Source organism: Pongo pygmaeus, chromosome 7 (genome assembly GCF_028885625.2).
Source record: "Pongo pygmaeus isolate AG05252 chromosome 7, NHGRI_mPonPyg2-v2.0_pri, whole genome shotgun sequence".
In the NCBI taxonomy this organism is placed as follows: domain Eukaryota; kingdom Metazoa; phylum Chordata; class Mammalia; order Primates; family Hominidae; genus Pongo; species Pongo pygmaeus.
This window is the reverse complement of record NC_072380.2, coordinates 87,087,037-87,231,215: the sequence shown is the minus strand read 5'-3', so window position 1 is coordinate 87,231,215 and position 144,179 is coordinate 87,087,037. Positions and strand designations below refer to the sequence as shown.

At 35.5% G+C, this 144,179-nt stretch overlaps 1 protein-coding gene across 2 annotated transcripts; it reads right to left on the bottom strand.

Annotated features, from left to right (window-relative positions):
- Positions 1 to 35,845: 35,845 nt before the first annotated feature.
- On the bottom strand, positions 35,846 to 87,053 carry CRISPLD1 (cysteine rich secretory protein LCCL domain containing 1). 2 transcript variants are annotated; one of them, XM_054498431.2, is made up of 15 exons: positions 86,622 to 87,053; positions 85,296 to 85,615; positions 59,258 to 59,376; positions 58,787 to 58,919; positions 57,704 to 57,819; positions 56,891 to 56,991; positions 55,098 to 55,238; positions 54,862 to 54,922; positions 54,690 to 54,756; positions 54,353 to 54,483; positions 51,895 to 51,938; positions 51,729 to 51,801; positions 46,228 to 46,303; positions 42,314 to 42,444; positions 35,849 to 39,652 (listed from the first exon to the last, which is right to left on the bottom strand). In XM_054498431.2, the coding sequence occupies exons 2-15, from the start codon at positions 85,551 to 85,553 to the stop codon at positions 39,601 to 39,603; spliced, it is 1,503 nt and encodes a 500-aa protein (XP_054354406.2). In that variant the 5' UTR covers positions 85,554 to 85,615; positions 86,622 to 87,053; the 3' UTR covers positions 35,849 to 39,600. The 2 variants fall into 2 exon arrangements, with proteins under 2 accessions (XP_054354407.2, XP_054354406.2); XM_054498432.2 differs by lacking the exons at positions 57,704 to 57,819; positions 59,258 to 59,376; positions 85,296 to 85,615; positions 86,622 to 87,053 and having other exon boundaries at positions 35,846 to 39,652; positions 58,787 to 58,854.
- Between the last annotated feature and the right edge of the window lie 57,126 nt (positions 87,054 to 144,179).

The window sequence follows — 144,179 nt, the reverse complement described above, 5'->3', positions numbered from 1 at the left end:
CGAGAATTATGTGGAAAGAGTGTAAAGCAAAATGGCTAGTATTGAAGTCCATGGAGAAAAAGATACATATTGAGGAGTTCAAGTGATAGAGTACCTAAAAGACTATTAAATAATAGGAACTTAAGATCACTTTTTAATGATTTCTGTTGTTTCATGTTAAATGCTTTTTTTAAATTAACCTAGACTAAAATAAGGTCTGCTACACAAATGGTTGGGTTTTGGAAAACTCAAGTAAAGTGATTTTATTCTATGTCTGTATTGGTGTGGCACAAAGAGATGAGAATAGTCTTGGGAAGAGAGACTTATTACTCACTAGACCCAGATACTGGGATCAAGTGTCACCATAAAAAAAATAAGACCCAAGGAATGCACAGTAATTAAAGTGAAAACACTAAAACACTGCCCCCTCCCCTCCACATTACACATACCAAAACAGAATATAGGTCTGTGAGCTTGAGCCAAGTTTATTAATATCTCATGTAGTTTTACGTGGGTTACTTTGGGACGGAATCTCACTCTGTCACCCAGGCTGGAGTGCAGTGGCGCCATCTTGGCTCACTGCAAGCTCCGCCTCCCGGGTTCACGCCATTCTCCTGCCTCAGCCTCCCGAGTAGCTGGGACTACAGGCGCCCACCACCACGCCTGGCTAATTTTTTTTTTTTTTTTTTTTTTTTTTTTTTGTATTTTTAGTAGAGACGGGGTTTCACCATGTTAGCCAGGATGGTCTCGATCTCCTGACCTCATGATCCGCCCGCCTCGGCCTCCCAAAGTGCTGGGATTACAGGCGTGAGCCACAGCGCCCGGCTTCCAGTGGAAGAAAATTTTTAAAGCAGCAAGCAGAGATACAGAGGTAAAAAGCATCATGCAAACTGTAGAGATCTGTAGGTCCTTCAGTGTTGTTGGACTGTAAATTCCAAGAACAGAGTAGCAAGTGATGAGGCTGATTAAGGAGGAGAATTAATTTCATGGAAATAAAAAACTTTCTGTGGGTTGAGAGGGAGCTTGATCCATCCCATAGGTAATAGAGACACATAGACTTAAGCAAGAAAGTGACAGATCAGCTTTATGACTCAGTAAGACCATTTGGCATTGTGGATAACATAGCTATGAAGGGATCAGGTACATAGTTAAAAAGGTTACTCATGAGTCAGTTCGGTAACAGGATTAGTTATCTAATACCTGACCAATTTCATTCAAGATTTTCTTCAGAGGCCTAGCATTCTTGCCAGTATGAAGTACTCAGGAGCAATAAACTGTTGCCTAGAAAAATGGAAATTCGGATTCAAGTTAAAAAGACAAAACCACAGAAGGATGACTTTGGTATTTTCTTTTAACTAGTGAAAACATCAGAAATTGCTAATGCCCACAGTTTTCCAGGAAGAAAGATTTGCTTTGCATGGAGATTTCTTGCCAAAGTTCTCCCCACAACCCCCCACTTTTTAAAAGAGAGCCTTTGGGGAAGCCCACAATCTATAAATTCGTATTTGAATAATTACTTGGTTTTGCTTTCGGAATTTTGTTATAGAAATTAAATTTTCTTATAAAAATGTTTTTGGAGGCTGATAATTGAAAAAGCCAGACAATAAGAATGAAAAAATAATGTGGTTCAATGTATTCAAAAGATAGAAAGAAGCATCTTTAAACAATGATCATCTGAAAAAGAAATCACAAATAAATAAGAATATTGTGGACGAAATTGAGCACAGAAACAGAAAAATATGAGTTCTTAAAATTCCCTATGCAAAAGAGAGCTTTTAAATCACATTTAAAGAGATAAGAGAAACAAGAAGAGGAAATGCCTACTAGTTCAAGAAGTTTAAACACTACTTTCTTTCAACTTATCTATTTAAGTATATAGAAAAAATGATTAAGAGGAAATTGGAACCCAAGATCAGTGAAAAGGTGCTAAGAGGACTTAGCCATTTCAAATCATTTCAAGTGTGTGGGCCCAGAAAAATTAGATTTTACAGAACTGAAAGAAAATTCAGAGGTGATCATAAAACCATCATCAGTAATGTTTGTGTAATTGTACCAGTTGTAAATGTTTTTGATAGCAGGAAATATTATAGAAGACTTGAATAATGTTGGCATATGAAATAAAGGCTTTTAAAACTTTGGAGATAGGAAGTTGAGTTATGATTCTATAACTCAACAAAATTATTGAACTCCTGCATTCCTACTTTTTTTTTCCATTTTGCCATCCTTAACATATTAGCTTCATTAAAATAAATACTTGTCACTTGTTGGTCACATAATGAAAATCATAGCTCCAAACCATAGTATCCTCACACAACTTTGTTTAAGGTAAAAGGGTATCTATTCTTCTATCTTTTTTTTTTCATTTATGGAGCAAAATTCTTGCCAGAACCAGCCTGTCCCCAAGCAGATGCCTCCTTAAATGTCTTTGTTCATAACTGAATTACCTTCCTAACCCTATAAAATCTGTGGTGGAATGAATATGGTGGCCAAGATTAGGTCAGCTAGCTATGCTTTCTCCCCTAGGGAGCAGGGATAGTCCTGTTTTTCTTGAGCATTCTGGCTCCTAAAAAATGAGGTTCTATAAGATAATAAGGACTATTGGATAGGTTTAATGGTATCATTTGGCAGAGTATTCATGAAACATAGGCTATCAGAAGACAAAGATAAACAGTATGCATTTTTAAATTACTTTTTAAAGTTTTATTATGAAACACTCATATTAAAGGTGAATAAATCAATGACTCCCCCTGCCCAGTATCAACCTACCAACTTCCACAATTTTCAATATTTTGCCAATCTTTTTTCACCTATACATTCACCCTTTTTGTGGGATTATTTAAAGGAAATTGAAAAATCATAGTATTTCATCCTAAAATATTTTGTCTTTTTATAAGTGAAGATATTCAAAAGCCTAACAATACTCTTATGGCATTACAAATTATATATTAAAAACACAAATATAACCAACTTGTACCAAAATTTTTAATGGTCATGAAATGTCTTTAAATTTTTATTTTAAAATAATCTTTAGATTTACAGCACAGTTGCAAAAATAAGACAGAGAAGTTCCTGTGTACTCTGTACCCAGCTTCCTCTAATGCTAATGTCTAACATAACTGCAGTATAATAATAAAAACTAAGAAATTAACATTGACAAAGTACTATTAACTGAACTCTAGACTTCATTTGCATTTCCCAGATTTTTTCACCAATGTCCATTCTCTGTTCTAGGATGTAATCCAGGATATGACATTCTGTTATGATGTCTCATTAGTCTCCTTCAACCTGTGACAGTTGTGTAGAATTTCTCAGTACCTTCTTATAGAAAAAAAAAGAGATTTTTCTACAAAAGATAATATGATTTCAACAGCCATACAGTAAGATTATCATTTAAACACGTTGCCATTATTCACTCAGAACTTTTTATTCATTCAACAAATATTATTGAACACATAGTACCTTCTATGTATTGGGGATACAGTAGCAAACAAATGACAAAGTTCTCTGCCCTCATGAAACTAATATTCTATGATAAATAGCAATAAAACTCTGAAGTAAAAATAAATATGTGCAGATTTGGGGACAGGAAGTAATCAAAGAACCAAGAGAAATTATTCAATAGCATAGGGATTTTTAGAGAACTCCTATACAACTGGAAAGGTAGAAATAAGTAAGGAGTGAAAAGTTGACTGAATGTCTTGTGATCTATGGGGAAAAAATAAGGAAACTCCTTGGGAATTTGTCCTCATTCGTGAAATGACCTCTGCATTTTAATTAGGAAAAGAACCTTGCTTGGCCATACTGCATTGAAAGTCAACCTAAAGGATTATTTCCTCCAAAATAAAAACATAGTTTACAGTTTACAATGCCAAAAGTCCAACCCTTAAATCCCAGAGCAATTTCCTCTTTTTATTTTAATCAATAACTTGAATAATGAGGTAGACTATTACTGTTCAACAATACCTGGTGCCCTTCCTGGGGAAAGATTATATTTCCTTCCCTCCTTGAAAATAAACTTGGCCAATGACCTTGGCTAATGAAATATGATAGAAGAAACACTAGTCACTTGTAGCTGGAAGTGCAAAAAGTCAGTTATGTCCCTACATTTTCTTTTCCCTCAAGCAAAATCAGCAACTATGTTCCATATACTGCCCTGTCAGCCTGGGCCCCAGAATGAATACCACGATGTTGTGGAGGATGGGAGCATCTCTCTATGTACTTATGTCATTCGTTTCCCTCAGCAATATTTTGTCTAGCTTTCAGTGTGCAGGAGGTTAGTATGCTCATCTTCTGCATTAGCTTTTTGCAGAGTTTTTGTTGTTGTTGTTTACATAGAAGTTGACTGCTGTGAATAAAGATGGTTTTACTTCTTTCTTTCCAAATATAATCCCTTCTATATCCTTTTCTTTCCTTATTTTATTCTGGAAGCTACAGTCTAATGCTTAATGGATGTGGTGAGAGCAGATATCATTGCCTCGCTCCTGACTATAGGAAAAAGATTGCCTTTTTTTTTTTTTTACCAAATATAATTTTGAATGTAAGTATTTTTCTTTACCATTAGATCAGTTTTTGTTTCATGTATTTTGAACTCTGTTATTAGGTGAATGTATAATTAAGATTTCTATATTATCTTCATGAATTTACCCTTTATCAGCATGAAATGTCTTTTCTATCCCATGTGAATACTGATATCCCTTGTTCAAAGGCTTACTTTGTCTGATATTAATATAACCATTTTAGCTATCTTTTAATTAGTGTTTATGTAACATATCATTTTCCATTCTTTTACTTTTAATATATTTGTGAATTTACATTTAAAGTGGGTTGCACTCACCTGCATCATGGGCATCCTTTTAATTTTTTTATTTTTCTATTAATCCTAATTTCTTCCTGTTATGTATCATCTTGCTAATTTTTCACATGACACATTCAGCTATTCTAAATATCTAAACCTTTTTTTGAACAATTGATAATTGTGAAAATGTATAATTTATCCTCTCCTATTTAACATATTTATAGAAAAATCTAGGTGAAAGTTTGTTATCGGTGAGTTTTTTATTTGTTCTCCACTCGTAAATGTCTAGCCATCTGTCAATACTGAAAGACAGTGGCTCATTGTTCTATCCTTACACAAATTCAGTTACCTATATACATTCTATCTATAGAAGGGGCCTGCTTAAAAATGACTGCAGTATAGTAAATATGATGACATTATCTTAAATATTTTGCTTGTAGTTATTTTCAATGGCACACCTGAAAATATATGTTTCTTGAAAGGAATTAATTATTTGCTCTTGATCCTCAATGCTCTCTTTCAAAAAATAAAATTATTTAGCTTTCATCTATCTTATCATGTAAAGAATAGAATAACTTATATGCATATAGAACATAATACTCAATAAATTTTCTTTATTATTAGAATATTTATGCTATGGTCATATTGTTTTTTAGAATTCAACTCTGCTTTATTTAGGTTATTATCCTACAATTAAATATTCTCAATGCAAGCTAATTTAAATCCTTATTTTTTTAAATTAATACATAGGTTTTCTTTCATTTCTTCTATTCCTATCAGGGTTTTGAAGACAGAAAAAAAAATATTCTTCAACATTTCTTGAACTATCACGTCTCCGTGTGACACTTTTTAATAAGGTTAAATAAGAAACTTAATTCTCGTATAGGTATAAAAGGAAATGATGGCCAGTATAGATTTACCTGTGGTCATCTGAGGAAGACTCAGAAGAACTTGAACATATCTGCTAAGATCTAGCTCCAAACTAATGAGAACAAAAACATCACTTCCTGTCTTTCATGGCAACATTTTTCCCTAGAAGCAAATGTTTATCTTGCTTTTGCATTAAGAATTGTGTTTCTTTTAAATGTAAAGAAATTATAAGTCAATATTGTGGACACTTTTATCTAAACACTTTTTTAGTTATATTGCATTGTTTTCTTTTTTTTTTCTTTAATTATTATTATTATTATTATTATTATACTTTAGGTTTTATGGTACATGTGCCCAATGTGCAGGTAAGTTACATATGTATACATGTGCCATGCTGGTGCACTGCACCCACCAACTCGTCATCTAGCATTAGGTATATCTCCCAATGCTATCCCTCCCCCTCCCCCCACCCCACGACAGTCCCCGAAGTGTGATGTTCCCCTTCCTGTGTCCATGTGTTCTCATTGTTCAATTCCCACCTATGAGTGAGAATATGCGGTGTTTGGTTTTTTGTTCTTGCGATAGTTTACTGAGAATGATGATTTCCAATTTCATCCATGTCCCTACAAAGGACATGAACTCATCATTTTTTATGGCTGCATAGTATTCCATGGTGTATATGTGCCACATTTTCTTAACCCAGTCTATCACTGTTGGACATTTGGGTTGGTTCCAAGTCTTTGCTATTGTGAATAATGCGGCAATAAACATACGTGTGCATGTGTCTTTATAGCAGCATGATTTATAGTCCTTTGGGTATATACCCAGTAATGGGATGGCTGGGTCGAATGGAATTTCTAGTTCTAGATCCCTGAGGAATCGCCACACTGACTTCCACAATGGTTGAACTAGTTTACAGTCCCACCAACAGTGTAAAAGTGTTCCTATTTCTTCACATCCTCTCCAGCACCTGTTGTTTCCTGACTTTTTAATGATTGCCATTCTAACTGGTGTGAGATGGTATCTCATTGTGGTTTTGATTTGCATTTCTCTGATGGCCAGTGATGGTGAGCATTTTTTCATGTGTTTTTTGGCTGCATAAATGTCTTCTTTTGAGAAGTGTCTGTTCATGTCCTTCGCCCACTTTTTGATGGGGTTGTTTGTTTTTTTCTTGTAAATTTGTTTGAGTTCATTGTAGATTCTGGATATTAGCCCTTTGTCAGATGAGTAGGTTGCGAAAATTTTCTCCCATTTTGTAGGTTGCCTGTTCACTCTGATGGTAGTTTCCTTTGCTGTGCAGAAGCTCTTGAGTTTAATTAGATCCCATTTGTCAGTTTTGGCTTTTGTTGCCATTGCTTTTGGTGTTTTAGACATGAAGTCCTTGCCCATGCCTATGTCCTGAATGGTAATGCCTAGGTTTTCTTCTAGGGTTTTTATGGTTTTAGGTCTAACATTTAAGTCTTTAATCCATCTTGAATTGATTTTTGTATAAGGTGTAAGGAAGGGATCCAGTTTCAGCTTTCTACATATGGCTAGCCAGTTTTCCCAGCACCATTTATTAAATAGGGAATCCTTTCCCCATTTCTTGTTTTTGTCAGGTTTGTCAAAGATCAGATAGTTGTAGATATGTGGCATTATTTCTGAGGGCTCTGTTCTGTTCCATTGATCTATATCTCTGTTTTGGTACCAGTACCATGCTGTTTTGGTTACTGTAGCCTTGTAGTATAGTTTGAAGTCAGGTAGAGTGATGCCTCCAGCTTTGTTCTTTTGGCTTAGGATTGACTTGGCGATGCGGGCTCTTTTTTGGTTCCATATGAACTTTAAAGCTAACTATCCTAAATATATATGCACCCAATACAGGAGCACCCAGATTCATAAAGCAAGTCCTCAGTGACCTACAAAGAGAGTTAGACTCCCACACATTAATAATGGGAGACTTTAACACCCCACTGTCAACATTAGACAGATCAACGAGACAGAAAGTCAACAAGGATACCCAGGAATTGAACTCAGCTCTGCACCAAGCGGACCTAATAGACATCTACAGAACTCTCCACCCCAAATCAACAGAATATACATTTTTTTCAGCACCACACCACACCTATTCCAAAATTGACCATATACTTGGAAGTAAAGCTCTCCTCAATAAATGTAAAAGAACAGAAATTGTAACAAACTGTCTCTCAGATCACAGTGCAATCAAGCTAGAACTCAGGATTAAGAATCTCACTCAAAACCGCTCAACTACGTGGAAACTGAACAACCTGCTCCTGAATGACTACTGGGTACATAACGAAATGAAGGCAGAAATAAAGATGTTCTTTGAAACCAACAAGAACCAAGACACACATACCAGAATCTCTGGGATGCATTCAAAGCAGTGTGTAGAGGGAAATTTATAGCACTAAATGCCCACAAGAGAAAGCAGGAAAGATCCAAAATTGACACCCTAACATCACAATTAAAAGAACTAGAAAAGCAAGAGCAAACACATTCAAAAGCTAGCAGAAGGCAAGAAATAACTAAAATCAGAGCAGAACTGAAGGAAATAGAGACACAAAAAACCCTTCAAAAAATAAATGAATCCAGGAGCTGGTTTTTTGAAAGGATCAACAAAATTGATAGACCGCTAGCAAGATTAATAAAGAAAAAAAGAGAGAAGAATCAAATAGATGCAATAAAAAAATGGTAAAGGGGATATCACCACCGATCCCACAGAAATACAAACTACCTTAAGAGAATATTACAAACACCTCTATGCAAATAAACTAGAAAATCTAGAAGAAATGGATAAATTCCTCAACACATACACCCTCCCAAGACTAAACCAAGAAGAAGTTGAATCTCTGAATAGACCAATAACAGGAGCTGAAATTGTGGCAATAATCAATAGCTTACCAACCAAAAAAAGTCCAGGACCAGATGGGTTCACAGCCAAATTCTACCAGAGGTACAAGGAGGAGCTGGTACCATTCCTTCTGAAACTATTCCAATCAATAGAAAAAGAGGGACTCCTCCCTAACTCATTTTATGAGGCCAGCATCATCCTGATACCAAAGCCTGGCAGAGACACAACAAAAAAAGAGAATTTTAGACCAATATCCTTGATGAACATTGATGCAAAAATCCTCAATAAAATACTGGCAAACAGAATCCAGCAGCACATCAAAAAGCTTATCCACCATGATCAAGTGGGCTTCATCCCTGGGATGCAAGGCTGGTTCAATATACACAAATCAATAAATGTAATCCAGCATATAAACAGAACCAAAGACAAAAACCACATGATTATCTCAATAGATGCAGAAAAGTCCTTTGACAAAATTCAACAACCCTTCATGCTAAAAACTCTCAATAAATTAGGAATTGATGGGACGTATCTCTAAATAATAAGAGCTATTTATGACAAACCCACAGCCAATATCATACTGAATGGGCAAAAACTGGAAGCATTCCCTTTGAAAACTGGCACAAGACAGGGATGCCCTCTCTCACCACTTCTATTCAACATAGTGTTGGAAGTTCTGGCCAGGGCAATTAGGCAGGAGAAGGAAATCAAGGGTATTCAATTAGGAAAAGAGGAAGTCAAATTGTCCCTGTTTGCGGATGACATGATAGTATATCTAGAAAACCCCATCATCTCAGCCCAAAATCTCCTTAAGCTGATAAGCAACTTCAGCAAAGTCTCAGGATACAAAATCAATGTGCAAAAATCACAAGCATTCTTATACATCAATAACAGACAAACAGAGAGCCAAATCATGAGTGAACTCCCATTCACAATTGCTTCAAAGAGAATAAAATACCTAGGAATCCAACTTACAAGGGATGTGAAAGACCTCTTCAAGGAGAACTACAAACCACTGCTCAATGAAATAAAAGAGGATACAAACAAATGGAAGAACATTCCATGCTCATGGGTAGGAAGAATCAATATCATGAAAATGGCCATCCTTCCCAAGGTAATTTACAGATTCAATGCCATCCCCATCAAGCTACCAATGACTTTCTTCACAGAATTGGAAAAAACTACTTTAAAGTTCATATGGAACCAAAAAAGAGCCCGCATTGTTTTCAAAATCCATAGAGGCAACAGATGAGTAGCTGTGAAATACCTATGAACATTTCTCACCTTCATTCGTCATTCTAAAAATTCCTATTTTTTATTTTTAAGGAAAAAAGTTCTCAAATCCTTTCCCCATGTTTTTTTTTTTTTTTTTTCTGAACTTTTCCATTTCTCTACTTTTACCCTAGCCCAGGTTTTCACATCTATATCTGTTTCTCCTTTCCAGTTGAGTGCTCCAACCAGTGAGCAAGGCTGCCAGTAAGTAAAGATTTACTCAGCGTGTGAGGACGTGGAGGAGTATTTGGCTGGTGCATGCCTAGGCTAGCTTTCTCTGGCAGGGCTACACTGAAGACTACTGTCAAACAGAACTTCATATTGACCAAAAGACCTGGGGAAGAGCCATTAGAACCAGCGGAAATTATCTGTGGGTTGGTCTACTTTTTTTTTTTTTTAACTGTGAAGGAATATTCCTTCTTTCCTTTCAGGATTGCTATATTTCTTCAATTGACTTAAGAAAAATGTTTAAATGTTTAAATGAGATGGCATGTATAAAGAAGGAAAAACAATGCAACATATCCAATAAAGTTTATTATTTAGTTATGCCTGTTAGTAAAAATCACATAAAGAATTTCAAATTCAAATTCAAGTATTTAAATGTTTGCAGAGGCCTCACATTTATTGTATGACATGCCAAATGCTGCAATTTTAGCACTTTATCATTGGTGGTATTGCAAGGGAATAGAGTGGGTGAATATAAAAGTAAATACTGCATATATAAGAAATTATTTGCCTAGTGATCCTATGTAAATTGTTCTTAATATGTTCAAACTATATGTGTATGTATTCTTGGACATAAATTACAAAATGCACAAGTATTTGCGGACAATGTCTTCTTTTAAAAATTATTTTAGAGACAGGGTCTCGCTTCATCGCCTATGCTGGAGCATAGTGGTGTAATCATAGCCTCAAACTCCTGGGCTCAAGCGATCCTCTTGCCTCAGCCTCCCAAATAGTTAGGATTACTGGAGTGCACTGAATGCCTGGTTAATTTTTTTTTTTTTTTTTATCTTTTGTAGAGATGACGTATCTCTCTGTTGGCCAGGCTGTTCTTGACCTCCTGGCCTCAAGTGATCCTCCTGCCTTGGCCTCTCAAAACACTGGATTACAGGTGCGGACCACTACACCCAGCCAATAAGCTGGATTATAGGCATAAGCCACCACACCCAGCCAGACAATATCTTGTAAATAAATAAAAAATTAAATGATTAAAATATATCATTATTCAAAGACATGATTTATAATGCAACAAGTCTCTTAAAAACTGTAACAAATTCAAAGTAGATCTTGCATTGCAATGAACCAATATTCCTTTGAGATGACCTTAGGTGGATTCCACACCAGAACACATGAATTACTCCTTTTTAATTTAAAACAATTAGAAGGTCAGGCATTTCAGTTGATTATATTATTTCAACAAAAGAAAGATGTAGAAATAAACTCTCTTATAATAACGTACCCAATATGCACATTAATACCATTATCTTTTTTGTATCTATCCTACACAAGCCTCCAGGGTTACTATACCTCCCAGATTTATTTGACATCACAAATACCTCTGTCTAGACTTAATTCCTTCTGCATTTTCATTGTTTTTTATTTGTTCTATTAAGTTTAGATATTCTAGACTCCAGCCTAATTTGTCAACCAAGAACTGATTCTCACCATTTTTTTTTTTTTTTTTTGTCTTCCAAATTTTGGTTTTGCCCAATGCCCTGACAACATGAAAGTGCTCAACTCTTAATTTGTTGCCAGAAAAACTTCATGGCTGACTCACTGATTCTATCCTAAGGGTCTAGGTGTCTAGCTAGGTATCTACAATAGTCCAGTGTTTCAGTTTGGCATGGACTAAATGAATAAAGGATTACCCTCCAAGCATAGATGATGTTTAACATAGTATCCTATTATAAATCTGAAAAATAGATATTCTAAGAGTCCTTTGTCTTTCAGTTATTTATAAAAGTATTATTTTCTAATTCTCTTCCCCTTTCTTTTCTCCAAAGTTGTCTTCTGCTAATTTTTTATTCACAATTTTCATTTAACCATTTGTGGGTAAAACATTTCTAATAACTCTATATAATAGGCATAAAATAAAATTTGAACTAGGATCTCATATAAACTTTTTGCCTACATGATAATGTTTTGGAACATAAGTCAAGACCAGAAATTTTATCCAAAGTTGAACATAAATTTTTAAAATTATATGTTAGAAATTTCTCCTTAATAAGTTGTTTGATATTTCAAATAAAATATTAAACGGTAGAAAGATTTAGTTTTCCCTTGTGGAATACATGATCATAACACCTTTCCATGTCCTTGTGATGATCGGCAATTTATTCTATGGATGTGAAAAATTTCACAGGCTTTAGATTGGAAAATCAAGTGATAATTTTGAACCTCCTGTCATAAGAAAATAGTCTGATATTAGCAATAGATAAAATAATTGGTATGTCATTTTACTATCTCAATTATGCTGGAAAAATCTTCTACATTTCAGTATCACTTCCATAGCATCTCCATAAGTTTTTATTAGAATATTTTTTATTTAATAAATATTTTTCATAAAATATTTTATTAAAAATTTTTAACAATCATATTTAAAGCAATAGTGTCTTATTTTCAAATTATTTTGGAGTATAGTGAATAGAGTGTGAGTCTAAAACAAATCATTTAACATCTCTTACTTTTGTTTTTCCCAATTGTAAAATGGGAATATAAACACCTACTTCATGAAGTTTTTGTCAAACTCAAATTAAATACTCTATGTAAAATAAGTTTGTAAATTATAAGACATTTACTAGCACTTCAGGAATTATCATATGAAATTTTTATCAGTAAAACAGAATTAGAATAATTTTGTATATTAAAACATAAAAGAAACATGTTAATATCAAGTGAGTATTTTAATATTCATTGCTTTCAGAGAATAAAGGTTGAGATTATAATTTAAAAGATATGTGAGCCACAAAGCTCTTTAGGTTGAGGACATACATAATTGTGGAAAGAATTACTAGTTGCAGTAATTTTTACACATTGAAAATTTGACTTTAGTTAACATAAATGACAAATTCTATTTGAACTGTAAACAATAAATTAGAGCTTCATTTAAAATATTATGCAAAAAGCAGCATTTTAACCTATTACTCTTGTTTCAATTTATCACTGGAGTAATATGTCTTATGCTATATTTATTATTAAATTAAAACCTTAAAGCTTTTCTTCTAAAATCTTGGGAAAATTTCATGCAACTATGTGACAGAAAAATATAATTTTATATTAATATAATACTTACAGTATTGGTTTATTTAGATTTTCCATTTCCTAGAAGTGCATGGTTTAGCTTATTTGTATAGCCCGGTTAACAAAATCAACAAGTCAGTGTATGATTTGATGTATTTGCTTTGAAGCCACTTATGTTAGAAGTTTCAAATAGGCTATGGATAAGTGATAGTCTTAACAACTTCAGTTATGTCAGTTCTTGTCAACTTACAAAGTGCCATACCTCTCTGTATGTCTCTTGCTTACAACGCATATAAAAGAATGTGAAAATATTTTTCTTTTCTTTTTTTAATTTAATTTAAATTTCTTTTAAGTTCCAGAATACATGTGCAGAATGTGCAGGTTTGTTACATAGGTAAACGTGTGCTATGGTGGTTTGCTGCATCTATCAACCCATCACCTAGGTATTAAGCCCCATGTGCATTAGCTTTTTATCCTGATGCTCTCACTACCTCCTCTCCCCAGCAGACTCCAGTTTGTGTTGTTACCTTTCCTATGTCCATGTGTTTTTATTGTTTAGCTCCCATTTATAAGTGAGAACATGCAGTGTTTGGTTTTCTGTTCTTGTGTTAGTTTGCTGAGAATGATGGCTTTCAGCTCCATCCATGTCCCAGCAAACAACAGGATCTCATTCCTTTTTATAGCTGCGTAGTGTTCCATGGTGTATATGTACCATATTTTCCTTTCTACCACTGATGGGCATTTGGGTTGATTCTGTGTCTTTGCTATTGTGAATAGTGCTGCAATGAACATACATGTGTCTGTATCTTTATAATAGAATGATTTATATTCCTTTGGGTGTATACCCATTAATGGGATTGATGGGTTAAAAGGTATTTCTGGTCCTAGGTCTTTGAGGAATCACAACACTGTCTTCCACAATGGTTGAACTAATTTTCATTCCCACCAACAATGTAAAACCATTGCTATTCCCACACAGCCTCACCATCATCTGTTGTTTCTTGGCTTTTTAATAATTGCCATTCTTACTGGCATAAGATTACAGGTATCTCATTGTGGTTTTGATTTGCATTTCTCTAATGATCAATGATACTGAGCTTTTTTTTCATATGTTTGTTGGTCACATAAATGTCGTTTTTTGAGAAGTGTCTGTTCATGTCCTTTGCCCACTTTTAATACAGTTTTTTTTTCTTGTAAATTTAAGATCCTTGTAATCTCTGTATATTAGGCCTTTGTCAGATGGATAGGTTGCAAAAATTGTCTCCCATTCTGTAGGTTGTCTGTTCACTCTGATGATAGTTTCTTTTGCTGTGCAGAAGCTCTTTAGTTTAATTAGATTCCATTTGTCAATTTTTGCTTTTGTTCCAATTGTTTTTGATGTTTTTGTCATGAAATCTTTGCCTGTGCCTTGTCCTGAGTGGTACTGCCTAGGTTTTCTTCTAGGGTTATTATACTTTTGGGTTTTACATTTAAGTCTTTAATCCATGGTGAGTTAATTTTTGTGTAATGTTTAAGGAAGGGGTCCAGTTTCAATTTTCTGTATATGCTAGCCAGTTCTCCCAGCCCCATTTATTAAATAGGGAATCCATTATTCATTGCTTGTTTTTGCCAGGCTTATGGAAGATCAGATGGTTGTAGATGTGCAGTCTTATTTCTGAGATCTCTGTTTTGTTTCATTGGTTTATGCATCTGTTTTTGTATCAGTTCCATGCTGTTTTGGTTACCATAGCCTTGTAGCATAGTTTGAAGTCAGATAGCATGATGCCTCCAGTTTTATTCTTTTTGCTTAGAATTGTCTTGGCTATACAGGCTCTTTTTTGGTTGCATAGAATTTTAAAGTAGGTTCTCTTCTTTTTTTCTAGTGTGAAGAATCTCAATGCTAGTTTAATGGGAATAGCACTGAATCTATACATTACTTTGGGCAGTATGGTTATTTTCATTCACAGCATTGATTCTTCCTATCCATGAGCATGGAATGTTTTTCTATTTGTTTGTGTCCTCTCTTATTTCCTTGAGCAGTGATTTGTAATTCTCCTTGAAGAAGTCCTTCACGTCCCTTGTTAGCTGTACTCCTAGGCATTTTATTCTCTTTGTAGCAATTGTGAATGGGAGTTCATTAATGATTTGGTTCTCGGCTTAGCTGTTGTTGGTGTATAGGAATGCTTGTGATTTTTGCACGTCGATTTTTGTATTCTGAGACTTTGCTGAAGTCACTTATCATTTTAAGGAGCTTTTGGGCTGAGACAATGGTGTTTTCTGGATATAGGATTATGTTGTCTGGAAACAGAGACCGTTCGACTTACTCTATTCCTATTTGAATAGCCTTTATTTCTTATTCTTGCCTGATTGACCTGGCCAGAACTCCCAACACTGTGTTGAATACGAGTGGTGTGAGAGGGCATCCTTGTCATGTGCCATTTTTCAAAGGGGAATGCTTCCAGCTTTTGGCCATTCAGTATGATATTGGCTGTGGGTTTGTCATAAATGGCTTGTATTATTTTGAGGTATGTTCCAACAATACCTAGTTTATTGAGAGTTTTTAACATGAAGGGATGTTGAATTTTACTGAAGGCCTTTTCTATATCTATTGAGATAATCATGTGATTTTTGTTTTTATTTCTGTTTATGTGATGAATTACACTTATTGATTTGCATATGTTAAACCAGCCTTGCATCCTGGAGATGAAGCCGACTTGATCGTTGATTTGAGCTTTTTGATGTGCTGCTTGATTTGATTTGCCAGTGTTTTATTGAGCATTTCACACCAGTGTTCATCAGGGATATTGGCCTGAAGTTTTGTTGTTGTATCAATGCCAGGTTTTGGTATCAGGATGATGCTGGCTTCATAAAATGAGTTAGAGAGAAGCCTCTTCTTTTCAATTGTTTTGGAATAATTTCAGAAGAAATGATACCAGCTCTTTCTTGTACTGCTAGTAGAATTTAGCTGTAAATCCATCTTGTTGGTGGGCTATTTATTACTGCCTCAATTTCAGAACTTGTTATTAATCTATTCAGGGATTCAACTTCTCCCTAGTTTATTCTTGCATAGAGGTGTTTACAGTACAGTGTTCTCTGATGGTTGTTTGTATTTCTGTGGGGTCAGTGGTGATAACCCCTTTATCATTTTTTATTGTGTTTATTTGATTCTTTTCTCTTTTCTTCTTTATTAGTCTAGCTAGCAATCTATCTATTTTATTTTATTTTATTTATTTTTTCAAAAAACCAGCTCCCGGATTCATTGATTTTTTTGAGGTCTTTTTTCACCATCTCTATTTCCTTCCATTCCTCTCTGATTTTAGTTATTTCTTGTCTTCTGCTAGCTTTTGGGTTTGCTTGCTCTTGGTTCTCTAGTTCTTTTAGTTGTGGTGTTAGGATGTTGATTTGAGATCTTTCTAGCTTTTTGATCAATTTTTCTCTTAACACTGCTTTACCTTCATCCCAGTGATTCTGGTATGTTGCCTCTGTTCTCATTGGTTTCAAAGAACTTCTTGATTTCTGCCTTAATTTTATTATTTACCCAGGAGTCATTCAGGAACAGGTTGTTCCATTTCTATGTAGTTGTGTGGTTTTGAGCAAGTTCCTTAATTTTGAGTTCTAATTTGATTGCATTGTGGTCTGAGAGATGGTTATAATTTTGGTTCTTTTGCATTTGCTGAGGAGTATTTTATTTCCAATTATATGATCGATTTTATAGTAAGTGCCATGTGGCACTGAGAAGAATGTATATTCTGTTGTTTTTAGGTGGCGATTTCTGTAGATGTCTATTATGTCCACCTGATACAGAGCTGAATTCAAGTCCTGAATATCATCATTAATTTTCTGTCTGATGATCTGTCTACTATTAAATTTTCCCACTATTATTGTGTGGGAGTCTAAGTGTCTTTGTAGGTCTCTAAGAATTTATTTTATGAATCTGGATGCTCTTGTATTGAGTGCATATATATTTAGGATAGTTAGCTCTTCCTGTTGAATTGATCCCTATACCATTATTTAAGGCCTTTCTTTGTCTTTTTTGATCTTTGCTGGTTCAAACTCTGTTTTGTCAGAAACTGGGATTGCAACACCTTTTTTTCTCCTGGTTTCAATTTGCTTGGTAAATTTTCCTCCTTCCCTTTATTCTGAGTCTGTATGTGTCTTTGCATGTGCGATGAGTCTCTTGAATACAGCACACCTATGGGTCTTGACTCTATCCAGCTTGACATTCTATGTCTTTTAACTGTGGCATTTAGCGCATTTACATTTAAGGTTAATATTTTTATGTGTGAATTTGATCCTGTCATCATGATGCTAGCTGATTATTTTTCAGATTTGTTAATGTAGTTGCTTCATAATGTCATTGGTATTTGTACTTAAGCAGAGGTAGTGGTTTTTCCTTTCCATATTTATTCATATTCATTATTTTCCTTCCATATATCTTTCAGGAGCTCTTGCAAGGCAGGCCTAGTGGTGACGAATTCCCTCAGTGTTTGCTTGTCTGAAAAAGATTTTACTTCTCCTTCACTTACGAACCTTAGTTTGGCTGGATATAAAATTCTGGGTTGGAAATTCTTTTCTCTAAGAATGTTGAATATTGGCCCCCACTCTCTTCTGGCTTGTAGGGTTTCTGCTGAGAGGCCCACTGTTAGTCTGATGGGCTTCCCATTGTAGGTGACCTGGCCTTTCTGGCTGCCCTTAACATTATTTTCTTCATTTTGACCTTGGAGAATTTGATGATTATGTGTCTTGGGGTTTATCTTCTCATGGAGTATCTTACTAGGGTTCTCTGGGTTTCCTGAACTTGAATGTTAGCCTGTCTTGTTAGGATGAGGAAGTTCTCCTGGATGATATATTAAAGTATCCCAGCTTGGTTTTGTTCTCCCCATCTCTTTTAGGTACCCCAGTTAGTCATAGGTTAGGTCTTTTTACTTAATCCCATAGTTCTCAGAGGTTTTGTTCATTCATTTTCCTTCTTTTTTCTTTAATCTTGTCTGCCTGTCAGTCAACTAGGAGCAAAAATTCTATTAATAACCAGTTATAACAGCCTTTAATTCTTTTCTTCCTCTGATATATGATAATTGAAGTCAGTTATTTTAAGACTTCTGGTAGGTATCTTTAAGTTTAAAACAAAGCCTGTTTGTATTTAATAGCTATAAATAAACACCTCTCAGTTAAGTGCAAATACATGATTTTACTTACTTTGATTATTGCATGTACACTTGCGATAGTTTCCATTCCCATTAACTAGTGAAAAACTACCTTTACACCAATACAATCCATTCAATTCTACATAATAACTTTTCAGGCAATCCTTCAATTTTCAAAACTGGTAAATGTATGTTATATATATATATATTTTATACGCTGTTAAAATGGGGATGTTATGGGAGCTTCCAAATAGGGTGTTTATCAGATGCTTTATATGCAGAATTTACAAAACATGTATCGTGAACAATTTCCACAACACTTATGATATAGATCAAAGATATAAAATCAAGTCAGAGCAAGGAAGAGTCAGAAGATTTAGTGAAGGGATGCCATTAAAGAGAGTGTGGTCATACTGGGATTTCCTGCCACTTTGCTGCGGTAGGTGAAGAGGTAAAGCCCCAAATTCCCAGAATTTGTCAGTGTAAGGGATGTGTGGCCTTGCAGGAAATATCTAAATTCTTTCTCCCTTAGATATAAAATTATCTCAAGGGCTGTGAGAGTACTTGTAAAAAGATTCCTGATTCTGAGGTGAAAAAGGAGTCCTCGTCTTATTCTATATACTAGAATAAATATGTACTTACTTATACACATTTATAAAAGAGACCCCAAAGAATGAAAAACTATAGAATACACAAAAAAGAATCACCCCTAATGGAGTTGGAAAAAACTGCTCGAAAGTAGGATAAGAAGTAACTTGAAAGACCAGAAGATAACCACGGTTATAAAGTTGGGTAGTCACCAACTATTGGTGTTTGCATATGAGAGAGAAAGGAAAAGTCTTACCTTTGGATGAACATTGACTAACAGGTAATTTCTAAACACCTTCTATTTTTTTTTAATTAAGTCCTTGCTTACAACTTAAAATAAGTGTTGACTATTTATTTCTGAAGACTGAGCAGAAAAATCATGAACTCTTCCCGTTTCTATCCACAGGCAGGGGAAATTACCCCAGTGAACACATTTTAAAGAAACGGTCATAAAATAAAGTTATGTTTCAATTACATAGCATCATGTGCTGGTTTAACATGATTAGGTATTTTCTTGCATCAATATATCATATTCAGTTTTTATTATTGATAACAGCCTGAGTCAATATCTCCATCTCAAGCCTTCCTGTAGCTTCTTACATAAGTGGATGTACTTTACATGGAGTAAGTCACTTTTACTTGGAAAAGGGAAATGCCATGGATGATCCAGTTACTTCTGTGCTGACTACTGCTACGAAAATACTTAGCCATTCTGATATCTACAACTGGGGGCAGACACCAGTAGCATCATGTGGTCAATCTGCTTATAAACCTATTTACCAAATCTTAACTTCAGTTATTACATTGTTGCAGAGAATAGCCGCCTGATTACCTTTTACAGATTCTAGTTTTCTGGTGAAATTCTCCATCTTGTCATCTATTTTTTTTTTAGCATGTTAATCACAGTTCTTCTATGTCTAATTATTCTATTAACTGTGTCACCTATGTGTCTGCTGTGTGTCTGTCTTTCTCTTTTTATTCTATTTCTTTCTTTTCTTTTTTTAAAAATTTATTTATTTTTGAGATGGAGTCTCGCTCTGTCGCCCAGGCTGGAGTGCAGTGGCGCGATCTCTGCTCACTGCAAGCTCTGCCTCCTGGGTTCACGCCATTCTTCTACCTCAGCCTCCCAAGTAACTGGGACTACAGGTGCCTGCCACCACACCCAGCTATTTTATTTTATTTTATTTTATTTTATTTTATTTTTTAAGTAGAGACCGGGTTTCACTGTGTTAGCCAGGATGGTCTCGATCTCCTGACTTCGTGATCTGCCCACCTCAGCCTCCCAAAGTGCTGAGATTACAGGCCTGAGCCACCACACCCAGCCCTATTTCTTTTCATGGCTTGTCATTTTTGTTGTTGTTGTTGTTAAGTGCTGGGTATTGTGCATTAAAATTATAGAGGTTGTTGATGTTTTTACTTCCTTTCAGAAATGATTCACCATATCCTCTGGCAATGAGCAGAAAGGAAGATCATTTCAAACCTGTCAGGGACTGTCTCCATCAGCCTCACACCACCTCTGGTTTATCTCCACTCCTAGGATGGAGCATTTTTGGTGTCTCAAATTTTCCTAGGGCCCTCATTATTGGCAAATCTTGACTCCCATTGTCTATCACTGTGATATTGCCAAAAGCTTTTTTCTTTCTAGTTATTCCCTGTTTAGTTTTTCAGCATCTTGTCTTTCAGAGTATAATCAGCAAATTCCCTGACCTCAAGGGGAACACTATTCAGGGCTGACTACTACTTTGTGCTTTTCTTCTCTGTGACACATGACCCCTCAGATTTTGGCTGCTTTTGCATCCGTAAGCCTGAAATTTTCTCTTCAATGAGTAAAAAACGCATTGTTAGTTTGTGTCTCTCAACAGCCACTCTCTGCCTAGCTGTCCAGCTTTGTATTCAACATGAAAGTTGGGACTTGTCATGTGAGAAAAAGGAATATGTGTAAAGTTTGTCTTACTTCAGTAATCTTTCTTTTCCCATGAAGTCTGGCCTTTTGTATCTTAGCTGCCTTAGCAATTCTAATCTGTCTTCAAACAGATTGGTTGTTAAAAATGTTATCTGACTATTCTAATTCTTGGTAAGCATTGTTTCACTATTATAGTCAGAAGTGGAAGTTCTACATTGAGTCTTGAAGGGCAAATTGGGATTGGCAAGTTGTAAAAAGGGTATAGTATTACAGGCAAGAAACTAGTATTATAAAAACACAAAGTGGATAGAAACTATGCTGTGTCTTCTGAACATAGAATTCTAAGAACAGATGTAGGAAAAGATTGAAGAGGGATGAGTTTAGAGAGATATTCTGGGTCCAGGTAAGCAAATACTTTATCTTTCTAAGTAACTTGTATTTTTATCCTACAGATACTGGGGTGCCATTAATGAATTTTGGCATAGAAATTATATAACATGCATATTGTAAAAAATAACTCCTATGATATTGTAAAGAATGAATTTGGAAGTGGTAAGACTAGCAAGAAGATCATTTAGGTTGGTGCTGCTATAATTCAAGCAAGAAAACCTGAGGATTTAAAGTAAGACAGCAGCAGTGATAATAGAGAGAAGTATAACATAGAGTCAATGAAATTTTCTGGTGGATGAAACATAATAAAGGAAAAGACCGATTCAGAAATAACTCAAGTTTTTTGCTGAAGGAAAGTATTACCATTCCGCTGTATATGGAATACAGACAACACAAATTTGTTAGGGAAGAGAAGAATATGTTTGATTTGTTGACTTTAAGATGCCTCAACTATGTGAAGATATACAGTGATTGGTTATACTTATGTGCCTGGATATTATTGCAGAGATCTTGGCCAGAAACAGATTAGGATATCATTGTGGGCTAGGTAATAGTCATGAGAGTGGATAGGATCTCCTAGGAAAAACTTGGCCCTTGTTTTCCACTAGCAATCTAGCTTAGTTACAGCTTATCATTCCTTCCCAAAGAAATCAAGATAAAACCAAGGAAGAGTGCTTCTAGAAGTTGTTATAAATTTGTTTGGACTGTAACACATTTTAAGGTTGCCAAAGTTCTTTGCCAAGACCAGCTCGGTCAGGGAGACCCTAACCCAGCGGCACTGGAGGAAATAAAGACACACAAACAGAAATATAGTGTGTAGAGTGGGAAATCACAGCCTTCAGAGCTGAGAGCCCTGAACAGAGATTTACCCACATATTTATTGACAGCAAGCCAGTGATAAACATTGTTTCTATAGATTATAGATTAACTAAAAGTATTCCTTATGGGAAACAAAGGGTTGGGCCAAAGCAAAGGGATGAGTCTGGCTAGTTATCTGCAGCAGGAACATGTCCTTAAGGTACAGATTGCTCTTGCTATTGTTTGTGGTTTAGGAACTCCTTTAAGCGGTTTTCTGCCCTGGGTGGGCCAGGTGTTCCTTGCCCTCATTCCGGTAAACCCACAACCTTCAGCATGGGCATCATGGCCATCATGAACATGTCACAGTGCTGCAGAGATTTTGTTTATGGCCAGTTTTGGGGCCAGTTTATGGCCAGATTTGAGGGCCTATCCCCAACATGTCCCCCTTCTTGTTTTTGCAAGGCAATAAAAGCAAAGGCGGCTTTATCACAGTGACCTACTTCTCGCAGGAGTGGGGATCTGCATCTGCAGACTGTACAAAGACAAACAACACATATTAATAACACAATCATCATTGAAATCACAGAGCCTCCAAGTGTTTTTATCTATTTTAATGGGTTACTAGCTGCTAATCCATCCACAGCTCCTTCAAGCACTCCAGTTCCTGGCATTAAGGTCAGGTGTGCCTGGGATGCTTTAAATATTTGTTCTTTTAATTTTGCAACATCCAAAGACAAGTTTGTAGAGTGTCCTTCTACATGCTTTTTTATTCTTTCCCAAATTTTGATCTTATTAAGAGCCATTAATAGTTTCCACAAATTCTTATGTTTAGCTCCTACAGCAGGGCATATCATTTGAGGTTGAGGTGCCACTATACCACCATATTTCCAGATAATAGGAACTCTAGCCATATTTCATACTATTTCTACCATCTGACCATTTTGTTTAGACCAGCTGAACATAGTGTGGCCATGGCATGCAGACTGAGAGGTGCAATTCAAGCTAAACATCCCCTTAGAGGACCAATCAATAATGATTCCATAGGAATCATTGTGCAGCACCTCTGCTTGTTCTGCAATGTAATCTTTCCAAATGAATACATTCATTTATTCTGGCCAGGTCCAATTCTGTTTACAAATAGATTTTTCAGGGTGGTATGCCTCAATTATAGGAGCAGATTTATTATGGTAAATACTGAGATCAGAAAGCATATGTAATTGTGTCATAGAGTGATTACATCCAGGCATTACTGCCAGCCAAGATTGATAAATATGCCCAGTGAGTATAATAGTTCTCTCTGTCAGCCCTTGTTGGTGGAATACTCATGGCAATGGTGATCACCGCTATCATAGCTATCATTAAATTACTCATTAAATTACTGGTTGTCCCACTTTCCTCAGGTTTTCTTCCGCCTTCTGTGACAGCTTCTTAATCTGTCCCCACGTAGGTGGCTGTGTTTGACGGGTGTTGCTCATGATAGTTGGGGTCCTCATCAGCATCAGTCTTGACATGGCTGCAACCGGGGGTCCTCAGGATCTGTCTGGCTCATGACAAGGTTTTAGGTGTCTTGATGGTATCCAAATCAGCTGATGATTCTGGCCTGGAGAAACACAAGCATAAACTCTACCCCAAGTTATTATATTTTTACCTATTTCCCAACTATTTGTTATTGGATTTCTCCACCAAACCAATTGTTCTGCTACTGTCTTTGCAGCTGGTTTTTGTAGATGTTGTTCAGCTGCTGATAGCATCTGGCCTTTAGGCAGGCTCCAAAAATTTAAAGTCAATAATGCTAGATTCAATTGCATATGTGGTGTTCTGTAGTCCCTATTTCCCCCTTTCTGCTTTTGCAATTGTCATTTCAGAGAGAGATTCATTCATTCTACAATGGCTTGTCCTTGAGAATTATATGGGATGCCAGTAATGTGTTTAATATTCCATATAGAGAAAAGTGTAGCTACAGCTTGGCTAGTATAGCCTGGGGCATTGTCTGTTTTAATAGAAGCTGAAATGCTCGTCACCACAAAACACTGCAAAAGGTGACATTTAACACAGGCAGAAAACTCTCCTGATTGGCATGCAGCCCAGACAAAGTGAGAAAAGGTGTCCACACATACATGTACATAAGCTAGTCTCCCAAATGAGGGAACATGTGTGGCATCTATTTGCCAAAGAGAATTAGGTTCCAATCCTCGAGGATTAACTCCTCCTGTAAATGATGACGAATGTACCATTTGGCAAGTTAGGCATCACTGGATAATTGCTGTATCTGTGTTTGATACCGGAGGCATTAACATGGGTTAAATTGTGAAAGTGTCTAGCATTAGATATTGCAGTAGCAACTACGCAATCATTTGATTCCCTTCAGATAAAAGTTCTGGAAGAGGTGTATGAGCCCTATTGTAAGTGATGTAAAAAGGGTGCATTCTACTCCTGACTGCTGTTTGCAATTGGGTAAATAAAGTCATCAGTTGTTCTTCTGTGTGAAATCATAACTGAGCATTTTTAACTAACTGTGTGGAATGAACCACACATGAAGAATCATAAATCACATTAATAGCCATATTAAAAGCAGTCAATACCTTAATTACAGCTACAAGCTCTGCTTTTTGAGCTGAAGTATAGGGCGTCTGAAAAACTTTACCTTTCAAGCCAGAATAAGAAGCTTTACCATTACTAGACCCATCTGTAAAAACATTCTCAGCGCCTTTAATTGGTTTAAATTTCGAGATTTTAGGGAGAATCCAATTAATTAATTTTAAAAATTGAAACAGCTTCATTTTAGGAAAATGATTATCAAGAATACCCACAAAGTTAGCTAAATGGGTTTGCCAAGTAAGACCATTTATAAAAGCTTGCTGTATTTATGCTTTCGTGATAGGGACAATAATTTTTCCAGGATCATATCCATGTAATTTAACAATCCGAGTTCTCCCATTTCCTATCATAGTAGCGATTTGATCCAAATAAGGAGTCAAAGTCCGTGAACCAGTATGTGGAAGAAAAAGCCCCTGTACAAATCTTGCTCTTGAACAATAACACCAGTAGGTGAATGCTGAGTTGAAAAAATTAGCAAATCTAGAGTCTTTTTTGGATTTATTCTATTTATTTGAGCTTTATGGACTTGCTTCTCAATTAGCTGTAACTCTATCTCAGCCTCCTTTGTTAATTGCCGAGGACTAATGAGACTAGGATCTCCTCTAAGGATAGAAAATAGATTACTCATGGCATAGGTAGGAATGCCTAGAGCAAGTCATATCCAATTAATGTCCCCTAGTAATTTTTCAAAGTCATTTGATGTTTTCAATTGATCCCTATGTATGGTTACTTTTTGTGGCACAATGGTAGTGTCATTTACTAAGGTCCCCAAGTAGGAGTAAGGAGCAGTAGTCTGAATTTTGTCAGGAGCTATAATTAAACCAGCATGAGAAATCAAATTTTGCAAATGATCATAACATTGGAGTGATATTTCTCGAGTGGGGGCAGCACAAAGTATATCATCCATATAATGAATAATGTAACACTGTGAAAATTTTTTACGAGTAGATTCAATTGCTTGCCCTACATAAGCCTGGCAAATTGTTGGACTGTTTAACATGCCTTGTGGCAACACTTTCCAATGAAAACACTTAGCAGGCTGCAGTTTGTTTACTGCAGGAATTGTAAATGCAAATCTTTCACAGTCTTGCTCAGCTAAGGGGATAGTAAAGAAACAGTCTTTTAAATCTATGACTATTAAAGGTCAGTTTTTTGGAATCATAGCAGGAGAGGGCAGTCCTGGCTGCAATGTCCCCATAGGTTGTATAAGTGAATTAATGGCTCTTAAGTCAGTTAACATTCTCCATTTACCTGATTTTTTCTTAATTGTGAAAACTGGAGAATTCCAAGGAGAAAATGTTGGAGCTATGTGTCCTTTTTCTAATTGTTCAGTAACTAAGTTCTCTAAAGCTTCCAGTTTCTCTTTACTCAGTGGCCATTGTTCTATCCAAATTGGCTTAACTGTTAACCATTTTAAAGGTATAGGTTCTGGAGGTTTAACAATGGCTGCCATCAAAAATGATATCCTAAACCTAGGCGGGAACTTTGTCTTTCCACTTGAAGCAGTTCCTTCAAACTTTGCAAATTTTTTCTAGTCCCATACCAGGGATTTACCCCATTTCATGCATCATATGTTGACTTTGAGGGCTATATAATTGCTCTGGAATTAGAATTTGTCCTCCCCATTGTTGTAATAAATCTATCCCCCATAAATTTATAGGTATAGAAGATATTATTGGTTGAATAGTCCCAGGTTGTCCATTGGGCCCTTCACAATCCAAAATATAACTACTCTGATATACTTCACGGGCTTTACCAACTCCAAATATGTTAAATTGAGTGGGTTGAATTGGCCACGCAGATGGCCAGTACTGTAGAGAAATGATTGAAATGTCCACTCCTGTACCTATAAAACCTTTAAATTTCTTTCCCTGCATAGTTATTTCACAGGTAGGATGTTTATCAGTAATTTGATTCAACCAATAAGCTGCTTTGCCTTGTTTATTTGTGCTTCCAAATCCTTCTGTTTGTTTAATTTCACTTTTCCCCATTTCCACATATGGCACAATCAGGAGCTGTGCTATATGCTCTCCTGGCTCTGCTTTCCAGAGAACAAAAGTAGACATAACAATTTGAATTTCCCCATTGTAATCTGAATCAATGACTCCTGTTTATACTTGCACTCCTTTTAAATTTAAACTAGATCTACCTAGAAGTAATCCTATCATCCCTGCTGGCAACATCTGACTGGAGACAGCAACATTCTTTGACAGTCCCATTACAAAAGGAGAACCTGGTCCATAGTGATTAATAGCTTGTTTAAATTCTTTGAGTAATTTAAAAGGAAAAGGCTCAAATGTAGCTACAATGTTTCCCTGTTGATATGGGGGGTGTATTCTAACAGAGAACTGCCAAGCCTCTATATCACCCTCATGTCTAACTTGCTGGATTCCTGCCTGAATAGAACTGAGAGTGGTCGCTTGAGGCGCTGCTTAAACAGTCACTGGAGCAACTACTTTTCACCCAGTGTCCTCCAGAAAAGAAAGATCTGGAGGGTCATGCCACTCTTTTTCTTCATAATAAGGAGGGGGTACAGAAGGGTAGAAATGAACCTCTTCCTCCTTTGCCACTTTAGCTTTGGCTGGCAAACAAACCTGCTCTGTTACCTCTTCTGTTACTTCGTTATACTTTCCTTTTTCCTTATCATCAGTGTGAAAATGTTCCAAGGTGGAACAAATCAGAGCCCACACTTGTCCCATTGTTACCCTGATGCTTCTGAGCTCCCCTTCTTACTCACCACAGGGATTGTTTAAGAGTACTCAGGTGTCCTCCAGCTTAGTTCCACATTCTCCAACCATTGCTCCAGCGACCCTTCAACCTGGGTTCAAGCCCCACGTATGGACACCACTTGCTGAGACCAGCTTGGCTGGGGAGACCCTAACCCAGCAGCACTAGAGAAATTAAAGACACATAAACACAAATATAGTGGAGTGGGAAATCAGGGGACTCACAACCTTCAAAGCTGAGAGTCTCGAACAGAGATTTACCCACATATTTATTGACAGCAAGTCAGTGATAAACATCGTTTCCATAGATTATAGATTAAAAGTATTCATTATGGGAAACAAAGGGATGGTCCAAAACAAAGGGATGGACTCTGGCTAGTTAGCTGCAGCAGGAACATGTCCTTGAAATTAATAGGAATATTCATGTTCCCATAGCAGATCACTCATGCTGTTGTCTGTGGTTTAGGAACACCTTTAAGCAGTTTTCTGCCCTGGGTGGGCCAGGTGTTCCTTGCCCTCATTCCAGTAAACCCACAACCTTCAGCATGGGCATCATGGCCGTCACGAACATGTCACAGTGCTGCAGAGATTTTGTTTATGGCCAGTTTTGGGGCCAGTTTATGGCCAGTTTTGGGGCCAGTTTATGGCCAGATTTGGGGGCCTATCCCCAGCAGTTCTTCATAGTCTTGATTGTATAGTTGCTTTATGAGGTCTTTGGGCTATTTTTTTAAGTAGTTTTCTTCATGTGTTATCAGGTTTTATTCTTTCATTTCCATGTTTAGAACTCCCTGAAAGATCTATTGTAAAGCTGGTCTAGTGGTAGCAAATTCCCTTAGTAGTTTCTTCTCTGGAAAAGATTTTATTTCTCCTGTGTTTATGAAGCTTAGTCTGGCTGCACTGAAATACTCGGTTGGCAGTTTTTTTTTTCCTTAAAAAAACAAAATAGGTCCCCAATTTCTTCTGACTTGTAAGGTTTCATTTGAGAAGTTCACTGTTAGCCTGATGGGGTTTCTTTTGTGAGTGATCTGACCTTTTTCCCTAGCTACCTTTAAGATTTTTTTCTTTAATGTTGACCTTGGAGAGTCTGGTGACTATATGCCTTGGTAATAATGTTCTTCACATGAACTATCCAATTTGGTCTATGTTTCCAGTGCATAGATAATTGTGAAATTTTGCAGAAGTGTTATTATTCTGTAGATGTAATATTATTACTAGAGGCTTATAGAAAATAATTAGGCAGGCTTCTAGAGAATATTTGGTGTGGATTCTTTTTCCTATTCATTTGGGAAGTCATTCTTGAAAAATAAAGCTTTTCATTAAAAGTAGAGAACTCTATTATTTGAAGATATTTTCCAGATTATAAGAAAAAAAATCTTCCTGGCAAAAATAACTCATCTGGGACATATTAAATTGTCCTATTATTATCCTAGGAATTAGATCATATGTTTACCCATTCTGATACCATTTACATAGAAAAAAATAAAAAAACCTAAAATTGGGTAAATTCTTACAAGATTAAAAAGGTACATTATTGGCATTACTTGGAAAGACATTAATATATCTATAGTATCAAATATTCAAGACGGTGTTATAAAGGAATAATACTGTAAATGTCAAAAACATATTAAAGAAATCAACTCAACTTCTAAGCTCTTAACCGTATCTAATATATTTTAGCTTTTTTTAGTTTTGCCCTTTTCATTTTTTCCATTTCAGGATTATAATATTTAAAAGCATTTGTGGCTCACAGCTTATGCCTTTAGCTAATTTGTAAAGCAACATTTTTGATTGTTTAGAGGTCAAATTATCATGATGAGCATACTTTTTGTGTTCTTCCAAGCTCTTAAGCCTCCAGCACACATTCCTGCTTTTCTTATCAAAATATTGGATCTAATAAGCTTGTGATTTCTGTGAGAAGCCACTAACATTTGAGCGGAATTAGGAATCCACATATTTGAAATAATACCAAAACTTCTTGCAAACCATACTATTTTTCAAAGATAATCTGGACACTATTGTTTAAATTTTTAAGCTAATCAAAGTGAAAAATATGAGAGTTTCTCTTAGATTATCTTTCTTTTTATTAAAAAAACTGAAGATTTCTCTTTCTTACTATAGTGAAATAACAAGGATCAAACTTCTCTTCCCAACATACATATATATGAAGGAGGGAAAAATATATGATAAAACTGTTTTCAGATATTGGTCACCAGGCAACACTTATAGTGCCTAAGAGAAAGGAGACAAGCAAAGTGATCCCCATTATCACCTGTCTGTGGGTCTTGAGAATCATTCCTCCTGTAGTCCAGAGAGGAAGTTCCCAAGCAGAGCATCACTGTGTGAGTTGAGCAGACAAAGAATTAAGTTCAAGAACGCTGAGACTATCAGAAGTTGCAATGCAGAGTTTTGGAAAAGAGGAGGCTATTCAAAGAAAGAAGTCCAAACATTTGCATGAGGTCACCTTCAGTTTTTGCTGAATACCAGGCAACTGAAGCATAATGTAATACACCAAACGACTGACAAAGAGTAATAAGAGAAGAATAAACAGAACCATTTTTAGAGCTCACCCCAGACTAGGAGACATCCTAGCTCTGACCAACAAGAGTGGAGATTCCTGGCTCATCACCTGAAACAGTTAATAGAGATCTTAATATGAGAGTAAACTATCTCTAGATTATGATAAAGTGACAGTCCTAAAAGCTGCTAAAGTAAAAAGAACCGTTTCTAGAGACAAATACATAATAGAATGACTACAGATATCTCTTCAGAAAATACATAAGCGAGAAGACAATGAAATAACATCTTTAAAGTGCAAAAGCATACAACTATCAACCTAGAATCCTATATCCAGTGAAAATATTTCCCAAAAGTGAAAGCAAAATAAAAACCTTTGAAGAAAACCTGTAATAATAAGTTTGTGTGTAAATATATTTTATCATTTAAAATTTCAGATACACTTGACTGTTTCAACAAACATAATAATAAATTGTGAAATTTATAATAATGCAAAAGTAAAGTTATGACACAAGTAGCCCAAAGAATGAAAAGGGGTAAATGGAAGCATTTTGTTGTAAGGCTTTTATGTTACATACAAATAGAACAATATGTTTTGCAGAATAACTACTATTACTTAAACATGCATATGATAAGCCTTAGAGAAATTGTCAGAAGCATTTGAATCAGAGGGACTCCATCTTGTATGGGAGCTAGATTAAATAAGGCTGAGACCTACTGGGCTGCATTCCCAGGAGGTTAGGCATTCTTAGTCACAGGCTGGGGTAGGAGGTCAGCACAATATACAGGTCACAAAGACCCTGATGATAAAGCAGGATGCAGTAAAGAAGCCCTCCAAAACCCACCAAAACCAAGATGGCAATGAAATAAACTCTGGTTGTCTTCACTGCTCATTATACATTAATTATAATGCATTAACATGCTAAAAGACACTCCCACCAACACCATGACAGTTTACAAATGTCATGGCAATGTTCAGAAGTTACTCTATATGGTCTTAAATGGGGAAAACCCTCAGTTTCAGAAAATCCCTGCCCCTTTCTCGGAAAACTCATGAATAATCCGCCCCTTGTTTAGCATATAACCAATAAATAACTATAAGTATACTAAATTGAGTAGCCTATGCCACTGCTCTGCCTATAGAGTAGCCATTCTTTTATTCCTTTACTTTCTTAATAACCTTGCTTTCACTTAACTCTATGGGCTTCTCCTGAATTCTTTCTTACATGAGGTCCAAGAACCCTCTCTTGGTGTCTGGATCTGGGCCCCTTTCAAGTAACAAAATCACTAAAAAATTAAAACAAATAGACTTGCAAATGAGCAAGAAGCCGAGATAAAATGGAATATTTAAAAATTTCGATTAATCCAGAAAAATACAGGAAAGAGTTAAAGCAGGTAAAAAGCAAATAGCAAGCTGAGAGATTTAATGTAAATGACATAAATATTTAATTTAACAGGATAAATTGTCAGACAGGATTTTAAAAAAGGCCCAATTCTGCTACCTACAAGAAAACTATGTTAAATATAAAGAAATGATAAGATTAAAAGTAAGTCTTTAACAATGAGATCCCACTGCGCACCTGTTAGAATGCTAATAGTACATGCTAGCAAGGATGCGGAAGAACCTTCAGACATTGCTGGGAGGAATGCAAAATATGGTTCAACCACATTGGAATATTGGTGTTTTTTTAAAGTTAGGCATGCAATGTCCCTTATAAGGGAATCCTTACAAAGCTTTATTTATGATCACCAAAATCTGAAATTAATCTAAATGCTTTTCAACTGGTAAATGAATGATGTAATATGGTACATCCGCATGATGGAATACTACTCGGAAGAAGAATGCAATGTACCACTGACAGACAACAGCATGAATGAATCTCTAATCATTTGTGCTGAGTGAAAGAAGCCAGACTCAAAATATTACACTGATTTTATTTTTTATGAAATTCTGAAAGAGGTAAAACTGTCTGACAAAACAGAACAGGGGTTACAGGGACTGGGAACAGGAGACAGCATTGAAGACAATGGGGCACCAGAGAATTTTTGAATTGATTGTGTTGCTTGCTAGATGACTGCATGCATGTGCCAATATTCTGAGAATAACACTACAAATTATGCAATGTATACACCAAAATGCATAAAAATTGGGTCTCAAAAAAAAGTAAGTGGATGGATGGAAATTATTCAGTCACTATCATGTGAATCCTGGAGTGGCAAGATTAATGTCAAATAGTCTTCAGAACAAAATCATTACCAAATATTTTTATATAAATTACATGTTAAACAATAATATTTTGGATATGTTAGATCAAATAAACTGTATTATTCACATGAATTTTTTTTCTTTTACTAATGTAGTTATTTGACAATTTAAGATCACATGTGTGGCTCATATTAAATTTCTATTGGATGGTGCTGGAATAGTGTGTCCAAGGGTAGATACATATACTAGTGATCAATTAATTTCTTTAACAGACAGTAATGGTAATTCAATAGGATAGCATCATCTTTTCAACAAGTGGTACTTGAAAAATTGAATATCCATATGGAAAAAAATAAACCTCCACCTTTACCTCCCACTATGCACAAAAGTTAGCTCAAGTGGATCACAGACTTTATAAAACTCTTAGAGAAAACCATATTAAAAAATTCTTGCAACTTGGTGATAGCAAAGATTTCTTAAATATGACACAAAAAGCATAAATCCCAAAAACAAAACAAAACAAAAGATAAACTGGACTTCATCAAAATTTAAAACTTTTGCTCTTCAAAAGATGTCACTAAAAAAGGGTTAAGCCACTAACTGGAAGAAAATATTCAAACTTTCTATATATAGTTCATCTATGTATATATAAACTTTCAAAACGATATACATATATATGTATTTATGTATTTATATCTAAATATAAAAAGATAACCAGTTTTTAATGGGAAAAATATTTGAACAGGTGTTTCACAAAGTAGATATACAAATGACACATAAAAAGATGCTCAGTGGTATTATTCATCAGGTAAACGACAAATAAAACTCCAATAAAATAGCATTACACACCAGTTGAATCACTAAAATCAAAAATATCAAATAGAATTAATTTATTTAAATTATTTTAATAGATATAAAAGATTAATTAAAATAGAAAAACAACGAGCTTGCCAACATGTGGAGCAAATGAAAGCTCTGTTACATTTACTGTGAGAATGTAAAATGGCACAACCACTTTGAAAAACAGTTCAGCAAAATCTTTTAATTGTATATTTACCATATGACCCAGAAATTCTCCTTATTTACTCTAAAAATGAAAATATATGTATACCCAAAGACTTGTACATGAATGTTTATAACAGCTCTACTTGTATTAAATAAAGGTTGGAGCAATTTTAGTGTCTGTTAATAGGTGAAAGATAAGACAATTGATGGATATTCATATAATAAAATATCACTCAATCATAAAAAGAAGAAAATTACTGCTAAATGTAACAATATGAACAAATCTCAAAACACGCTGAGCAAGAAAGGCAAGGCAGAAGACGGTAATACTATATATTAATGTAAAACTCTAGAAAAGACATCTTTTTTATTTAAATTATACCTCAATAAATTTGATTTAAAATGATTGAACATGGTTCATGAAAATCTGAAATAAAATCCGCACAACCTCTGAGAAAATGCAATATACATATGGAATTATCATTTAGTGTTTGGCAAGTGCTCGGTAATTTCAGCTATGTTCTATCATTTCATTTAATTCTGTTATCAACCCTGTGAGGAAGTAATTGTAATTCCCATATTACATATGAGCAAACTATGCTCAAGCAAAGTTTAATGAAATTTGAATGGCATTAGCCAACTAGAAAGAAGCAAAGTTGACATGGAAACACATTTTTCACTAGAAATGCATTGTTATATCACAGTTTATGCCTAATTTTACATAATTATTAACGATATCTAATTTTATCATGTATGTGGGTATCTATATGCATTTTGTATTTTTATCTTTAACAAGAAATTTTGTTATGCTTTCCACTTCAATGCTTCTCCCAGAATTCCTACATTCTAGGCACAACCACCAAGCATGTCATCATTCTTGCTTCCTGAAGTCCAATGGCTAAGTTTTAACTAATGTCTTCCAAAATATGGTTTTCTTATTCTTTGATGGTTTCTTTTCTATATTAGTCTGTTCTTGTTTTATGGGTGTACTGTATCCCCTGAGGATATTGATGGTAAGATTTTAAGAGGTACTTTTGTTTTCTCTGAAACATCTGCTTCTTCTGGTGTCAGTTGATGTGATGCTTGCTTTTCTGTGCTTATATCTGACAGTTCATTTTGTCTGTTTTTATATCTGTTTGAATAAATGGATTGATTAAAGTAAGTATCTCTCATTGCCAACCTGTCACCTGGATAAGAGAGGTCTGACTTAAAGTTCTTTATGTGTATCATGGCATGTTAATTAGATGGACTCATCTGAGGGTATATGGGCAGGGTGGGGTTGAAGGGTAGAGTGAAATCCAGGAGCCCACCTGAATGAAAATCAGAAGGCAGATTCTTCAATCACTTTGCTTTATGGCTGTACCATAAAGAGAAGCCTTCTCCTCAACTGCACCCTTCTCTTGGGTGGGCCCTGAGCTGAGGCACCATGTGTTCTGAATTGTCAATATGATTTCAACTGCCATCCACTTTCAGGATATCCATGCTTTTATGAGCATAACATTTTTATTTGTCTTTATTTCCCTTTTTATGAATTGGTGAAAGGGAAGTAATTCAGTCTATTTTCTTGAAAAAGTAGTTTACTAATTCAAGATCTATGGAACACAAACCTCATCCTTTCCTGGTGTTTCCTGAATCAATGTTCTTTTTAAAAATTTTTATAGTCTACTTTTAAAGAAAGCTAAATCTCTACTCCTCTTCTACAGATCTTTCTACATCTAACAAATGTATGGCATATTCAAAGATTACAGAATTCTGTATAAAAATATTTCTAAACCTGATGTAAGGAGAGCTAGTGAAATTATTCCCTGTCCCCATGGAAATGTCCAGCAGGAGTGATCCAGTAGCAAGAGATAGGCTTTAGATTTAGAGAGATGGAGACATGAATCACATTTCCCAAACTCAAGGCCCTAGACAGTGTTGCTTAACCTTTTAGAATCTACATTCTAAGACATAAGAATGGGAAAATAATATTGTCTCACAAGTTTGTTGTGAGAACCAAATACATTAAATATATAGCAGTGTTGCTAAAATATTGTTTGTTCTCAATACACGTCATCCGTCTTCCTGCTCTCAATCATCTTCAATTCATTGCTTATAGACATATTAATCATGTAAGAATCAAACTCTAGATCCCAGGAGTATTAAATAACTTTATTGTAAAGGGCTATAAAACTCTAAGTTTGTTATTAATACAGAATGTATCTCATACTTTGCTCCTGTGCTCAAACTCTGAATTCCTGAGTGGCTTTTGAGTATACTGTTATGTGTCATGTCATAGTGTTATTCATGTTGGGCATCTGTTAGAGCACCAACAGTGCATTTTAACCCTTAAGAGATCCTTTCAACCTTTCTCTGCTCCCCCGCTTACGTGTCCAGACTCACGTACAGCATGCCTTCAGCTTTTTGTTGCTGTTGTTTCTAGACTAGTCCTGCCATAAGGTATTTTGCGTAGTGTTTATTTATGTAAGAAATTATTCCCCTTCCAAGTTACTTCTACTCATCCTTAAGTTCTTCTAAACTTTATGTCAGTTCCTCAGGCAAGTCATATTTACTCTTCCTGCAAGGTCAAGTCCTACTTTTCAATACTGCCATGGTACCATAAATATTTTCTTTGTAGTAACAAAGTTCTATAATCTCCATGGTTTCCTATATTTATTCATGTGATTATCTAATCAGTATGTGTTCCTCAGGAGAATCTAATTTCCTGAGGGCATTTTTGTTTATAAACATATCTACAGTGATCAGCACAAATCTATAGCAGATTGTAGGAACTCAGTAATTTTTGCATGAATGAAAGCAGAAAGCTTCAGAAGGGGCTATTTGTTTTTTGCTATATTGTCCCTAACCATGGGGCTCTCACATCATTTTGTAAAAAATTATTATCTTAGCATAAGGACTCAATCAGGCTAGGCTTTTAAAAAGCATTTCTAATTAATTTTTTTTTTTTTTTTTTTTTTTTTTTTTTTTTGAGAACAGGTCTTGCTCTGTTGCCCAGGCTGGAGTGCAGTGGTGCAATCACAGCTCACTGTAGCCTCAACTTCCTGGGCTCAGGTGGTCCTCCAATCTCAGCTTCCCAAGTAGCTGGGACTAGAGGCAGGTGCCACCACGCCTGGCTAATTTATGTAGAGATGGGATTTCATCATGCACTGACTGGTCTCAAACTCCTGGGCTCAACTGATCTGCTCACCTCAGCCCCCCAAAGTGCTGGGACCACAGGCTTGAGCCACCACATCCAGCCTCTAATGATATTTGCAATCAGTTCATGCCTTTTAAATACGTATCTCTAATTTCTACTTCATCTTCTGTACACGTTTTTTTTTTTTTTCTTACTGAGCTTATCAGATACAGTCATGTGTAGGCCCTCTGCTTTTCATCTTCATCAGTATAGTGGTAAACATAATTGCCAATTCACTATGGTTTTAATCAGAAAATATTTGTTAGTAATCATTGGAAAATTAGTTTTCAGAACTTAATGGTCTAGTGCAAGAATGTTTGCTTACCAGCACCGTTTCACATTCTGATAATTCTGTGCAAGGTGACATAAGGATTGGGGGATAAAAGGAACTAGAGAATATCTAATTGTTAAGTATAAGAGCAGTGTTCTAACAAGTTTGCCTGCCTTTTTTAAATCTCAAACTGATATAATTTTGACTTAATTACAACAAATTAATAAAAGAGGATCAGATTATTTCACTAAACTATTTCTTCAGCTCCTGAATATTATGGTGCCAGGGTGGAAATGTCACCTCAGATAAGTTTTTAAAATCAACTCTAACAATGTAATTCTTTGTGCAATGAATTAGCTTAAAGTCCAAATCTGAAATTTGGTATGTTTGCAAAAATGATAGCTGTTTCTTTGCTTGGCTCACCATGCTATTTAGAAGAGTTTACATTTCTTTAAAAACATTTTAGAACAGCTAGAGAACCGTCAAGATTTTAGAGGCCAGTATTGAAAAGTGGACCCTGTAATATGCAAATTATCTAAGGTTAGGAGAGTAATTTATTTTCATAATACTATGCTTGAAATACATAATTATTTTTTAATATATGAAAAGTATTAAAGTAACACATGATCTGGTAAACTTTAAATGCTAAAATAATGATATTAATACTATTCTACAAGCATTGATCTGTTTTAAGTCCACGTCTATCAATAAACTATTTTCACTAGCTATAGCACTTTGTTTGTGTTGACCTCACACTATAATGTGGAAAAAATTTTCATTTTCATCAAAAATAAAATTAGGACTTGTTGGAATGCTCACTCAACAATACTGATATACCATTTGTAGAGTTCACGGAAGTAAAAATCACTGAGGCAATTGTGCTCTTGGGTAGAGAGATGAGTAAGAGTATTACCATTCTCAAAGAGCTTATCCTTTAAAGAATATAATAAAACACAAGTTAAATAATTACAATGGTCAAATTAAAAGGATATCATATTAGAAAGCATTTAATTCTTACAAGGAGAACCACAGGAAAATTCCTGGAGGATTTCACATTTATTTAAGTGCCAAAGGATCAATAGTATATGACAGATGAATAGTTTCCCCAAATTAAATAACAAAAATGATTATAATAATAGAAAATGGCGTCCACTGACCACATATTATGTGGTTATTATTCCTTTAAGTACATCACACATAATGTGTCAATTAATTTGTAGAGCAATCTTAAGGAGATATTATGTGTTCCATTTTACAGGTAAGGTAAATTGAAGTTAAATAACTTACCCGAGGACACGCCTTGTGTAGAAGATAGGTAAACAATATGAACAAGACTATGGAAGTTCTTAAATGTTTTTACAAGGATGTTTGGTTTTTCTTCAGCAATGAAAACTCATGGAAGAGTTAATTTCAAGGGTTCTGGGGCTGGGAAATACGAATGTATTAAAAAGGAATGGAGAAAGACACAAAGAGGCTCCAGCTGAAGACATTACAATAGTAAGTGGAATTGATGAGGGAGATCTAAACTAAGGGCAAATAGAAGAAAACCTTATACTGACAGAACTGATGAGGCTTCCCTGTTGTGGGAGGAGCAGTAAGGACCAGAAAAAGAGTCTATGTAAAGTCATACTATTTAAGAAGGTAGTCATGTATCCTTTCGAAAAAAGTTCCCATAAAAATCTGCTTTTAAGTTTTGCAATCTTTAACGTATACATTATTGTTTTAATTAGCAGTATCTGGAACCACTTAGCTCTAAGCCAATACTTATTATATGATCAAAAATGTTGATGTCTTTATAATTTGCACTCCAGAAGCTATTTATGCGAACCTTCTTTTTCTTTTGTATCATCTGCTCTCTTGCTTTCCTTGATCATTGCATGGAATTTATCTTGTTTATCCCTCCTAAACTCCTACTCATTTACTTTCTAAAAGTACTTGAAGTATTTATTGTCCTGTCAATTCTTTTATAATCACTTTGTATCTTTCAGATTCTTTTTTTCCTACTTTATAAATTCATCTCTCTCTTTATTCAAAATTTCCCTTGCTATGTTTCTAAATATGTGTTTCTCTTTCACATACAAATACCTCAATAATTAGGTCGATTTTGTAGACATCTGGTATTAAGTATGTTATTTATACTAATGTCAATAAACCAAATTTAGCAGACTTACAATAATTTTGTTCATTTATCTTAAAGTGATTTCTAAATCAAAATAGGCATGCAAAAGGAACTGAAAATAAAACTTTGAAACATGATTAATTTTAATATGTTTATGGGAAATAGTAAATCCACCAGCAGAAAAAAAATTACCAAAACTAACATTTTACAGATTTTTAGTATCAAAGCACAATACATTTTTCATAGAAACAAATATATCAATCACCATTATAGGTACCATGATATGGCAATATTTATACACAAGGTAATTTACCATTTAAAAAAAAATCAGTGGCAATGGTGATGTAATACATTAGTTCATCTTTGTTCAACTTTTTGCTATTATACTTCCTGGCCTGCAGGAGTATTTGCCAGGATACAAAAGAAAATATGTGACCTCAATTTTAACAGTACATAGAAAGCTCTGGCTGCCCATGCTTAACCCTACATTTACTACATGATCACTAGGAATGTTTTCATACCACCACTCTGACTTTATTACATTTATTTTTAAGGCCATTCCCAAGGAATCAAACATTTTAACAGATTCATTTGGATATTAAAGGATTATTTTATATAAAATAAGAAGTGCAATATCAGAACTTAATATTCTATATGCCTAAATTAACAGAAAAAAACTTTACAGTTATTAAGTGGAAAATTATTTGAGATTATTTGGAGTTGGTAATGGCATAGCATTGAACTGGGGAAAATGTGATAAGGTTTCTTTCAGTTTTAGAGTCGATTCTTTTTAAATGTACTAGATGATTTTCTGAGGGCCATTCACATTCAATGTTTAGATTCATTTTATTAGTGGCATATACAAAGCACCATATAATATATGAAATGTAGAACAATCATGACTATGTAATTAACTGTAGAAATAACTGCTAAGAAAATATAGCAATATTTAACACAGGATTTCTAAAACCATTATATTTTCATTACTTTTCCCAAAGCTAATGTCCCATGTTTTATTTTATAGACTTTGTTTATCAAGATTTATATGCATTTGGCACCTTTTTGGGCTGAAAATAGTTGATGTACTCTGTCTGTACAGTAATGTTACAGTTTTATACAAAATTCAGAAATATTGCATTTGGAATAGTCTTTATGATCCTCTTCCAAGTATTCCATTTCACACAACAGCAAATACTCTGAATGCCTTTCCTCCTGGAGGATTCTGTAAACTGCAAAAAAAAAAAAAAAAAAAAATACAAAAAGTATATTGACATCATCTCTATACATAATCCTTCTTATAAATCATGCCTTCTTATGACAGTCAAAAAAGCAGCTCTATGAATCCAGACGGTCAACTTTCTTAGGCTACTATAATTTATAGTTATTGCAAAGCTTGAATGAGGATGACATAACTCTTAACTCTTGGTTCTATGCTGGGCTGCAAGTTTACTAATGACATTTAAGATGTGTAATGGTAATAATAGTAGTCTCCACAGAACTTCACAGATTCTAGATCATGTTTTCCTATATTACCTCTTTTCATTCTAATAAAGCAGGGTTCAGCAGCTGTTATTCAACTTTCATGGGGAATACTGAGACTCAGATTTACAACTGATATGCATGGTTACAAGCTAAAAAGATAGCTGATACTTAGGCAATACTCTAGAGCACTAGCTTATTATCATTGCCCAAGTCTGACAAAATTTAAATTACATTGCTATCATACAGATTAATACTCTTAACATCTATAATTTCAAGGAAAAAGTAAGGATACTTAATGGTCAAATCTGAAAGACCTAAGAATATCTTCACTGAAATGAAAAAATACACACACACACACAACATTCAATCTCATTTTGAAAGTACTTTTAAATAGAAGTTAAAAGTAATGCAGACTCATAAATTTTACTCTTTATTAAATTGTTTATATTTATTTAGCAACATAAATCAAGGTATGTTTTGTTTAAATGTCTAAAAGTTAAAACAGACTGGTAGTACCATTAATCATTATTTATTCAAATCAACTGTAAGCTTTTGAAGCTTTTACATAAAGTTTTATTTTCTTAATAATTACAAAAGACTTTTGGAGATCAATAAAACAAATGCTAAGAAAGAGACAAAGTAAAATATCTTTTATATATTTATTCATACAAGAAAAAAGGGAGAGAATTTGAGTGAGCAAAAATAAGGGTATCACAAGTGCGCACACACAACATATACACACATGTGCATGCATGCATGCCAGGTTTTTCATGCAAGTAGATGACCAATCCAAAGCCATTTTACTTATGAGAAACAAACTGACTGAGTGCCTTAGGAAGTGAATGTGTTTGGTGTGTTTCCTTTTTGTACACAGTTAAATACTGGAATAACACATATCTCTCAGCCTACAGACTGAATCTGAGCTTTGAGATTTACAAGTTATATGAACTTGGGCACATCATTTAACCCCTCAGAGTCTCAGTTAACATATATATATGTATATGTGTATATATATGTATGCATATGTGTATATAGAAGTATATATATGTATCTATATATGTGTATATATACACATTCACATATATACACAGAAACACACATATATACATACACATACACATATGCACACTCACATATATACAGTCACACACATATACATATACACACATACATACACACACTCATACATATATACACAGACACACACACACACACACACATACACATATATATATCTCCGGGTATAGGCCTGACATTTCCGGGCTGTCGAAGCTGAGCTAACATACTTAAGAGTGCTCAGGAGCATCTAACATCTGGAATATTCATAGTAGGTACTCAAAAATAATTATTATACTGTTTTATTAGGATATCACCTATCATTTTATAGTTTTAAAATAAATCTAAGAATTATGAGGCATAAATAAAACCATATCACTCAGTTTAGCTTATAAAATTGCATATCCAATTTTATAACTCAAAGATCCATTTTATATATTATTCTGCTTAAGGAGGCCATGAGCAGGTTGTAGAGATGTCACTTTCTCAACACTTACCTCTTGATATAGTCTAATATGAAAACAGATAATGCAGATTTGTATTTTTGTGAGGATGACACCCAGATGGTTATGTTGAAGGTAATCTAGATACCCTGTATGACACACATCCTTTGGTGTACATGTGTGTGCTCTCCATTGGCAATTTTGAAGAACCCAGGAAACATCTAAAAGTTAGGGATTTTTCTATATACAAATAAATAGGACTTTTAATATTACTTTTATAAGTAATAATGATTTTAAAAATCACCATTGCTTCATTTATTTTAATATTTATTGATACCTGATAGAGTGAGTTACATGAATTTTCTCAAATTACCAAAATATATGACACTAGTGGGTGGGTTAAATAAGATGAAAAATGACCTGAAAGAGTTCATTTATATCACACTAGGCGTCCAACTTCAAAACAATAAGAGAATTTGGTTCTAGGGAAAATCAGACATTGTTTTTGTCAAATACTTTGTCAGATAACTGGATTAGAGAAATATTCTGTGCCTTGCTCACCTAGAAAGAATTAAATATAAAAACTAATCTAGAAAATCCAAAAGAGGATGAAAGAAAGTTCCTAATTATAAGATCAATTAACAAAAGAGTAGTTCTGACTTCTAATCCGATTTTCATGTTGATTTTTATAAGCCTGCAGGAGACAGGCACCTCTGGTACTACAGCTTGTACTACAGCTTCTCCCATCCCTGGAAGGCTGACTGGTACACAAGTGTGCAAAGGAACACACTGGCTCTGCCACTTAACTTTGAAAAAAATTAAAAATATTAAAGTGGGTCAACTGTAAAGCAATCATGAATACAGTGATAGATGATATTTAAAAGTATACATACATATGTTTGTTTTTACCTTTCTGAGAAGATTCCATTCTGAAAAGAAGCAATGTAGGTCTTTCTTTTGTCCACAGGCATTACATCAACATAACCACCGTGATTTCGAACCACTCCAGCATGTACTGCTGCTCTGCAGATACTGGACAGCTGAGAAGGTCAAGAAACAAACTGCCATTACTGGAAATTCCTCCTGGACTTGTCCAGCCTATTCTTCTATTATTAATAGACTGAAGTCGCTGACATCCTGATGTCATGGATAGCCAGTGAGCAGCTACAGGATGAGGTTTTGTGCATAAAAGAGTGTTTGAAACGTCACAAAGTCAAAGCCAATTTGGAGCAAGTCTGAAGGGCAACCTTAAAGGTGACTGCAATGGTAAGACCCCTCCCTAATCTAATCTAGCAAACACCTGTTCTGTCCAAACAGTAGGCTTTAGAGTATCAAAGCAATAAAAAGCAAATTAGCTTCTTTTATCTCTTCTAGGTCCTATTTGTCATTCTTAAATTTTAGCCTTTGTTCTATACTGGGCTCACTCTGACCAAATGTTCATAGGTTAGATTATTCATCCCTCATGTATGTTCACTTTTGCCTAATACAAACTCCACCATAGTTCTGCATATAACTATGGCCCCTCTTCCCAAATACAAGAAATGGGGTAGGTTTTTTCTTAGTAAATAATATAATCTACACAGAGAAACTTTGCCTAAAAGAATAACCCTAAAAAGAAAAAAATGAAGAATCATCATAGCTTCTACCTAGATTTGTAATGCCTGTCAACTCAGTTTGAATGGTCTGACATGAAATGCCAGGAAAGTCCTATGATTACATTGTACTAGTCATATAATCTGAATTGAATGGGATTTCTATGGAGAAGAAAATTATTGTTTCAGGTCCAATACTTTTGAATTTTTAAAACTACTGAATTCTAAAAGTCAGATCATTTCTTTTGGTCCATTAAAATCTTCTCAAGATTTTAACATTTGCTTTAGTCCAAATGTTTTACCAAAATTTGTCAACAACTAAGTACAATCCAAGGAAATCCAACCAAAGACAATATTTGAACTGTTTCAGTATAAAGCAATCCATGTCAAATGCCCATGGGTCTTTTCTGATCCCATTGGTGTGTTCTTTTCTTATCTCTATGCACATGTGAGTGATTTAATATGCTTTTTAAAATAAGCATGTATATCTTACATGACCTTGCTTTATTACTGTGCTGTGAACTCTAGAGCATCAGTCAGTATTTATTAGATCAGAGTCTGAATGCCAAGCTGTTTAATCCTTTCCATGCTTTTGCTGTATCGCAAAATACCATGTATCTAAAACCTGCATCCTTACTCAAAGGCATTTTCTTCAACACTTAAAGTCCCATTGAATTATATTTGCATCCAATATGGTTCCTAATGGATGGAATTAAAAATAATTCCGTGCACATTTCAGTATTCGTTCTGTTAAAAGGATATTAATCAGCATTTTTCCCAAGGCAACAAAAGTGCTTAGATATAACATTTACTAAGTCCAAGTATTTAATATGTTTTGAGACTATTGTATTGCCTGCAATTATGCATTCAGCAGGCATCCCTATTTGAGTTCAAAGGTCAGAAGACATTTTCTTTTCATACTCAGACTTTTTAAAAACTAATATATGATGAAAAGAATTATCTGTAAAAATAGAATTTTTTTAATGAATGCAGAAATATATAATAAACTATAAATAAAAGTTCAAAGCAACAGAATGTACAAGGTCTAGCTCTATAAATGGAAGGAAAGAAAGAGAAAGGAAGGAGGGAGGGAAGGAGGGAGGGAGTCTGGCTGATTGATTCTCACATTTCCATCCTTTATTTGGAGAGATAATGTATTTTGTAGGGCCAGGAAGACTGGCTATTAACGATTGTATCTCTGATTTCGTACTTGCCATTTGACAGTAATCTTTATATTTCCAACTTACTCTTCAAAGGACCTATGTAAGACACATATTATGCACCCATTTCACTGAGGGTAGAAAGATAAAATGATCTCAAGATATGAGTTCTAACAAAACCTTAACTCTAGCAAATAGATGACTTTAAAGATATAGAAATATACAGGATATTTTGAAAGACTTTCACTAGACATGACTAAAATTAAAAGTTCTCCTGCTTAAAGGGAAAATCTGAAAAGTAGGATTTCTTTGGAAATCTCTGTTGAGTTCAGATATGCATATTCCCATATATTTATTAATCTACTTGTTTCAACAAATATTTATGTGCATGGTACTTGGTTAATATCTGACGTAACTATGTGCTCTAAGCTCTGTTCAGGCAGGACATGCCTGTCTTGTTCACAGCTTGGCAGACATCAAATTAATGATCAAAAAATGATGAATGAATAACCCAGCTGCTGCCCTTGAGAAACTTACAAACTAATAAAAGAGGTAGGGTAATAATCACAATACCCAATACAACAGGCTAAGTGCCAAAAGGAAAAAATGAAGTTACAGGGGTTGAAATAAGGGCAACTTCATACCTGGGTTGGAAGGTCCAGCAACGCAACCTCACAGAGAAAGTGGCAATAATTTAGGTTTTGAAGAATGACCACAGTTTTGACATAAAATGTTCAAAAATACTGTATTTCAACAGAGGCAAGAATATAAGCACAAATGTGAAGACTAGTACATTCAAGATACCAGCAGGACATTTCAGTGGCACGTAAGACTAGTGCAAATCTGGAGCTTGAGAGAGACTCAGAATTGGAGAATAATTGCAAAGGTAAAGCTGAACGGAAAAAAATCTTGGTAAGTAAGCTCACCAAGAGAAATAGGTGGTAATGTACATATTCAGGCCTCTTTACATGATCAAATTCCCTTAATATTCTATTGAATATGAGCATAAGACATTTCCTAAATTTGCGTTTGTAACTCTCTGCCTTAGAAATCTGTAATGGTTTCTAAGTGTTTGCCTCATAAAACGTAAACTCATCAGCATGCACTTTCAGACTTTGTCTGCACACTGATGTGAGCTGGATTCCTCTCTATCTCAGACTAACTTGGTTGAAGCCCCTTTTCGTTCCAATTTTCAGCAGCTTACAGACAAAGCTATCTGCTAGACTGATGTGCAGCTCATTGACTCTTAACTCCGTTACTCTGTAAATGTCACTTATCCCACTAGAACACATTCCCTGATCCTCTTTACCAACCGACACTAAAAACCTGGCTCAACAAGCACTTAACAGGCCTGGAACCTTGGAAGGCCAAGGAAGGAGGACTGCTTGAGGCCACACCAGCCTGGGCAACACAGTGAGACCCCATCTCTACAACAACAGAAAAAGAGCCAGGCATGGTGTCATGTATTTGTTCTTCTAGTTACTTGGGAGGCTGAGGCAAGATGATCACTTGAGCCCGAGTTTGAGGTTAAACTGAGATATGATCATGCCACTGCACTCCAGCCTGAGCCATCACAGCTCATATTCCTTGTCCAACCCCACTAAAGTCATCTCTTACAACATCCCCTCAACTAGTTCTCTTTTGCACATATTTTAATGTAGCATCTCTATGATTCTATGCTACATTTTAAATGCCGTTTGGCAGTGAAGATATTGTTTCAACTTTTGACAAATTCTTAATTATCCAGTTCAGACTTCAAATACTAAAGAATCAAAAGAAAAACAAAACACATTTTCCTTCCCAACAATAACTATAGACTATTTCATTATGTGTCTTATATAAAACATGCGGGGAGAATGTGAAGAAAAATTTTGTCAAATAATTATACCCTCATATCGTACATATGGATATTAATTTTTCAGTGATATGGATGTTTAACTCTTCTGAGAATGCATATTAACAAAGTCTGTTCATTTGCTCTGTATATAAATGTACATATATACATTTAAATGTGTCTATACATTTTTATATATACATGAATGTTGAGAGCTGTATAAATTAGGATACTTACATCAGAATAAACTCGAGTTCCAATTACACGAGCATAATGTGGATTTGCTTGCATACAGTTACGAGGACAGTATACTCTGAAAAAAATAATATATTATATATATATTAAGTAAGCTGGTTACTTAAGTCTTTCTTATTAGTAAAACCACAGATATGCATACACAAAGTAAGCTCAACATTCTAAACTACTCATTTTTTCTCCTGAAATAGGTCAATTGTACAAGCCCAAGCAGTAGACACAATTGCTTCTGTTTATCTATTTCTATCTTTTGGCATAAATGTGATTTAAAAAAATTAGTTAGGAAGCTTTCTAATGTGGGGATTTGAAGCCAAAAGAAACATCAGAAAGCACCTCAATGTATCTGAGAAGTTGGTACGCAATGTATCTGTAGAATTTAGTAAACCAATAACTTGGAAAATCTGAATCATTGTCTGCCTCATACATCTCATAGTTTCTCTTCTTTATATTTACATCTTTGGAATCTCATCCAATTTCATGGTTTTAATTATCATCTTTAAATGGCTGATTTCCAAATTTACATTTCCAGTTGGGACATCTCTTAATTCCAAACTTGAATATCCTACTGCTTATTCAACATCTCCACTTAGCTATAATAAACATCTCAAGCTTACCATGTATGAAACCAAATTCCTAATCTCCTTCTCTAGTTCCCAAATCTGTTCTTTCCGTAGGCTTCCCATTGCAATAAATGGCACCTCCATGATTCCAAGTGCTCAGGCCAGAAACCTTTCTATCCTCAATCCCTCCCTTAATCTCACACCTTACATTCAACCCATCAGCAATTTCTATTGGCTATACATGAAAACATATCCAAGATCAGAGAATCCCCAAGCACCTCAATCATGGTAACTCTGGGCTCTATCATCTACTGTCTAACTTACTGCAATAGGCTCTTCTATGCTTCTTCTATGGTCTCCCTGTTTCCAATTTGGCCCTCTCCAATCTGTTTTCCATACTTATATTAAAACGTACAAGTCCAGCCATGCGCGGTGGCTCATGCCTGTAATCCCAGCACTCTGGGAGGCCAAGGTGGGTGGATCGCCTGAGGTCAGGAGTTTGTGACCAGCCTGGCCAACATGGTGAAACCCCGTCTCTACTAAAAATACAAAAATTAGCCGGGCATGGTCCTGGGTGCCTGTAATCCCACTACTCGGGAGGCTGACGCAGGAGAATTGTTGGAACCTGGGAGGCGGAGGTTGCAGTGAGCTGAGATCATGCCACTGCACTCCAGCCTGGGCAACACAGCAAGACTCCATCTCAAAACAAAACAAAACAACAACAACAAATGTACAAGTCCAAACACATAATTCCTCTGCTCCAAATATTCCAGTGGCTTCCATCACATTCAGAGTAAATGACAAGAGCCTCAGGAAGGTCAATAAGCCCTGCATCTTCTATCCTCACTGCCTTTCCAACTTTATATCTTACTCCTTTCCCACTTTCTCTCCCTGCTTCAGTCGCACGGGCCTAATGGTTATTCCTCAAACACACACAATAGGCTTCTGTCTTAGAGCCTTTGCATTTATCTTCCTCTCTGCGTGGAATGCTCTTCCTCCAGAAATCCTACTGCCTTACTGATATCCGGTTGGCTTAGCTCACTTCAAAGACATTTCCAAACACTTTTTTGGTTGTTCAGGCTCTAATACAATATGACCAAAAGCTTTTTATTTAAACATAGGATCCAATTATCAATATTTAATCAATCACATGATATTTTAAAAAATCTACTCCCAAAGTTCAAGAAACTGTCAAATGGCACTTTACTTTTAATCAAGTGGCTTGTCTGCATTCACACACACACACACCCATCACTAAAAGGAAACACAAACTAAAACTGGAAAAAACACAATTTTAAGTAGTAAATGAGACTGTCAACATAACTACATGATAATCATTAGTGGATGATAGCATCAACAATTTTCCTAAAAGTATTCTAAATATACTTCAGTTGAAACTACCCTTGCCAATTGAAGCAGATCTTCCTTAACATAGCTTCTAAGAAATAGTTACAGTTTTTATTTCTAAAATTTATATAACACTGTATACTCTAGAGTGTATATACTTCACATACCATGGAAACCAGAACCATTTAAATATAATAAATCCATCTGAGTTTCTATAACTTTGAATTAAAGGGTTGATTGTTGTAAAAGATGCTGTCTGGGGTTTCTGCAGGAAGAAGGGTGTCCCCTTTGACTGGAAACTGATCTTACTGTATTTGAGAACTGCTAGGCATTCACCGTCATCCTTATGGTTGTAAAATCACTTGCTCTGCATGCTCTGCAAACTTTATCTTGCCCATATTCAGCTGTTGGTTTGCGGAATGCCAAAGTCAGTAGTCCAAGTTGAGTTAGTTTCTACTTAGATGAGTTCAGGTAAAACAAAGATTGGGGGAAGTTTTTGCTTGTTTGTATTCCAATCTGTTTTTAACAGCTTGTTACATACTACTAAGAAGGCAGGTACTGGTCTAGTAAACTTTTTTTTTTTTTTTACCTACAATTTGCTGGTAAACCTTGAATGAAAATGCTGACATACTTTAATATCTACTTTTACATCTTGAGCATTCAATAAATTTTAAAGATCTAATTGTTTATAGATATATGTAAAACTGGATAACATTTCTTATAATTCTTATAAGACACTAAGTAATAATTACTACATAGTAATCAAACGGCTACTAAATAATAGTTGGATAGTTTATTTTGAATTGTTCTACCAGACATGGAAATTTTCAAGGACATGACTTGCAGGAATCTTGTTTCTTCAAGGTCTTCTTGAGCTAATTTCATTAATTTATTTATTGTCATTTTTTATCCAGAATAGACTATGCCTCAGCCTACTTAAGTGATATGAAATTCTAAAAGAAATATACCAACTACATGGTTCCCTAAAAGTTATAACCTGTCATATAAATATCATTATAACCCAATTTATGAAACTATTACAATTTTTTTTCTTTTTTTTTTTTTTCTGAGACGGAGTCTCGCTCTTTCGCCCAGGCTGGAGTGCAGTGGCCCGATCTCAGCTCACTGCAAGCTTGGCCTCCCGGGTTCATGCCATTCTCCTGTCTCAGCCTCTGGAGTAGCTGGGACTACAGGCACCCGCCACCACGCCTGGCTAATTTTTTTTTTTTGTATTTTTAGTAGAGATGGGGTTTCATCGTGTTAGCCAGGATGGTCTCGATCTCCTGACTTCGTGATCCACCCACCTCAGCCTCCCAAAGTGCTGGGATTACAGGCGTGAGCCACCACGCCTGGCCAAAACTATTACAAATTTTATACAGGAAAAACAAATGACAATTTTGTTTCACGGAAATAAAAAAAAAAGGCAGAAGCTTTTCAGACTGCTTAGGTCAATATTATGCATAAATTGTCATTTCTATGGATTTATTATATTGGTAACAGTAAAGGCTAAAATTAAATTTTAAAAATTTACATCATTTTCCTTATTTCGATGTTTTGCTTTCTGAAACAAGCCAAGAAATAGGGAGCTTGTTTATTAATGCTTTACTTGATTTATCCCTTTTGCAATAATATTGATATAGTTTGTTTTGTTACAAAATTACCCTTTATTGAGCATCTACTAGTGAGAGCCTTTATGTTAGAATGCTCTACAGAGACTATCCTTATTATTTGGTCCTCATAAACCTAGTCACATGGCTAACATGAGGCTAGGCATAATAATCGTACTTAGTAGGTATTTAATACATATTTATAAATTTAAATTCTAAAGTTCCTGGGTTTTTTTCACATATTATGATGCTAAAATTTACCAGCTTCACCTAGCAATACCTCTTTACTTTTTTCTATAAAACTGCAATCTGTAAGTGTAGGGGTCTTGAGAAATCTGAAAAAAATATTTCTACAAAATTGACTAAGACTACAGAGCAAACAATGATTTAATCAAATATGTGAGCCTTATAAGAGGATAAATAGTCAAGCTCTAGTAACAGGAGATTGTATTTTTATCACAAAAATATTCAGCATATAATTAATTGGTGTTCAAATGGTAAAAAGTATATGATGCACTTCACCCAGTAAGAGCTCCTCAAATTATCCTACATACTTGGTAATCTGCTGATTTCAGCAAATGCACAAGCTAAAGAATTTTAAAATTCTCAATTAGCATGCACCAAGTTAGCTGACCAAAAATATTACAACAGCAGTCTTGCATTAGTAGAGACAAATGATTTGAAAGGAAACAGGCTATTTGTATGTGAGGACATTTATTATTTATATCACATCTGTAACTTAGAAACTGACAGAAAATGAAGTACTCTGTTATATGAAGATCACAGTCTTCTGTTATAAAGATTCCGTTATGTACCTTGTGAACAGCCAGTCCCATTCTTTAAGTGAAACATTGCTTTCATTTTAAAAGGGTAAGTAATGATGTTTTTCCAAAGTAGATAAACTTTTCCATAAAAATTAAGCTCCTTAAATTTTTAGACTAAAATGTTTTGTCAAATTACAACTATATCTTTAAATCTCATTACTAGTTTTTAGAAGTAGTGTGGATATTTGCATTAATGGAAATAGTGTGTATAGAACTAAGACTGGATATATGGAGACATACTTTTTTTTTCCTATCTACTGATTATGGATTAAACCATAATACTTCTAACAGTTTTCATCTTAGCTTGGCCAAGATAAATAAAGCTTTTTTCATTATTTTATAGTATATAAATTCCATTATAATCTTGTAAAAAGAGAATATAAAAAAACAAAAATAAGAGAAAGGCAAAGATGGGCCTTTTAACTTACCAAATGCAATCAGATTGATCTAATTTAAACTGGATAATGATGTTAAAATATGAGTTATGCCACTTTAGTTTCTGCTGTAAGAAATTGTTATGAACTGAATGATTTTGTCCCTTCAAAGTTCATATGTTGAAGTCTCAATCCCCAATTCGACTAACTTGGAGACAGGGCCTTTATGAAGGTAATTAATGGTAAATGAGGTCATAAGGGGGGGGCCTTCATCCAATAGGATTAGTGTCCTTATAAGAAGGGATGTAAGAGAGTGAGCTCTCTTTCTCCCTCCACTATGTGAGGACACAGAGAAGGTGGCCATCTGTAGACCAGGAAGAGAGCCCTCATCAGGAACTGAATCAGCCAGCACCTTGATCTTGAATTTCTCAACCTCCAGAACTGTGAGAAATAAATTTCTGTTGTTTACACCACCCAGTCTATGCTATTTTGTTACAGCAGCCACAGCAGACTAATAAAGCACTCTTTGTATCACAGATGAACATACAGATTACATGCATAAACCCTGACATTATGAAATAGCAGAGAATACTTTTGCATTTTGAGAAAGTACACTAGGCCTGCCTGGAGTGCATGTAGTTTATGATGTTTCATTGCTCCCTCCTGCTTAGCAGTTCAAGATTATACAACTTTTGAATCCCAGAGACATCAGAATTTCAGGCAAAAACAGTTATCACAGGGCCAAAGCCCCCTATGTGTACACTGGTTTACCTTGGGCAATGTGAAGCAGGCTTATGAAATGGACAGAGCTGTTCCACAGTTGTTTCACAAGTCACAGCCTGAACTGAAGAATTAAAACACAAAACAATGAGTGAATCCTTTGAAAGCAATAACATACTACACAGTACTAAGAAAATAAGATGAAGAATGTGCTAACCTGTCACTTTAGAGACTGTGAAGGAATTAGCAGACTGATATTTGCTGAAGGTAAAATACAGAAATGTTAATTATTTTCATATAGGCATCAGCAGCAGCAGCATCATTTCTGGTATCTTTCAAGTCTATGAAAACTTAATTTTCTTTTTTAACACTTATTAAAATAGACAAGTAGCAATATAAGAATATATCATTAGCTTTATGCTAAATCCATATTACCATCAAGTATTAACCAAATCAACACCATTCTTAAGGTTATCTCTTTTCATTATTAATCTCAAAAACATCTAGATAATAGCATAGAGCTATATATATATAAATATATATATATATATTTGATTCCTATCAAAATTAAAACCCTCAAATACTAATTTCCTGCCTCCACGGGACCAAACTATTTAGTCTTTCACAACAGGAAATACAAGACAATGTTGTGAAAAGACTACAAAATAATAAGTACCTAAGGGAGCGTCCATTATTCCTTTTTGTTCCCCCTAGTATCTAGCAAAATTATACAGTAAAATGAATAAACTTCTCCTCATCACATGCATTATTAAAAAGCTGAAATATAAGATTAGGCACACAATTATACATCAAAATTTTAATAGGTTTATATAACATCTATTGCAAAAGGTAAGGCTTATTTGTGATGGTACTTTAACATGGTACACTCTCTGAATACATTAGCTCAGAACTGAAGGTATAAAATTTCAACAATTCTTTATTTCCATCAGCTTCAAATTCAGTATTTAATATTCATCATCTATAATGTGTCCAAAAGAAATAACATTCTTTGAGGCATAAAATATACAATCTATTAAATATAGCCTTCAAGTTTCAAGAGAATTTCTATAATAGAGATAACTAAAAATTAAGAGGAAAAAAAGTAAATAACAGGATAAATGTCCTTTAATGGAACACCCACCGCTTGGCTTACTAAAGCTAATAACTAATATTTATTATTTATTGAAAGTAATAAATGTTTTCCAAGTGAATAGGTTAATTAATGAATATTTCTATAGAACTTCAGGCCAAGTGTGGTGGCTCACGCCTGTAATCCTGGCACTATGGGAGGCTGAGGCTGGTGGATCACTTGAGGTCAGGAGTTTGAGACCAGCCTCGCCAACCTGGTGAAACCCCATCTCTACTAAAAATAAGAAAAATTAGTTGGACATGGTGGCACGTGCCTGTAGTCCCAGCTACTTGGGAGGCTGAGGCAGGAAAAGTTGAACTTGTGAGACTGTCTTAAAAAAAAATTTTTTTTTGGCTAAAAAGAGTTATCACTAACAGCTAAAAACCACCCTTCAAGCCTTTTAATAAGACTGTATAAGCCAGATGTGGTGGCTCACACCTGTAACCCCAGCACTTTGTGAGGCCGAGGCGGGTGGATCACCTGAGGTCAAGAGTTCAAGACCAGCCTGGCCAACATGGTGAAACCTCGTCTCTACTAAAAATACAAAAATTAGCTCGGCATGGTGGCACACACCTGTAATTCCAGCTACTTGGGAGGCTGAAGCAGGAGAATCGCTTGAGCCCGGGAGGTGGAGGTTGCAGTGACCTGAGATCACGCCACTGCACTCCAGTCTGGGTGACAAAAAACAAAAAACAAAACTAACAAATGAAAAACAACAATAAAAAAAAGACTGTATAGGAGATCATTCCACAAATTTTTGAGAGTTCCTAATAGTTTTTTATAGTTATTAATTCTAACTTAACCCCACTGTGAAGTTTCATGCAACTGTATTGTAACAAAAGAGACAATGTCAAATTTCCTAAGAAAAGGAGTTCTGTATGAACTTCAGTAATGTTTACTGTTTTACTTAGAGGGAAAAAAAAAGACACTAAAGAGGTATTCCAAAAGCCCCCATTTTTCTACTTTCTATACGGTACATGTAAAAATACACAGTGTTTTGGAATAAGGTATTTGGTACACCTAATAGGAGAAACATTAATAAAATTAAATGCTTTTATATTGGGATACTTTTAAATGGACAAAAGAAAGATGACATAGCATAATACATATTTACAGAACTTTTCAAAATGCTCTTTTCTCTAATGTAATTTATCTTATCAACAAAGTTACTGTTGCATGAAATAAGCCATTTTCCCTAAATAGGACAGGAAGAATATGCAAATTACTTACCCTTCTCAGGGTATTTTCTGTCAAGCTAAAAAATGTATTGCTTTACATTGGAAATTAACTGTAAATTTATACATTTTTAATGAAACTCAAAAATTTGAAGTTTTAGCATGCCCATTAAAAGCAAAAGAGTTCAACTTTGACCTTAAATGCTTTATCTTCTTTTTGTCTAAGAAAAGTACAAGCTAAAATGAACCTTGAAAATAATCAAATTCTTTCTTCTTAAATTATTCTATGCTTTGCTCTAAAAAAAAAAAATGTGTTAGCTCACTGTTACAATTTAAAATTATCTGGTCCAAAAGATTATTTGGGTACTTACCCAATTGTCTGAATACCATTTCTATTGGACTTGATGAAATAATGCTTTCTTCCTTGTCTAGTGATATCTACCCAGCCACCATCATTGTCTATTATACCATAATGCATTGCAGCTCTACAGATGCTGGATTGCTTGGAAAAAAGGAGGAGATAAAAAGATGTTAAAAATATTAGAGTTCTGCATAAGTCCCAACTATTTACCACTTACATGACTTTCAATTAAATAAACATTTCTGGGCAAAATATCTATACTTATGTAAGATGTTATTTTGCACAATAAAAATCAAATATTACATGGAATGACTCTATCCTCAAATAATTACATTTATAACACTTACCATTTCATAATGTACACTGCCAATAACTTTAGCTTTACTATCCAAACAGCCAGCAGGACATTCGTACCTAAATAAAAGTAATTGGGCACAAAATTTAGTTTCTCTGAATGTTAGCACAAAATAAAAATATTTATTATATTCAATTAGTTTTCAAAGTAATAAAAAATATTACCTATTGCAGGTTGTTCCTTTGCACTGATCTCTTAATCTTACTTCACAAGAAACAATTTGGGCTACAAAGAAAAAAACACCTAAATAACTTAAATAATATAAAAGCAGTTGTAGTTCATTATATATAGCCTAACGACAAAATTTTTTCCATTCTAAAAATGTTCTAATTAATAAAATCTTGATGGATATACCATTTACGTACTTTGAAAATTTTAATAAGTAATATAGAGGTCTTACACATTTGCTGTGTGCTTATGACTTCATTTCTGCTACTATCATCTGATCTTGTCTGGACATGGGTTTCATGGACTTGTGACTGCTGTCGTTCTATTTCATTTGTTTCCTCTTCTCGAGGAGGATGATACCTGTCTGACCCTTCTGTTAGAGAAAGCAGATTTAGGAAATATTAACCCTATTTGACATGTGCATGAATTATCAAATAATAATATACTTTGATACTCCTATTTAACATTTAGAACTAGAAAAATCAACTGTTTTTCTGCACAGGTTTTGGCTTAAGGTGGTGATCTTAGGTACTGCAGTGGAATAAATGAACACACATAAGCCTTTAAGTCCTTGATTCATTTATGTTAATGTTCGACTAATATTCAATGAGGCCACTTCTAAACTTTGCTTATATTTCAACATATCATTGTTTGATTTTCATAATGACACCATGAAATCTACACAGTGATCTAATAAGGTCATGGCTTAGCAAAATCAAATTTGTTTTCAATTAAAATCATATTCTTAATATTTTCAGGAGGATCACATTTAGACTTCTCCCAAATGGAAATGTGGCCTAAAGAAGGATTTACATGCCCTTATTATCTATGACAAAATCCATGTCCATAGAAAGTTTTTTTCCTTTAGAAGAAAATTCAATGTGCAGAAATTTAAACTTGAGTATGGAGAGCAATTGCAAACTTTAAATTTAATGTTTATTTCCAGACTGGCCTTTATCAAAGGCTTGACAATGGCACATTTTGGAGAGGCATATTATTTTGATGCATGCCCAAGAACTCAGAAGCCAAAAAAAAAGTATGAAGTCACAAGAAAGTCAGCTTTAAGTAAAAGATAATGGTCACCGGGGAAGAGGCAGGTAGGTTGGAGGTTTGGACACAGAGAATATGAAAAACACCCACACAAGGAAAAAATGCTGCAAACGCTTCCAGGAATTTTAAAATGGCTTATACAACAGAGGGACATATATGGGCACTTCTTGTCTACTCACTTTAGTTAATGCGTCATTAAGGGAAAAAAAGAGACGTGTCATTATGAGCACTAAAAAAGGGCTGCAATTGTTCAAATATTTCCTAATATACTTCGTCTACATTATTCCTCCTTTAGTCATCAAGAAAAAAGTACAAGGCAGTAAAAAATGTTCACTTGAATGCACAAGTGCATGACTTTTCACAAAGCTTTGTCATAACAGTTTATCTCTATGTGCTATAAACAGGACACCATATTTACTTTTTAAGACATCAAATGCATTTGACAGTACTACTTTTATAGTAGTTTTATATTACTATTATATTTTTCTTATTATTTTAGCATGACAAATTGAATAGTGTGCAGTGAGAAGTGAAAAATCAATATAATTCATTGAGCATGGTTCAATAAGATACACAAAGGGGTGTTTTGTTAAAAATGTTTAAAGTGCTAAAGATAAATTGTGTTAAATTGCTAAATCCTTTAAAAAAAGATGACAGTTATGGAAATAACTCTAGTCAACCATACATCAAAATGACTCTTTTTAAGAATATAAATATACTTGTCATTCTGGGGTAATTTCAAAGTAGAATCAGAAATAGTTACCTGAAATAACCATGGAACTTTAAAAATTTCATATAACAAACTTATTAGTAATATAAATATTTGTAAAAGATTTCTCCAAAATATTTGAAATAGAGTTCTAGATACTTTTCGTGTAATCATTAAGTGCACTTCTGGCTTTTTTAAACATAAGTAATGCAGGAGCTGGATTAAAATATAAATCAACATGAATACTACAACACAATAGCGCTTACCTTTGTAGCACAGATTTTCTCTACAGCCCCCTCCAAAACTAGGTGGGCAAGCAGAACAGGGCCGCCCATGTTTGTAAGGGGCATGGCCCCACCAGTTTCCCCTTTAAGAGATGATACGCTCTATTAAAAAGTAGTCTAACGCATAATTTATAAAATATTGTGAAATATCACTATATATGAACATTCTAAGTAATTATTTTGGCGTATAGATTTAAGACATTCATATAATTTATTACAGAGCCCTTCTGGTTACTAGGTTTAAATATAAATTACTGCCTCATTTTGAAAATTTCCAAAGTAATTTATAACACATATTGTTAAAAATTACAAAATCAAACTTTTGCAGAAAGCCAAACTCTGCCACGGAATATTCACTATATTCCATTTACTTTAATAAAAACACATTATTAAACTTGAATTTGACCCTAAATATGATTGTGTCACATTGTTAACGTAATCCCTTAAATGGTCTTTACACAGATGAAAATACATTTCTCAATTAATGTATAGTTGTTAATCTCTAATAAATAACAATTATTCAATACTTATGGATAGTATAGTGAGTAAAACCGAAGACATAAAAATATGGTTCCCATATTCACAAAGATTATACTCTCATATTTCATATCCCCCTTTATGCATTTATTTTATGCATTAGGCAACTATAATTGTTGCCATAGTAAATAAACAGAATTAAAATAACACACTTCATTCAGTGATACACACTGAAAATGGGGAACAATCAGGAACATAAACGTATTTTCATTTTGTTAAGAAAAATGTACATCTGAATGTAGTGTTTTGTCTACTCACTTTGGGGAGTAATTGCACACCAGGTAGACAGCTTTGGGCCATATCTGCCCCCAGATGTTCATGTTATGACACAAATTAATGGCACAACCAATTCTGTTACTAGTTGCCCACACAACCTATATTAGAAAAATGAAAGGCTCAGAAAAAGCAGGCTGAAATGAAATAGGACAACACTTCTGAGAGAAAAATGCATAAAATTTGAATGTGAGAAGCCAACGTTTATCATTCAAAATGAACTGAGATCAAATCAAAAACGGTCTTTTTCCTGAGACTTTGAGTAATACCTAATTCAATTTTAAAAAGAGAGCTACAGAAAAATAACTGTGTCTGGTTATAAAATGCAAGCATTTTCAAATGCAAATTTAGTAAATAATTCAAAAGTTACATCCTCACAAACCTAATGTCATATTAACATTTCTATAAAGAAACTTTTCTGACAAAGGAGCAGAAAATCACATCCTAAACAGCAAATACTGGAGCAAAAATTTACATGTTCAGATTTCTTATACAACATGATCTTTTCATCATGTCACTGGTTATCAGGTAGTTTGACGCTGGTCAATCTTATCACATGCAAAAGCATACAGAACAATTAATCTGCTTTATATTCACTGATAATAAGTCTGATCAGCAGTGAGCTTTATCAATCTGCCTTTAGTTGTTTGATTTGGAAGTTTAGAACATACCAATTGTGAACACGAAATATAAATATATATATATGCTGCACATGTAAATATTGAATGTCATTGGTAAATAAAACTATATTTTTATTCCTTGAGATAAAACTTTGACATTGAAGATGGTATATTTCTCCCCATATTACTGGGACTATATTAAAAATGTTTGATATGCAAAATCACTGAAATAATGTCTTTTTAAGAAGATGTTTGGACTTTTTTGTGTGATAATTATTTTCATTGTTTATAGAACTTTGTAAGCCAATTCAACATAATCAATATCCATATAAATTTTTTTAATAACCATATTAAATGATGTAAGACAGACAAGTTCACTAGCCTAATTTCCTTCATAGTTACATTAACTCAATTTGGGGGAATTAAGTATAATACCCCCCAAACATACCTGTGTATAATGTGTACATACAGGGCCAGAACACCTGAATGGACAATATGGGTTGCATTCATGTTCATATGGGTAGCTAAAGTCTTTCACTTCATCATACCACGATTGTACATGAAACGTCGGGGGCCTATATCTATTAGAAAGAAAATAGTCACAGAGGGCAAACAAAGTTGGAGAAAATACAAAACTAAATATTGCAAAATACATTGGTATAATTTGGTAGAAAGACACTTTGGCGTAAATTATTAAACTTAAATATTTATGCCCATTACATTACTAATAAGTTGTTGATTTACATTAAAGTCTAAAAAACTGCTGATTGTTCTCGTGTGGCATTTATTTTTTGTTACTTGTTTCATGATTACTTTTCTTTCAGGCACCAAGTCTTTGAAAAACTGTACTGATGAATTAATAAGGATTTCATTTTAAACACTTATGTTTTCAGAAAGAAAAAGTTGTGCTTTAAGATACCTTCCCCAGTGTGCTCCCAAATTCTGTCCAATTGATGGAAGCAAGCTTGCAGGTCCATGTTCCCACAAGCAACTTTCAGCCCAGGATTCTGCAGATCTTTCCAGCTCTACATCCCATGTCTACAGTTTAAAACAAAAGCAAAATGTGCACATGTAGCATTTGGACACTTCTTCAGAACATAGCATTGAGCAGTTCTTACATTTTCTTCTTTCTTTCTTTACAAAGTCAACATCATAGTCTGGATTCTCATCAGACTCAAAAGTCATCTAAATTTTTGCACTGGCCTCCAAATCAATCTCCCTGTCTCTATCTCTTAACCCTCCAAATTGCCCCATACGTGTTTAGAATTACTTAAGCAAACACGAATATGCTGAAGTGATTCCTCTGTATAAACACATAAAACAAATCCCCATATACATAAAGTCCAAGGTCCGGGGTCCCACTCTTCCCTATCATTAAGCATACAAGTCCTTGCTCTTGCTGACATTGTTTCCTCTCCCTAAGCATCCTTCTCCCAGTTATTTGTCAGACAAGTCCCTACTCTTTCTTCCTTCACAATCCAACTTTATAAAATACTTTTTCTGTGACATCGTATCAATTCTCTTAGATGTAAGCTATCCCTTTGGGACTCTTAAGGCTTTGTTATATTCCTCTGTTTAGCACTTATTACACTGTAATATTAGTATTTGCTTACATATCTATCTCTTTCATGAGACTGTAAATTGAATGGGACAGTGCTGCTGGTATCTTTGGTCTATTTTCTAGTGTCTATCATCTGGACAAGGTGATTAATAAATGCTTGTTAAATACATGAATGAATAACAAATCTGATTCTCATAAAATATATGTAGACATAAAATTAAAATTAAATGATGACAAATTCATTCTTTTAAAATAATTTAAAAAGAAATAATTTAAATCACTGATTAAGTTATTTTAGTGAAATGATTACTGAAATAATTTTGCAAGTTCTGGGTTTAATATTCAACTTATTAATTTGAAAAATATGCAATATAGTATGTGTGCTGGTAAAAACACCGAGTTATGTGGACCTGGGCTCAATCTTAGCACTACAATTACAGACTCCGGGCATGTTATGAAGACGGGAAAACAAATCTGGGAATGAAACCTGAGGACACAACCCAAGTGACAGCGATGAAGCTGAAAAGAGTAGACAGTGAAATGATGTTCAGAAATTTAAACTCTTAGAACTTGATAAATGGCTGGAGTAGGTGGTAAGGGAAAGAAAAGGTGAAGACCGATGATACTACCAAATTGGAAGAAAGGAAATAGGGAAAAAGAAATAGATGGTTGTAATACAAGTGTGTGTCTAGGTATTTCCATGCATATTTCAATGGTGATATATGAGGGCACATATGCCAAGTAGAGAGCAGAACTACATGACTGGGGGTCCAGAGGAAAAACGTGCTCTGAAGATATGAATCTTGAAGTTATTCACCCAGAGATAAATTTATTCGGGAATATTATATAGAATAAGAAGAGGAATAAAAAAGAAAATTCTGGGGTTGTCAAAATCTAAAGGGAAAAAACCCTAACAAGATAACAAAAGAAGCCAGGCAAGACAGGATAAAAGAGGTTACAGAAAAACTAATTAATATGAAATTATGAAGCAATGAGAGAGAGAAGATATTGGGAGTAGAGAATGGGTAACAAGTGTGAATGACACAGAAAACCAAGATTTCCTAAGTACTAATTCATGACTAAAAGCAACTTCAGATCAATGATGGGTGAAGAAATCAGAACACAGAGCATTAATAAGTGAAGAGAAAGAAAAAGTACAGAAAACAAATGTGAGTTACTTTCTCAATACTTTAGAGAGAAAGAGAAATGTGGCAGGAGCTATAGATGAGATGCCAGAGTCTAGGGAGAATTTGTTCACTTGCTTTGATTTTTAAGGGATACAGGAAATCTAATCACGTCAATATGCCAAAAGGAAAACACCCTAGGGACAAGGAGGCATGGAAAAAGAAATGTATGTTTGAGGAGAAGAAGATTCCTAATTCATTCATATAATTTTTCATTGGTGAATATTCCTCCCCATTCCATTGTGGCTCTGAAATATGGATCAAATCACAAAGGAAAATTTATACAAAATTAGAATAAGTTTATTATCATCATTAGTGTATCTTAATTTTCTAGCAAAAATACAAAAATAGTGTATAAGCGACTAAAAATATAAGAGCAGCAAGAGTTGCTGCTTTTCATAAAAGTTTTAATTTTACTTTCAATTAGTGTCAAATACTCAAGATGAATGGTTTTAAGACATGGACATCAGAAACAAATGCTATAAACAAGTATTATCAGGTAAACACTTTATTTGCCAATTACAGGCATATTATTAATTAACTTTACCATTTAACTTTGACCTAATTTTATAATTACATATAATGTTTATTATACAAAAGTATAATTCAAGTTGTGGTCACTATTTGTCCAAAGAAGAATTAAGTAAGAAACACTGAATTTGGCTGAAGTCCCAGAAAATGGGCAAAATGTTGATTTCCTTTTGTATCTAGAAAGTTGGAGAAGTAATCGTCTCTTAAAAGCAAGCAGGTTTCCAGATGTAGTCCCTAAAGACATAGGTTGTCCTTAAGGGACAAATTATTGTCTGCAATCCAGGAAATCAGATTCTTGCACAGTACTCCAGTTATACACAGGACATAACTACACTTATCTGTAGGGTTTTTTTTTTTAATATATCAATCTCATATTCAAAGAGTAGCCAGAAAACAGAGGAAAAATAGAAACAGTTCCTGGAAGGCTAAAAATAATTGCTTTGAAACAATTGTGATGGTTTTAAAATACCCTTTCCACCAAAGGTGGAGTTGAATTCCCCCCTCTTCCCTTGAATTTGAGCTAAATAGTGACTCACTTCTAATAAACAGAAAGAGGCTGGGAGACTTCGGTAGCTAGGTTAGGAAAGAAAGCTTCTTCTTTTTTTTTTTTCCTGTTAAGACACATCATGATAGACCTAAGCCAATGGATTAGGAGTCCAGTTACCATGAATAGGTAGCTGGAAAGAAAATATGTAAAGAGCGCCAGAGATGTGAGTTTTTCCAGCCGAGGCATGTGACCTGTGAGTTTGCGAGCCCTCAGATGACAGCAACTCAAGTCAGGGCAATCATGAGACACCTCAAGTGAGGACCATCCAGCTGAGCTCTTAGAATAATCCTTATGGCTGCTACTCAAGTTCAATTTACTCTTGTTTCACACATGATTCTACAATCTTAGGTGTCAGTTTTCCCTATGAAATTGAAAATGGATCCTTTTTAGAAAAGATATACAACTAGTTCCTAACTAGTTTAATATACTACAGTGTATTTCAGTGTTTCAAGTTTGCTTTTATTTCTGTTGTATAGAAATCGGAATAAAACATAAAACATATTATTCAAATACTTCAAGCTAATTTTTTCTTATTTGTAAATTTGTTAGCTGAAATAGAAGGTAACTCCGATCACTTTGAGGACTAAAATTCAATGTTGAATATATACAATGCATAAGCTGTATTTAAGGTATGACTTACGATTTTATTTAATCCATTAAAAATAGTGGGAAAAGCATACTGAATAAACTATAATATTGCTAAAATAATGGCATACATTATTTTAATATAAGTGCTGAAGCAGAGGGGCATGCAACTAAAATTTAGTTCTTTATCAATACTAATATTAGTGACTAAAAGTAATTATCTATTCATAGAATTGAATAAAGCATACCTGTTTAGGTCAAGTTCAATAATACAAATCAAGTCTTAAAAACTTACTGAAAGAAATTCTGTCATGACTTAACAATAAGCATGGTACATATTTGTTAAAGCTACAACATATTTCACGTTTTAAAACTGCCAATAAGTTATACCCACCCCATTAAGTGTAGGTTAGTCCCTACACATTTCTATTTAAAAACAGGTTTACAAATTAAATCAAGATGGGCCAAAGAGCTTCTTTTTTTCTTCCTCTGAACTATTCACCCAGCACTAATTTAAAGACAAACCACACTACAATGGCCACTTCTCTATAAAATGAGTACTTGGGTACCCATTTCTATATACTTGAGGTGTGCAAAAATGAAAACAACTCTATTTCCCAACTACATCTGAAAGTTGTTCCTTCTTAGAGCATAGTTAAGTCTTCAATGAAGTTTTATTACTTAAAGAAATATTTAGAATACTATTGACATTCTTTGTCTCCAATGATATTTTTAAACTAGTTCAGCATGAAGGCTTTCTCATCTCAAGTGTGTGTATGAGAAATTTTAAACTTTGACAGAGAACTTTCAAAATTAAACCAGGCCAAGTATAGTGGCTCATGCCCATATTCCCAGCACTTTGCGGGAGGTGAAGGTGGTAGGATCACTTGAGGCCAGGAGTTACAGACCAGCCTGGGCAATATATGGAGACCTGTCTTTACAAAAAATAAAAAATGAAAAATTTAGCTGGTGCGGTGTCACGTGCCTGTACTCCCAACAAGTTGGGAGGCTAAGTTGTAAGGATCAAGGGACTTTGAGGCTTCAGTGAGCTATGAGAGCTATGATCATACTACTGCACTCTAGCCTGGACCACAATGTAAGAACTTGTCTCATTAAAAAAAAAAAAAAAAAAGTCGGTGGTTCACGTCTGTAATCCCAAGATCGTGCCATTGCACTCCAGCCTGGGTGACAGAAAGGGACTCAGTCTCAAAAAACAAACAAACAAACAAAAACTGAAAACTGGTAAACCTACAAATACATAGTAATTTTAGTACTAAAATATCATAGAAATGAGAAATTATGTAGCTATCTAGATATATAAAAATTTGCTATCCTTTGTGAAACATGAATGAGCTCCCACTGGAACACCTGCTATGTTGCTCGAATAAGAGTCAATGACAGCTGGAAATCATTCAATAATGTAATTTAGGCTAGCAGTATTGCTTACCAGTAGGTTGTATCACTGTATATTATGCAAAAACAGTAATTGTGATACAACTTTTTCATTCTCTTTGACACAGAGTTTTTTTCTCTTAAAAAGATTTAAGGATTTTCAAATATATCTTCTTGACCATAGTAAATTAACAGCTCTTTCCAGATTTACATAATATGAAAATTCATTTCCTGGGGGTTGTTTACTCTTTATAACTTCAAAATTATTATGGTACTACGTTAAACAAGAGTTGAAGACCAATAATTAATAACTAAGAATTTTTCTGAAGAGTATATTTTCTGATAATTCAGGTTTCAAGAATGTTAATGAAAAACTAAAATGGAAGGTGTTATTATTTTTCAAATGAATATCAAACATTAATTTCACAAAGAAGATCTAATGTTAAATATGTTTTCCATTAATTAGCATTGTTTTGGATTACATTAAAGGATATAAAGTTTTATGAGATTATATGCTTGATGCAAATTTGTGTAATCAGACTTTCACATATAAATTACCCCCAAAGATTAGTGGTGGGGTGGAGGTGATGGGCCTTCATTTATCCACAAAGTTGTTTGGTAAGTTGTAATTAGTCTACCACAGAGACCAGGATGACATTGAATTTGTTAAGTAGTTTATTTTACAGAATTCTTTAGATTCCTCAATAAATAAAACAAATTAGTAAATAATGAAATTTTAATAAAAAGTTGACCAGCATGGATAGCTTAACACCTCTAACCACTACACAGAAATAATTATTGACTAGAAACTCTTACATCACTTCTTAATTGTTAAATGCTAGTCCCTATATAAAGAAATAGGATTGAAAGATTTTCGGCCACTGTAGAAACTTTCACCAAACTGGATGAAGCTACAATGAGACTTTTAAAGACATGCTGAGAAAAATGTCTTAAATAGATAACATAAACCTTTCTCAAAAAAACTGGAAAATAGCAACAATTGTAATTAATTACCTAAAAATTTTATATAGTATAGATAATATAGAAATGATTTAATTTGTTGTACAACTTTTTGCAAAACTGATGTAGCCTTAATGGACTTCCAAGATAAATGCCAAAAAGAATTCCTAATTGGACTATTATACCGTTAAGTAGTCTAATTAGATGACAAATAGTGGCCCATGATATAATTCAAAATATGGACTTTTAAATATGCATTAGCTCTGACACAAAAAGTCAAATACTGCATGTTCTCATTTATAAGTGGGAGTTAAACAGTGGGCACATGCATGGACATACAGAGGAAAATAATAGGCACTGGGGACTCCAAAATGGAGGAATATGGGAAGGATAAGGAATGAAAAATCACCTACTGGTAATTGGGTACAACGTTCACTATTTGGATGATGGGCACACTAGAAGCCAAGATATCTATTACACAAGATATCCATGTAACAAACCTGCACGTGTACCCCCTGAATCTACAAAGCAAAATAAAGTATGCGTTTCTCTCTGGCAAAGTAATAATCTAATGAAAATATGGTGGCATTGCAAAGGCAGTTATGCTGGAAGTCCGGATCTAGGCTGGAGGCTCTAAAGTCTTACCTTTCCACTAGTGAAAGCTGAAAATAATGATAAAATTATTTTTAAAACTGTCTTAGCCTTTGCAATAAGTTTTGAACAATAAATTCCCCAAACATCCTTCTTTTGAGACACATAAATGTGCATGCTTAACTCAGAAAAGCACTCCAATATCTCTAATCCTACCTATCCCAGTTCTGAGCAGTCAAGGGCTGACAGAAGTAATGACAGAATTATGCTTTAGTTTTCAATGGTGCTGAAAATACCCCTTCATTAGTGCTGTGTGTTCTGGACCTATATAAGTCAAGCGTATTCATGATCAATTTTCTTCTTCTTTTATTATGCAGACAGAGACAAAAGTATGCATTGTTCAAATGACTCAAACCATAAAATACATGAAACACCCTGGAAGAGTTCTCTTTGCCATTTAAATTGTTTATTTCCAAATTTATATCTTTGATTATATCAAGTTTGGTTTCTATTTCCTTATCTCTAACATTACAGAGCTGAAATAAGTCTTTCCGAATTCTTTTGTACTTAAATGGAAAAGACTCAGCTTTCTAATTCCATTGTTTGTACTTCACAGTCTCTTAGATGATACCCTGTATTGCTTGTAGTATCCCATAAATATTAGCTGTAAAATAATATTTCTGGTGACAAAGGCATCTGATGACAATTAAAATGACAATGAAGAGCATCTCAATTACCTAAGAAGCAAAAGCTGTTTTCAAACTGCTGTTTGAGAAGCTGTTTTGTGATAACCAAGGAGATTTCAGATTTTCTAATTATGAGCCCATGAGAGCAGAGCTCAATTTCTTCAAAGTATTTTTGATATTGTTCATAAGAGATAAATACAACATAGAACCTTCAATAAAACTTTCCATTTAGTTGAATAAGAAGATAATCTTAATAAAAAGTTAAAACCAGGCCTCTCTTCAGTTTAGTCCTGAAAATATGATGGTAAAATATTTGAAATAAAGCACAGACTTCTAAATATAATTTTTTGCACAGCTATCAGGAACACCAGAATTTTTCAAGCTCATGAATGCAGAAGTGATTTGAGAAAATCAAAGACATACAGAATTATCTTTTTAAAAATACTGCTTTAAAATATAGTTCTTGCTATGCTACCACTTCTGAAATAAAACAGGTTTGTAAATCATCCATTTTATTTCGATCCCTCCCCAAATCTTTTGTGTTTTCCTATTTAAATCAGAAACTACAATCCAATAATCTGATAGAGTAAGTTGTCAACGTGATCCTAACTACACCAATAACCTGACTTCCAAGATATCCCAATAGTTTGTTAGTCTATGAAAATATCACATTGGACAGTTCAGAATACATCAGATTCAAATTCCAAATACAATGACTCATTATAAAATCTGTAAAGCTACGTAATTTTCTCCCAGACATCAATGAAATAAATAAGTAAATAAATCTGTGCTGAAAGAGTGTGAGATGCTTTTGTGACTAAATCATCTGGTATTAAACGCACTATGGCAAGCAGCTGTATTGCATTCCTTACAATTCAATTATTCCAGGTATTTTAAGTGTTGTGCTTCACCCATTCTGAATAGACTTTGAAGTTATAGGGAAAATGCACGAGGCTCAGATTTCAAAGGAAACACTTGTGTTACAGAGCACAGTGACTTTGCCAACTACTGAGAAAGAAGCATTACCTTAAGGCAATGCACAAATTAGGGTCTCCTGCAAATTCAGAGATGTGAGGCATTTGTGGCAGTGTTTCACTTAAAATCTAAAACAAAGGCTTAAAACCTTAAAAAAAATAGCAACCTAACAGTTTAGGAAACTCCTCTACATTTTATTAAAATTAAAATAACTTTTGTAATGGAAATTTAATATGCAGATATACTCACAAGATTATTTCAATTAAACCCATTGTATCAATATATAAATATATCATATTTAATATTACATCAGATGCATGACATAGGGCTTATTGTCTTTGTGGGACAGCAAAGCCATTAATTTTCTATAGAATTACAATCCTTACATTTTCTATAGAATTTCTACTGATTAAGCTCATCTCATCTCAGTGTCAAGGTCCCCCTCCCCAAGTGTGGCCATACCTTGCCTAACTCACTTATCAAGAAAATCTTTAGTAATTGCAAATGTATCATATAATTGATGGTACTTTAAGTCTTGATCTATACATATTCTTTACTTCTTGATCTTTAAGTCTTGATCTATAGACATTAGGCCATTTTATAAGAATAAACATCTGTGTTTACTTTATTCATAACCCAGTAAATGTTATATAGATGCAGGATTGATCTAAAAGTCTATAAAAATGCACGATAGGAAAACTCATTAAAAAATCTCTCTACAGTATGTATTTATGAATTAGTTTATGTTTTATATTCAGATATCAAAATAACCATAACTTAGGTTTTGAAAGTAAATAAAAAATAATTGCTTTTGTGTATTTATGTGGGGACACCAAATTTTCAAAATGAAATTAAAAAAAGATCTAAAAAGTGAAAAACTTCTTGGACAAAAGAAGAAAGTTTATGGACACACTGAAACTGAAATCTACAATTTGACATCTAAACTTGAATTTAAACCAAAGATGATTAATACAAGAAACATTCAAATGTATATTTACATACTTTTAATGAAACTGCTATGTTATGTTGCTCAGTGTCTCTATATTGCCATATTAAGAATTCTGTGATAAGTTTCCACTAATAATTCCTGCCTCAAGAATGATAAATTGCTGTGCCTGCAAACAGGCAGTGAGAGCTACAAACAACATACGGTTTCCTGTTTTCCTTGAATGCCATGAAGCTCAAAGCTGGTTTACGAACCATAGCATTCTCAATCAGATTTTTAGACATTCCTCAGGAATATGACTACAGCATTATTTTCCTCAATATTAAAACAATGACTAAAAGGATGATTTTTTAAAGAATGGTTTTCAAAAGTCCTTATTTAAAACTCTGAGAAAGAAGATGGTGTTAAATATTCATTTACCCCACACAGCCATCTCAGCCCCTTACTGCCAAGTTCTATGTCTCACGAGATAGCTCCACATACTGAGTTACCTCAGGCTCTCCTGCCCCCTGGCTTCTGGTTAGATTTGGCCAACGAAACACACAAACAGGAATTCCGAGGGTGGGAGGTGAATTTCAGAATGTGTTGCCCCTCTGAGTCCTCTTGGCCTCACCGCGATGGTGACTGGGTCCTCTCACACAACCCTGCTTCCAGGCGCCTGTCTTCACCAGCCTGTGTCAGGACCACAAAAGCCTGGGCACCCTGCCACATCCCATGGCTCACCTTAATCCTGCCCACAACTCTGCATATAGGCCCTTCATCATCATTATTATTATTATTTTTTACTGTTGAACCCCAGTTATTGTAGCATTTGTTTCCTGCTGAAAAACAAATATTTGAAAATAAAAATCTTTCACAGAATTTTGATTAGCAAACTGCCTAACAACCTGTTACCTGACACATACTAGATTTTAAGGAATGCTCTCTTCTTCCCCTGTTCCTATAAGAATCTGCTTGATTTGCTGTAATTAATGTATCCTGTCTCTTCATATTGGGAACATTGCTGGTATTTATGAGTCAGAGAGAAATTAAAATTCAAAATTTTGAATGATTGAAAAATAAGATAATCACTGCTATCTAAAGTTCCAATGAGAGAGTAAATAATCTTATAATTCATATTTAAGACAACAGGAATTACACAACAAAGGTTGAAGTATGTTACTCCTAGCTTTGTGGTAATTCTTACACAATTAACTAATTTAAGACCTTTGTTAAAAACAAATCTTTCTGAGATTCATTTCCAACTGAAGCCTCCAAGTACCCCTGAAGTTCAGGTTTCACTAACATACATATATGTAAAACATTTTTTAGGTCAAGAAAGGTCAAGAAACTCAAAGTTTGGAAATAATTTGTAATAAATGTTTCGCTTTAAAAAGTCAGACTAATACTGTCATATTACCTCAAATAAAATGTTTCATCATAAGTAAGCAGATAAGAAAATGGAATAGTGCTATGCTGCTCAAGTCTGCCATGATTCACACTTGACAGAACAAGGTTGTTTCCCCCATTTGGGAAAATCTGACCAAGGCTAAATATCTCCATAATTGAGGCTTAGATCAATTCACACAGATTGTGACTGCCATTTCCTCCCCATTGAATCAGCTGGACACATATTTTCACAACAATCTCTTACTGATAAGGGTCTCACCATATTCCCTTCCACACAATGACGGTAACTTCTACCAAATACTATTCCAAAACATACCTCTTTTAAGAAGTTTTACTGGTCACTGCTTTATTCTGAAATTCTTCATGATTTATATGCAGTTTAAAATATATTAATTTGTACTTCTTACCATACTGTGACTTACATCTTGAAAACAGTTCATCAAGAGTCTTGGCATTCTGATCACTGTATCTTCTGGAAGATCCTATCCTGAACTTCAGAGGGGTTCTGGCCACTCCCAAATCACGAGACAGAGATGTCAGTAACCCAGTGCAACTCAGAAAGTCACTGAAATCCAGTGATAATTTAGCCACCTGTCATGTTTATTAAAGAATGAGTTTGCACTAACCCAAAATGAATAAGTTTGCCCTAAGCCAAAAAGTATTCTACTTAGAAACATAAAATTTTGTTTTATATAAAATTGTGTTTTATGTAAAATTGTTTTGCATAATTTATGTTTAAAATACATAAAATAGTTTTACATAACTTTATATTTTTATTATGTTTTACATAATTTTATATTTTTCAATAGAGTACTTCAGGATATATAAAACAATATTTTACATCACATCAAACTTGCAATGATATGTAATTATGTAAAACATTTTAGTGAAAAGCTTTCACTAAAAAGAATGTTTTTGCAATTTTCTAATAAAACTATTTTGTCAAGACAGAATTAAGTCCTTTTCATTCTGTCCACTTTAAACTGTTGTTGAAAATCTCGTCATCTTTTCATTTTTTTCATTCATCGCATTTTGTTTCCCTTCCGGCTAACATAAACTGAGCTTAGGGCATGTGTCAGCCACACAACTGGGGAATGCAAAGATTACCATGGCACAGTCCCTTCCTACAAAGGAATGTGAGGCTTGAGAAAGAGGCAAGGATGTAAACACTGCAAGCAGAGGCATGTAAATGAGGCTATGGAAGCCAGGGAACTGGGTCTGGGGGCACCTAACTCTGTATGGAAGGTTTAGACAAAAGCAGGTTAGGCTCTAAGTGAGTCTTAAAGGAAGCAGAAAGTAGAAATTCACTACAAAGAAAACAGGGAGGGCAATAGGCATTCTCACATCTGCAAAGGGCAGCAGGTTTGGCAAGATTTGTTCAGCATCAAAAATCTCAAGGCATATGGAATAACACGGTAGATGTTCATGTGAAATAGCACTGCTTTGTATTTGTTCAGGTTGTACTCACTTATTCACAGTACTCTTGATTTAGCAGACCTCTTGGCCTTTTCTTTCCACACAGGAGTTTCCATGTTCTTATTCCATCTTCCTTCAAGAGCTGCCCCTCCCTCAAAACTTTTATCATTTGATTTTCCTTCTCTGGACAACATCTGATCTCATTCATTCACTATTTCAGATACAGATTTGACACGTCTTGACCAAGCCTAAGATAGAGTTTTATGTTTTATTACCAGCAGCACCTTTACTGGATTGTCCAGCGTTCTGGTGGTTACTTTGTATTGTTTGAGTTGCAACAACATACAGGGGACATTCTAGAAACAGTAACTCCCATGTTCACTCCTGGTCTTGCCTAATAGCTCATTATCCTTGTATCTAGTTGCTGCCTTCCAACCCCTCATACTTACTCAACTGAAATTCTACTTCCTCCCTTCTTACTCATATGGCCTTTAAGGTTTATTCTGTCAGTGGCTGTATTTCACTTTCACTATCCAGCAGAATTTTGTCATTAACTAATTTTAAGATTCATTTCCCATTTCTCCTCCAATTAGATTGACTTAAACATTTGGCCTTAGAGGAGAGAAACTTATTGTTCAAACTTCTCCAACATTGTGTATTATAAGTACTTTGTAAAAAAAAAAAGAAAGAAAAAGAAATTTCATTTTCCTGCCTTAATAGTTACAGTTACCACCTTATAAAAAGGGAAGAGAATGTGATAGTTGAGGAGGGAGAAAATAAAGAACCTGTATTTTACAATTATTCATGTCCCAATTCAAACCCCACTTCCTCCAGGAAGGCTAAAGCCTTCTACTTAAAATGAGGTTGCTAGAACAGCGGCCACCACATCACCTGGGGTCTTGTTAGAAATGCAGAATATTGGGGTTCCCAAAACTACTGAATCAAAATATGTATTTTAACAAGATTCCCAGGGGATTCATAGGCACATTAAAGTTTGAGTAGTATTAGACTAAAGCACATCTTATTTCTACCCCCCAAAATCATACCTACTTGCTTTGCCATGACGAAAATATGCTTTCTATCTTTAATATCCTGCTGATTTCAAAATATTTTTTGGCTTAAAACTTAAAATATAAAGCATGCATGGCTTACTAAATAGACTGTGTCCTTGTTCAAATGTTTGCCTTGAGGTTTATGAGCTGCCAATATAGAAAATCTGCTGTCTTTTATGTATGTATGTATGTGTAAGTAGTTGACTTAATCACACCTTATTGATTCTGTTAACAAGTCAAAAGAAGAAAAAAGTAAGCTTCGCCAGATCAGTGTCAGGTTCTTATTTTTAGCCAGTTTAATAACCCAGTAATCCAAGTTACATATTTGGGTCAACAGTTAAATAATTTTCATAATGTAGATTCCTATAAAACCATCTGTATTTAGCATTCAATCTGCAATATGAGCCCCAAACATGCTATTTGGTATGTATCTGTACTTGATCCATATTATCTAACATCTGAATACTTAAAAAGTTAATCCGTTACTAACATGTCTTTGATTATCTCTTTCTAGTCTCCAGATGTTGCCTAGTCAAATGTTTCCAAAGGGCAAGCAGGAGACACCACGTAAAGTGGCTGGACAGAGTGGTGTGACCAATGGCAAATCAGGGAAGAAATTATTACTTTAAATCTCTGATTCTTGGCAATACCTTGAAATAATATACTAAACTTCTTCACTGCTATTAAACCTCTGAACTTTACTTTTTTTTTTTTTTTTTTGAGATGGAGTCTCTCTGTTGCCCAGGCAGGAGTGCAGTGCCACGACCTTGGCTCACTAAAACCTCCATCTCCCAGGATCAAGCAATTCTCCTGCCTCAGCCTTCCCAGTAGCTGAGACTACAGGCATGCACCACCACACTTGGCTAATTTTTCTATTTTTAATAGAGACGGCGTTTCACCATGTTGGACAGACTGGTCTCGAACTCCTGACCTCAGGTGATCCACCCGCCTCAGCAACCAAGTGCTGGTATTACAGGCATGAGCCACGGCGCTGGCCTAAACCTAAGAACTTTAAAGCATGGTAAAACAGGTTAATTTAAAGCACTTAAAAACTTCCCATACATTTGATTCCACAAATATCCTTAAGGCAATTTCTCCAAAACTACTATTTTTTCATAATGTCCTATCCTCAGATATCCTTCTTTACTGCTTCTCAACTCAGCTGATGATCTTGATAGTTCACTCTGTCTGAGCAAAGGAGAAGCTTTCACATAATTCCCTTCTGTTTTCTTCATTAAATGCTCCAAACTACCTGCTTCTATACGAACAACCTCAGCTTTTCCTGTTAGAATAAGTTATATTTTCTTCTCCTATGCCAAGTGCTTTCTCAACCTATTTATTCCCAGCAACCTGCAAACATGCTCTCTAAAAAACAAAAAAGCAAAAGCTTTACCTTATGTCCCTCTAGCTTTATCCCATTTTTCTGATCTCTTCACAGCAACATTATCTTGAGATAGTTACTTCTCTACTTCCTCGCCTCCCATTCTCTTCTTGTCTGCTTAACAAGACTTCTGAGCATTCCCCACCACTGAAATTACTCTCAGAAAGGTCATTAGTGACCTCAATATTGACAAAACCATTGACAAAAAATGAGATGAAGACTTTCCTTCTTCATCTCATTCTCAGCAATAGTGAAAAAGGTTAACTTTTTCCTGTTGAACTCTCCTCCTGGCTTCTGGGACACCTGCCTATCCTATCCTTTCCTCTTACCTTGCTGACCACTGGTTCTCAGCTAACTTCTTTCTGCTCAACCTCTATATAGCTGCATGCCCCGCGGCTCAGCCTAAGGCATTCAACCCTTGTCTATAAAAAATCTTCTTCTTGGGTGATCTTATTCAGTCAGTTCAGAGAGTTCCTAATAGCTACATTACTTCCATATTTCTTACCTGTGTCCTACCACTCAACTGACCACTAAACATAACTAAGGATGACATGCATCTCAAACAAACTTAAGCCAAAAAGAAACTACTGATTTCATCTTCACTTTCTCCTTTCTCCTCCTGTGTCAGCAAATGCTTCAACTATCCACCAAAGAGCTTTGTAAAAACCTAAGAACATCCCAGATTCCTCCTTATCCTTCACGCTTCACATTATTTTCAGCAAAACTCATCGGGAATCCCATCAAAACATACCGTGGAACCACTCACCTTCTCCATCTTTACCCCTATCACCCTGATCCAAGTAACCACCATCTCTCACACAGAATATAGCAATAGCCTCTTAACTCTCTGCATTCAGTCTTTCTCCTCCTTCAGATGATTCCCTATAAGGTAGACAGAGTAATTTTTTGAAACTGGAAATAAGAGCAAGTCAGTCCCTTGTGAGAAACTGTCCAGTGCTTTTCCATTTCATTCACAATAAAACAAATTTTTATTCACCTAAAAGGCCAAAAAGGATTCTGGGGCCAGGCACAGTGGCTCTCGCCTATAATCCCTGCACTTCAGGAGGCCGAGGCAGGAGGATCACTTGAGCCCATGAGTTCAAGGCCAGCCTCGGAAACACAGCAAGACCAATCTCTACAAAAAATTTAAAAATTAGCTGGGTGTGGTGGTATGTGCCTATAGTCTCAGCTACTCGGGAGGCCCAGAAGTTTGATGCTGCAGTGAGCTATCATTGCGCCACTGCACTACAGCCTGGGTGACAGAGCAAGATCCTGTCTCAAAAAAAAAAAAAAAAAAAAGATTCTGGCTCATGCTGATATGTCTACCTTATTTTCTAATACTTACCCTGTTATGGAATAAAATTCAGTCCCACAGTCCTTCTTTGTTAAATTCCAACCTTATTCCTGACTTAAAGACTTTGTGCCTAGTATTTCTCCTGCCTAGAATGATGGGTCTCTGTATCTTTCCTTGTAATTCACCAATTCAGAAAAGCCTTCTCCAACTACCCAATATGATTAGCTCTACCTCCCTCATTCTCTATCACCTCACTCTGCTTATTTTCATTAACTTTTCAAACTTTTTATACACTAATGCATTCCTCAGCATTAAGAACAGTGTGTCTGTCACATAAGTGCTCAATCAATATTTGTTGATTTAAATGCCTTTTTAAACATAAATTTATCAATAATAACAAATCACTTTAATCAATAATAAAAGCCTCACAAGTAGCTTTTAAAAATTATGAAGGCAATAAATATTTAGGAAAGTAAGAACATGGTTAGACATAAATACTGTAATATCTTCACCAGATAATTCATTACCACTTGAATTTTCACATTTTTCTTTCTGTAAACTAAATATCATACATATACATGTATTATATATGCACATATGTATAAACATCCATGATGTATGTGCATGTATATATATAAAACACATGTGTATTTATATACATATATAAAGCAATGACCTATTGCCATTTTTATAAACACTTGGCTTCGAGTTAGTAAAAATCATTAAAAATATGAGAATTTAAGTTTTAAAGCATGTGCAATAATTTGGTGTATAAATTCCCGTAAGGAATTATGTGAGAGAGCACAGCCTGAACAATAGCAAAGAGAGAATTTTTCTGAACTAAATGTAATTCTTAATTGGGATTATATGATTAATTAATATTTCCATTTTTAAATAAAGGCATTCATTTTAAATAAAGGCGTAATTTGCAAAAATTATGCAAAGAAATTACATTTTCCTATTTATCATCATAAAAATTGAGATATGTTCCCTAATTGAATTATCTCTTCTAAAACTAAGTTGAAAACTTCACGCTGGAAGAGAGTTAAGACTGTGTATTAGCTGGGCCTAGTGGCACATTGCTGTAGTCACAGCTACTCAGGAGGCTGAAGTAGAAGGATGGTTTCAGCCCTGGAAGTCAAGGCTGCAGTGTGCTGTGATCGTGCCACTGCACTCCATCCTAGGGGACAGAGACCCTGACTCAAAACAAAGGACTGTGGGTACTACCTGACCCATAGGAGATGTTGCATATTTGATAAATAAGTAATGAATTAATTTTTCTGATCCCATTCTTGAACCAGTCTTGGACCACTATGACTTCATCCAAACTGTATTATCAGATTTCAGTAGCCTCTATATTGTCAAATATGTTATAAAATTGTCTATCTGCATTTTACTTGAGCTTTATAAGCAGCATTTGACAGAGCTGATCACCCTTTCTGCTTTTCATTTGAATTCCAGGTCATCATGTTCTTCTAGTTTTCTTCCTAATTCTCAATTTTCTTTGTGTTTTTCCTTCTCACTTTCCCTGCCTTTACACTTTAAAGTGTGTCAATAACTCATGTCTTGAACATCTCTATCTATACTCATTCCCTCGATGATCTCATCTCTCCCCATGAGTTTAAATACCATCTAAATGGTGGTGGGTCCTAATTTCATGTTCAAGATTGGCCTCCATATATTAACTGCCTTGTATCTAATGGCATACTTGACACAATCATTTGGATATCTAAGTTAAATCTCAATTTTAATATGTCTCACACTGCGCCCCAGCTTTCTCTACCTAAAGCTGGTCTATCCATATTCTTCCCCATCTTAGAAAAAATAACAACTACAATGCCTCCAAGTTCTAATGGCGCAAACTGTACAGCTATACCCCATATGCAAAATCTATCTGCACTGCCTCCAAAATGAAATAAAATCCCAAAGACATTCCCCATGATAGTGCAATTAATAATGATTGCTGGGCAGAAACTGGACAGTTTCCTGTTCTACTTCTCATGTAAAAGTTCTCATTTTCTGTTTTTAAGGAGGGAGGAAGGAGATTGCGTTTTGAGAGGGAAGGCAGACTAGGTGAAGAAACAGCAGGCATATCTATCCCAGGAAGGGAGGAGACAGAGGTTGGGTTCCATCTCCTCTAATCTCTTGAAATTGTGTGGGTAAAATGGGTAACCAGAGATTTCTGGAATCTCTGCAACCATTCCAGAAGTCCTTGCAAGTTGAAGGATTCAGAATATTCTCCACTGATATTCAAACCAGAGTGGAAACTGCCATCAGTTTTCAAAACACGGCAGCCAAGGCTTGGATGGATTTACATCTTGCATCAAATGCAGGAAATCCCACCCTACTGGCCGGCTGGCCAACCAAGTCAATTTCACTCATCTTGCAACAAGGCCTCCTTGAATTTTTCAAGATTAATTTTATGATCACATAGGGATTTATATTCATACTCTTTCCATTTCTTACCACCTTCATGGCTGTCACCCCACTCCTAGCCACCATCAACTGTTGTACGATTACTGCAATTGCCTTGTCTTCCTGTTCACAGCTGTGCTCCTCCCACCACCTAAAGTCCTCTTCGCACTGCCTAAAGTATGTTCTCAACAAAGCCAGAATGATCCTGAGTAAATGTAAGTAAGATCATGCTATTCATATGTCGAAATGCCTCAAATGGCTTCTTATCACTCAGCTAGAAGAAAGTCTTTATGATGATCTGCATCCTTCCTCAGTTAAATCTGTAACCTCATCTCCTACCACACTTCTCATGCTCCCTCTGTCTGCCACATGGGCACCCTGGCTGTCTGGAGACTCACATCTACTCCATGCAAGGAAGAATGTTTGTTCTGTTTACTACTAGGACCCTAGACAGTGCCTGGCATTTAGTAAACTCCCAATATATGCTGAATAAAGGAATGAATAAAAGTACAATTCCAAAATTCTGTGGCATATCTCAGGCTCTGGATGTTCCATTCTCCTATTGAAACTACTTTTCTTCTCTTGTCTTTCTAAACCCCTAGATACGTTGCTAACATTTAAGGGAGAATAGAACTGGGTTGTAATGTCACTTTTCTTTCTATAGGTATTGCCATCTATGGTGCAATTTTCAAAAAGAAAAATACATTCATTTTAAAGGTCGAAGTCTTAAAAATATTCAAATTAAGGTTTTGTAAACTTTAAAATTCTGTAGAAAATGATACTTAAAACAAACTTATTGTATCTCAGTAATACTATTAAAGCAAAAACACCTTAGGAAAATTAAATAAGCTATTTTAAATTCAGAATAAGGGAACTTTAGTAATTTTAAGTAATAATGATATTCTTTAAACAGAAATTTCATATACCTTTAGGTATGTGTAGATACTATATGTCACAGAGATAAAAATATTTAATTTTTAAAGATGACCAGTCAAGCAACAGTATACAGAGAGAAAACTATTATTTTAGGAATCAAGAATTGCAATAACCTTAATTGCCATTAAACCTTAATTGCAATAAAATACTCATTGCAATGAATTCCTGGCACTTGTACCAAGATTAGGAAACAAGCTATGGGTAAATAAGTTATAAGGCCATCATTTCTTTATCTACATTTATTCTGGACATATACTGCTGACAGCAAATAATGTTAGAAAATATGAATTTATAAGAGTAAATGAAGCAATTCACAAGCTAAAGATCACTTTTGCATATTCCAGATTAGCATCACCCTGTTCAACAAACTAGGTTGTCCCATGTCCAGTTTCTGGAGTTATCTTCTGTACTGAAGCACAGAAGGAAAAAAATAAATAAATAAATAAAATAATTTCTAATTTTAAGCATGGCCTTAGAAAGAACATAAGTAACCAATTGAAACCAAGACATTGTTTGCATCAACACACACCCGGGACTGAAAGTACCACCAGTTATTTGGCCCCTGGGTTCTCGTTGCCTAGCAAAAGGAGAGGTATTCAGATGTGTTTCATCTTACAGTTAGAAAAGTGTCATGAGAAGGTTCTGCCCATAGCCTCTCCAATACATGAGGGGAGAGGAGGCATGCATAGCAATCAACCCCACAGTAGAGTGTCTGCCAACACTTCTCATAAAAACAGGGCAACAGTAATAACAGCAAGAAACAGTTTACATAGTTGACCCATGTGTCCTTTTTAGGTCAGGTGCCCTCCCTGGTTGCTGAAGTACATTCTACACTTAGGTACACTTTGTATAGTAGCAAACTATTTTGAACATTATCTAAAACATAGAGTTTTAGAGACTCTATGTTAAAAATATTTAACAAGGGGTAAATACTCATTAATCTGTTTTATTATTTAAATTCCACAACATTTCAATACCTTTACTAATAGTTTAGTAGCTCTATGTTATAGGACAATTTTTAGCAACTCATGAAAATTTGAAAAACTAGGGAAAAAATCCTGAATTATTTGAAGCATTTGTACCTTGTTCTCAAGTGTTTCCAATTTCCCACATCGATATCTCTGGTTTTGATGATATCCTACCTTCCAGAACTTTTATTATTTTAATTTCTCTGTCTTACCTGTCCTCCATATTTGTCTCATATAATCTTACCTATTCACCCATCCATCACCTCATTCAACAAGTATTTATTGAGCATTCAACAATATTCAATCAATGAATGTTTACTGAGTAGCCCTTCTATTCACCAAGCTTAGTTATAAAGATAAATAAGGTATGATACTTACCCTTCTAGCAATTCAGTCTTAGAAAGGAAAACAAATATGATATTTCACTGCAAAAAAAATAGGCTTTAATACTATAAATAGGCTTAAATAAGTAGGAATGCAGCAGTGGAATGGCAAGAGCAGAGGGAGCTTTATAGGAAAGACAAGGTTTAAGCTGAGTTTTGAGGGAAAAGGAAGAGTTTGTAGCCGGGCGCGGTGGCTCACACCTGTCCAGCACTTTGGGAGGCTGAGGCGGGTGGATCACCTGAGGTGAGGAGTTCGAGAACAGCCTAGCCAACACAGTGAAACCCCATCTTTACTAAAAATACAAAAATTAGCCGGGCGAAGTGACACACGCCCGCCATTCCAGCTACTCAGGAGAATCTCTTGAGCCTGGGAGGCGGACATTGCAGTGAGCCGAGACAGTACCATTGCACTCCAGCCCAGCACGAGGACATGAGGAGTTATGCCCATCTTCAAGAACACTGAGTAATTCAATGTGAACACAGGTTCAAATAAACACAAGGGAGTTGACCACTCTGGGGCAGATTGGACAACATGCTTCCCTTTATAAGCTAATCATGGTGGGCTTTAAATTGTGAGCAGCCATAAGTCAACAGAACTAAGCAACCAGCACAGATTGGTTTGAGGGAAAAGTCACCTTTACTAATGGTGAGGATAGTGAGCTAAATTAGAAAGAAAGTAGATACAAAGGCTGGCATGGTGGCTCACGTCTGTAATGCCAGCACTGTGGGAGGCCAAGGAGGGCAGATCACTTCAGACCAGGAGTTTGAGACCAGCCTGCCCAACATGGTGAAACTCCATCTCTATTAAAAATATAAAAATTAGCTGGGAACGGTGGTGCGCGCCTGTAATCTTAGGTACTTGGGAGGCTAAGGCAGGAGAATTGCTTAAACTTTGGAGATGGAGGTTGCACTGAGCTGAGATGGTGCCACTGCCCTTCAGCCTGGCTGACAGAGTGAGATTCCATCTCAAAAAAAAAAAAAAAATAGGAACAGATTGGTATAGTCTGCTAGGTGGGAAGCTGTGGTACCAATGTAGGTATAAAAAGAGCAAAGATTAGAATGAAATAGAAGAGAGGGATTCGAAAGACATTTGAGACAGAATCTACACAATCTGGCAAGGAATGGTGTATTGATGTTTGTGTGTGTATGATATACGGAAATGTGTGGTAAAAAGTTAAGGATGTGCCCAATTTTCCGGGTTTTTTTTTTTTTGTATGTTTCTTAGAAAGTACTGAGAAGATGTTAGTGATATTCATCAACAACAAAGAGGCTGGCAGGTGAGAGGGGAGGAAAAGGATAAAGCAGTTTTTTTGTTTTTTGTTTTTTTTTTGACACTTGCAGCATGCAGTATTATATCTGCGGAATAATATTACATGGAGATGGTCCAATGGGCAGAAGGAAATATAAAAATGAAGCTCAAATGAAGCTCAAAGACAGGGCTGTCAGCTGGAGATACAGAATATAGAGCCACAAATAAAGGATATTTAAAGTCAAAGGAGTAGAGAAGTCCCTGTAGAAAGGGAAAAGGACAGAAGTGAAAACTTGGGAAACAAATTTTTCAGAGACATGTGGGAAACAAGAGCATGGGGATATGGAAGAACCAAGCAATGGGATCTTAAAACTCATAAGGCAAACGCTTGAAGAAAGCAAAGCTATTCCACAGAAGCAAATGTCTTATCTCACTACAACCTATCAGGTTTGTTTTCTTTTTTTTTTTTTAAATAGACTTAAGGAGTATAAGTGTGGTTTTGTTAATTGATATATTGTGTAGTGATGAAGTCTGGACTTTTAGTGCAACTACCACCCAAATAGTGTACAATATACACATTACATAATTAGATATATTACATAATGTAATATACACATTACATAATTTCTCATCTCTTGCCACCCTTCCCACCTTTCCAAGTCTCCAGTGTTTATCAGTCCACTTCCTATGTCCATGTGCACATAGTATTTAAGCTCCCACATTTAAGTGAGAACATAGGAGATTTGACTTTCTGTTTCTGAGTTATTTCACTTAAGATAACGATCTCCAGTCCCATTCACATTGCTGCAAAAGACATGATTTCATTCTTTTTTATCGCTGAGCGATATTGCATGATTTATGAATTAAACACTTACATGTAAGACCTGAAACTACAAAAACTGTACAAGAAAACCCAGGGAAAACTCTTCTAGATATTGGCCCAGGCAAAGAATTTATGACAAAGACCTCAAAAGCAAATGCAACTAACACAAAAATCGACCAATGGTGCTTAAACTAAAAAGTTCTGCACAGCAAGAAATAACCACAGAGTAAACAGACAACCTATAGAATGGAAGAGAATATTTGTAAACTACGCATCTGACAAAGGACTAGTATCTGGAATCTACAAGGAATTCAACTCAATGAGAAAAAAAACAAATAACCCCACTAACAAGTGTGCAAAGGACATGCACAGACATTTTTCAAATAAAAAAAAAATAAAAATGGCCAATAAACATATAAGGTTTATATTCTTTCATTTGTTTTGCCAATGAGAAGAACAACGCCTAGAATGGTTGCTATCAGGGTTCATGTGCCAATAAGCAGCAGAAGCAAAACGTGAACCTGCTGAAATCTAGATCCAAAGTCAATATTTTTTCCTCCAAAATCTACTACCACTTCAACAACAGTATCACTGAATGACCTAAAAGTTCCAGTTTCTCCATTTACCCCAAATTAAATGTAGGTAATCTCCTTCCTTAGGATTACTGGTTTCTATCACCAATAACTTTTTTCTCCCCTTCCTGACTCTGCCACAAGGTCTGTGCTTTCATCAACTAATCTGCTTCCATGAACTTAATCTGCTTCCAGTTCCCCACAACCAGCCTGCCAATTCCTGCCACCCTGCATTTTTCTCTTCCTCTTCCTCTAATTGATGTATACCCCCAACTCTTTCCTACGATTCATGTTTCTGACCACCTTCAGAAACAGTATGTACCTCATCTCACCCACTGATTAGCTCTCAAAATTAGAAATGTTCTATTTGTTCTGTGCTCCTCTGGCGTTACTCACAGACATGAACAAAGAATTCTTGTGTCCTTGCTTATGAGCAAATTTTCAAATGAGTCTATTTCTTTATTCTCAACGCCAATGAGCTCTTTAAAAGAAAATAAGGCTTTCCAGACTTAAGTTTTTTTGTTTGTTTTAAGGCAGTGTCTCGCTCTGTCACCCAGGCTGGAGTGCAGTGGTGTGATCTCAGCTCACTACAACCTTCCCCTCCCGGGTTCAAGCAATTCTGGTGCCCCAACCTCCCCCGTAGCTGGAATTACCGGCACATGTCACCATGCTTGGCTAAATTTTTGTATTTTTAGTAGAGACGGGGTTTCACCATGTTGGCCAGGCTGGTCTGGAACTCCTGATCTCAAGTGATCCTCCCACCTCTGCCTTCCAGTGTTGGAATTACAGATGTGAACCACTGCGCCCAGCCCAGACTCAATTTTTAACCCTAAAAGTTAAATGAGTAAAAGAATAGGGGTAGAAATGTAATATTAATAATGTCTGGATATAGCCTGGCTCCCATTGGTTTAAGGACAAAGAGTTAACTAAAATATGCACCAATAGGTAACTGGTTATTCAAACATTTAACATGAAAGGACAGACACATAGGGCATAAGGGGCCAAAATCAGCAGTACTTATCATAGGACACTGCAGATTTTACAGGAAATAGCTCTTTAGCCAGTTTAAAGGTTTGTTTTCTCAGAATAAATACATTTTAAATAATGATTTGAATAAATTGGATTTTTATAAGAATGATCTACATCTCACTTACATTGTTTTAAAATGCCTAAATCAACAGTATTTCAAACAAAATAGTATTTTAGACTTCACCTTAAATGTGTACTCTAGAAAATGTGTATTACAGTTGGGCAATGCACTTCTCTGCAGCCCAGTTAATGGCCAAGACACAGTTCCAGTGCTAATAGTATCTAAGGGCAACACAACATAAACCCTGGCTGGTTTCTGAATCTACATTTCAAGGATAGACTGAAACCAGTGAAACTAAAAAGAAACTCATGTAAACATCCCAGACCAGACATCATACAATAGGCAGTTATTATTATTATTATTTTTGGAAGCCAGACATGAAAACGAATCACAGAACTGTTCTTTCATGATTTCCATATTACTTAAAACATACACAAATATTCTCAGATTTCATTCTGTGGGTTTGAACTCCCAAGTCTTCCTTATTTTAAGTAAAAAGTAACTGAATACCTATTCACATGGAATAAGCATACAGTAGCCTAGTTGGAAGGGCTCCAGAACTGGCTACTCTGTTTGAAGTCCCACAGATGAAGAAGTCATAGAATTTTTCACTTTAGACAAACACTATACAAGAAGCAGAAATATGAGACATTACAGATGCCATATCCTGCACAGTATTTTGAGAAGAGCTAACAATTTCCTTAGATATTATATTTAAACCATATAAGGAAACATAAAATTAGTTATATATGTCTTGGTAACATTTACTGAGATCTTGAAGTATGTTTGATAATGAGCTAAACTTTGTCCAGGTTATCTCCTTTTATCTTCACAATAATCCTTTGAGGTGAGTATATAATACTAGATACCAGGAAACTGAAGTAGAGAGAAATTAGCAAGTGCTCAATGTCACATAGCTAGTGGGTGTCAGTGCCAGAAGTTTAACCCAGACAGTCTCATTCCTGAGTCTCAATTCTTAATCCCTGATTAGTCTCTTGAGTGCCACCTACTTTCTTTAAGGTAAAATAATTTTTCTGGTAAAAGTTAAAATAGTGTAATGCCATACTTTATAATGGACAATAGGAACTTAGAACTTTCATGCCTCATGAAAATTATCTAAATAAAGAATATCCACTAAAACTAAGGTAAATGCAGAAAAAAACTAGAATGTATGAAAATTAACTGCAATGAAAACGCCATTTCCAATGTTTGTTAAATAAGTTTTGCCATCACCAATAACTATTTATTATCGGGCTTTACTAGTGCATTCCTCATTCATGGAAGGAATATAATAGATTTTTGAAAAGTTTTGTAAATGTTTAGGGTATGAAATGGCAGTATACTCATGAGTTACATGCCAGTAGTCTTAAAGAAGTAATTATGTCCCTTAAAGTTGCAAATTTACTCAGAGTAAATATAAGGTTGTTAAGGATAAGCTGAATATTTTAAATTAATCCTTTGCCAAGGCTTATTTTCAAGCTTCAAGTTCACAAATAATAAATCCAAGGGGAGAAAAAAGCCATTGCCAAAGCACTCTTTAACATAAAGCAACCATAAAAATGTATCCTTTACAATGTCATTTACATGTTTATAAGAAACAAAGACCCATTAGGAACAATATATTTCAGCAATCCAGAAAGTTTCTTCCAATTATTAGTCTTAGTTTTTCAGATCCACCATTCATAAAAAGGTTCTATGAGGAATTAGGAAGTAAATTTTCAGCTAAGTCAATTAACAGCAAATATACCAGCTGTTTTGCATTTTCACTATATTAACCTTCCTGGTAAGAGTAGAATTTACAGCACTTAGTAGGAACATTGCATCTAAAGGCATTTAGTCCTACTCTGAATGTCAAGAGCTCTTAGAAACAAAAGGAACATTAATAAACGAATATGCAGAGGAAAATACCCTCAAAGAAAATCTTTTTCCAACTTCATATAAAACAAATGATTAAAGAACAGCATGAGGACTGCTGACTGAAAGCATGAATAAACATTTCTTTTGTACATACCACTTGAAAAATGTCCTTACCATATACTCCATATTAGAGGCTGTTGGATACACCTGACTTCGTAATTTATTATGAAGGTCCAAAATACTCTGCATGTCATTGTCTGTGATGGCCCTTTTCCCTCGTTGTTTGGCTGTCCACCACTCACCATCCTCATCCATGTATTTTTCCAAAAGTTTCTCCAATAAAGTGGCATTGGGAACCACCATGGCTGGAATTGCTCTAGCCATGAACAGCACTGTGGTTACTCTGAGCCACTCCCGCGCGGTACACTTCATAATGAATGACCTCAGGATTTCCCCAGGAAAATCTCCAAGACAGGCTCTTCCACTCCTTTTGGCTATAACGACATGTCATGTGATTAAGATGAAAATTCCAGCAGATATGAATTTTCTAATAACACGAGCAAAACAATAGTTACAAAGGAAGTGTACCAGTTTGATTTGTCTATTTAACAGCAGAAAACGGACACTCACATTTTGAAATAACTTATCTCCAACCCATTTTTTTTCTTCCAGAGGACTTTTCACAATGCAATTTCCACAAAATAGACAACTGTATTATCCAAGATAATACCCCTGAGGCCAAAAGTAAATGGCAAAAGTAGCCTAGAAGAGTCAAAGCTTGAAAATACTATGTGAATTGCAAGACTTTAAGTTGCTATACATTACATATATCCTGCAAAGGATGTTGTATCTACCTAGAACGTTTGATTTCAATCTAGAGGTTCATGTTTCTCTATGAAGAGTTTTAAGGTGTTAATATTTTATTTGGTATTATTTTATTCCAGTGGCCCATCTCTGTTTCACACTCAGAATGTCCACAGCATTCTAAAATTGAGAGTGAATGTTTCAAAGAAATACAAAAGGCTATTCATATATGCATCCACGGCTACATCTAGGGGGCCCCGTGAACTACTCCAAATGAATGGTTTGGGTCCCTGGGGTAAGGCTCTTCTTATTCAGGCTCGGGTCAAGAACTCAATCTTTATTTCCTGGAAAGTCTGTGACTAATCTGTGGCCTGCACCCGAAGAAGCCAGCAGCTCCCCTGCAACTTGAGAGCTTTTCCTCTCAAGTGTGAAGGCAAACACTGTTCTTTCTCTGAACTCAAACGGAAAGCGAGCGACAGAGAAAGTAGGTGAAACCAACAAAGTCACTTACAAGAACTAGAGCTCCCGCTAATCTCTATCGTCGCTGCTTTCCGAGTAGCCCACCCACCCATCGTACCCAACCACTCTGTACAGCTGGCTTTTTTTTTTTTTTTAAGTACAGTTTAAGAAGGCAAAGGGAGATAAGAAAGGGTGGCAGCTTGACGACCCAGCGATGCATTTTAGAATCGCCCTTACCTCTCCAGTGTAGTTTCCTGGGAGAGGTGAGCCAAACCGGACGGCCGGCCTCTGCAGCCGCCCAGAGCCTTCACAAGGGACCGCAGACGGAGAGCCCCGCTCGCGAAGGGCCTGAGCACCGCGCGTCCGGGGGCGACGTGGGCGCTGACTGCAAGAATACGCAAGCCTCCGCTTCTGCGGCTCCCTCAACCTGGAAGAAGTGGCAGGCAAAGCGTCCAAAATTAGACCTGCAGTTGGGGTGGGAAGGGAGCTGCTTCGTTAGTTTGCCAGGGTGGGCGCCCCAGCGTCTCTGAGCATTATCTGCAGGAGCGAGGGGCGGGGACACGAGCGAGGCTCGGCGGCGGAGGCTGGCGGCGACCTCTTGCTCCTGCTCTGTAGAGCCGGCGCGCGCAGAACCAGGCGCCGAGCGCTTCCGTCGCTCCCTCGCGCTCGCGAGCATTTATTGCGGCCCCAGCGCGGGCACGTGACTTGAGCGCCCCTCCTCGCCCACCCCCACCTCCAACCAGCCCTGGCCAGAGGCCCGCCAGATCCCGGAGAAGCAGCCCGCCCTGCTTCTCCGGAACGCAGCGAAGCCAGGGCGCTCGGCCTTTGTGGGCGTGCTTTGGGCTCCCGAGACCCAAGCCCGGAAGGTCTGGCCCCTGGTGGGAGATGTGTGCAAGGAGGGCCCCAACCCCCCTCAATCCTCCCAGCTCCCCTGCATTCAAAGATCCTCCTCCCAGTCAGTTCCTTTCTGCTGAGATGCTGAAATGCCTTTAAGGGTCCTTACAGACGAGGGGGCTGCCCCAGAGAGCATGGAGTGGGTGGAGGATGGGGTTAACACCTTCAATCTTGGAGGCACAAAAGGAGAAATAGGGGACGAAATGGAAAAATACTTTTCCTTTTATTTTTCTTGGGGATCCGCATCCTTGATGAGGACCAGGTGGGGAAGATGTTCAATAGAATTTGGGGTCAATATGGGACTCAGAATGGCCTGACAGTTGAGACCCCCTCTTTATTCATAAAATATGAGGCATTGTCTTCTCAAGGTGGCCTTAGCACTTTTTTTTTCTGGTGATATATACATTTAAGGAGTTGATATAAAGGGTACCATTAATTAATTTATCAGGGATTGTTGACAGGAATTGAAACCCCAGCGCTAGAATAGGTAGTGAAAGGAGAGGCCGTTCCTTTGTTCATGTTGTAATCTGGGGTAAGAAAATTACTAATTTTAAATTCACAACAGCTTACCCTACCGAATGTGGGGCTGTTTTTTATTTTTATTTTTAATTATTTAATCCATCTATGTTTGCTTCCCTAATGTGGTGAATCATAGTCTCAATTTTCCTTCTTTCTGACTGCTAGAGTATCTAGCATATGATCAAATAAAATACAACATTATGGTAGTAACTCAAATCATCCCAAGCTGTTGCCTGTCTCTTTCCACCATTCAACTACACCGTATCTATCAAACCTAAAAACTCAACTCTAAGCCTCAGCTGAACGTGAGACCTTGCTTCCTGTCACAAAGAAAAGGGAAGTATCACTTATTAGAAAGGTGCAGAAGGTGAAAAGTTTTGATGCACATAAGACTTTTATAGAAGTGTAATTTTGCAATTTTATAGCAGTTTTAAGTGCAAAAAAGTTCTTAACTTTGTATTTTTCAAATAACTATTCATAATTTCCATGCACAGGGTTGAGAAAACTGGCTTTCCCTCCAAGAAACTGATAGAAAACCTCCAAAGTTTATAGTAAAAGAACTATCATTTGTTAAAGCAGATGAAGACTATGTTTTTATACTGCAATGTTCATGTGGCATTGAAAAGTGTACTGAATATTGAATAAAGAGCCGTTGAAAGTAATATTACTTGAAACATTTGCAAAGAGAATTCAAATTAGGAAGAAGGGAATTAAAATGATAGGGAAGTGAAGTTAAATGCATTTGTAACTCTTGAATATTTCAGTTATAAACATTCTTACACAATGTATGAATCCAACACCTAAAGGCTTACATTAAAGAAAATAAAAATTGTTTTAAGTCTTTAATTCCAAATCTTTCTCTAAACAAGGGAAAAAAAATCCTTTGACTCAGCATTTCTTTTGACTTCCAATTTGGGTACTGCAGGTGATTTAAACATTCATCATGTTAGCATTTCAATAATACATCTTGTCATTCCTGATTGAGTATATATGTCGGAAATGCCATTTTGAACAGTAAAATCAAACACAATATTCTTGAATACTCAAAGATGATACTGTTCACATTTTTTATTTGTTGTTGAGAAATCTGTGTGTAGACATAAGAAAATGTCTTCTTCACACAGAATTCACGTAAAAGTGGCACTTCGGTTTGTGGCTAAGGCTGTTACTTGTAAAGCCCTGGTTGTTTTTAGCATTGCTACTTTCTTGTGGCAAACACTGGTGGTTGCCTAACCAACAACCAGCCTTCCACCCCTTTCTTCCTTCTAAGCCCATAGTCTCCAATTTACGGGGGATATCCACCCTCTCACGTGCTGTCATACTGGCATCTTCAGGAGGCGAATGTTGATTAGTCAAAGCCAGTCATCACAATCTATCCCTGCCACCAGTGACTGATTTAGCATGGGCATGTCATGCAACCCTAGCTGTTGAAAGGAAGACTTGGGGGTAAGGAGGAGGGTTGGCAAGGGTTTTCTTCTGTAATAAAAAGAGATGCAAAAAGAGAAAATGTCTCCTTAGGTACCAGTGTGTAAGTCTGTGAAACTGAAAGATGCAGCTCTTACTTTGCAAAAGAAGACAGACAAGCCTGAGGGCAGAAACCCATTACCCTGGCCAAACAAAAAGACCAACTGGGCCTGACTCTCCCTGCCATTGACCAATCACTGCAACACCTATCTTCCACTTTTCTTGCTAAAATAAATAATAGATGTTTAAATCACAGTGACTAGGGTATTCAGTTACCGGCACCACAAAGCATTCTAACAGATACATTTCTACAAAGAAGATACATTTTTCTGTCAGTATCATATTTTTTCCATGTGGCTATTATTGTCTGCTTATGTGCATAGTTATCTTTATTCTTATGTGTTTTCCTATCCCTGAATTTGCAGAAGTGGGTATATATAGATGTTTTGTTCACTGTGTAGTTTCATGACTCCATGTCTGTTCTATCACCACTTTTTTGGTAAGTACATCCTCTATTGGGGAGGTGTAAGAATAGAATTCCTGTTGTGTTAGGAGGTAGAATCAGTGTAGGGCAATATTTTAAAACATGGAATTTAAATTAAGCTGCCTAAATTAGATTCATGAAGTGCCACTAGTCAGTGGACTTTGTGCAGCCCTGAATCCTTTCTCTTTAAAAGGAAATAATAGTAGCTATCTCATCTGTTACTTTTGTATTAAGATGAGTTAATGCATGAAAGGGCTTAAAACATAACAGTAAGTAGAAAGTACTCAAATAGGGTAAACGTTATTTAAGTCCAGAAACGGGCCTTAGAAGACCCAAATATGGAATCAAGGTTGTGGAGTGTCCCATCTCAGGAAGGAATGCTGAAAAATTGATTTGCATCCTCGTTGCCTCTGGCCAGACCTCCAGATGACCCCATTACTCAAGATAACCATCGCAACCACAGATGCTGACCTGCATCCGGTACCCCTCACAAGGTTTGCCCAACCTAGCCTGCATAACTTCTTACACATGTCAATTCTCTTGCTCTGCCTAATTAAAAAAATCCACACCAGCTTTTTCAGGGAGTCAGCTGGAGGATTCTTTTGCTTCTGCTGTCTCCCTTACACTCAAGCACAAGCCCCAAATAAAAGCCTTGTCTGGGAAATCTGTTTGGCCCATGTTAACTTTCATTACATTGGAAGCCAACGAGTCTGTGGTCGATAAAAATTCCATTGTCTGGCTTCTTTTGTGTCTGTTTTCTTTTATTTCAATATGTTTGTGAGATTTATTCCTGTTGTTGTATGTAGCTATATATAAAATAGCTATATGACCAATTTTAAAAAAAAACTTTGGCCAGGTGCGGTGGTTCATGACTGTAATCTCAGCACTTTGGGAGGCCGAGGCAGGTGGATCATTTGAGGTCAGGAGTTCGTGACTCACCTGGGAATGGTGAAACCTCATCTCTACTAAAAATAAAAAATAAAAATTAAAAATAAAAAAAGAGCCAGGCGTGGTGGCACATGCCTGTAATCCCAGCTACTTGGGAGGCTGAAGCAGGAGAATCGCTTGAACCTGAGAGGCAGAGGTTGCAGTGAGCTGAGATCGCACCATTGCACTCCAAGCTCAGTGACAGAGGAAGACTCTGTCTCAAAAAATAAATAAATAAATAAAAACAATTTTAAAACTTCATTTTTATGTTTTTTTCACCACCCTTGCTTCCCTCTATGCAGCTGGAAAAAAAAAGTCAGTAATTTCTGTATGTACTTCTGTGCTTTTTCTTTGATGAACATACCACAATTTATTTGTCCAGTCTGTTGTTGAATATTAGGATTGCTTCCAGTTTAGAACTATTAAAAATAGTACTGCCAAGAGCAATCTCATACATGTCTTTTTGTGCACATATTTACACTTTTTGAAAAATTGGCTATGTAGTTTAGAGTAGAACTACTGGGACCTAAGATATGCTTCTGTACAACTCAAGTAGATAAGCTAGGTTGTATACCTTCTTATTATTAATTTGTAAGGTTTTTTTTTTGTTTTTGGTATATGTCCTTTTTAGACATAAAGTATATCATACATTTATTATTCCTCTCCTCACTTTGTCTTTTCAGTTTCTTAATCCTATCTGCTGATGAACAGAATGTCCTAATTTTAATGAAGTCCAGTTTATCAGTCTTTTCCCTTATGATTAGTGCTCTGTGGGACCTTTAGAGAAATATTTGCTTATCCTAGAATCGTGGAAAAAAGTCTCCTGTATTATCTTCTAGCATTATTATTTTACATTTTACAGTTAGATCTTTGATCTATCTGAAATAGGTTTTTGTGTTATAATGTGAAGAAGGAATAATTTAAGATTACAATGATTATATATAAAGCTTACATTTCTTGACATCACTATTAAAACAATTCATGAATTTGTTCTGGAGAACATTCAAGTTTCAGAAATAAGAGAGAGAAAAAAATGCCATTGTTCTTTAAATCTAGAATTATTATGATGTTTCAATTGGATTATTTAAAAATATAACTGCTGAAACATGGATGAGACTGGAGGCCATTATCCTAAGTGAAATAACTCAGAAACGGAAAGTCAAATACTACATGACCTCATTTATAAGTGGGGGATAAGCAGTAGGAACACATGGACATACGGAGTGTAATGATAGACAATGGAGACTCCAAAAGGTGGGAGAGTGGAAGGAGGTTCAGGGATGGAAAATTACCTATTGGGTACGTGTTCACTATCCGATGACTTCACCACTACACAATATATCCATGTAACAAAACTACACTAAATCCATAAAATTTTTAAAAAGAAAAAAGTATATTACTGCTAAGGCCTATATTAATGCCATAATCCAAAAACTCCTTATTTCTTGATGGTGGAAAAGTAATCATTTTAAGCTTATTTTTAGATTTGCAGACCCACTTTGTCATCTGTTCTTTGAAGTTTGACTGATCTTCAATCACTAAATGTAATAATTCATTTTTAATTTTCTTCTGCAGCTTTACTGTCCTTTGTGCATCTGAAAGAAACGTCAATAATTTCTCTATGTGTTTCTGTGCTTTTCTTGATACTGTTTTCACAGCTTGAAGTCTCTTCCATGTTTTTTTTCTGAGTATGAACACCCTTACTATCCCCATTGCAAAGATGTTAATTGTCTTAGCCAGCCATTTTTTTCTGGTACTTCTCATTTCTCTAAATCTAATCACTTTCTATTCTGTAAATTATAGCTATTCATATACTTGTTGTATTTCTCCCACAATGCTAAAATCTCCTTGCAAAGAGAGATTATGATGATATGATCTTTGTATTTCTTGCCATGTGTGTTTAATGAACAAATAAATTTGGATTTTGGGAATATTTAGTATTTCTTAGAAAAGTACACACAAGTCCCTGGATGTACCAGACATAGCATAATTGCTCCCTACAATATCTGCAGACCTACTACCATGAACAGCTTTTCAGTAAGCAGTTTAGAAGTACTGCCTCAGTCATTCACTGAGATTAAAATGTATATATGTAAATATTTCTTTTAAAGAAGGAGAGAGGGAAATGCAATCCATTTCTAGACCATTCACCCTTTTCAATATACTCTTCCTAACATCCACAGGAAAATGTTTTCTAGAGAGAGGACTCAATATTTATTAAGAATTGTATTTCAGAATGATGCTCTGTTTAAATGATATTCTACTATGTATGTTTTATCAATTGATGGTTTATATTTCCATAAATCTCTTTATCACTTATATGAAAATCTGGCGTATTCAGAGTGTTAGCATCTGAGCGTCCTAAGAGTGTCGTAAGTCACAGCAGGAGTCGTAGATGTAAAACTAAAAAGAGCAATTCACTAATGTAAGACTGTTTGTCTAGATTGAAGCACCGCATTTTAATTTCTTTATATCACACAATATCCAGAATAGTGGATAATACTAAAAAGTTTTAAAATTAAAGAAGTATTTCTGAAGTACATTCAGGGTGGCATGAGAAATCTAGCTGCAGCTTCATCTTTTGCTGATTTCTTATTTCTCTAGATCTGTAGAAGTGCTTCACAATGTGCCTGGCTTAGAGGTTGCCTTTCAGGTTTACCAGGAGGGGCAGTTGAAAGGCAAGCATTGTAAAAGGAAAAGTATTCACCCATCTATCTACAGAATTAACGTCAGAGACAGGCTTTTCATCCTACTATAAGGAGGATGAAAGTTTTCTCAATTGTTGTTAGTTAGCCCATGAGGAAATAGTTGGCAAAAATCTGGCAACTATTTTAATTGTAATTCTTTTAATTGTAATTTAAAGAGTCATATTTTACAGAAGTAAAACAATTAAAATCCCTGGATTCATCAAATACATACAAATAAATGCATTAAAAATAGTATATGTGTACCTATGTATGTAGTGTTTGAATGTTAAATACATTATTTCACTAGATAGTGAAGGAGAGATTTAAAAAATTAATTAGATAATTTGCAGGGAAAACACGGGAAATATGGAAGAAAATATGAAACGTTTTATTTGTAATGTAACATCTAACTAGTACCCTGAGAATAAGCCCAAGAATTAACACAGATTTAGAAATGCTCTTCTGTTTAAAAAAAAAAAAATAGAATAACGATAAAATAAAAAATAACGTTTTCGTTAAATAATGACTTTATAAACAATAAACCGAGCACAAAGATAGAAAATATGCTTAAATAACCAGCTTTCACATACAGATCTAAAACATTCATAACCTCTATTATATGTAATTGCATTGTTCACAGAAGGTGCCTTTTGCTTTTGCTTCTATCTTGCTTCATGCTGTGCTCTTAATTCGGGTACCCATTCTGCACTTCCCTGCCTCTAAATATTTTTGTCCTTGTGTCATTTGACCAAATTATTCCCCAAATTATAACATCTCTCAATTGCTGCCTGTCTCTCTCTTCTCCTTCCTTTCAAGTTTTACCCCAAATCCTAAATCTTCCAATAACTTCTAATCATCCTCATACAGAAGTATTCTACCCACAATATAAAATCTACACATATCCTCAAATACTCAAAGAAAGCAAAGTTCAACTGGAAAAACATGTCTTTTAGACTTAAGAAAATCCTCTTTTCTAAGTGGAAGTTTTAATGACTCTGGTGATCCAGATATTAGGACCATTAAAATATATACAATTTTATTTAAAATATCATTTAGCTATCTAAACTCCTAATAAGAAAAATTAAATTTAATATGTACTTGCTAGAATTTAGGTGCAAAAATGCAACTAGTCAAGAAAGTGGCTTTTTTTTTCCTTTTAAAAAAAAGCACCATTTATTGATAACTAAGTATATTCCATGTAGTGATAGATTGAATTATTTGCCTACAAATCTTTCTCTTGTCACTGACTTTGGGCTGGGCCATGTAACTTGCCTTGCTAAATAGAATGTGAGTGTGGGTGACAGTGTGCCTATATCAAGCTAAGACTTTTGGGGGCATGGCAGTTTCTGCCTGCCCTCTTTGAACTTCTACCTTCTGCCATCAGAACAGCATACCCAGGTAGCTGTTGCTCTTTAGTTTATGTCTGCATTGACCTAAACCCTGGAGTCTAACCTAGTCCTGCTGAGGCCAGCCAAGACCTCAGCCAATCTGCCAGATATACAAATACCCAGTAAACGTTTCTATAAGCCCCTCAAATTTTTTTTAATGTATTACTGGGTTTCTTTCATTATTGATTCCTCTATTTTTTCTCACCTCTCACTGACTAGATCAGAGAAACAGTAAGTAAATTGCAGTGATAAAGTGGTAATTGTTACTTAAGATTTGCATCTGTCTAAAATATAAATTACTCCTTTTTATTGATACACACAGAATAATTGTACATATTATGGTGTACATGACATATTTTGTTTGATACATGCATATAATGTGTAATAATCAGAGTAGCTAGAACTGTCAGTTGCACAAACAGACATGAATGCCCAATAGATGTTTCTGTAAGTCCTTATAGAAACATTAAAATTTTTTTGTTTATTTTTTTGAGACGGAGTCTCACTTTGTCATCCAGGCTGGAGTACAGTGATGTGATCTCGGCTCACTGCAACCTCCGCTTCCCAGGTTCCAGTGATTCTCCTGCCTCAGCCTCCTGAGTAGCTGGGATCACAAGTGCTCGCCACCACACCCAGCCAGTTTTTGTATTTTTAGTAGAGATGGGGTTTCACCATGTTGACCAGGCTGGTCCTGAACTCCTGACCTCAGGTGATCCGCCCGCCTTAGCCTCCCAAAGTGCTGGGATTACAGCTGTGAGCCACCGCGCCAGGCAGAAATATTAATATTTTAATGTCTGTTGAACAAAACTATCACATCAAAAGACTGATAGTTTTATATTTAATGTACCAATCTTACAAAAACTGTGTGAAATAAATATTATTGAGGTTCACAGAGATTGTGACCTGAACAGAATTTATTTTTGTTTGCTCATTTAATTTTTAAGTTCGAGGATATATGCGCAAGTTTATTATATAGGTAAACTTGTGTCATGAGAGTTTGTTGTACGGGTTATTTCATCACCCAGGAATTAAGCCTAGTACACATTAGTTATTTTTCCTGATCCTCTCGCTCCTCCCATCGTCCATGCTCCTACTGGATCCAGTGTCTCTTGTTTTCCTCTATGTGTCCATGTTTTCTCATCAATTAGCTCCCACTTATAAATGAGAACATGAGGTATTTGGTTTTCTGTTCCTGTGTTAGTTTGGAAGGATAATGGCCTCCAGCTCCAACAAAGTTCCTGCAAAGGACGTGACCTTTCTCTTTTTTGTGGTTGCATAGTATTCCATAGTGTTTATGTACCACATTTTCTTTATCCAGTCTACCACTGATGGGCATTTAGGTTGATTCCATGTCTTTGCTACTATGAATAGTCTGAACAGAGTTTGATAATAAACTTTTTTCTCAAAGCTCCTGTGCTTGCCACACCCTCCCTCTTCTTCCTACCAAGCCTGTCTCACCTTCGATCCTTTATTTTTCAGGTACAAACATATTTTAAAAATATAAAAATGGTCTTGGAAGTAGGGAACAGTAGATAAGAAATAGCAAACTAATAGAGAAGATGCAGGCCGAGCATTCTGTTTTGAAGTTTCTAGATCTTACTAATAGCTATTACCCTCATTAGTGACTTAACTTTTGACAAATTTTATTGTGAGTCTTCACAATATGCTGATTTAGTCAATCGTAATCTAATGTTATATTTTGAGAAACAAGCCACATGATTTAAAAAAAAAAAAAAAAAAACAGCCTTGAAAGAGTGGTTCAAACTAAGTGGGATTCTTGAATTTGGAAGGGTCTGGTAGTACAAAAAGGCACGTCCACTTGACTGAAGATGAACAATAGAAAGCATATAGTGTCAAATCCAGCGTAAGACATATTTCTTGATAATAGAAAAGGAAAAATGAAGGTCAAAGGCTTTCTGCCCGGAACAATATTGTATAAAGGAATTCATGTTCTAAAATGTAGGGTCACGCTTGTACCAGGAAGGAAGAAGTAGGTGTGTGTGTTTTGAGAAGTGAAGAGTGGCTTATAGCCAGATGGCAGACAGAATGCGTGAAGAAAGAATCAGAAGAATTCAAGACACATTTCTTGGTTTGCCAAAGCAGCAGTCTGTCCAAGTTTATTCAAGATTTAATACTTTAAATTGAGGGGAAACAGTAACTTTAATTATACATTTGGAACATTTAAAAATTAAGATTGCCTGTAGTTATAAAAAGAACATCTGGAAAGGAGCATGTAAGAAAAACCATTACTTCTGCAAATCCCATAAGATAGATTCAATTTCTATTTTAAATTAATAGCTTATCTGTTAGTAACGATTCAGCTCACAGACCATCTATTAACAAGATGAAGCGCTGGTCCCACATGTTGAAAAAATTGCCTTTATCAAACCAGGTTTCCTGTTCCACTTCTGGTTTCTCACCATTTGTTTAAGGTCTGCCTTTAGGTCACTTTGTTAAACCAAGGGATAGGAATAGAATTAAAGAAATGCAAACAGGGACATGGATGAAATTGGAAATCATCATTCTCAGTAAACTATCGCAAGAACAAAAAACCAAACACCGCGTATTCTCACTCATAGGTGGGAAATGAACAATGAGAACACATGGACACAGGAAGGGGAACATCACACTTCGGGGACTGTTGTGAGGTGGGGGGAGGGGGGACGGATAGCATTGGGAGATACACCTAATGCTAGATGACGAGTTAGTGGGTGCAGCGCACCAGCATGGTACATGTATACATATGTAACTTACCTGCACATTGCGCACATGTACCATAAAACCTAAAGTATAATAATAATAATAATAATAATAATAAAAAAAGAAATGCAAACATGAAGGAAAAGAATATAAAGTTATATAATATACTCTTTCTTTTACTGTTACCCCTTTTACTATTCTATCCACAATCCCCCTCTCTTACTGTCTTAAAGACAAAGTTCTGTTTGTGATGCTCCACTTTACTTTTAGTACTAACATGTTTATATCTTAAAAATCTATTTAACTAAAAATTATTTTCTGAAAAAAAGTTTTTAGCTATTTAATTTGGTAAAATATACCTTGCTACTGATCTTCAGTTTGTGGCACAACCCTGGCGTCACTGTACTACTGTGGTCGTCTAAGGGAGAATATAATATCCTTAGACAGAGGAAGCTCTGTCTTGGTATTTCATGAATACTCAGTAATTATGTCTTACTGATTCATAAGTCTACATGACTTTGGTTGCTTTTCATTGCTAATCAACACCATGAAAATACCTGCAGAGAGTTTCAGCAAACCTCTAGAAATGTATTTTATTCATCAATTTAGTTTTCACTTACTCATCCATTTCATAAAAACAGGGTAAAAACCTTTGGATGATTATAAAAAGGAGCAACTTCAAGTTATTATTAGTACAATTATAGATAAAAGGTATATTAAAGAAAATTTTCTTTACTCATGTTTGTGGAAAAGTAAGCAAGCACAAGTAAAAAAATTCACGACTGCATTCATGTATAAAATTTACTAAGCCAATTATTGGCAAAACATTGTCAATTTTTAAAATTAAAACTGCCCTAATTTTAAGAGGTTTCTGCCAAGATAGTGTCATAATTTGGTTTGACTCGCTCTGTTCTCACATGTAAGGATCATGTCTTTCATAACTATAAGAGAATAGTGAAAGCCAAAGGTTGGTCTAGTCTTGAAGTTTAACCACAGGAGATAATATCTCAAAAAATAAAATGTGCTCAAGATATCAATTTCATTATTATATGCATTTAATTATGGCAAACTTGAAGGCCATCATGCCTGCTAAGGACAACTAACTACATCAGTTCTATATTCTGAGAAATTATTTCCACCTATTTTGCCAGCTTCACCAACACTATTTTCTTTTTATTTCATTGCTATTTCAAGATTTCCAGTACAAGAAATAACCTTTGTTTCTGGACTTAAGTCTGATAGAATCATAGTTTAACCAATATAACTTAATAAATTCAAAAGAATGGAGGACTCAAAACTCATGGATATTTTCTATGTTCTTTCCTATGTTTTTATAGCCAAATTATTCCTTTTCCAAATAGTATAATAAGTTTACAAATAAAATTCAGCCAATTAACTTTGTATTTATTGCATCTAAAAGTTGAGTATTTAGAACTGTAATGAAAGAACCTTCTACTTCATTGGGCTCCCAGTGGAATTGTTACACTACTGCGGTAGAAATTTGTGGATTTGTTCCTGAAGCTGCATGAGATGGGGTTCTCAGGAGTCTTGACAGAGTGATGGTCTTTTGACCACTATCAAGACCAACTGCTTCACCTGCCACAGGTGCTAATAGAATAAAGGGAAAGAAGGAAAAAATCACCAGGGAAATGCAACTTCTGATGAGATGAATGATTTAACTGTCTGATTATAAAACTGGACCCTGTGGCTTCCACCCCATTGCCCTATCTAGGTGGAAGATTTCCACATACATTTTTATTGTTTTTTATTGATTCTAGTTTATGGGGGTAAAAATTTTATAATGTATGATATGATTTCAATTCTTTGCATATATCAAAGTCATATTCTTTTCAACCTCCGAGGCCAAAACAGGACAAAGTCCTTCTAGATAGACACCAACTCTCATTCTTTCTATGACTGACCTGGTCAAACTTTGAAGAAATGAAAGGATTCTAGTTCCACATTCAGAAGAGTTTTGAATTTTTGATTTTGGAAAAAGTAGAAAACAAAGTCATTAACAAAAGTAGGTCACTTGAATGAGGTCTTCTCCTTTGGTCAAGACACAGAATGATAAGCTATTAGGAAAAGAGTGCTTATACCATGGTTGTACCATGGTTGGCAAAGGTTGGTGGAATTTGTTTTATTAAGGGACACTTCCAGCAGATTTTCTAAGACTCTATTTCTCCAAGATCAGCTTTTTAAAGGAATCAGATCTATAACTGAGCACCATGACCAGCTAGATCATTTTCATGTGTCTTTTTAGAGAAGTTTATTGCCCTTTGAAGTGTTCAACAAGTTAAGAATGCAGCAGTAAGTTGGCAGGAAGCCCCTCTGTAGATAGCATCCCATGATGATTTCTGCACAATTAAAGATGGTAGCTAAAGGCCCTTAGAGTGTGACCTGAAGAAAAAATAGCCAATACTGTCCCATGTGCTTGGCTGCATTTTATTAGCAATGTTCTCTCTACTTGCTTGGTATATAATAGATGTGGCATTTTTTTAAAGTAGTAGACTAGCCTATTCTTAAATGGTGCTGTGAGTAATTGCCTTCATTGTGGAAAAACAGAATTATATATTTATTTCATACCACAAACAAAAATAATACCAGTTCCATTAAAGATCCTCATGAAAGAGTGCTGAGAACTTGTAGGACTGATGTAGGAAGAACATCTTTTTACTATCAGGAAACAAAAGAATTTCTTAAACAAGATGAAAAAAACACAATACTCCAAATAAAATGATATATTTAGCAATGATAAAAATAAATAGCTTTGGTATAATAAAAGAAATCAAAAACAAAATTAAAAGACAAACCACAGATTAAAATAATAAAAGATTAAAAGATAACGTATCAATGACTGGTTTGTATTCACAATCAGCAAGGTACCTCAAAAATCATTAAGCAAAACACAAATGACCCAACAGGTGAAACTGGGCAAAGAATAGAAGGAGAAAATTGAATAGCAACAAACTTATGAAATGTACTACCTCATTAGTAATGAGAGAAATTCAAATTAAAATAATAAATACCCAGTATCAATTTCTGGCCAGGATGTAGAGAAATATGGACTCCCATTCTGACATTACCGGGACTTGCCATATGCTGGGAATCTGCAAAGCACATCCCATTACTCATAGACAGTTGTATATGAGTAAATAAACTATAACACATACAAGAGACAAATACACATCAGCATAAACTGGAGGTTGCCTTTAGGAAGGATAATAGAGTGATATAGGGATATAAACAGTGGAGACAGTGACAAGGAAGCTTTGTCTGCATCTGATACCTTTTAAATTGAGAGACAGACACAGAGAGACAGAGAGATCTGAACCATGAGTATAGCTGTTAGATTGTGCATCTTCTTCAGCCTTCTTACCACTACCCTTTAGTAGTCTCCTCACAGAACTCATGTCCTACTATATGTATAAATGTTCAAACCAAGTTGGGGTAATGATTGTTATTCCCTTTAACATACAATGAAACAAAGTGGGAGCCATTAATTGACTTGCTCAAAGCTAGCAATTGAGGCAGTTGGAATTAGAACCCAGGCTTGATATGTCACAAGAACATTTTCTGTCAAGGCATCTTACCAGCTACATCTAATGATGTACCTAGGGAGGGACTGGCAAGCAGCATCTGTGGCACAGAGGGAAGGCAGTGGTGTGCATCCAGACAGGAGGTCCAGTCCAAGCTCTGCCATATATACTCTCATGGACTCAAAAGTTACATGAGCTCTCTGAGTCTTAGTTTACCCATCTCTAAAAGAGATCCAGTAACATCTGCAGAGTGGTATTGTAAGGGTCAAATATGATGCTAAATATAATGTACTTTATCAATGCATGACTACCGACAAATTATTTTAGAAGAATGTCTTACGGTTCTCCAGAGGGACAGAACTAATAGGATGTTTGTATATATGAAAGAGTGTTTACTAGGGGCCCAGTGAAGTGGCTCACACCTGTAATCCCAGCACTTTTGGGGGGCTGAGGTAGAGGGATGGGTTGAGGTCAGGAGTTTGAGACCAGCCTGCCCAACATGGTGAAACACCATCTTCTCTACCAAAAATACAAAACTTAACCAGGAATGGTGGTGCATGTCTGTAATCCCAGCTACTGGGGAGGCTGAGGCATGAGAATCACTTGAACTCAAGAGATGTAGGTTGCAGTGAGCAGAGATTGCACCATTTCACTCCAGCCTGAGTGACAGAGGGAAACTGTGTCTCAGAAAATAAAAAATAAAAAATAAAATGGGAGTTTATTAGGGAGAATTAGTTCATACGATCACAAGACGAAGTCCCACGATAGGCTGTCTGCAAGCTCAGCCCCAGTCCAAAAGCCTCAAATGCAGGGAAACCAACAGTGCAGCCTTTTGTCTATGACTGAAGACCAGAGAGCCCCTGGCAAACTACTGGTGTAAGTCCAATAGTCCAAAGGCTGAGGAATCTGGAGTCTGATGTCCAAGGGCAGGAGAAACAGAAGGAAACATCCAGCATGGGAGACAGATGAAAGCCAGAAGACTCAGTAAGACTTAGCCCTCTTTCTTCCAACTATTTTGTTATAGCCACGCTGGCAGCCAATTTGATGGTGCCCACCCACATTGAGGGTGAGTCTTCCTCTCCCAGTCCACTGACTAAAACAACCTCACAGACACACCCAGAAACAATACTTTACCAGCTATCTAGGCATCCTTCAATCTAATCAAGTTGGCACATAAAATTAACCATCACAAAGATGAAGTAATCTCTTCTGATTAGGAATTAGCAATCCTAAAATCCCCATTACCTAGCACAGTGCCTTGCAGCTAATAAGCATTCAATAAATATTTGTTGATGGTGATGTTGACCTTGTCCACACAGAACACTAGAAGTCAACCAGATCTGGCAGTTCTCTATCAAAGTCCCACACAAATATGTTACCCTACAAAGGAGTAAAATATCCCAGGCTAGTACAGAAAAATAATATAATGCATTAATCTGTCACTGCATGAAACTCTTCTATGATACCTGATCTTTTAGTCTTTGGATGAGTATGCCTCCTTATATGACAACAACATTGTAATATTTTCTGAAGGGATGAAAGATACTGTTTGTCCTTCAGCATCAAAGAAGCCATTCCTAAGGCAGACAGCTACCAATAACTTAACTATATTTAGAAGAGATTGCGAACTAAACACACTCCTCTAATTCTAAACTTAACAGTTAGCTGCCCAGCTCCATTCCTCTTTACCCAGTAATCTCTAGGGCTACTTCAGTATCACTGGATGAGGGGGAAAGTGTGAGGAATGGGGGAGCAGCATACAAAGAGTCAGAGTTCTTAATTGGCTGTTATCAAAATATGGTATTTTGCAAAGTTTGTGAAAACATAAGACCAGGTGAACATATTGTTAATTCCTTTCCTGGGGTCCTAGAAAGGGCTTGGGCAGGTGATGGGCCCTGAAGCTTCATTTCATCAGCCTCAGGGTTAATCTGCCTCTGTCTCTCTTCCAAGCAGCACTCTCCATTGTGTGTCCCCCAAGTGCCGAGATACTCCAAGGAAGAGGCAAAATAGCTGGTAATAAAGGGTTAAGGAGAGGAGGCGCATCCCTCCCTGTCCCACAGGTGAGTTCCTATTGGCCTAGTAATAATCTTGGTTGACAAGCCTGCCTGAAAACTGGCGAGAATTTCAAGTCTCCTCTCCAGTGGAAACTGTAGAAGAGAACACTCCCTTCCTGCCAAAGCTCATGCTCTTCCACTGTTAAAGAAATTAAAATCCAAATGCCATCTCATTGATGTTTAAAGTAAATGAGCCTGACAGAAATGGCTTCTATTATTTTTTGAAGAGAATTTCATGACTCCATGACAATGCATTAGATATTTCAGAAAATGCTTCAACACTCTGAGGCTAGAGAGGTCCTGCTGGCACTGGTAAAGCTGTGTGTTACTACCCTGGGCACTAAAGGGAAGGTATGGATGCAACGCAGGTGAATTAGCTTTCCTGTAGAGTCTCCATGAACAGATCCTTCCATGTGCTACATGGAACCTGGCAGCTTAAAGAATCACTGCATGCCTAGAGCAAAATAACATATATGTTATTATAACCAGCGAGTATATTTGGCACAGAGAGAAATAGAGCTCAATGTGAAATCCAGCTCTCCTCTGCCTTTCCATCTATGCCACAAGGAAGAGGGAACTGGAGGTTCACATAGGGACAGCTTCACAGAGAAAGCAACTTAAAAAAAAAAAAAAAGCCCTTAAAACCAAACCACAACCATCCTCACACTAACCTGGCCCTGTAGAGCCCTGATTCCAGTAACACCCTTGGATTGCATCCACTCTTCCCAAGGCTCTCTCCCAAGACGGAACAAGCTGAGGAGTGCCTTTTTGCTCAAAAGAGACACTGAAGAACAGCATTCAGCAACGTGGTTCTTTCAGGCAGATGAGCCAAGTAAACAGCTCCGATGAGCAGACTAGTTCTTTCTAATTCACTAATTAACTGGCCTCAGATTTATAGGATATCATGCCACAGAGGCACCAAAATTTGCCTTCTCCCAATATAGCCTCTGAAAAAAAAAGAATAGTTCTATATTTAAATATAACAGGTGCATTCTAAGTTACACCTGTATATTTATGATTCCATATTTCATATATTTTCCATAATTCTAATATTTAATGTAGTCAGGCAATTCATTATTTAAAGGACATACACAGAGAAATGCAACAACCTCAGTAAGCATTATATCTACCATGGAAATGAGCCCAGGCATGAGGCAGACCATGCTGAAATCAACATTTTCCTCATGGTTTAAATTGAAGAATAATCACTGATACATTTTTGGATGAGGTCATTTAAGATAACATCCTATATAATTGGTAATAAAAGTGAAAAAATCAGAAAAATGTATATGCCACATTATCTCTTTCCTCCATTCAGGTGATAACTCCAAAATATTTGCATATTGGCCATAAGTGGATTTACACGTGTTATATTTATTAAGATATTGTAAAAGCCAGAGGGAAACGTTCATAAACGTCACTCAATAACACTTAATCTTTTTAATGGTTAAATGGTCAAAATGGCATCAGTGCAATGGAAAAAAAAGAAATTAGTAACAATAACTAAGTTGAAGCCATTAAACTACCTTCTAACTAACATTCTCTTTCTCTTATGGTTTTATCTCAACTACATCAACAGTTCACTTAATTTCTTCGGAAAAGGAGGGTAATTTAAAAAGCTATTTGGTCCTGAAATATTTACTGCCCTTACTTAATGCAATTTAGAAATCTTAATATCTCTTACCTTTATTTATATAAATACAAAGTAAAACTTTGAAATGCCAAAAAACACATTCACATAAAACTGTAGGTAGTTTTCAAACATTTTATGTTTATACAATTTTTTAAAAGACAGATCAAGTAAACAGAGACTAGATGGATTGCTCCCTCTTCTGGTAAATCTATGTATTTTAAAACAAAAAGCATTTAAAAATGAAGCATTTAGTTCACAGTAGATTTAATCATCCAAGGATATAAATGTCACCATAAACTATTTAAAATAGGCTATAGTTATTAATAGAGCCCCCAAAGTGGGACCTTAGAGAATAGCTTTAATATCAGGTCTTTGAGGGCTAAAGTTCAATTTTCTTGCCTTTGGTAAGTAGTGAAAATGTTTTACCCAAAGAACACAAGAAGCTTTCCCTTGACCACTATACTTGCATATAATTATGATTCAGATTAAAATTCAAGATATTTGGGAAGCAGTAGATGCGGGCTGTGGGGGGAGCAGAAGGAAAGGGAGTAAACTACTGAAGTAAAAATTTGCTTTTCAACTTATTTATAAAGAAGTTGAAAGAAATATATTACCACGACTCACTTTCCCTTGAGGTTTTGTTTATTTAACTTTGCCTCTTGCTCAGCAAGGCAAATTAGGAATGACGATAACCTGATGTAATATGTTATAACCAAAGGAAAGAAACCAGGCACTTTGGAAGAAATGATGAAAATTGGTATTTTGTTATTTTTTTCTCTTCTATCTTGTATTGACTGTTGGTTATTACTGAGGGCCATTCATTTATGAAGGAATGATAGTCTAAAGTAAATTTGTAAATCATTGATTTAGAATTTGTGTGTGTGTGTTTTCTAGAGAATTAAGATTTTACATAGTGGTGTGTGTCTTTGCTAGTTCTTAAACAGTCAAATAAACATGTGCCAGAATAGAAAAAATGATCACTTTGCTGCTTTGTATAGTCATTTAGGGAAATGCTTTGACAGACTACTTTGGAGGAGGTATTGCAGTAGCCGTGAGGATTTAGTCCACAAAGAAACCTGAACTGCCAGATTAGAAGTGTGCCATGTGTTGCGTAATAGATAAGGAACTGGGAGAGTGATAAGAGAAAGCCCGTGCATTATATATTATAGCAGAAGACCAGAAGCTGGAGGAAAGATGGGCAAAGTGACTGCCCCAAGTCAAATAAATAAAGAACTTCTAAGAACAATGATGTCTTGTTTTGTAAAATCCCTTTATTTTCCCCAGCCTTGATCTAAAATAGCAGGAGAGCTGGCGCCCCCTAGAGGACCATTTTTGAAATTTGTTAGGGTTTGTGGTGTGGGGTATTATTTACCTTCATCGTTTGGTTGTGAGGTGGAGAAGAAGCTCTTGGCACAGTGTGGCTAGTGGCCAAGGATGCCAGACAACAGTGAACGTCCTTATTCCAAGTGAGCTCCGGAGGTATTTTCCTAAACAATACATGTTCTTCCTTCCAGATGTAAAAACATTTTCTTCAAACAGCTACATTTAATATATCTGCATGTTAATTCATCTTTTAAATCTGATTTCAGAAACTTACTATTTGTGACTTTGTCTCTAAAAACCAAAACCAAACAAAAAAGAGAGACAAAGAAACAAGAAGAAAGAAATACAGATTCTCTCCGTGTGTGTATGTGTGTATATATGCCTAAAATATGTCTTTGGCCATAATTTTCAATTGTTAAATATAAAAATGTGATAAGAATATTTAATTGAATGTTTGAGAGTAGACTTTAAAACTTAGCTCACAAATGAAGGTTCACAGTTCATTGTGAGCTAAGTTTTAAAATCGTTACTTTTTTTGTTACTTTTTAATCTTGAAAAGAAACCTGTCAAGATTAAACATTCTACAAAAAACAGTTTTAAAGTTGGCAAAAAATATATATGGCACTTTTAAGATTTTTAATGAAAAATTTGAAAATTGTAAACACACTGAGTATTTTGAAAAATCTCATTAAAAGAAGAAAGTTCTAGTTGACAATGATAGAACAGCACAAACAACAAATTGTAGTGAGCCCCATACTGCTGGAGAAAATTTAATATTATAATAATCCAAGACATTATTAGGACGTCTTAGGATGGAGGGAAATACAAATTATACAATTTCTGTGCCTCTGTTATGATATTTTGTTCAATATTTGATATTATAGATTTTTGATTTAATTAAAAAACAGAATGAATATGTGAAATTGTTTGACAAAGGTTTTTATGTATTAAAATATATCAATGTTTCTTTTAAATGTGTAATTATATGCAGATTTTCTTAAAGTGAAGAAAATTACCACTGGTTTATCAATAAAGTTGTTACTTTAAAAATGTCTGTCTGACCTAGAATTTGTATAGGATTTTTTAGAAAATTAGATGTGATAAATTTATAAATGTTGGTTAGTAAATAATATGTTCTCATGTGGAGGCTATTAAAAAATATGATCTTTGTACTTAAAGATCCATATGAATTTAAATAGGAGATTAGGATATTAATTAATTTGAAATAGAGTTGGAACATACTAGCCAACTTTTACAGAAAGTGTTAATTGAGCTAAAAGATACCCTTAAGAGCAAAGTTGAATTATCAAACATTTGAATCTAGTGAAGGCTTTCATATACACATTTTTGGAAAAAAAGTAGCATTTTTATTTTTATAGTAGCTGACAAGTTTTTCACAGATGTACCGCAGCTATGGCAAAACAGACAAAACCAACTATATATGGATAACAGAGGTGACTGGAGACTCTTTGCATCATGTGAATGAAATATTAAATCCAGGGATCTCATGAAATTTCATTAATGAGGCTAATAAATGTTTTAAAATGTTTCATATCATTATCATACTAAATATCTGAAATGTATTATAGCACAATGGTAAGTAATATATTTTGCTACAACTATACATTTAAGACACATTTTTGTGTTGTGTATTATTTTTTAATCTTTCTCTAATATGGTCCCTAGAGGTTTAGAACATAGACTCTTTTATCATTTTATCTTTGTTCCAACCTAATGTCTGTTTCATATCAAATACTGAATATACAGTGTTTAGGTTATTTTTAAGAACTAAAGACTGAATGATTGCCTTGACACATGGTATGATTTTAAACAGAAAAATATTTGCTTTCAAAAACTCGTCTCATAACATAAAGTCAAGAATTTGATGCTTAAATTTGAAAATAAAGTCCAGTATATTTGCAAGAATATTATACTTCCTTGTTTCTCCCCTTCAGCAGCTATTAATTTTCTTGGAACAATAGTCTTACTCCAATTATTTTCATTTTTCTCTTATTACATACAAATTACTTTGCTTTGTTAATACTTTTTCTGACACTTTCACTTTTCTTCTGATTGTTGTTATTCTCTTCATCTCAAATGTTTTATTATAAATATGTTCAACAATCTCAAAACACTTCATTTTTTTCTCCTAGTGTAGTCAATTCAGAGTATTAACGGACAGAAATGCATTTTTTTGTTTGTTTGTTTGTTTGTGTGTTTTAAGACGGAGTCTCTCTCTGTCGCCCAGGCTGGAGTGCGGTGGCGCGATCTCGCTTCACTGCAAACTCCGCCTCCCGGGTTCAGGCCATTCTCCTGCCTCAGCCTCCCGAGTAGCTGGGACTACAGCCGCCCGCCACCACGCCCGGATGATTTTTTGTATTTTTAGTAGAGTCGGGGTTTCACCGTGGTCTCGATTTCCTGACCTCGTAATCCGCCCGCCTTGGCCTTCCAAAGTGCTAGGATTACAGGCGTGAGCCACCGCGCCTGGCCTCAGAAATGCAGTTTTGTTATAAATTACTTTCCTTTCCTTTTTCCTTGCTGTTATAGTGAGGATGCCATATTGATTAATTATTAAATACTCAAGTGAAAATTCAGTGGTTTGGGATACTAATCAGCAGCAAAAAGAAACAAACTATCAATTCACACAAAAACATCATTAAAAACGTAAACAATGTTAAGTTTTAAACAAAACCTTTCCTCATTTTATGTAGCAGTTGCATCCCTGGAAAAATTCAGTGTATATTAAAACTGTATAAAAATATTCTGTTTTCATCAAAGAGACAGACTCTAGTTCACGTAATTATAAGCATAGTTTTCACCTGTGTGAAAGTCTAACAAGACATTTGAAACACATGCATGATCTGAAAAAATTATTCACTATGAAGGATGGCGAACCTTTGAGACTTTATATCAAATTTCTTTTCCACTTTTTAAGCTAATTTTCATACCCATGATATTTAAGTTTAATGCCTATATCTGCTATAGACAATTATGACACAGTAATTTGCATAAAATGTTAGTTACTACTTCAAATTTAAAAATTGACAACATTAACAAGACAATTGATATGAAATTTCCCAACTATTAGTTTAGTTTCAGACACAGGAATCTATGACACCTAATTAAATTATTTTACTTTTCAAATCTAGTTTTGGAACATGTCTCAAACAACTGGGTGCAACTAGACATGTCTACAAAATGTTAGAGATAAGAAAGCTGGGCCCCTGTTTACACATCTTTGAGATTTCTTGCAGTGTTTCAGGGATTAAAAATATGTTTGAAGTATTTACTGCTGTGCCTGACTTACAAAAAGGCACAATCAAGCAGCAAATTATTACTGAAGATAATTTGTTTCAGCAGGCATAAATTCCGAGTGTATATGAAGTTATTCCTCAAATATAGTAAAAACCATTTTTTTGTTATCCAAAGCCAGAATAATTTGAGAAAGAAAATAAATAAAGTAGATGTGGATAGACTCAATTTATAAAATAAATATCCCCAAGTCCATACTCATATAAATGTTTGAATAAATAAATAAATGAGGGAGACATTTATTATATTAGACAAATATCACATGCAGAAAAATTACAAATAATTCATGTAGATACTCTGCCCCCAAGGAGGTAGAATGCAACTTTTCACTTCTTAAGTGTGGGCTGCAGACAGTATCTATCTTCCAAAGACGACAGTATGGAAAGAAGTATAGGAAGAGTAGCTTTAACCTGGAGAAACCTGACAAATACTGCCTCAACCACGTGATCTAGGCCAACATCAACAATGACAAATCACGTTGAGCCCATGTACCCTTGATAAGATGTGATGAAAATGGCACCCCACCTCTGTGGTCTTCTTTTCTGAATCATATCACCCCAGGATAATCAATAGGAAAATATCAGACAAATCTTTAAAAGGGACATCCCACAAAACATCTGACCCAGTACTCCTAAAATCTGTCAAGGTCATTGAAAATAACAAAAGCCTGAAAAACTGTTGCAGCCTACATAGGAGCCTACGAAGACATGATGCTAAATGTAAAGTAATTATCTCAGATGTGACCTTGGAACAGAAAAAGAACACTAGACAACTCAGGAAATCTGATTAAGAACAGACTTTAGTTAATCCTAATGTAGCAATATTTGTTCATTAACTATAATAAATATAATTTGTTAATAATACAGGAAACTATGTACACGGTATATGGGAACTCTTTGTACTACCATCACATTTTCTTTTTGTAAATCTAACACTGTTCTGAAGTAAAATGTTTATTTTAAAATGTCTTAAATTACAGCTTTTTTTTCCAAATGACATAATCCGATGAAACCAACCAGGGCATCTTGGAGAACTGACATATTAAAGACCAGAAAGTATTAAATGTATGATGAACTTGAAGCGTTTGTTTTGACAGAAAGTTACAAAACAACCACCACCACACAAAATATGGTTGGGAGCATGTCAGAACACAGGAGCCAACCTGAAAGCGCTTCTAATGGCCAAAGCTGGAATGATTTTAGCAATAAATGAATAATAATAGTATTGGAGCCAAAGAATTAGACCAAAAAATTAAAATCAATATGAACAATTACACAATTGTTATAAGTAAACTATTGAACAAATAAATAAATGGGGTGGGGAGGGGAAATCATTCTTATAGAAGAATTTCAAATAATACATTTCAATAATTTTCATTTCTGGGTGGTAAAGCTTAATTCCCCTCCTCCTGCGTATGAGCTGGAATTAACGACTTACTTCCAAATAATAGAATGTGGAAAGGGAAAAATACTAACTTAACAGTGGAGAAACTTGGCAGACATCACCTTAACACCTAAGTGATCAGGGTTAACACCACCAGCAATAAGTCATGTTGATATTAGGTACCCAAGTACCCTTTCCTATGATGTAAAGAGATGGGCACTTTACTCCTGTGGTGTTTTTCCCCTAAACTGTAATACTATGTAATCATAAGAAAACATCAGACAAACTCAAATACAGAGACATCCTACAAAATACCTGACTAGTGCTCTTCAAAATACTCAAAAATCACACAAAAAAGGAAAAGGCTGAAAAGGTTACAATTCAAAAGAGAAAAAGGAGATATGGTGAGTAAATGCAATGTGGTACCTGGATAAGATCCTGGAACAGAAAAGGGACATTACAGGAAAACTGATGAAATCCAAATGCAGTCTGTAGTTTAACCAATAGTATTGTGTCAATGATATTTTCATAATTTTGAGAAATGTACTGCGGATATGTAAGATGTCTACATTGGGGAAAATCAGTGATATATGAGATACAGGAGAAGTTATACAAGAATTCCACATATCATCTTTGAAAACTATCTGTAAATCTAAAACTGTTCCATAATGGCCGTCTTTTCAAAATAATCACATTTATCAATGAAACTATTGACATTTTGAATTCAGACATGAAGAAATCAATAAAGAGGTGCAGTGGCTTTGCTTTTTGCCTCAAAACTATCTTGACAAAAAAGAAAATCCCCAAAATGAAACTTGCTTTCTGAAATGTCAGCAAAATCTTAGAAAAGCAGATAAAGAAATATTCGAAACAACTGTCCACACACAGTTGTTTTGTTATTAACGGGTGAAATTAAGAGCTCAAATATTTACTTAGAACAAGTCAAAAATTTAGCTACTATGGTAGACTCCAGATTTATATAGTTAGTCGATTCTCATGAGATTTTTTAAAGTGTAACTTTATCTAAGAATTACTCATATAAAAGCTTCTGCAGAAATTTACTCCAATTCTTCAGAAGGGAAAAAAAGAGTAAATGGTTTTTAGAACTCTCTACACCTCAAGAAAATTGTCACATAAGAATTATTTTAATTTGCAATTAAACTAATGAATCCTGCATGTAGATGTACTTATCCAGCAATGAACACTAACAAAGAATCTGTAAACTATCCTTTTCACTCATGACCAATATAAATACAGATTGCAGTATCTTTTACCTGCTGCACAAACATCCACAGATTCAAGCCAAAATCACATACTGTCTAACATACTTTTCTCGTCATTGCTTTTCATGTTCACTTATTTCCAAAGCCTATTTGTTGTTCTTTCCTAAATTACTCATCAAATTTAGGGAATTGTTTTGACAACATGTGCATTTAGGAAAAATTTTAGAGTTTTGAAAAAAATAACTAGACCCATAAATTTACTAGGTAGGCACTGGAGTAATGCTTTACGTTTTCAACAGAGAGAAGCAAGAAATTTACAATAGAAAATGTGTTGCACATTTTTTTCAAAAAGACAGGGACCAGGTGCGATCTCACTATTGCAGCACCATATATTAAAATTTGCCATTAACTTGTATATATATATATCTGGCAAATTCTCTTTCTCTTTTTCTCTTTGTGAAGAAAGAAGTTAGAACACTTTGACCCTGTTAGATTGAGAATTGCCTCCCTTTCATAAAGGCAATAAGGTGGCCTTGGTTTGCTTCAATCCATGGAAGAAAAGTCGTATCAGTCCACTCTCTTTGGTCAGTAAAAGGCACCTCTTACTTTTAGGTTGAGAGATGATAATGAGAGCAATTGGAATGGGACCACATGGTAAATCAACAGGCAGCCGTAGAACCACTGTTTTTTCACTGCTGTGATCCCAATCAGAGTAAGTACACATTTGAAGTATTACAAAGGCATGCCCTTGGCAGAAAATATGGAAACAATAATCTTCTTTGTGCTACAAATATGACATTTTCTTACATAAAATTGTCACCATCTGCTTACCTCACAGGTGTTAAATGATGGGATGGTGTGATTGAAAAGCTTCTATTCCTAAAAAGCTTTGAAGACTTGTGCTTCATTCTTCATGTTGATATCTTTAATCATTTAATTTTCCAAGCTATGTTTAAATAAGGTATTGTTTTCCCAAATTATATAAAAAGATCACTAGCTTCAGATTTTAGAGAATTTTTTTTAATTTTTTTTATTTTTTTTTTAATGAGACGAAGTCTTGCTCTGTCACCCAGGCTGGAGTTCAGTGGCCCATCTCAGCTCACTGCAAGCTCTGCCTCCCGGGTTTACGCCATTCTCCTGCCTCAGCCTCCCAAGTAGCTGGCACTCCAGGTGCCCGCCACTGCGCCCAGCTAATTTTTTGTATTTTTAGTAGAGACGGGGTTTCACCGTGTTAGCCAGTATAGTCTCGATCTCCCGACCTAGTGATCCGCCTGCCTTGGCCTCCCAAAGTGCTGGCATTATAGGCGTGAGCCACCGCGCCCGGCCCGAGAATTTTTAAGCAAATAAATTTTTGTTTAACAAATCTTAGGTTTCGGATAGAGTTAGAGTGGACTTCACCATGTAAACTGATCTATCATAGAACTTGCATATTATATAAAGAACCATGCATTGTCACTTTTTAATATATTTTGAAATGTATCAAACTAAAACTACTCTTTTTTTTTTTTGCTAATTTTCAAACAGCCTGTAGAAATATATTCAAGAGACTACAGGAATAGTGATTTTGGCCCTGATTTATTTACTTCTTCAACAAATATTTACTGAGCATCTCCTCAGCTGATGAGTATTTGGCTTTCAGATTTGGTACTGCTATGTTGACACCAATTCTCTCACATTCATATGAAATGTAATGAGTTGTTTTCTGCTTCCACAGTTATTAGGAAGATTTTCATGTTCTGTTTATTATTGCCTTACCTTAAGGAATGAGAAAGGGAGAGTAGGAGTCAAGTTGTTATGAGGAATGCCCAAATAAATACTATTTATAATTGTCTCATTTAGGAAGAAGTCTAAACATGATTTAGTTCAGAATGTGTTGTTTTTAATAATTTTGTGTACATCATAGAGAACTGGCAATGGAATTGCTTTGCTTTCTGGTCATAAATTCAGAAATTGAAGGAAAAGAAAAAAAGTAGAATTTGTAAATAAGCAAATCAATTACAAAGTAGACAATTTTTGTGGAATCACAAATGTCTAAAACTAGCTGAAAAGGTAGAGTATTTGAATAGCAAAGTGACTATAGGAGAAACTAAGGCTGTTGCCAAATACCTACCACTCCATGCCCACATAAAACATGGAGTCAAGATTACTTTAATGTAAAATTCTTTCAAACCTTCGAGGAATTCATGTTTATATCCTATTTTTAATGATCTGCAGAAAATAGAAAAAATGTTTTTCTGAAGAAGTGTACACAGCATATATAATGCTGAGAAAACCTAATAGAAATGCCTTAAAAATATATAAAGGAAGGAAAAGAAACATGGAAAAATTAAGAACAATAGGTCAATATCATTGAAAATTTGAAAATCAAAATCAAAAATGATATTTAGAAAACTGAATTCAGCAAGTACTTGTTCAGAATGGCCAGGAAAGTTTTATTCTAAAAGCCCAGTATGATTGGACATTGGATAATCTAAAGATATAATTTATTACAGAATAAGTTTAAAAATTATATGATAATCTTGATATATTTCAAAAAGTTATCTCATAGATCTTCAGGTTGATTTTAGATTTATGAAGTTATTGATGCAATAAGAATTAAAGAGTGGTTCAGAAAATCCTACCTATTTCAAATGAATAATCGAGATTTTGTTTAGGAGTTTAGATTAGTGTCATTTTGATTAAAATGGTGAAATGATTGGGATATGGTCATTGCTGTTACAGCCCCCAAATCTTAGTGGTTTATTGATAAAAGTTGCTCACACTACTTTTCTATATGAGAGTTCTTGTTCTGGCAGTTCTGCTGGGCAGCTCTCCTCTAAGTGTTGACTCAAGATTCACTCTCTTTTTTATTTTGGCCTCAAAATTCACCAAGGAATCAGAACTTTTGGCCTCTAGCTTCAAATGGGAACAGAGAAAGTAAGGATGATTACCTGGAAAGTTCCTAGGGAACAGGCTTGGGAGTGATGTACATTACTTCTGCCCACATCCCATCCATTTCTATGGTCCCACCTTTGTGCAAAAGGGAATGGAAAACGTAGTCTAGCTGGGTACCGAGAAGGAAAAGAAACTAGGGTTTGGGAGGTACCTAGAAGTCTCTTCTCTAAATAGAAATAAACAAAGGCTGCCTCCTTTCACAACTGTGTATCATCATTCCAGAAACGATAACTAATACAACATCTGATACAGTCACAGGTGGTAAAAATATTGGTAAAAGGTAGGAAAAATTGTAATTATTTACTGATGACTCCATATTACAAAGACGAAAGAATCAACTGAAATGCTGTTAGAAATTATGGCAGTTCAGTAAGTTTACTAGTCAAAAAATAATTGTAGAACATCCAATCATTTTCTGATATAACAATAATAATTTAATAGTATAATGGCAAACATTTAGGAATACACATGAAAAGAAATCTTTAGGCCAGACACGGTAGTTCACATCCGTAATCCCAGCACTTTGGGAGGCCACGGAAAGCAGATTGCTTGGGTCCAGGAGTTCAAGAATGGCCTGGACAACATGGTGAAACCCTGTCTCTTTAAAATAAAAAAATAAAATAAAATAGACATTTGAGGCTTACAGCAGTAAGCCTTCAAAATTATCCAAAAGCATGAGAGAAACCTTGAATCAGTGAAGAGATATGTTTCTCTAAATAAATATTTTATATACTAAACAGAACTATATCCCTTAAACTATAAATTTAAATGCAACATTCAGAAAATTCTCATAATTTTAAATTTTATGATATAGTTTTAGAATTTTATGTGAAAGCATAAATATGTGAAAATTTTGAAAAAAGTTGACAAATGAATATAAGTTCGCTATATCAGACATTAGAATATATTCTAAAGCTGTAATATTCCAAGTGATGCATTATGGGCACCAGAGAACAGAACAAAAACGTTTTTAAAATATGAACACTAAAATAACTGTAAAACGTGAGATTGATGCTGGCAGGGGAAATTAGAGAGAAAAAATTCAGTTTTTGAACAAATACTTTTTATTTGAAAACAAATCAGTAAGGTCAAGTCACAATTTTAAATAACATATCAAAATACATTTCCTGTTAAAGAATTAAAGATATCATAAAGGCAGTAAAAGTAGAATTCAATATTGTATACTGGGAAAGTTATTTTTAAAGGACAATGCCAAAGGTAGAATCCATCTACAGATTTATTTATTTCTTTTTTATTCTACAAATATTCACTCAGTGCCAAATATACACTGGACATTAATGACCACTGGTGAACTATTTTTTGTGTCTTTACAATGTAAATTATTACACAAATATTTAATGAAACTGTGAATGTCAATATGAAGGATAATGATAGGAAAATAGAAGAATGTGTAACATGAGGAAACAATCTACTTTGGAGTGTTAGGGAATAGTTCCTTGCAGCAGTGACATCAAAGATTAACTCAAAAGATAAATAGAATTTAGGCAGGCTATTGTGTGAACATAAATTCAAGATAGGCATGGGGGAAGTGGGTAGAATTGCAGGTGAAATATGAAGATTTTAACTATGGTAATGATTGGTAGTGGCTGGAGAGATGGAGAGAGTAATTAGATTCACTATCTATTTTAGAGGAAGAATCCACCTACTAATGGTCACAGTAATGAATTAGATAATGGAAAAGAGAGGAAAATGTAAAAGATGACTCCTACGCTTCAGATGACAACCATGTGTTGGCTTAAGGTCCCTTTTCCTGACATAAAATATTCTGGAGGAGGAATTATTTCCATTAATGGGAGGTCAGGAGTTGAACTCGGAACATTTGAATTGAAGATCCCTATCTTAAATGACGCATCTAATTAGATATACTAAGTAGGATGCTAGATGAAAAGGTCTGCAGCTCAAGGTATTCTCATCTAGATTGGTTTCCAGTCATGGGGATATTCAAATAGGACTGAAGTTTCAGGAATAAATGGCATGGCTTAAGAATAGAAATTTTACAGTGTATGGGAAGTATCAACAGTGTGTAAGGAAAATGAGAAGGAATAATGTCTATGACTCAATGCAGAGGAACTCTGCCATTTAAAGATCATGTAATGTGATCACAAGATTAAGACTTTTGTGCTTCTGAGACTTCAGCATGAGAGCTTTATACATTTTAAGATAGAGAAATAAAAGGCTTTCCTTAAGAAAGGAAAGAACAATATTCCATTTGGTTTTACTATTACTATTTCTCTTTTTTGTATTCCATTCTAAGTATGAAGAGACAGTATTTTTTAAAGAGATGGCATCTCCCACTGTTGCCCAGGCTGGAGGGAAGGGGTCATAGCTCACTGCAGCCTTGAACTCCTAGGCTCAAGTGATGCCCCTGCCTCCACCTCCCAAGTAGCTAGGACTATAGGTATGCACCACCATGCCTGGCTATTATTTTTTTGGTGGAGGTGAGGGTCTTCCTATGCTGCCCAAGCTAGTCTCAAACTCTTGGCCTCAAGTAATCTCCCATTTCAGTCTCCCAAAGTGCCGGTATTACAAGTGTGAGTCATGGCACCCAGCCAAGAGATAGTGTTTTTGACAAATTGAATGAATAACCCATTTATTCTCTGTAAATTTTGTTGTACAATAGCTTTCTACTCATTGAATTAATGACACCCATGACTGCAGGGTTAGACGAATAAAGTCTAAAGCAATACTTGAGCTAATGTTTTAAATTATATTGCTTTTAAGTTCACAGTCAGATAATCTTAAGTCATGATATGTAAGGTAAGCTTTTTGAATTTAGACAGCTTCATTCTCAATAAAAAGGCCTTGTCAAAAAAGGAGCAATGCAAACGAAGTATCACGTATTTGATTGTTAATTAGTACTGTATATAAATATGTTTACCACAATGCCACATCTTCCTGGAAGAAAATAATGGCTAAAATAATAGCAAATTTTATAACCATCTACTAGATAGAATTTCAGTTTTGCACATTCAAACATAATTTATATCTACGTCATCAAAGCAGCTTTATACACAAAGTATCCTTTTAAAATAACAATCATATATTCAGTCATTCATTTGTTCAGCAAATAATTTGCTAAGTATCTCCTATGTTGTAATAACCATGTCAGGTATTTGAAGTCTTGAGGTATTGATGCAAGAGGAAGTAACATCCAAGCAGAGACCTGCAATTTTAGCAAAATAAGAACAGATGATGAGGGAAATGGGAATGAGAAGAGTATATCTAGCAAAGAGAATGACTCTTAAGAAGGCTAAGTGGTTAAAGAGGACCATACACTAAAAAAATAAAAACACTAGTGGAAAAGGCATAGAATAAGGCCAGAAAGCAAAGGGGCTTCTCAATTACTTGAAGGAATATGAACTATGATGTAAGAATAATTTGGAGCCATTGACTAGATTTTTTCGAAACTTCTTTGAGGTATATTCCACATGTCATAAAATTCGCCCACTTCAAGTGTACAATTTAATGATTTTTTTGTAATCTTATCAAATGTAGTGGTGCAACCATCACCACAACTTAATTTTGGAATCTTTTATCCACCCCCCCACCCCAGTAAGATCCCTCATGAATAATTACTCCTCATTCCCATCACAAGCCTCACTAATCTACATTCTTTCTATGTACTTGTCTTTTCAGGATGATTCATGGAAATGGATTTATATAATGTGGTTTCTTGTGCATAGCTTCTTTCATTGAATATAATGTTTTTGAAGTTCATTCATGATGTAATGTGTCAATAATTTAAAGGCAACAATCAAAGGCAACCTAATAAATGTATTTGTTGAATCCCTACTATATGCTAAGTACTATTCTAGTCACTTAGGGATGTATCAATGAATGAAATGGATAACATTAACTTCTCTTGAGAATATTACATTCTAGAAGAAATGACAGACAATAAATATTTAATGTAACAAATAATTGGATTATGCAGTATTTGAGGCAAAGATGAAAGCTATGGGGAAAAAAGCATAATTCTGGGAAAGGAAGACTAGCTGTACTGCTCAGGGTGCAAGTTGTAAAGTTAAATAGGGTGAATAAAGTAGACCTCATCAAGAAGATGAAATTTGAGCAAAGAATTTAAAGAGTGAGGGATTAATCTAATGAACACCTGTGGAAAAGAACCAGTTATTGAAAACAATCGGAGAAAATGTCCCAGAGTACGCTGACAGGAGCATCAGAAGGAAGAAGTAGGACATGAATAAGAGAAGTAAAGAGAGGCCTGATAAAGAGGACCCTGTGAATCTTTGTAAGACTTTGGCTTTGCCCAAGGTGAAATGGGAAAACGCTGCAGCATTTTGAAAGAACTAACGTCATGTGGCTTAGATACTAAAAAGGTCCACTCTGACTGCTGTACAAAAAAAGACTGTTAGTGGAAAAGGATAGACACTAGAGGATACTGTAGGAAGCAACTGCAGAAATCCAACCCAGAGGTAAATGGTGGCTTGAACAAATTTAGCAACAGCAGAGGTGATGAGAAGCAGCCAGATTTGGGATATATTTTAGTGGTAGTGTCAATAGATTTTCCTGGCATTTTAGAGGTAAGATGTGTGAGAAAGAGGAGTCCAAAAGAACTCCAAGGTTTCTGTTCTGAACAACTTCAATGATGAAGTCAACCTGAGACTGGGAAAGTGAAAGATAGAGCAACCCAAGGAAAACATTAGGAGCTCAGTTATAGAAATGCTAAATTTCAGATATCCCATCCAAATGAAGGCAGTTGGATAACTAAATCAGTTCAGAAGAGAATTCTAGGATGGAGACACAAATTTTGAGTTTACTAGGTTAGAGATGATATGTAATACCATTTGTATGTGAAGAGATCATCAAGACAGAGAATGCAGATGGAAAAGAGAAGATTACCAAAAAATGAGCTCTATGGGCATATTACAGGAAGATAATTCCACAGTAGTAAATGTAATCTAGATGGTATGCTCAGTTAATATATTGAAGACTATAGATGGCTCTAGGAAGTTTTTACTCTTAAAGAAGTGAATAACCTAATTTTGAATCATTATAACCAAGATTGATCCCAAAAAGGAAGTCTTTAGCAGGCTGAGGTGATATGAGTTCATTAGGTCTTGGCCAAGGCCCTTTGAAGGGGAGACAAAAGTGATAATAAGAGATTGGCCTGATTTATAGGCTGAATCCAGTTGAATAAAGATTATTCCCAAACAATTCTCAAGATGTTGTTACAGATGTGAAAGACCAATTTGTTTTGCATTTCTGCAGACATTTATGAATTAACTAAGTTATTTAGTTCTTGTAAATATTTTATAATACGGCAATTACAGAAGGACATTCATACAGTGGCATAGGTGTGAAAACATCATTTATGCCAATGCTGTTTCTCATAAATTTTATGAGTTCCATTTTAACTTTAAAGAGTAAGAGTGTATATATGATTAATAATATCTCATAACATTTAATTTTCACCTCCATTTAGTAACCATTGTCATAAATGGGAGCTTTTAACTTTTCTTGGTAATGATTGAAGTCCGAGGGAATCAACTTTTTATTTTTTAGAATTTCACAGGAATTGTGATGATGTAACAACAGAGAAAGACAGAGACAGAGAGAGACACACACACAGAGAGAGAGAGAGAGAGAGAGAGAGAGAGAGATGAGTGAGAAATTGGAATAGTTTTTTCATCTCCTTACTGCCGGCAAATCCTTTGGCCTTGGTCGGTCCCAACTTGCCTTCACAGAAATGTGTTATTGCAATCACGTGATAACTCGTTCTGTAAGGAGGTCTTGGGGGCACAGGGAGCTAGTAAAGAAGAACAATATAGTTTTAGGCTTATTAGATATCTCTTGTGATGCCTTCAGTAAGAGAAACAAGAAAGTCCAGCAGACAGAAAAAATTAGAACCAGACAGTTAAAAGGCCTATTCTGACAAATAGATCTGGAGTTATGAGATTGACAAATAGATTTATTTTCTGAACAATGTGACTTTCTTTTTAAAACCAAAGGGCACATATTGTAACAGTATTTACCTAGATTTGCAAATTCTTGCCTAGGAGTTATCTTGTTCATTCAGCAACGTATTATATATTCACACTGGTGTTTTTCAGAGTCCTTCCAGTTTCTCACATCTCTCCGCCAGCTGCTTTTCCCTAACCCCAGGCACAGCTGGTCTATTCATCTGCTTATGTTGATCAAGTTATTGAAAGACATGACCTTAGTTTGCCTTGTGAGACTTATTAGCAGTGGAAATGTGCTTTTGCCTCTGATTTCAGTTTACTCCATTAAAGTGAAAAATGAAAGAACACTGCTTCACTGTGCAATGAAAACTGATTTTATTAAAATAGGAAAATTTTCTTTTTATCTTTTTTCCTTCTTTTGAAAAAAGCCTCACCAATTCTATTATTCCCCTCCTTCATTCCTCAAGGGTAACCACAGTTCTAACATATAGCCTTGAATCCACGAGTTTTGTCCTTTATATACTTACATATGCATCTAATATGATACTGTTTCATCTGTCAAATTTTTTGGAAGTGGCATTGTACTGCAGCCAGCTTTTGTTCACATATTATGTTCCTGATATCTCTCCATGCCAACACCTCCATATGTATGTGTATATAGGTGATTAGTAAATGCTGATAAAGAATTTTTATAGGACTTGAACAAATTTACCCTCCCACCAGCAATGTATGGGAGTTCCCAGAAATCTGTATTATTGAGGTATTTGTTATTACCAGTCCTTTTATTTAACTCTTCTGGGGAAAGTGCAGTGGTATGCATTGTGGTTATAACTTGAATTTCACTGATTTTTTGCACTTTAAAAAATTGAGGCTGGCAGCCAAGATGGCTGAATAGGAACAGCTCCCAGCATGAGCGACGCAGAAAACGGGGGATTTCTGCATTTCCATCTGAGGTACCGGGTTCATCTCACTAGGGAGTGCCAGACAGTGGGCACAGGACAGTGGGTGCAGCGCACCATGCGCGAGCTGAAGCAGGGCAAAGCATTGCCTCACTCGGGAAGCACAAGGGGTCAGGGAGCTCCCTTTCCTAGTCAAAGAAAGGGGTGACAGACGGCACCTGGAAAATCGGGTCACTCCCACCCTAATACTGCACTTTTCCGACGGGTTTAAAAAAACGGCACACCAGGAGATAATATCCCGCACCTGGCTCAGAGGGTCCTACACCCACGGAGTCTCGCTGATTGCTAGCACAGCAGTCTGAGATCAAAAGGCAGCAGCGAGGCTGGGGGAGAGGCGCCCACCATTGCCCAGGCTTGCTTAGGTAAACAAAGCAGCCAGGAAGCTCGAACTGGGTGGAGCCCACCACAGCTCAAGGAGGCCTGCCTGCCTCTTAGGCTCCACCTCTGACGGCAGGGCACAGACAAACAAAAAGACAGCAGTAACCTCTGCAGGCTTAAATGTCCCTGTCTCACAGCTTTGAAGAGAGCAGTGGTTCTCCCAGCACGCAGCTGGAGATCTGAGAACGGGCAGACTGCCTCCTCAAGTGGATCCCTGATCCCTGATCCATGAGCAGCCTAACTGGCAGGCACCCCCCAGGAGCGGCAGACTGACACCTCACACAACTGGGTACTCCTCTGAGACAAAACTTCCAGAGGAATGATCAGACAGCAGCATTCGCGGTTCACAAAAATCCACTGTTCTGCAGCCACCGCTGTTGACACCCAGGCAAACAGGGTCTGGAGTGGACCTTAGCAAACTCCAACAGACCTGCAGCGGAGGGTCCTGTCTGTTAGAAGGAAAACTTACAAACAGAAAGGACATCCACACCAGAAACCCATCTGTACATCACCATCATCAAAGACCAAAAGTAGATAAAACCACAAAGATGGGGAAAAAAACAGAGCAGAAAAACTGGAAACTCTAAAAAGCAGAGCACCTCTCCTCCTCCAAAGGAACGCAGTTCCTCACCAGCAACAGAACAAAGCTGGACGGAGAATGACTTTGACAAGTTGAGAGAAGAAGGCTTCAGATGATCAAATTACTCCAAGCTACCAGAGGAAATTCAAACCAAAGGCAATGAAGTTACAAACTTTGAAAAAAATTTAGACGAATGTATAACTAGAATAACCAATACACAGAAGTGCTTAAAGGAGCGATGGAGCTGAAAGCCAAGGCTCAAGAACTACGTGAAGAATGCAGAAGCCTCAGGAGCCAATGTGATCAACTGGAAGAAAGGGTATCAGTGATGGAAGATGAAATGAATGAAATGAAGCAAGAAGGGAAGTTTAGAGAAAAAAGAATAAAAAGAAATGAACAAAGCCTCCAAGAAATATGGGACTATGTGAAAAGACCAAAACTACATCTGATTGGTGTACCTGAAAGTGACAGGGATAATGGAACCTAGTTGGGAAACACTCTGCAGGATATTATCCAGGAGAACTTCCCCAATCTAGCAAGGCAGGCCAACATTCAGATTCAGGAAATACAGAGAATGCCACAAAGATACTCCTTGAGAAGAGCAACTCCAAGACACATAATTGTCAGATTCACCAAAGTTGAAATGAAGGAAAATATGGTAAGGGCAGCCAGAGAGAAAGGTCGGGTTACCCACAAAGGGAAGCCCATCAGACTAACAGTGGATCTCTGGGCAGAAACTCTACAAGCCAGAAGACAGTGGGGGCCAATATTCAACATTCTTAAAGAAAAGAATTTTCAACCCAGAATTTCATATCCAGCCAAACTAAGCTTCATAAGTGAAGGAGAAATAAAATACTTTACAGACAAGCAAATGCTGAGAGATTTTGTCACCACCAGGCCTGCCCTAAAAGAGCTCCTGAAGGAAGCACTAAACATGGAAAGGAACAACCGGTACCAGCCACTGCAAAATCATGCCAAATTGTAAAGACCATCGAGGCTAGGAAGAAACTGCATCAACTAACGAGCAAAATAACCAGTTAACATCATAATGACAGGAGCAAATTCACACATAACAATATTAACTTTAAATGTAAATGGACTAAATGCTCCAATTAAAAGACACAGACTGGCAAATTGGATAAAGAGTCAAGACCCAATAGTGTGCTGTATTCAGGAAACCCATTTCACGTTCAGAGACACATGTAGGCTCAAAATACAAGGAAGGAGGGAGATCTGCCAAGCAAATGGAAAACAAAAAAAGGCAGGGAGGGGTTGCAATCCTAGTCTCTGATAAAACAGACTTTAAACCAACAAAGATCAAAAGAGACAAAGAAGGCCATTACATAATGGTAAAGGGATCAATTCAACAAGAAGAGCTAACTATCCTAAATATATATGCACCCAATACAGGAGCACCCAGATTCATAAAGCAAGTCCTGAGTGACCTACAAAGAGACTTAGACTCCCACACAATGATAATGGGAGATTTTAACACCCCACTGTCAACATTAGACAAATCAACGAGACAGAAAGTTAACAAGGATACCCAGGAATTGAACTCAGCTCTGCACCAAGCGGACCTAATAGACATCTACAGAACTCTCCACCCTAAATCAACAGAATATACATTTTTTTCAGCACCACACCACATCTGTTCCAAAATTGACCACATAGTTGGAAGTAAAGCTCTCCTCAGCAAATGTAAAAGAACAGAAATTATAACAAACTGTCTCTCAGACTACAGTGCAATCAAACTAGGACTCAGGATTAAGAAACTCACTCAAAACCACTCAACTACATGGAAACTGAACAACTTGCTCCCGAATGACTAGTGGGTACATAACAAAATGAAGGCAGAAATAAAGATGTTCTTTGAAATCAATGAGAACAAAGACACAATGTACCAGAATCTCTGGGACACACTCACAGTAGTGTGTAGGGGGAAATTTATAGCACTAAATGCCCACAAGAGAAAGCAGGAAAGATCCAAAATTGACACCCTAACATCACAATTAAAAGAACTAGAAAAGCAAGAGCAAACACATTCCAAAGCTAGCAGAAGGCAAGAAATAACTAAAATCAGAGCAGAACTGAAGGAAATGGAGACAAAAAAACCCTTCAAAAAATTAATGAATCCAGGAGCTGGTTTTTTGAAAGGATCAACAAAATTGATAGACCGCTAGCAAGACTAATAAAGAAGAAAAGAGAGAAGAATCAAATAGACGCAATAAAAAATGATAAAGGGGATATCACCACCAATCCCCCAGAAATACAAACTACCATCAGAGAATACTACAAATACCTCTATGCAAGTAAACTAGAAAATCTACAAGAAATGGATAAATTCCTCGACACATACACCCTCCTAAGACTAAACCAGGAAGAAGTTGAATCTCTGAATAGACCAATCACAGGATCTGAAATTGTGGCAATAATAAATAGCTTACCAACCAAAAAGAGTCCAGGAACAGATGGATTCACAGCCGAATTCTACCAGAGGTACAAGAAGGAGCTGGTACCATTCCTTCTGAAACTATTCCAATCAATAGAAAAAGAGGGAATCCTCCCTAACTCGTTTTATGAGGCCAGCATCATCCTGATACCAAAGCCGGGCAGAGACACAACCAAAAAGGAGAATTTTAGACCAATATCCTTGATGAACATTGATGCAAAAATCCTCAATAAAATACTGGCAAACCGAATCCAGCAGCACATCAAAAAGCTTATCCACCATGATCAAGTGGGCTTCATCCCTGGGATGCAAGGCTGGTTCAATATACGCAAATCAATAAATGTAATCCAGCATATAAACAGAACCAAAGACAAAAACCACATGATTATCTCAATAGATGCAGAAAAGGCCTTTGACAAAATTCAACAACTCTTCATGCTAAAAACTCTCAATAAATTAGGTATTGATGGAACGTATCTCAAAATAATAAGAGGTATCTATGACAAACTCACAGCCAATATCATACTGAATGGGCAAAAACTGGAAGCATTCCCTTTGAAAACTGGCACAAGACAGGGATGCCCTCTCTCACCACTCCTATTCAACATAGTGTTGGAAGTTCTGGCCAGGGCAATTAGGCAGGAGAAGGAAATAAAGGGTATTCAATTAGGAAAAGAGGAAGTCAAATTGTCCCTGTTTGCAGATGACATGATTGTATATCTAGAAAACCCCATTGTCTCAGCCCAAAATCTCCTTAAGCTGATAAGCAACTTCAGCAAAGTCTCAAGATACAAAATTACAAGCATTCTTATACACCAATAACAGACAAACAGAGAGCCAAATCATGAATGAACTCCCATTCACAATTGCTTCAAAGAGAATAAAGTACCTAGGAATCCAACTTACAAGGGACATGAAGGACCTCTTCAACGAGAACTACAAACCACTGCTCAATGAAATAAAAGAGGATACAAATGAATGGAAGAACATTCCATGCTCATGGGTAGGAAGAATCAATATCATGAAAATGGCCATACTGCCCAAGGTAATTTATAGATTCAAGGCCATCCCCATCAAGCTACCAATAACTTTCTTCACAGAATTGGAAAAAACGACTTTAAAGTTCATATGGAACCAAAAAAGAGCCCACATTTCCAAGATAATCCTGAGCAAAAAGAACAAAGCTGGAGGCATCACGCTACCTGACTTCAAACTATACTACAAGGCTACAGTAACCAAAACAGCATGGTACTGGTACCAAAACAGAGATATAGATCAATGGAACAGAACAGAGCCCTCAGAAGTAACACCACATATCTACAACTATCTGATCTTTGACAAACATGACAAAAACAAGCAATGGGGAAAGCATTCCCTATTTAATAAATGGTGCTGGGAAAACTGGCTACCCATATGTAGAAAGCTGAAACTGGATCCCTTCCTTACACCTTATGCAAAAATTAATTCAACATGGATTAAAGACTTAAACATTAGACCTAAAACCATAAAAACCCTAGAAGAAAATCTAGGCATTACCATCCAGGACATAGGCATGGGCAAGGTCTTCATGTCTAAAACACCAAAAGCAATGGCAACAAAAGCCAAAATTGACAAATGGGATCTAATTAAACTCAAGAGCTTCTGCACAGCAAAAGAAACTACCATCAGAGTGGACAGGTAACCTACAAAATGGGAGAAAATTTTTGCAACCTACTCGTCTGACAAAGGGCTAATATCCAGAATCTACAATGAACTCAAACAAATTTACAAGAAAAAAACAAACAACCCCATCAAAAAGTGGGCGAAGGACATGAACAGACACTTCTCAAAAGAAGACATTTATGCAGCCAAAAAACACATGAAAAAATGCTCACCATCACTGGCCATCAGAGAAATGCAAATCAAAACCACAATGAGATACCATCTCACACCAGTTAGAATGGCAATCATTAAAAAGTCAGGAAACAACAGGTGCTGGAGAGGATGTGGAGAAATAGGAACACTTTTACACTGCTGGTGGGACTGTAAACTAGTTCAACCATTGTGGAAGTCAGTGTGGCGATTCCTCAGGGATCTAGAACTAGAAATACCATTTGACCCAGCCATCCCGTTACTGGCTATATACCCAAAGGATTATAAATCATGCTGCTATAAAGACACATGCACACGTATGTTTATTGCGACACTATTCACAATAGCAAAGACTTGGAACCAACCCAAATGTCCAACAATGATAGAATGGATTAAGAAAATGTGGCACATATACACCATGGAATACTATGCAGCCATAAAAAATGATGAGTTCATGTCCTTTGTAGGGACATGGATGAAACTGGAAATCATCTTTCTCGGTAAACTATCGCAAGGACAAAAAACCAAACACCGCATATTCTCACTCATAGGTGGGAATTGAACAATGAGAACACATGGACACAGGAAGGGGAACATCACACTTCGGGGACTGTTGTGGGGTGGGGGGAGGGGGGACGGATAGCATTGGGAGATATACCTAATGCTAAATGACCAGTTAATGGGTGCAGCGCACCAGCATGGCACATGTATACATTTGTAACTAACCTGCACATTGTGCACTTGTACCCTAAAACTTAAAGTATAATAATAATAAAATTAAAAAATGAGATAAAATTCACATAACATAAAATTAACCATTTAAAAATATGTCAGTCAGTAGTTCTTAGTATATTTATAAGGTTGTACAATTATCATCTGGATTTAATTCCAGGAAATTTTCATCACCCCAAAAAGAAACACAACACTGTTAGCAGGCACTTCCAATTCCCCCCTCCGGCATACCCTGACAACCACTAATATACTTTCTGTCTCTATGAATTTGCCTATTTTAGACATTTTATGTGAATGTCATTGAGCAACGTGTGACCTTTTGTGTCTGGCTCTTTCATTTAGCATAATGCTTTTACGGTTTTTTTATACCTGAATAATATTCCATTATATAAATACATCACATTTTATTTATGCATTCATCAGTTGAAGAACATTTGGTCTATTTCCACTTTTTGGAATATCATGAATAATGCTGCCATGAATATTTTTGTACAAGTTTTTGTGTGGATATGCTTTGAACCCAATAAGAAGTGAAACACAAGAGAATATAAGAGAATTGAATGTAAGGCAATTAAATATATTAAGTATATTGAATATGAAATAAATATATTGAAATATATATGTTTTCAATACCAAAGAGTTGAATTGCTGGGTCATATGCTAAATCTATGTTTAACTTTTGAGAAACTGCCAAACTTTTCCACAGCAGCTGTCCCATTTTACTTTACCACCAGCAGTGTTGAGGGTACCAGTTTCTCCACATCTTCACCAACATTTGTTATTTCTCATTTTTTCCATTAAAGTCATTCTAGTGAGTGTGAAGTGGCATCTCAGTGTAGATTTTATTTGCATTTCCTTGATGACTAATGATGTTGAGCATCTCCTGATGTGGTTAATGACCATCTGTAGATCTTTCTTGGGGAGCCTTGTTTATTTTTAAATTGGGTTATCTGTTTTTTCTTCTTGAATTGTAAATGTTCTTTATGTATTCTGGATACTAGACCCTATAATATATAATTCACAAATATAACTTTGTTCTTATCTGTGGGTAGTTTTTTATTTTCCTGATAGTATCTTTTTGATGCACAAACATTTTTAATTTTAATAAAGTCAAATTTATCTATTTTTCCACGGTCACTTGTGCTTTTAAAGCCACAGCTAAGAAATTACTGATTAATTCAAGGTCATGAAAACTTAGACATGTATTTGATTATTAAAGTAGTTGTACCAGTCAGGGTCCTCCAGAAAAATAAAACCAATAGGATGGATAGAGAAGGAAAGAAGGAAGGAAAGAAGGAAGGAAGGAAGGAAGGAAGGAAGGAAGGAAGGAAGGAAGGAAGGAAGGAAGGAATTTATTTGTCTTAAGGATTGGCTTAAGCAAAAGTGGTGCTGATGAGTTTAGAATCTATAGAGCAGATAGGATGAAAATTGAGGTAAGAGCTAATGCAATTTGAGTTCAAATCCATAAGACAGGAGAGCAGATTGGAAACTCAGGCAGGATTTCTACATTACAGACTTGAGGTATCTCTACAAGCCTGCAAGAGCCACAGTGTTACTGGGCTTGGGTTCCCCCCAGTGCAGATCGGCTGCATCATCCGATGCCCACGGAGGAAGCATTTAGACCAGTGCTAGCCAGAGGAGAATTGTTGATCCGAGTGGTTGGAACTGAGTTCTGGCAAGCCTCGCCACTGTGAGCTAAGTACTCTGGGGCCCTATATAAACTTGAAAAGCAGTCTAGGCTACAGGGACTGCAATTCCTGGGCAAGTCCTGGCTCCTTGCTGGGTTTGAAGCCAGTGGCCTTGTGGATAACATGGCCCAGTGAGAAACCAGCTGGAGTGACCAAAGGAGTGCTTTCTCCACCCATCAGACAGCCCAGCCCAAGGAAGTGCATCTCACAGCTCCAAGAGACTCCATCCTTCCAGTTGAAGAGAGAAGAGGACTATGTCTTTCAACATGAACACCAGCTCAGCCATAGTAGAACAGGGAACTAGGCAAGTCCTGAGGCACTTATTCCAGGTCAAAGCTCCCAGACGACAGTTCTCGATATATGCTGGGCCAGAAGAGAACCTGCTGGATTGAAGGGAAGGATTCAGTTTTGGCAGCAGTCAACACCTGCTGACTAAAGAGCCCTTGGGCCCTGAATAAGCAGCAGAAGTAGCAGGTAGCACATGCCATGAGTCTTTGGTGAGACTCTGAGACATACTGTCTTCAGATGTGATCTAGCACATTCCCAGCTGTGGTGCTTATGGGGAGAGACTCCTTCTGCTTGAGAAAAGCGGAGGGAAGTGTAAAAGGGACTTTGTCTTGCAGCTTAAATACCAGCTTGGCCACAGTGGGGTAGAGCACCAAGTAGGCCCTTGGGATGCCTGATTCCAGGCCTTGGTTCTTGGACATCATTTCTGTATTTTCCCTGGGTCAGAGGGGAGCCCACTTCCCTGAAAGGGGAGTCCCAGGCCTGGCAGCATCCACCACAAGCTGACTGAAAAACTCTTGAGCCTTCAATGAGCATAGGTAGTAGTACTCTCTTCAGGCCTCCGCTGGTGGTGGCCATGGAGAGAGAATCCTTGGCTAGTGGAAGAGGGAGGAAAGAGTGGGGAGGACTTTGTCTTGTGATTGTACCCAGCACAACCACAACAGAATAGAACACCACATATATTCTTAAAGTATTTGGCTCCAGGCCCTGGCCCCCAGACAGCATTTCTGGACCCACCCGGAGCTAAAGGATCTCAGCACCCTGAAGCAAAAAATAAAGCTTGGTTGGCTTTGTCACTTGCTAATTGCATAGCTCTAGGGCCTTGAATGAACATAGGCAGTAGCAACATAGTGGTTACAGTGGGCCTTGGGTGAGTCCCAGTGCTTTCCTGCCCTCAAGTCTGACCCAGTACAGTTCTAATGTTGGTGGCCACAGGGGTGTTTATGGCGCCCCATGTCCAGATCCAGGCAGCTCAGCACAGAGAGAGAGAGAGAGACCCCATTTGTTTGTGAGAAAGTAAGTGATGAGAATAAGAGTCTCTGCCTGGTAATCCAGATAATTCTTCTGGATCTTACTCAAGACCACCAATGTAGTATCTTTACAAGTCTGCAAGAGCCAAAGTGTTACTGAGCTTGGGGTGTCCCCTAATGCAGATATGGCTGCAGTAATGAAAAACTTAGATCACAAGACCCAAGTCCCCTCAAATACGTGGAAAGTCTTCCTAAGAAGGACAGGTAAAAATAAGCCCAGACTGTAAAAACTATAATAAATACCTAACTCTTCAATGCTCAGACACTGATGATTATCCACAAGCATCAAGACCATCCAGGAAAACAAGACCTCACCAAACAAACTACATAAGACTCCAAGGACCAATCCATGAGAGACAGAGAAATGTGGCATTTCAGACACAGAATTCAAAATAGGTGTTTTGAGGAAACTCAATGAAATTCAAGATAAGACAGAGAAGGAATCCAGAATCCTATCAGATAAACTTAACAAAGAAATTAAATAATTAAAAGAATCAAGCAGAAATTCCAGAGTTGAAAAGCACAAATGACATAATGAAGAATGCATCAGAGTCTCTCAATACCAGAATTGATAAAGCAGAAGAAAAAAATTAATGAGCTTGAAGAAAGGCTATTTGAAAATACAAAGAGGAAATGAAAGCAAAAAGAATAAGAAAGAATGAAGTATACCTATAAGATCTAGAAAATAGCCTCAAAAGGGCAAAACTAAGAGTTATTGCCCTTAAAGAGGAGGCAGAGAGAGAGATAGGGGTAGAAAGCTTATTCAAAGGAGTAATAACTGAGAACATCCCAAAACCTGGAGAAAGAACCAATATTCAAGTACAAGAAGGTTATAGAACACCAACTAGATTTAGCCCAAATAAGACAACCTCAAGGCATGTAATAATCAAACTCCCAAAGGTCAAAATAAAGAAAGGATCCTAAAGGCAGCAACAAAAAAGAAACAAATAACATACAACAGAGCTCAAATATATCTGGCAGTAGACTTTTCAGAGGAAATCTTACAGACCAGGAGAGTGTGGCATCATGTAGTTAAAGTGCTGAAGGGGCCAGGTGAGATGGCTCATGCCTAATCCTAGCACTTTTGGAGGCTGAGGAGGGTGGATCACTTGAGGTCAGGAGTTCAAAACCAGCCTGGCCAACATGGTGAAACCTGTTTCTATTAAAAATAGAAAAAAATAAGCCACGCCTGGTGGCAGGCACCTGTATTCTCAGCTGCTTGGGAGGCTGAGGCAGGAGAATTGCTTGAACCTGGGAAGTGGAGGCTGCAGTGAGCTGAGATCACACCACTGCACTCTAGCCTGGGTGACGGGGCGAGACTCCATCTCAAAAAAATAAAATAAAAATAAATAAATAAAATGTTGTGGGAAAATTTGTTTTATCATAACTTAGTATATCTGGTGAAAATATCCTTCAAACAGGAAGGCAAAATAAAGACTTTCCCCAACCAACAAAAGCTGAGAGAGTTCATCGACACCAGACCTGTCCTACAAGAAATGATAGGAGTTCTTCAATGTGAAACAGAAAGACATTAATGAGCAATAAGAAATCATCTGAAGGTACAAAACTCTCTGGTAATAGTAAGTACACAGAAAACCACAGAACATTATAACACTATAATTGTGGTGCATAAACTACAAATATCTTAAGTAGAAAGACTAAAAATGACCCAATCAAAAATAATCCTGCAACTTTTTAAGACATAAACAGTACAATAAAATGTAAATAGAAACAATAAAAAGTTTAAAAGTGAGGGGACTAAGTGAAAGTGTAGTTTTTATTAATTTTCTCTGCTTATTTGTTGGTTTGTTTTTGCATTCGGTGTTACATTGTCATTAGCTTAAAATATTGGGTCATAAGATAGTATCTGCAAGCCTCATGGTAACCTCAAATAAAAAAGCATACAACAAATACACAAATGAGCAGCATGAGCAAGAAATTAAAACATACCAACATAGAAAATCACCTTCACTAAAAGGATGATAGGAAGAAAGGAAAAAGGGAAGAAACGACCTCCAAACAACCAGAAAACAAATAACAAGATGGTACGATTAAGTTCTTACTCATCAGATTAAGATCTTACTTGTCAATAGTAACATTGAATGTAAATGGACTAAACCCTCCAATCAAAACTCATAAACTAGCTGAATGAATAAAAATAATGACCCAATGATCTGTTGCCTTCACGAAACATACTTGACCTATAAAGACACACATGATGAAAATAAAAGGATGGAAAAAGACGTTCCATGTAAACAAAATCCAGAAAAGAACAGGAGTAGCTATACTTATATCAAACAAAACAGATTTCAAGACAAAAACTATGAAACAAGACAAATGAGATCATTATATAATGATAAATAGTCAGTTCAGCAAGAGAAAAATAACAATTGCAAATATATATACACCCAAAACTGGGAGCACCCAGATATATAAAGCAAATATCATTAGAGCTAAATAGAGAAATAGACCCTAATGCAATAATAGCTGGAGATTTCAACACCCCACTTCAGCATTGGACAGATCATCCAGACAAAAAACCAACAAAAAAATTGGACTTAACCTTCACTATAGACCAAATGGACCTAACAGATAATTGCAGAACATTTCATCCAATGGCTACAGAATACACATTTTTCTCCTCAGCACATAAATCATTCTCAAGGATAGACCATATGTTAGGCTACAAAACAAGCCTTAACACAGTCAAAAATCTTGGAATAATATCAATTATTCTCTGACCACAATTGAATAAAATTAGAAATTGATAACAAGAAGAATATTGGAAAGGTAAAAAGACATGGAAATGTAAACAATATGCTACTGAATGAGCCAGTGGGTCAATGAAGAAATTAAGAAAGAAATTTTAAAATTTCTTGAAGCAAATGATAATGGAAATACAACATACCAAAACCTATGAGATGCAGTGAAAGCAGTAATAAGAGGGAATACCTACATCAACAAAAAGAAAAACTTTTTAAAAATGATCTGATGATGTTAAAGAACTAGAAAAGCAAGAGCAAGCCAAACCCAAAATTAGCAGAAGAAAAGAAATAATAAAGATCCGAGCAGAAATAAATTAAATTGAAACGAGGAAAATAATACAAGAGATCAATGGACTGAAAACTTTTTTGATAAGATGAATAAAATTAACACACCTTTAGCCAGACTAAGAAAAAAAGAGAGAAGACCCAAATAAATAAAATCAAAGATACAAAAGGAGACATTATACACAATACCATAGAAATTCAAAGGATCACTGGAGTCTACTGTAAGGTGCAAGTACATGCAAATAAATTGGAAAGCCTAGAACAAATGTACAAATTCCTAGACACATACAAGCTACCACCACGCAACCATGAGAAAATCCAAAAGCTGAAGAGACCAACAACAAACAACAATTAATAAGATCAATGCCATAAAAAAGTCTCCCAGCAAAGAAAAGCCCAGGACCCAATGACACCACTGCTGTATTTTACCAAACATTTAAAGAAAAAGTAATATTAATCCTACTGCAACTATTCCCAAAAATAGAGAAGGAGGGAATACTTTTTTGTTGTTGTTGTTTTTTTTTTTTTTGAGACGAAGTCTTGCTCTTGTCCCCCAGGCTGGAGTGTGATGGCATGATCTCAGCTCACTGCAACCTCCACATCCCGGGTTCAAGCGATGAAGAAGGGGATACTTTCAAACTGATTTCAAACTGATTTCAACATTACCCTGATATCAAAATATGACAAAGACACATCAAAAAGAGAAAACTACAAGCCAACATCCCTGATAAACATGGATGCAAAAATCCTCAATAAAATACTAGAAATTGATTTCAACAGCACATTAAATGATCACTTATCATTACCAAGTGGAATTTATCCCAGGGAAGCAAAGATTGTTAAACATACATAAATCAATCAATGTGGTACATCACATCAACAGAATAAAGGACAAAACCCATGTGATCATTTCAATTGATGCTGTAAAGGCATTTTATTAAATTCAACATTCCTTCATGATAAGAACCTTCAAAAAACTGGGTGTAGAATGCATATACCTCAACATAACAAAAGCCATATATGACAAATTCATGGCTAGTATCATACTGAATGGGGAAAACCTGAAAGCCTTTCTTCTAAAATCTGGAACATGACAAGGATGACCATTGTCACCACAGTTATTAGACATAGTACTGGAAGTTCTAGCTACAGCAATCAGACAAGAGAAAGAAATAAAGGGCATCCAAATTGGAAAGGAAGAACTCAAATTAACTGTGTTTGCAGATGATATAATCTTACATTTGGGAAAACCTAAAGACTCCACCAAAAAACTGTTAGAATTGACATACAAATTCAGTAAATTTGCAGGATACAAAATCAACGTACAAAAATCAGCAGCATTTCTATATGCCAACAACAAACAATCTGAACAAGAAATCATAAAGTAATTCTATTTACAATAGCTACAAATAAAATTAAATACCTAGGAATTAACAAAATAGTGAAACATTTCTATAATGAAAACTATAAAACACTGATGCAGTCAATTGCAGAGGACACAAAAATATGGAAGGATATTCCATGTTCATGAATTGGAAGAATCAATATTGTTAAAATGTCCATACTACCCAAAGCCATATAAAAAATCTTGCCATATAAAGAAATCTAATCAAAATGGCTGAAAGACTTAAATCTAAGATCTCAAACTATGAAACAACTAAAAGAAAACATTGTAGAAACTCTCCAGGACATTGGACTGAGCAAAGATTTCTGAGGAATACCCACAATTACAGTCAACAAAAGCAAAAATAGACAAATGGGTTCATATTAAGTTAAAAAGTTTCTGCACAGCAAAGGAAACAATTAACAAAGTGAAGAGACAACCCACAGAATGAGATAAAATCTTTGCAAACTATCTACTTGACAAGGGATTAATAATGAGAATATATAAGCAGCTCAGACAACTGTATAGGAAAAAATCAAATAATCTGATTAAAATGAGCAAACGATCTGAATAGACATTTCTCAGAAGAAAACATACAAATGACAAACAGGCATATGAAAACATGCTCAACATCACTGATCATCAGAGAAATTCAAATAAAAAAATCAGATATCTTCTCACCCCAGTTAAAATGGTTTTTTTATCAAAAAGACAGGCAATAACAAATGCTGGTGAGGATGTGGGGAAAAGGAAACTTTCGTACACTGTTGGTGGGAAGGTAAATTAGTACAACCACTATGGAGAACAGTTTGGAAGTTCCTCAAAAAACTAAAAATCAAGGTATTATAAAAGTCAGCAATCCCACTGCTGGGTATATACCCCAAAGAAAGGAAACCAGTATATCAAAGAGATATCTGCACTCCCATGTTTAGTACAGCACTGTACATAATAACCAAGATTTGGAAGCAACCTAAGTGTCCATCAACAGACAAATATATAAAGAAAATGTAGTACATATACACAATGGAGTACTATTCAGCCATAAAAAAGATTGAGATCCTGTCATTTGCAACACCAATGGAACTGGAGGTCATGATGCTAAATGAAATATGCCGGGCAAAGAGAGACAAACTTTGCATGTTCTCACTTATTAGTGGGAGCTAAAAATTGAAGCAATTGCACTCATGAAGATAGAGAGTAGAAGGATAGTTACCAGAGGCTGGGAAGCATACTGGAGGGATGGGCGTGGAGGAAAGGGAGCAAGTGGGGATGGCTAATGGGTACGAAAAATAGAAAGAATGAATAAGATATTCTATTTGATAAAACCACAGGGTGACTATAGTCAATAAGTTAATTGTACATTTTAAGATAACTAAAAGTTTAAATTGGATTATTTGTAACACAAATAATAACTGCTTGAAACTAACACAGGACGAGAAAACCAAACAACACATCTTCTCACTTATAAGTGGGAGCTGAACAATGAGAACACATGGACACTGGGAGGGGGATAATACATGTGGGGGGCCTGTGGCGGTGGTGGTGGGTGAGAGAGAGAGCATCAGGTTAAACAGCTAATGCATGCAGGGCTTAATACCTAGGTGATGGGTTGATAGGTGCAGCAAACCACCACAACACACATTTACCTATGTAACAAACCTGCACATCCTGCACATGTATCCCAGAACTTTAAATTAAATTAAATTAAATTTTTTAAAAAAGAATAACTGCTTGAGGTGATGGATATCCCATTTACCCTGATGTGAATATTATGCATTCTATGCCTGTATCAAAATATCTCATGCACCTCATTAATATATACACCTATTATATGCCCAAAAAAACTAAAAACTGAAAAAAAAATTTAAAAAGAAAAGCCCTATCAGATTTTGACATAAAGATTATTAGGCTTCCTAAATAATTTAGAAAACATTAGTACTTTAAAAAATCTTAATAAAATTGTGTTATATAGGTGTTACAGCTTAAAATCCACTGGTAAGTTTTCTTTTAGGAAAGCTTTTAATTCTGGGTTCCAATGTGTAGTACATATTGGACTATTTAAATTTCCCTTTTTATTTTGTTAATATAAGTAAGCAGTGATTCTTTTCTAGAAATTTGTCTATTTCATTTAATTTTCAGGTTTATTGAAAAAGTTTTCTAAAATAGCTCCTCAGAACATTTTTAATATCTGGAGGAATTGTTTTAATCTTAACTTTGATCACTTTTGCCTTTTTTCTTTTTTCTACTTTTTCCAAGAGACTAACAAATAATTACTTTATTTGCACAACATCTATCCATTACACTAGTTATATATACTTAAAATCAGCTCCCAATATATATTGTTGCTTCTATTGTAGCCAGGTCTCATGGGACTGTGAATCATGGGTGGAAATGGGAATGACTCTTCACTATTGCTTCAGCAGGCAACATGCTTTGCTTAGCTCAGGTCATCCAGAAGGACAATATGCTGTGCTACAAAATAAGTCTAAATAAATTAAAAGCATCCAGAGTATGTCCTCTGAACACATTATAATTAAATATAAATAAATAAGTAATATAAAAAATACTAATTTGTACTAATTTGTTTATGAAACAATACACTTCTAAATAAATCATAGTTAAAAGGAGAAATTACAAGACAAAGCTGAATAATAATAAAAATACTGCACATCAGAATCATCAACAACAACAAAACCCAAAAGCTTACCTGGAACTAAAGGATAGGAAATCTCAGTTTGCAAGATTAAAATGAAGAAGTAAATTGTTCTTCTATACATTATCAATTAACACTTGAAATTTGAAATATAAAAATACCATTCGCAATAGCACTGAAAAAATACTTTAGTATACATATATAACAAAATATATATAGGATATATATGTGGAAAACTATAAAACTCTGATGAAAGAAATCAAAGACCTAAATAAATAGAAATGTGTTCCATGTTCATGCCTTGGAAGACTCAGTATTGTTAAGATATAAATACTTTCCAACTTGATCTATAAATTCAACACAATCCCAGTCGAAATCACAAAAAGCTATTTTGCAGATACCAACAATTTGATTTTTAGTATATATGAAAAGGCAAAAAATCTAGAATAGCCAACATAATACTGAAGAAAAACACAGAGTACTGATACCATCCAACTTTAATAGTTCCTGTAAAACTACAGTAGGCTAGGTGCGGTGGCTCAGGCCTGTAATCCTAGCACTTTGGGAGGCTGAGGTGAGCAAGTCACTTAAGGTCAGTAGTTCGAGACCAGTCTGACCAACATGCTGAAACCCCATCTCTACTAAAAATACAAAAGAAATAGCTGAGTGTCATAACAGGCCCCTGTAATTCCAGCTGCTCGGGAGACTGAAGCATAAGAATCACTTGAACCCAGGAGGCGGAGGTTGCAGTGAGCTGAGATTGCGCCACTGCACTCCAGCCTGGGTGACAGAGCCAGACCCTGTCTGAAGAAAAACAAAAAACAAAACAAAACGAAACAAAAAAAAAAACTACAGTAAACAAGAAAGTATAGCATTGGTGAAAAAAATGGGCACATGGATCAACAGAACAGAATACACAGTCTAGAATTGACGCACATATAGTCAATGGACCTTTGACAAAAGAGCAAAAGCAATTCATGGAGAAAGGCTATCTTTCTAAATGTGATGTGGAACAGTTAGATGTTTATATGCAGAAAGAAAAAAAGGGACTCTAGCCACAGACCTCGCCTTTCATAAAATTAATTCAAAATAGATCAAAATTAAAATGTAAAATACAAAACTTTAAAATTTCTAGAAGAAAACACAAAAAGGTGTGTGTGACCTTGAGTTTGAGAAGAGATTTTAGATACAATACCAAAATCATGATTCATGAAAAATACTAAGTTAAACTATATTAAAATTAAATTTTATGTTTTGCAAAAGAAACTGTAATGCAAGGGAAAGGACAAGCCACAGGCTGAAAGTATTTGCAAAACACATACCTGATAAAGGGCCTGATCAAAGTAACACCAAGAACACTTCAAGCAATAAGAAAACAAAAGTCTAAACGAGCAAAGGATTTGCATAGACACCTCACCAAAGAATATATACAGATGGTAAATAAGCATATGGAAAGATGCTCAAGTTTATTTGCCACTAGAAAATTGCAAATTAGAACTACCAGATACCACTAGACACCTATCAGAATGGTTAAAATCCAAAACACTGACAATACCAAAGTCTGTCAAGGATGTGGAGGAACAAGAACTCTCATTCATTACTGGTAGGGAAGTAAAATAGTACAACTCCTTCTGAAGACAGTTAATCAGTTTCTTACAAGTGTGAGCCAGAAATTGTGTTCCTGCATATTCATTCAGCTGATCTGAAAACTTTTGCCCACCAAAAAACCTGCATGTGATTATTTATAGCAGCATTATTCATAATCACCAAACACTGGAAGCAACTAAGATCTCCTTCAACAGATAAATGGATAAACATACTGTAGCAGTCCATATAATGGAACAGTATTCAGTGATATAAAAAATGAACTTTCAAGTATGAAAAGGCATTTGAGGAAACTTAAATGCATATTGCTAAGTTAAAAAAAAACAGTCTGAAAGGCTACACGTTGTATGAGTCCACTTATATGATATTCTGTAAAAGGCAAGCCAAAGAGATAGTAAAAAGATTAATGGTTGCTAGGGTTTGGGGGAAAGAGGCAAGGGTTAAACAGGTGAAACAAAAAGGATATTTTTAGGGTGGTGAGACTATTCTGCATAAAACTCTAATGGTGGGTATAAGGCATTATGCCTTGTCAAACCCCACAGAACTTTTCAAGCACAAAGAATGAACTTTAATGCATTCAAATTTAAGAAAATAATTTATGAGATCAGTGGATCCCAGAAAGGAATGCAGATTATGACAAGAGACTTCAACTGTATTACAGATGTGTGAAACAATCTTACTGAAGGGATGAGGGGAAAAATGATAATTCAAGTTACTTTGAAAATGAGTGGCATCTGTAAGACTAAAGGCAGAAAGAACTGCACATAAGCACTCTGTGTAGAGCACATAAATACTCTAGTTTCTAAAGCTGCTGTCCATGGGAGTATAGGTCAACAATTCTGATACTGCTATGCATGTACACTGAAAATGAACGATTAAGTCAATAGCTGGCAGAGTGTGGGAGCCAGATTTCTCACTCTTGAAGTGGGAAGTTACAGATAGGAAAGGGGAGAAGGCTAGATGATCTATGTGGTAATGGATTAGAGTTGGAGCCTCAGTATGAACTATGTTATGTTAATATAGACATAGTTGTGTATGAGTATTTATAGATATGCATATATAAACAAGTTAATATTTAAACCCAGATATTTTCTTTTTCTGTTAGTTGTAAAGGCCTAAAATCAGTAGCAATGAACATCCTCGGTAACCCTAATACCTATATCTTAGTTTTTATTACTATTCTCCAGTTCAAAAAACAGGGCACCTTAGAAAAAATGGATGATTGTACAACTGGAGTGAAAAATACATAAGCAGCTTCATGACTTTGTGACTTCTTGTAAAGTCACAAAGAAAGGACATGTTTAAAAAAATCCCACATTGATGGAAATATAATGAAGGGCACAGGAGTCAAGTGAAAAAGCTCCAATGGCAAGACCGAACAATTTGAACAGAATAAATGAAATAATATTGAATTATAACCCAAATCATAAAGTAAATATCCCTGAGTTCATTCTCATATAAATAAATGATTTAATAAATTAATAAATGGGGGAGAAGTGACAAATATCCTATATAGAAGAAACCCAAATATACTTACCACTTTTATTCAGCATGGTCATAACTATAGCAATAAAACAAGAAAAATAAATAATAACCATAGATATCAGAAAAAAAAGGAGTAAAACTATGCAAAGCAAAATAATTATTTACATACAAAAATCCTATAAGATCTACTGAACAACTACTAGAATGAATAAGTAAATGCAGAAAAATTGTAGGATACAAGGTTAATTGTAGGATGCAAGGATACTTCTGTATATAAGGATACAGAAGTCAAATTTTGTCATAATGACAGCACAAAATGAGGGAGATAAATTTTAGAAAATAATTCAATTTAAAATAGCATGATAAGGCACAAAATTCCTAGGAAAAAATATTTTAACAAAATAAATGGAAGATTTATATGCTCAAAATTATAAAACATTACTGACAGGAATTAAAGAGGACAAATACATGAAGACATATGAAAAGGTTGAAAATATTAGTATTATTAAAATGTCAATCCACAGTCACAATATATATACAGATTTGGACATAATCCCAGTAATATACCTAGAGGCTGTTTTGTAAAAATAGAGAAACTGATTCTGAAATTCATATAAAAATGGAAAAGATCTAGAATATCCAAAGCAACCTTATAACAGAAGAACAAATTTGTAAGACGTATTACTTGACTTCAACACATATAAAACCACAAACAGAAAGACAGTTATTCAATAAAATAGAGAAGAGGAATCAGAAGTTGACTCACACTTACAAAGTCATTTGATTGTAGACAAAGATGCCAAAACATTCAATGGGGAAGTCTGTTAACAAATAGTACTATACCAACAGGAGGTACATTTGAAAAAAAAAAAACAAAACTGAACATCAACCTCTACCTGATTTTATACACAAAATTTAATTCAAATTAGATTTTGAATTAAATCTTTAAATGTAAAGACTAAAATCACAAAGCTTTAGAGGTCATCATCAAACAATATCTTCATGACTTGGCAGTGGACAAGCGTCCTAGAGTGGTCCTAGATAGCAATGAAAATAAGGAAAGATATTTAAAATTGATTTTATCAAAATTTTACTTCTCAGAGACTATTGTTTAACTGGGCATGGTGGTGTGTGCCCATAGTCCCAGCTACTTGACAGACTGAGGCAAAAGAATTGCCTGAGCAGGGAGGTCAAGGCTACAGTGAGCTGTGATTATGCCACTGCATTCCAGCCTGGGCAACAAGAGCAAGATCCGTCTGAAACAAACAAACAAACAAAAACAAACAAAAGAAAGAGAGAGAGAGAGAAAGAAAGAAAGAGAAAGAGAAAGAAAGAAGGAGAGAGAGAAAGAAAGAAAGAGAAAATTTTAAACCATGTTTAGGGAGAAAATATCTGTAAAACAGATACATGACAAAGAACAGTATATTTTTAAAAATAGTATATTTTATAAGCATATTTTATATAGTCTACATTTATATAGTATGTGTCACATAAAATAAAATGCATTTTTAAAATATCTACTGCTTAACAACAGACAAATATCTCAATTAAAAATGTGTAAAGGATTAGACCACACTTCACAAAGGAGATATATGAATAGTCAACCAATACATAAGTGATCAACATTATTAGTCATACAGGAAATGATAAAATTAAACAAATATTAAACTCTAGCTAATGATAAGAATGCAGAAGCGTTTAGGGAAGAATGTACTGACATCTACATTAATAAAATGATAAAAACGAGATAGATTCATGATGGAAAGAATGATGGATTTGTGACACAGCAGATATAGTAAAATATTAATGGTTTAAACCAAGTTACAAGTAAATATTCACCATAAAAGTCTTACAATCAATATTTGAATTTTTCATAAGATGCTGGAAGAAGTTGATGCTGAATGTTGGCAACAATATATCTTCAATTAAGAATAAATTATTCTCGGAATGTATCAAAATTTTGAGAAATGTGCAGCAAGAAAATATAAAATAATTATGGTTTGTCTTCTGGCAGAGACTCCAAGTTACTGCTGCATACACTCTCAAACTGCGTGAAGATAGTCGTTGGAGAATACTAGCACATGTAGAAAAATACATTTAGTGTTTTTTAAAAATGGTTTTTCTCAAAATCTTGATCCTCTCCACTGTTGAAATTTCAGTCCTTACGTATATCTTCCCACAAAAATAAAAATCTATGCATCAGTATTGGCAAGTCTGCCTACATTATTATTAACTTCAATATATGAATACCTAATGAACACATTTCAGCTCAATCTTGACTTAGAAGATCCTTGGCTGATATTTTTAATTTTCATAATCCTATCATTTGGCCTTAGTCCTTCCTGACAAATAAAACTTAACTATTGTAGATAGTAGAAATAGATGTTCCCAGATATATTTCCTAAATGTGATATGTAGTTATTTTAGTAGGCTTAGTTAGTCTTAAATGATAATAGGGAAAAATCTTATTTTGTTCAAAAGAGCACCTGCCTTCATTTCCAAAGTGCACAGGACTGTTTAATGTGAATTGATCTCTATGGGAATAACCGAAAACATTTCGGATACAGCTGAAATCCAATAGATGGCAGTGAAATACAGAAAATTCGCTGATTCCTGAATCCTTATGTGATTGCTTTCAGTGGTAAGCTGCTAGTCTGTTGCCAGTTAGAACCTCCCATAAAACTGTAGAATCTCTTTAGGATCATATTATATTTTTTAAACACTGTGAGGTCTTGGATAAAAAATATCTCCAAACCTACTGTGTCCATGAGGATGCTGTGGCTTTGTGGGATTAAAGAACCCACTTGAGGTTATGTAAGTAAGTTTTTGGTACATTCAAGTATAGAATCAACAGGATTCAGTGGTGCTTGTGTAAATTCTAAATCCATCTCACAGCTGGATGATGTTTTTTGGAATATCAAAGCTGTATTTTAATAACAGTAACAATCCATGGAGTGGAAATGAGGTCCAAGATGAGTCTGGAGATGGGCAGAATTTAAGCTGTGAAGGACCATCGAGGATTAGCAATTGAAGGATTAGCAATATGAAGGATTAGCAATTTCCTTGTAAGTGCAACACGTAATGAAATGAAGTTTAACTCTGGCTTTTTACAGCTATTATCTTTGAGGAGTTTTAAAAAACAAAAACACACCAATAGCCCATCTCTCTGCAAACTCCCAGAGATACCGATTTAATTTTTTTCAGAATGTCTGTAAAATGACATTTAAAAATGCTTCCCAAAATGATTCTAATATGG

Excerpts from the sequence above, each read along its gene's own strand:
- CRISPLD1 (XM_054498431.2), bottom strand. The coding sequence starts at position 85,553 with ATGAAGTGTACCGCGCGGGAGTGGCTCAGAGTAACCACAGTGCTGTTC. Across the intron at positions 54,757-54,861 it reads AAAGGAACAACCTGCAATAG|GTACGAATGTCCTGCTGGCT; the intron begins GTAATATTTTTT and ends ACTTTTATTTAG. Across the intron at positions 39,653-42,313 it reads AATGGAATCTTCTCAGAAAG|TTTACAGAATCCTCCAGGAG; the intron begins GTAAAAACAAAC and ends TTTTTTTTGCAG.